General features: G+C 45.5%; 1 pseudogene; it reads left to right on the forward strand.

The window, feature by feature from the left end:
* Nucleotides 1–31616: 31616 nt before the first annotated feature.
* On the forward strand, nucleotides 31617–92345 carry LOC138825641 (MTRF1L release factor glutamine methyltransferase-like; annotated as a pseudogene).
* The last annotated feature ends 51834 nt before the right edge of the window (nucleotides 92346–144179 follow it).

The raw sequence follows: 144179 nt of genomic DNA on the forward strand, positions 1-144179 counted from the left end.
TAATTCTGATGCAAATCAATATGCTATGTAAATAGAATGTCACAAAGGTAAAAAAATGTCATAGGTGGAAGAATTGTCACTACAATAAATGATAAACAGATTGAATTAGTAATGAATCATTCTAGGATAAAATTAGATGCAGTAATTATAGGATGTGGATTAAGTTTAATTAATATGTTATTAAGTATTAACAGAATAAAAGTTGCATGGAGACATAAATACCTAATAATAGGTATTTAATTTAATAATTTAATTCAATAAATTTAATAATATTTAATAATATATAGACATAATTTAATAATATATAGACATCTGTGTCATTCTATAAAGTATATGCATGGATGTATGTACCTATGTGATAAACAATAACAGGATACTGAGTATTCATTAATGCTTTATTAAATATTAGCTGGGACAAATCATTAAATGGAGATATACTTTAATACCTAATAATCAGTAATAATATTATCTATAATGTAATAATACAGAAATCTCTCTTTTGACTATATAATTTTTATATACAACAATCTATCTATTTATACCTCCTTTACTCCTGGGGCTCAGTGATGGAGTTCTCCCCTAGTAAGCACAAAGCCCTGGTTCGATTCCTCAGTGCCACATAAGCAGAAAACCTGGAAGTTCTGCTGTCTTTCAATCAATTGTGTGCTAGCCTTGAGCACAAATGCTTAGGGACAGTGTCCATGCCCTTACTCAAGCCCCAGCACTGCCACCAAAAAATGGTAGAATGTTCTAACTGCAATTATAGAAGGACAGGACTTCAAATATCACATCACAGAACAAGCTAGGAGTTGGCAATGACAGTTGCCACCTAACCTGACTCAGGCAGATGTAAACAGCTGCAACCCAGCTCCACAGAACCAGATGCTGCTGGCTTACCCCCACCATGCTGGCTGCTTGGGAGCTTTAAAACCAAACCTTGGTAGGTAGTATGTGACACTCTTGGAGATGTAGCTCTAAGTAGTAGAGCCTTAGCTTTGAGCAAATGTTATTAGAACAGTATCCCCATGCATTGAGTTCAAGCCCTAAGGGTAGCCCCACCCAAAAAAAAATCCCCTCTAAACCATTAGAAGTGAATTTGTGTGATTTGTGAAATGTTCAATGTTCCTCAAAGAATGGTGATACTGATGAAAGCAACCTAATTCTAATGACAGCTTGTGGAATAGTGCTATGTGCTGAGTCATTTATAGGGTGCTCTGTGCTGAGTCTGGCACAGGGTGTTGTGTGCTGTGTGCTTCACAGGGTGCAGTGTGCTGAGTCCTGCATTGGATGCTGGGTGCTGAGTCTTCACAGGATGGTTTGTGCTGAGTCCTTCAAAGAGTGCCATCTGCTGTGTCATTCACAGAGTGCATTCTTTCATATGGTCCTTGTAAGAGCTACACAACTGAGATCCTTATACAGACAAGAACACTGAGATACAGATATGTCCCCATGGCAGGGACAAAATTATGTGTTACTGAAGAGTGGGTGAGTTGTCTACTGCAGACAATTGTTTTGTTTTGATTTTTCTCAATCATGAACCTTGTACTCGCGACATAGGCATTGACTTTACTTCTTGGGCACATGGCTATTACTCCACCATGTGGAGCCAAGGACCCCCTTGCAGTAGAGTGCCACAGCCTAGTGGTCTATAGCTGAGGTCTGTCAGCCTGCCTTCTCAGGAAGCTGAGATCTGAGGATCTGGCTTCCAAACTATGCCAGACACAAAAGGTCCCATTAGACTATTATCTCCAATTCACCACTAAGAAACCTGAAGTGGAAGCTCGATGCTTGTCACTCATGCTTGTCATCCTAGCACCTCAGGACGATGAGATCTGAGGAGCTTCCCTGGGCAGGAAAGTCTTTGAGACACATAGCTCCAATAAACCATGAGAAAACCTGAAATGGTGCTTTGGCTCAAGTGGTAGAGCACAAGACTTGAGGGACAGCACCAGGCCCAGACTTCAACTCCTACAAGAAACAGCAACAAAAAAGAAACAAAATAACAAACCTGAAATAGAGGGCTGGGAATATGCCTTAGGGGTAGAGTGCTTTGCATCTATGAAACTCTGGACTTGATTTCTCAGGAACACATCATTAGAAAAAGGCCTAAACTGGCTCTGTGGCTCAAGTGGGAGAGGGCTATTCTTGTAAAAGAGAAATTAGGTACAGTGCTCAGGTCCCGAGTTCAAGCTCCAGGACTGGTGTATGTGTGCACATGCACATGTACGCACACACACACCCACACACTCACACACACACACAGAGAGACTAGAAGTAAAGCTGTGACACAAAGTGGTAAAGCACTGGGCTCCTGCGCTGAGCTCATGGTCAGCACCCAGGTCCTATGTTCATCCCCAAATCCTTGCCACCCAGAGCTCAACTAGGAGAGGTCAAAGGTTTCAAAACCTAATGTGCTTCAGCAGTCCTAGATGACAGGAAGCATGGTGAGATCAGACATGTGCTTGGATTTCCAAAGCTTCTGGAAACCTAGCAGAGGCATCATAAGAGCATCATCACCCTCAATGAAACATTTCTTGAGGTTAAGTGCCCTAATTGTCTGCCAGAAGGACTCCTGAATTATATTGAGCACTGTATCTGAACACCAGAATATAGTCTCACAAAGGCAGGATAAATGCAGGGAACTTGGCCTGCCACAGGAGGTGGCACAAATGAAGGCTTCCTGTCAAAACAGAGCACTGGGGAGAGAGATAGCTTGGGGTATAAAGAGGCATTTTTATCCTGACCTTCAGAGCCCATCCACACTCATCCTCACTCATTGGCCCAGATGGAGTTGTTTGTTATACAGCTGTACAGGACTGAGGCCTTTTGTCTGCCTGTCCAGACAATGAGAGAGACTTCTTCCAGCAGGCCTGGGAAGCAGAGAAACCCTGAGGCTGCACTGGGAACTATGAGAGGAGTCCAGGAACATGTACTGTCATGAAAGCAGTTTCTGTGTTATGAAATCATTGTATTGAAAACAAATTTTCTAGCTTGGTGCCTTTCATCATAGCTACTCTGGAGCTTCACCTATGGGAATACATCCAACCATACACAAAGACATGGAAGCAGGTCCTGGGGTTGAACTATGAGCACAGGCATTGTCCCTGTGTTACTTTTGCTCAAGAGTAGTGCATTAACCTGGAGCCACAGCCCCACTTTTGGGTTTTCTGTGATCTCTTAGAAATAACAGTGTCATGGACTTTCCTATGCTGGCTGGATTCAAACTCAGATTCTCTACATCTCAGCCTCCTGAGGAGCAGGATTACAGTCAGAAGCCACTGGCACGTGCCTTTCTTTTCTTCTTCATTTTATAATCTGGACAATCTGACTACTTAACAGCATCATTCCAATGTCTTGAGTTTATAAGTAAACTACCCAATGTTCTTTATAGGTGCTTTCTCTGAGAAGGATTTTCTCTCCTCATCTTCTCTGTATACAGGTTTGAAGCCAAAAGTGAGAAATGAGTGTCACATCGTTTTGACAGCAAATGTCCACAGGACATATCAGTTCAGTCACTTATCATTGAGCTGCAGTGAATTTACTGTCTCAGGATGAGAGGACCAATAGCTGGAGTGATCCTCATACTGTATGCCTATAAAATTATCTAATAATTTTGAGTGTTTTGTGTCTCCAACCTGAAGTATCTAGAACATATGTTTTTTTTTTTTGTTTTTTTTTTTGCTTATGTGGTGCTGAGTAATCGAACCCAGGGCCTCATGCATTGCAAGGCAAGCGCTCTACCACTGAGCCACCTTCCCAGCCCCTCTAGAACACACTTGAAGCATCTTCATGTTTCCTTTTTTCTCTAGTACCTCTCGAGATTTAGACTAAGGGTTTGTGTGGAGCAGATCCTCGGCGAATCCCTGAGGAAAGCCACTTGAAGTCTCCTAAGGAGATCTCTGTTCAAAGCCAGGCTGAGCAGGAAAGTCTGCGAGACTCTTATTTCCAACAAATCACCAGAAAACCAGAAGTGAATCAGTGGCCCAGAGGGTAGAGCTCCAGCTTTGAGAAAGAAAGCCGAGCAGGAGATACAAGCCAGACCAGGCAGGAAAGCCTGGCAGGTGCTTATGTCCAATTAACCCAGATGTCTAGATGTGGATCTGTGGCAGTAGTAGAGTCTCAGCCTTGAGCAAAAAAGGTGAGGAACACATAAGGCCCTGAGTTTAAGTCCTGAGATGGCCATGAAAATATTTCAAAAAGAGAAGGCCAAGTTTATGTATGAGTGTCCTACCTACTTATGTGTGTATATTACCTCCCTGAGTACAAACAGATTGTATGCAATGCTTCTCTTTTTATGTACAGATTTATTTTCCATATAGGCTTGTTGCACATTCTGCATCATTCTCTTCTTTTCAGGCCCATGGCTTTTCTCTTCCAGAGTTCCAGGCCTGTGTCCTTATATGATGCACACTTAAGATCTCAGCGGCTTTTATTTACAATTTATTATGAGGCCAAGGCAGGAACAGTCACAAATCAGGCAGGGGAAGAGAAGATCAGGGTTTTTGAAATAACCGTATTTAGAAAATTAAACTTGGGGGATGTAAAATGGCAGCATACTTAGGTAGAAACTATAATTAAGAAAAAGATGATAGGGCTGAGAATGTGGATTAGTGAGAGAGTGCTTTTCCCTGCCATGGAAGAAGCCCTACAGAGGGTTTGATCCCTCTGTAGCACATGCACAGAAAAGCCAGAATTGGTGCTGTGTCTCAAGTTGTAGAGTGCTAGAGACAGTGCCCAGGCCTTGAGTTCAACTCAAGTACAAGTAACTTCTCATCACCAAGGGAAACCCAGGAAATTCTTTTTTTTATTTATGTTTTATTTTTTAACAAGGGCTGAGAACCGAACCCAGGGCCTTGCGCCCGCGAGGCTGGCGCCTTTCCGCTGGGCTAAACCCCCAGGCCCCCAGGAAGTTCTTGAACAACTGCCCTTTCAGAAGTGGAAGTCAGAGTGTCATTGACTTTCCTGCCCTGGCTGGCTTCACCCTGTGATCCTAAGACTTCAGCCTCCTGAGCTATGGTGATGGGCCTTAGCTACTGTTGCTCTGCTAGGTCAGAACTGTAATGACAATGACAATACAAGTCAACTGCTTATCACAAAGGGCTTGGGGAGCATATTAAGCCTTTCAACAATGGACCTTTCAGAACCCTGTAGGACACAAGTTATAATGCTAGCGTCTGAGCGGCTGGGCATATGGATCTGCTAAACTTGAACCTTGAGTTCTGACTCTAATTCTGGTGTACATCAGCATCAGGGTTAATTTTCCAGAGAATGTTCTCCTAATTAGAAATAGGAAAAGTACTTTCATTAACCCTCAATTTTTCCCATTGTGTGTCTCAAACTGAAGCTTGGGCACTGTTCCTGAGCCCTTCATCTCAAGGTGAACACTCTACCACTTGAGCCACAGCCCTACATGGGGTCTTTTGGTGGGTCATTGGTGATAAGAGTCTAACAGGCTTTCCTTGCCCAGACTGTCTTTGAACTGTGGTCTTCGGATTTCAGCCTCCTGAGAAGATAGGGTTCCAGGTGTGAGCCACTGGCATCTGGCCTATTGTTTTTGCCAGTGTTGGGACTTGAACTTATGGCCTGGTTACTGTCTGTGTGCTTCTTTTTCTCAAGGCTAGTGCTCTACAACTTGAGCACTCCACAGCTTCTGGCTTTTTCTGAGTATGTGACACTCAGGATTCAAACCCTAGCATTCATGCATGTTGAGAAAGCTCTCTACCACTAAGCCGCATTCCCAGTCTCAACTTTACAATATTATCCCTCAACTTGCCTATCCTCAAGGAAAGGCTTCTGAGTATAAATCATCTAAAGAAATTCCTATAGGAATGTGTTAAAGATACACAAGAAAAATCTCATATTTTCGAGAGACTCTAAAATTGTGAAGACTGTGACAAATGCCTCCATTTAATTATGTATCATGTTTCAACACTTAATAAAGTATTAATGACAAATGAGTCAATGTCCTAAATTATTGTGTATAATTCTATAATACATGTGCAAAATGTAATAAATATTATGTGTATAATAATATTAATACAATAAAAAATAAGTAAATGAATAAAATATAGAAATACAAAATCAATAATAAAAAATCATAGTTTGTATTAAACATACACATGTAATATGTAACATATATTACACATGTACATAAATATTATTTTCCATTATAGGGACTTCATTCAGGCCCTGGGAACTCTACCCTGAATTTCTTTTCCTCAAGGACAGTGAATTTCCCCTTCACCTACGATGCAAAAGAGTTACCCGGATGGTGAGATCAAATCCCAGCAGTGGCAGAAATACTAGCCCCAGTTCTAATACAGTGACTTAATTATTTTTAATGGAAGCAGTTATGTTTATTTAGTTCCATACTGAACATTTTAAAAACAGCAGTGTATAATTTTGTATATCTATTCAGACATGCTTCCCTTACCTGCAAAGTGCTTCTCTGAGCTCTAAATTATTTCCTTTTTTGTGCATTTTTTGTTGTAAAAATATTGTATAGAGAGGTTACATTTACATGAGCAAAGTAATGAGTACATTTACTATTGAGCATTGTTGCCTCCTCCTTTGTTTTCCCCTTGCCATCCCTTCCCTCCCACCTCCACAGCTAACCCCCAACCCCAGCTGAGGTCAGTGATTTAAGTTTTTGTTTTTGGCTTGCCACAGGAATTGAACTCAAGTAGTAGAAACTCTGCAACTTCACTCACATTGTTACAGATGTACCAAGATCCTGAGTTCAAATCCTAGGCTAGGAAAAAGACTGGCAGAAATTCCAAACCAGGGGGATTTTTTTTCAATTTTGTTAAATAATTAATTAATTTTTTTACTTATTCTTTTCTTTTTTTGCCAACAATGGAGCTTGAACTCAGGTTGTGGCAACTCTACCTCAGCTTTGATTGCCTTAGACTGGGGTGCAGCCTCTCACCCATAGTCAATGCTGGTATCCTAGGCCCAGAGGGCTTGCAGGAAGAAAATAAAAGTTGGACAGCACAAAAAGTGGCAAGCTGCAAAGATCTAGGGCTTTTACATTATTTTTTTCTTTACAGGGTGACCATCCTGAGTCTGAATGACACGGCTGCAAAGTGGAGCTGAACTGCTATTCTTGAAGGCTGGTGGGCCATCAGGGAAACCATAGCCCAACATGTCACCATAGGCCCTGGGTTAAAATCTAAGTCCTCACATCTACCAATGGCAGGATATCACAAGAGATTTGTTCCTATGCATAGGAATACTGATTGAAAGTGTAGTTTGTTCATCATTTGAGTCTAAAAGTGGATGTAATAATCCTAGGATGCTGATTGATTTTAATTGATAGGTTATTAAGCATGAAAAGAATAATATTACTTCAAAAGCAGTATAATAAATACCTTAGAGTTGGTAGGAATGTAGTAGGCGTCATTCAGTCAGATTGATGGCTCTGGCACTCTATCAATATGTATTAATTGTTTAGCACCATCTGCCAATCCATGTATCACTGTTTTGGCCAAACCTGGGGCTCCATCGCAGCACCTGGGAACCGCCTCACAGCTTTATTGGCTAGAGGCTGCCATGCTCACCCTTACTCATTCATGAATTGTGCCTGCTAGGCCCTGAGTTTGGATCCCAGCACTGCCAAAAATTTAATCTTGGAGTAAGAAGCCTAGTGTGACACAGGTTTTCCTTTTCTGGGAGAGTCCTGAGTGTCAGGTATGATAGTGAACACATCTACAAATCTAGATGCTATGTGATAGGAAGTAAACAATGTAAGAAACGGTATAGGTGTCCTCAGAGTCAAAAAAATACATGGTAAATAAATGAATAGAACAAGAAATGAAATGAATAACCATACCAAACATGATATTGTCTGACTATATGGAAGTATAAATCCTGTCTTTAAAATGTAAATAAAATGTATATACTGAGATGTTTTGCAGGACTGAGGCTTGAATTCAGGCCTAGGGAACAGGACTGTCTTTTTTGGCTTCAAGTATGGTGTGATTCCCCTAGCCCGACAGTGCTGCCTATTTACCCAGACCTTGAGTTCAAATCGCAGGCCTGGCAAAAAAAATATGGCACAAATTGCAAAACAGGGAGATAAATAATTGTTTGTTAAAATTTTTTAAATTGTTTGATTTTTTAAATTGTTTTAATATTTTAATTTAATTTTTTTGTTTTTGTTTTTGGCCATGCACGTGGCTTGAACTCAGATCATGACAACTCTGTCTCAGCTTCCATCACACTAGCCTGGGGAGCCAATCCTGAAATCCTAAGACCCGATGTCTGACAGGAAAACAAAATGAAAATGACACTAAAACAAGCCACGAGCCACCCATGGTAGGCGGTTTCTTGGCTTTGGTTCCTTGCATGGTGACCATCCTAGGTCTGAATGACATGGATGCCACACTCAGGTGACCTGTCATTGCTGAAGGCTGGTGGACTGTCAGGAAAGCCATAGGCCAACCCCGCAACACAGTCCCTGAGTTCAAATCCTGGTCCTGACAACTACCAATGGCAGGAGATCCCAAGAGACTCCTGCTTGTGCATAGAAATTCCGATGGAATGGTATCCAACTTATGATTGAATAGTTCGTGCAGCGGTCTAGACTCAAATTAAATAATCCTAGGATGCTGATTGAACTTAATTAATGGTTAATTAGGCATGAAAAGAATAATATTCCTTCAATGGAGGCATAATAGCTACATAAGACTTGGTAGGAATGAAGCAGATGTCATTGAATACTGGATACACAGCTCTGGCACTCTGTACTAATATGTATTTATTGATGTACTACCACCTGCCTATCCATGTATAGCTATTTTGGCCACCCCTGGGGCTCTATCTCAGAGCCTGCCAAAAATTTCCTCCTGGAGTAAGAAGCCAAGTGTGACACCTGTTTTCCTTTTCTGTGAGAGTGCGGGATGTCAGGCATGATAGAGAACATGTCTACAAATCTAAATGCTATGTGATAGGGTGTAAACAATGTAATACATGGTTAGATGTCATCCCAGTCAATAAAATAAACAGTAAATAAATGAATACAACAAAATGTACAATGAATAACCAGACCAAACATGATATAGACTGAACACCTCTCTGGAAGTTCAATCCTATCTTTAAATACATGTAAGGACTATGCTTTCCAGGGTTGGGGCCTGAATTCAGGCCTAGGGAAGAGGCCTGACTTTCTGATCTTCAAGCATAAAGAGCTTCCCCTTGACCCAGAATGCAACAGCGTTACCAGAGCCTGAGTTCAAATCCCAGGCCTTGCAGAAAAAATTGCACATATTCCAAGCCAGGGAGGTTCATTAGCATTTTTCATATTTTTAAAAGTTCACTTAGCCTTTATTTGATACATTTTGATTTTATAACATGAGAGTTTTTCAAAAAGGGGTTTAAACGTTTACATTTCAGCACAGCACATTGGTGTTTCCATTTTGACCATCTGCCATGAAGAGTGAGAATGAAAATGAGTACATCATTCCTCCCTAGAGGGACAGTTGATGTTATTTCTATTTAGAGTTATTTCTATAACTATAAACTCTCTGCAATTGCATCATGTGAGTTTTCCTCAGTGCCTACCACAAAATACACTAGGAGAGTTCTCATACCACAAAAGGTTGGGTTTCTGAATAAAAACTCACTTCTGTAAGGACAGGAGGTACTTGTAAGCATTTTGGGAATAAAGTGAATTGTAAAATGAAAAACTAAAACAATGGGCCTGGGATGTAGCTCAGTAGTGGAGTACTTTCCTAAAGAGCATAAGACCCTGGAAGAAAAGGAAGACAAGTTTCCTAAAGCTCAGAAGGTTAGAATTTTATGATCTGTATGAAGAAACTTCTTTCTTTCTTTCTTTCTTTTTTTGTCGGTGGTGGGGCTTAAACTCTAGGCTTGGCTGCCCGTTTTCAGCTCTTCAACTCATGGCAAGTGCTCTACAGCTTGAGCCACAGTGCTGTTTCTGGTTTATTGGAGATAAGCCACAGTGCCATTTCCGGTTTATTTGACATAAGAATCTCACTACTTTCCTGCCCAGGCTGGCTTAGAACCACCATCCTCAGAACTCAGCCTCCTGAGTAGCTAGGATTACAGGTGTGAGCCACCGATGCTCAGTGCATGAACAAACTTATTAAAGATTGATTTTGAGGAATGAAACTTGGAATACAATTTTAATATAAATAATTTATAATGCCATGGTTAAGGCACTAATTCAGAAGTATTTATTCATTGGCTGCTTTCTTAGTTTATTTAAAGATATATATATATATAATATGTATATATATTTAAATATATATGTATTTATATTATTAAAACATAGCTTTGAAGTGTACCTAAAAGCATATGTGTTTATGTAATGTTATACAACTGCACAAGCTTGATTTTTTATTTTCAGTTTGCTGCTACCCTAAATTAGGTGGGATGTGTGTACTGTTGGTTTTTTCTCTGTTTTTGGAGGATTTCTCTCTGCTTTCTTCCCCTACTCCCCTCTCTCCACACTTGAATTCAGTTTGCTCTTTCTTGGCTTGATTGTTCATAGCTGATTTTCTACCACTTCAGCCATACTTGTAGCCTGGCTTTTTGTCAGTTAATTGGGGCTGACAGGAAAACAAAATGAAAACAGCACCGAAAAAAACCGCAATCTGTGGATGGTCAGCGGTTTCTTGCTTTTCCTTCCTTGCATGGTGACCATCCCGGGTCCAAATTACACGGCCGCAACCTGTAGGTCACCTGACAATGCTGAATGCTTTCAGGCTATCAGTGAAGCCATAGGCCAACCTGGACACCTAGGTCCTGAGTTTGAATCCTGGTCATGCCACTTACAAAGGGCTGGGGAGCCTAAGAAACTATTGCCCGTCCATAGGAGCACCAGAGGAATGTGAACAATGTCATGGTTGGATAAGTAGTTCATCAATCAGTCTAGCAGAAAATTAGACCCAATAATCACAGGACACCGACTGATTTTAATTCATAGTTTATTATACACTAAAAGAATACTATTGATTAAATGGAGTCCTCACTAAAGACCTGAGAATCCTTAGGAGCATAGTATATGTCATTGAATACTAAATAGACATTTCTGGCAGTATGTAAATATCTAAATTTATATTTATTAGTATACCATCATCTGCATAGAACATTTTTGCTATTTTGGCCAAACCTGGAACTCGATCCCAGGTCTTGGGATCCACTTGGCACCTACATGAGCTAGATTCTGCCGTGCTGACACTCATCCCTTCATGAATTGGGCCTCCTAGTCCCTCAGTCTCATTGCCAAAAGTTTCTTCCTGGTGTAACATTCCATGTGTGACACCTGTTTTCCTTTTCTGTGCAAGTGCTCGGTGTCAGGTATGATGTACATGTTATGTATGCAACGCTACATGCTATGGAATAGATTGGAACAAATGTAATAAATGTTATAGGTGTACTCACAGTCCATAAAATAAAGGCTAAATCAATCAATCAATCAATAATAATAAAATATAATGAATCACTCCAACAAACACTATTGGAAATGAATATAGAGATATAACTCAAATATTTAAAATGTCTATAAATGTTATGTTTTTCAGTACTGGTGCTTGAATTCAGGCCTAGGGAAGAGTTGAGAAGTTCATGCATGATTCACATAGGAAATGATAGGCAAGATCTTAATTAAGAATGCATGAAGTGTGACAATAATAATTACATTCAGGAAATCGAGGCATTGGGAAAGATCCAAGAATCGGTAGTCACATGGAAGATAGGATTCCAACACAGCTCACCACATCTCCTAGTCTATACAAACAGGCTTTTACTAGCATATTAATTTCAGCTTATGAATGCATGAATATGGTACTCCACCCCCACCCTGGGGCTAGATCTCAGGTCCTGGGTATGGCCTAGCTCCTTAGTGGCTCACAAGCTGGTGTGCTCATGTGGACCTATTTGGCAGTTGGTTCTGCTAAGCCCTGAGTTCAACTTCCGGCACTGCCAAAAGGTTCATCCATGTGAGATGCCAAACCTTGCAGATGTTTTCCTATATTGTGCAAGTCCTGAGTCACAGCTAGGATCTAGAGAGCATAGGCAACTCTATTGCCATGGGAATAGGTTGTCATCCATGTCAGCACAGATATACCTGTCACCATACTCTATAAAATACACAATACATCCATAAATAAGACTCAAAATTTAAAAAAGATAACCACATTGAATGCAAGATGCATACCACACCTGTATGTAAATAGATATCTTATGTGTAAAAGAGTTGGGCTTGCTATTTTATCCAGTGCTTGGGCTTCAAATCAAGCCCTGGACCAGGCCTGACATTCTAGTCTTCAAGAATGTTGAGCTTCCCCTTCTCCTACAGTGCAATGGTGTTACCCAGACCTGAGTTCAAATCCCAGCTCTAGCAGTATCACAGTGTGAGTTCTTAGCTAGGGTGCTTCATTCATAATTTTTTATTTTTGTTTTTTTCCCAGACCCGGGGCTTGAACTCAAGTCATGGCAACTCTGCCTCAGCTCCGATCATCCTAGGCTGCAGCCTCTGGACCCACAGCCCATCCTCGGACCCTAGGATCTCGGGGCTTGCTGGGAAAAAAAAATGCTAGGGTGAATAAAAGCGGTAGGAAGGTCCACCTAGTGCTTTTACATTTATTGTCCTTTGCATGCTGACAATGCTTGGTCCAAACACAGTGGCCTGCAGAGTGAAGGTGACCTGGGGTGGCAGATAGCCTGTTAGCTATCAGAAGAGCCAGAGGCTGACCCAGCAAAGGAAGCCCTGACATCGAACCCTGGTCAGCCACCATACATTGAGGGAATGGCAGTGGATCCTGAGATACTCGTTTCTGAACCTAGGAAGAGTCATGGAATTCGATGGATCTCATCTTTGAATGAGTAGTTCCTGCTTGATATGAGTAGGAAATGACAGGCAAGACTCATGGGGTATTGATTATTTTTAATGAAGAGTTGATGAAACATGACCATAATCATTACAGTCATGAAATGAAGGCATTAGGGAAGATCCAAGAATCGTTAGTAACAAGGTAGATTGGATTCCATCACTGGTCGCCATCCTACTCTATACAAATATGTACTTATTTACATACTACCTTCAGATTATGAATGGATGACTATTGTGCTCTCCCATCTCCCCCCTCGCAGGGCTCCATCTCAGGTCCTGGTAACAGCCTAGCTCCTTAGTGGCTCACATGCTGGTGTGCTTACCTGGACCAATTCCCCTATTGGGCCTGCAGTCTCCGAGGTCAGATCCCAGCACTACCAAAAGATGAATCCTGATGTGAGAAGCCAATCATTGCACCTGTTTTTCTGTTCTGTGAAAGTCCTGGGTCTCAGCTAGGATGCAGTATGCTATATAGGCAACTCTATATTCATGGGATCAGTTGCCATCCATGTCAGCACAGTTATAGCTGCCATCATACGCAATGAAATACAAAATGCATCCATGACTAAGACACACAATAAAAAGAATAACAACACTGAATGCATGATACCTTCCACATCTCTATGTAAAGAGAGATCCTATGTGTAAAATAGGTTAGCATATGTTTTTTGCCAGTGCTGGGGCTTCAGTTCAGGCCCTGGGACTAGGCCTGACCTTGTAGTTTCAAGGATGGTGAGCTTCACCTTCCCCCACAGTGCAACAAAGTTACCCAGACCTGAGTTGGAATCTCAGAGGTGGCAGAAAAATGGTGAGAATTCTGAGCCAGGGTGTGTTATTATTATTATTATTATTATTATTATTATTGCCAAGCATAGGATTTGAACTCAGTTCATGACAACTCTGCCTCTGCTTTGATCACCTCAGTTGGCGGGCTCCCATGGGCACGTAGCCGATCCTAGAATGCTAGGCTCAAAAGCTTTGCAGGAAAAAATGACAGAAAAATGACAGGGAAATATGTCGCAGGATTGATTTTTTATATTTTCTTCTTTTTCACGGTGACCATCCTGGGTCTGAATTACACCGCTGCAAAGGGTATTTCACCTTGCATTGGCGAAGGCTAATGGGCTATCAGGGAAGCCATAGGCCCATGCGGCAATATAGGCCCTGAGCTTAAATCGTGGTCCTAACACCTACCAGTGAGTGAGATCCCAAGATACTTGTTCCTATGCATGGGAATAACAATGAAATTTTAGCAAACTCATGATTGAATGAGAAGTTTCTGCGTGTATTGGTCTAGTCCAAAATTAGACGCAGTGATCCTAGGACGATGATTCATCTTAATGAATGGTTTATTAAGCATGAAAAGTATACTATTCCTTCAATGGTGGCATAAAAAAGACCTAAGAGTTAGTAGGAACGTAGTTGATGCCATTGAATCCTAGGTACATTTCTCTGGCACTCTGTACAAATATATATTTATTGTTGTTCTTCCACCTGTCTATCCATGTATGGTTATTTTGTCCATCCCTGTGGCTCAATCTCAGGGTCTGGATATTCCTTGGCAGCTTCATTGGCTAGAGGTTGCCATGTTGACACACCCATTCAGGGTCTGAATTGGGTCTGCCAGGCCCTGAGTTCAGATCCCAGCACTTCCAACAATTGGATCATGGAGTAAGAAGCTGAGTGTGATACCTGTTTTCCTTTTCTCTGAGAGTCCTGGGTGTCACTCATGATGAAGAACACATCTACAAATCTAGACACTATGTGATGGGTTGTCATCAATATCATAAATGGAATGTGTGTCATCACAGTCAATAAAAAATCTCATATCTAAAATATACTTGGAACTCAAAACATTAAATCCCCCAACATCAAATCCTCAAAGACACAACCATCAAATGAATAACTGGGCAAAAGACTTAAAGAGAAACTTCTCTGGAGAAGAAAGAAGGATGGCCAATACACAAATGAAGAAATGCTCAACCTCCCCAGCCATAAAGAAATGCAAATCTAAACAACATTGAGATACCACCTCACCCCAGTTAGAATGCCTATAATCAAGAACTCTAATAACAACAGATGCTGGAGGAAATGTGGACAGAATGGAAACTTATTGCATTGTTGGTGGGAGTGTGAACTTGTTCAACCACTTTGGAAAGTAGTCTGGAGAATTCTCAAAAGACTCCACATAGAGCTCTCCTATGACCCAGCAATCCCACTTTTGGGCATTTACCCAAATGTTTACAACAAGACACACTAAAGCTAACAGCATGACTATGTTTATTGCAGCAGTATTTACTATAGCTAAGATATGGAACCAACCCTGATGCCCCTCGTTAGATGAATGGATCAAGAAAATGTGGTATATATACACAATGGAATTCTATACCTCCATCACAAAAAATGACATTGCCCCATTTGTTAGGAAATGGAAATACCTTGAAAAAATTATATTAAATGAAGTAAGCCAGGCCCAAAGAAACATAGGTTCCAGGGTTTCCCTTATTTGCAATTTCGAGTATATGTCTGAGTCAAGCAGAAAAGATCAGATAAGGTGATGTTAAGGAAATGAATCCTAAGATATGTATTGAAATGTTCTTTTTTTCCTTTCATGGGATTGTTTCTAACACATTTATAAGATGATTTCTTTGTTGCTTTGAATGTCTCTGCCCCACAGTATAACCCCTGCTTTCACTGTATTTGATGTCGGTATAATTTGTGGAGAGGAAGAGGAAAAAACAAATCGTTAAAATATGGATAGAGGTGGACCTATTGCAACAATGAGATGTACAAGTCGTTATGTTGAAAATGAACTTTACAACGTTGGTGTAGGGTGGCAGGTGAGAGCGTGGAGGATAGGGTGGGGGGTGGAGGGAAGGAAGGGAAGGGATGGGAAGGGGAAACAAAGGAGGAGGCTACAATGCTTGATAAGAAATGTACTCATTATCTTGCCTATGTAATTGTAACCCCTCTGTACTGTATTTTCACAATAAAAAATGGAAAATAAATGAATAAAACAAAAATACAATAAACAACCACAACAAACAGGACATGGACTGAACATCTATACGTAAGTACACATCCTACCTTTACAATGTATATAAATAGAATGTTTCCAGGGCTGGGACTTGAATTCAGGCCTAGGGACCAGGCCTTATTTTCTTGTCTTCAAGCATGGTGAGCTTCCCCTTCATCCACAGTGCTTCAGAGTTACCATGGCCTTAAGTTCAAATTCAAAGGTAGGAGGAATGGCGTAAATTGCAAGCCAGGGAACTATTTTTTTTTTTTTTTTTTTTTTTTTTTTGCCAAGCACGGTCTTGAACTCAGGTAATGGCAACCGTGCCTCAGCTTTCATCACCATAGGCAGGGGTGCAGCCGCTGAAAACACAGCCCATCCTGGGATCCTAGAACTCCAGGCCTTGTGCAGGGGGTTTGGGGAATGCACAGAAAAAAAGTGGCGGGATGGCATTTTTACATTTTCTTCTTTTGCACCGTGGCCATCTGGGTCTGAGTGATCTGGCTCCAAATGATACTTCACCTTGCATTGCTGAAAGCTTGCAGGAGACTGGGGAAGACATAATCCCAAACAATGATTAACCAGGCATCAGTGGCTTTCAGCAGTCCTCCTTGATATTTACAAGGCTGAGACAGGAGGATCAAGGTCAAAGTCCCCCTAGAAAGGAAAGTCCTTGAGACCCTTGTCCAACCTCAATGCCAACAAAGCCAGAAGTAGAGCTGTGTGGCTCCACTGGTAGAGGGCTCATTTTGAGCAAGAAAAGCTCATAGACTGTGCCCAGGTCCTGAGTTCAAGGTCCAGGACTGGCAACAAACAGACATACACAACAATCTGTGCAGCCATCAGGCTAAAGCAGGTCTCCCTCTTGTCCCCAACTGGATTGGACAGAGTTTCCTGGTGAAGGGGCTGCTGTCATCTTGACTCTGTCCATTCTGTCTGCATCACAGGATTCCAGGCACACCCCCATTCTTTCATGGTTCTTTTTGTCCAATGGGATACAAGAATAGTGGCCACGCCCACATTCCATGCTTCCCAGTTACACCTGGATTCCCTCTGTTGGTTGACACCACTACCAGCAGTTGAGGAAGGTAGAGGTGGCTGAGTGGTGAGCAAGAGACTCCAGGTGACTTTGAGGTAGATTAGGAAATGATGTCCTAGTTGGTGAGTGGGAGAAGAGAGGATTTCCTAGAGCCCGGGAACATAGCCAGCCCAACTTTCCTGTCCCAATGCTCAGATGTCTTAAACCATAAGACTCATTGAGAGAACTGTGGGCAAGAAACTGCCACAAGAACACCAGCAGTATCCTCCCGACAGACCTGAAACATTCAGGAAAACAAAGAACACGAAAAAGGGAGGGATCACGAAGACAAACACCACTGGGTAGCTGGATTGAATGGAGAGTCTGGCCAAAGGTGATGCCGACCATGGTCCTCCCCTGCCTTTGGACACAGTCACAGCCACCATGGTCCAGAGTGTCAAGGGTCCCAATCCCACCAAGGATCCACAGAGGTGCTACCTTCATGTGGTGTCAACCCTGGACCACAGAAAAGAAGAAACCAGGCACTCTATGCCACAATCCAATCACTGAAGCTGGGAAAGACAGACCTGCAGAATCAATGGGAGTAAGTGAGGGAGAAGATAGCCTAGATACATGCAGCACCAAAAATGGAGGTAGAGATCCACAAGGCACCATAAAGTGGTTGGTTTCAGCAGAAAGCAATTTACAATGTGCACTGGCCCAAGTGCAGCAGGCCACTGGTGACAGAGAAAGGGATCACGAAGCTCTCACCAGCTGCCTGTAAGCTACAGAGTGGCCCGTGGCAGAGCTGGAGATAGCGGGTTCTGCAGTCACTGCTCTGCAAAGGAGGAGACCAAAATGTTCTTCGCACAGCTGAATGATGTGACCCTTCAGCTCTAGCAAGAGACCAGAAGGTTCGATGACCTGGAACAAGTGAACACAGAGTTGCAGGAGAAGGTGGAAGTGCTGTGGATTCAGAGGAGCAACATGAAGAAGAGAATATGTAAGTTCCAACAAGCACTGGAAGGACGTGAGGTACTGAAGAGACTACTGGACAACCTGAGCAGGCTGGTGACCACAGCTTATCTGGAGAGAGACACCTTCATGGAGGCCGTGAGCATTGAGAGGTCTGCACGGAAGGAGGAGGCATGGCAGCTGAACCCAATGGGTGAACCAACTGACAGAGGAGAAGGAATGAGGGGCAAGGCATGTGTTGGACCTGGGGAATGAGCTGTGGGAACTGAGAAGGAAGCTGGTAAAGCCACTGCCCCCTCAGGACCATCAGGCCAAGCGGCAGCTGCAAGCCCAGGCCTACAGCAACCAGATGGAGTTGAAAAACCTTGAGGAACAACTTCACATCCAGGTCCAGGAAAACCAGTCTCCATCTTCAAAACGTGGAGCAGCAGGAGCAACTGCAGAGACTGGAGGAGAAATCCTAGGATCGGCAGGAGATCCCTGAGACCCCACGATGTGCATGTGTGCGGGATGGACAAACCGAGGAAAAGCTGGCCCTGCTTTGGAACGCTCTCCACAGGGTGAGCAGCGAGAAGGAGGAGCTCGCCAGCATCCTGGACTCAGAGCAGTAGATGAAGAAACATCTGTGGGAACAGTTGGACTGCTCAGAGGAGAAGATAGAGAAATGGATAGTGGTGGCTGAGAGAGTGAGCCAAGCAGCTGAGGAGCAGCAGGAGCAGTCCCTGGGACAGTGCAGGAGTTCAGAGCTTCCTGTGAGGCACATCGCCTCCAATGAGTGGCTGTGCTCTGAGAAGGAGGCCCTGCAGCAGGACTTAGAGAGGCAGACCCAGCTTCTGGAGCAGCTGAAGCAAGTGAAGGGCTCAACAAACTGGAGGGACCAGGTGGTTTGCCCAGTGGCAGGACACTCTCAAGTGCCTGGAAGCCAGCAGATCACAGGAGGAGTGCCTGCAGGTCCAGCTGAGCTCCTTGGTTTTCCCTGGGGAAGGGGAAGGCATGAGCCCTGGAGAAACAAAAGGTAAGGAGGTGACTCCCTCCCCCCCATGTGACCATCACAGAGGATGGAGATGTTCCCCATACCAAGAGTGACATGGCTCTGAGAGTGCTCTTGGAGGATGAGATCCACAGGGGGAAACTCCTGCCACAAGAATGGCGGGCCAGCTGCAGGCACCCTCTGGCCGACCCAGCAGCTCAGTGCCAGACTAAGCTGGAGCCAGAGACCCTCAACACCATGAGCTGCCACCACAGTAGGCATGGGGATGAGAAGCGGAAGACATGGGCATCTAAGAAGAAAATCTGCTTTGTCCATGACCTGCCTGATGAGGTGGACTTCCAGAGTCCAGCAGGTGAGCTCCACCATTGATGCAGCCAGCTGTCGGCACACATGCAAACCATTGAGGAGTCCCTCATGGTGTGTAAAGAGCAGATGTTGGTCCTGAATGAGCTGTGTTGGGAGAAAGCCCAGTGCATGCACTGGCTGTCCCAGGCCAAGATGGAGAAGAGGAGAGTGCTGCGGGAGCTGCTGTCACTCCTCCCAAGGGAAGGCACAGACAGCAGTCTACAGATGCCAGCACAGGCTGAACCCCTCCTCCCCACCACCAACTCTGCTTCAGTCGCCTCAGGACGTGTGGTGGTTGAAATGAGGGAGGAGCAGAAAGGTTTTGAAGAATTGCCACTTGAAGACAGCATGGAACCTGCCAGAGGAGAGTTCAGGGTTCCCAACCCCATAGTGGACTCCCCCAAGGAGAAGGTCCTACCCCAGATGCCCCACATCCAGATGCGCCCACAGCTCCCAGGCTCAGGGGAGGAGTGCTCTCTCACATTCTCCTGTAGACTGATGTGGATGATGAAGAACTCTGTGATATACCGAATCTCAAAAGCCTTGGCAGCCACCAGAAGTAGGTGGCCAAGTGGCTTTCTCTCACGCCTCCATATGCCAGATGACGGGATGGTTAAACTGGGGGTAAGGTAGGGCAGAGGCTGCAGGGAGTTGGCCCAAACTCAAGGGATATCTAATGGCCCATTGGTGGCCAAGAAAGAGGCCCATGTTATGCTTATCACAAAGAATAAAGTGTTTTCAAATCAAAATAAAAAAAAAGCCTCCAACAAAGATTTGTTCTTCCAGCCCTGAGGCTTGAACTCAGGACCTGGCTACTATTCCTGAGCTCTTTTTGATCAAGGCTGGCCCCACCTCCCCTTCCAGCTTTTTCTGTGTGGAATAGAACCCAGGGCTTCAGGCATGCTAGGCGAACACTCTACCACTAAGCCACATTCTCAGCTAGGATGATTCTTCCCCCTTCCAAACTCATATGGCCATTCCTCAGATCAATAGGAAGTAGGGGCTAGGATGAATATGAAACACAAGTCTGGTTCACACAAAAATATTCCCCCGCCCCCTTTTCCCACTGCCTTAGTTGAAGTTTCTCTTCTACCATTGAGGGATGAGAGAGGGAGAGGGGAGTCCCAAGAAAATACCAACAACAGTGGCCCCCTGAGTCCCACATCCTACCCCACTCAAGTGATCCTCCACATTCTGATCTTATCTGACTCAATGTAAAGTCTACACTTTCTTCTCACCACTGCAAGGCTCAGGATGAAATAAAAGTCAGCCCTGGCCTCAGCCCACACCCAAGGTGGAAGTTCCTAGTCGCAGACCTACTTCCACTTCTGACTGCCCTTAGTTAGGCCAGACCCACCACTCACCACTATGTTGGTAGTGATGACCTCATGGATGGATTTCAGGAAGAAGGTCTATGGCAAAGAGCAGAAGCAGCAGAGTGAGCAGGGCAGAAGGAGGTGGGGTGATTGCTCTGGGATCTTCCTTCGAGCCCTACTGTCGAGCCAGACCCGTGGTGACCCAAAGCACGGACAAGGCCAGGGGGTGAGACGAGAGAGAGGAGCACAAGACTAAATGAGGTACTTCTTTCTCTTAGAGGATTTGATTAATTCCAATCATAATTAATTCCAATTACATTTGGCCCATGCCAATCCCAAAGACAACATGCAATGCCTCTCCGTGCTGTTGTTGGCTGTGAGCACTGTCCCTGAGCTCTTTTGCTCAAGGCTGGCAGTCTACCACTTGAGCCACAATGCCATTTTTGTTTTCTGACGTTTCATGGAGGATAAGATTCTCACACACTGTCCTGCCCAGACTGGCTTGGCACCGTGATCCTCCAGATCTCAGCTTCCTGAGTAGCTAGGATGACAGGCATGAGCCACCAGTGCCCAGTATGTGATGCCTTTTGAAGGCCTCTGGGTGAGTCTGTAAAGGAGCCCAAAGGTCCTGGATAGACCATGACCCAATCAAGGAGCTGGGATGGGGGAAGGCTGACCTTCTAGCCATTCTGTCCCCCCAAAATTAAAGATGCCAGGTGCTGTTGTATGCATCAAACACCTAGGCCAGCAGCCAACAGGCTTAGTGGGGGAAAAGTAGAGAATACCCAAAGATTGCAGTGTAGAAATCTCTGATTTTGCATGCATGTGGTGTGTGTGTGTGTGTGTGTGTGTGTGTGTGTGTGTGTGTGTGTGTGTGTGTGTGTGTGTGAACTCAGGGCCTAGGCTCTTTCCCTGAGTTTTCTTGCTCAAGGCTAGTGTTGTGCCACTTCCACAGCCCCACTTGTTTTTCGATTGTTAATTGTAAGAGTCTAAAGGACTTTCCTCTCCCGGGTGGCTTTGAATCATGATGGGGACCCTAAGGAAGCAAGAGTAAACACAACTTGCAGGTACAATCCCTATGGTGGGCCACTCTTGCCCCCTCGTAGCCAAAGGCGGAACATGCAGCCCTGTGCCATCATCCTCTAGAGTTCAATTTGGGGAAGTGACCAGAGCCAAGCTGACTTTTGCTCAGCCTGATTGCTGATGCCAGAGCAGGTCTGTTCCACCCTAGGCCAAGAGAGCTCCAGGAGGTCCGGCTTTTCAGGGTCACAAAAAAGGGAGAGGTCAGCTCTATGCTGAGTTAAGAGCCTTTGCCCACGAATACCCCAACTTGTCCTTACTTATCACCATAAGACCTGTGAAAGAACAAACCCCAAAAAACAAATTTGGAGCTGTGCTTCCAAGTGGTAGGCCTCTAGCATTGAACCAAAAGGCTCAGGGACAGGGCCCCCAATCTTTGAGTTCAAGACCCCCAGTCAAGTTCCCCCATAAAACACAGGTTGTCTAAATGTGAACTAGTATGGTTTGTGAAGTGTTTCTGAAGAATGGTGATACTGAAGAAAGCACCCTAATTCTAATGACAGCTGAACTTGTGACACTCAGCTATGTGCTGATTCCTTCACAGGGACCTATTTGCTGGGTCCTTCCCACATGGGGGTTTTGTGCTGAGTCCTCAAAAAGGTTCCCTTTGCTGAGTCATTGCAAAGGATACTATGTGCTGAGTCCCTGAAAAAGTGGACCATCCTGGGTTTTTCAAAGGATGCTGTGTGCTGAGTCCATTACATAATGTACTGTATGCTGAGTCCTTCAAAAGGTGTAGTGAGCTACTGCATCCCAAAGGGTCCTCTATGTGCTAAGCCCTTGTGAAGAGAGGGATGAGGTGTATTTTGAGTGCTGTGTGCTAAGTCCTTTACAAAGTTTGCTCTGTACTGTCCTTCAAATGGTGCTGTGTGCTGAGTGCTTCCAGTGTGGTATGTTCTGAGTCCTTCAAAATTGTTCTATGTGTTGAGTTTTTCAAAGGGTGCTGTGCACTGGGTGTTTTACACAGGGTGCTTCATACTCAGCCCTTCAAAGGGTGCTGTGTGGAGTCTTATAGGGTGCTATGTGATGAATCACTGGGAAAAAGTGCTATGTGCTGAGTTTTTCAAAGCATGCCATGCACTGAGTCCTTCACATTGCAGGCTATGGACTCCCTCCTTCAAAGGGTGGTGTGTGCTGAGTACTCTACCCAAAGTACTACATGCTGAGTCCTTCAAAGGGAGCTGTGTGCTGAGTCCTTTTCACAGAGTGCTTTGTGCTATTTTTGGAAGTGCGCTGTGTGCTGAGTCATCCCAAAGGGTGCTATATTCTGAGTCCTTTAGAGGTAGTTATCCCCAACAATCACACAGACACAAACACAAACACACATACACACACGAGTGTCACCATGCACCTGCTTTGTGTGTGAATGAAGGGGAATGGAAGAGAATCTCCTCCAGCTGTGGGGCTGAGGGGTGATTCGATCCCCAGGGCAGGCTCTGGGGTGGGAGGGAGAATGCTGAGCTGAGGTAAGGCTGCAATTGCCATGGTCTGGAAGCCTTAGGACCTAGTCAGGGCTGCAATTGTGGCTAGTGGTGGGGGGCGGGGCCCAGGGGAGTAGAGGTCGGGGCTCATGGGCACACTTTGGTGGCAGCAATGGCCAGTGGCCCAAGGGAGCAGGGGCATGTGTGCATCAGGGCAGCGTGGCCCAGGAGAGGAGTGTGGGGCTGAAAGAGAGCAGAGAGAAGAGTGAGCAGGAGCACAAGTGAAGTAGGCCCTGAGAGGAGACTCGAGCTGGGACAGCTTCTTTACAGGTTTTGTTTTTGTTTTAGGGATTTTAGAAAAAAAAAACAAAAATAAAAAACCAAAAAAAACCTTGGCTCCAACCAGCCCAGTTCCTGGAATGAAAAGAATACCTCTAGGTCCCCCTCCCCTTAACAACTTAACCCACCTTCATTGTTCTGTTAAGGACAGACTGACTAAACAGTTAGCCAGTAATCCGGCTCCTGCTGGCATGCTGGCAATATCCGGAGTTTAGTATAAACTCCACCTTTTTCACATGCCTATATTAAACTCCACTAAACTCCTTTGTGTATGTTTACCTTAAGCTCTGCTTTACCATTGAATTCTCCAGTCATTTAAACCAAAAGTGATAGGCTGGTTTAAACAGCCATTATGTGACAAAGTGTAACCTCATTGGCCACCTGGGTGTGTTCTGGTATGACTGTGCAATCTTTTGGGTGTGTGAAAATCTCATTGGTTGCCTACGTGACCAGGCTTCACCTTGTGATTTTTGCATTTAAAAACCTAAGTACTTGGGCCACTGGGGGTCACAGTATCAGCTCCCCGAGTCTGTGCTGTGCCCCTGGCCTGTCAGTGTAGGAATCTTCTCAATAAAGTTGCTTCTTTAATAACAACTTTGTTGCGGTGGGCTCTGTCACTCCGGTCGACTAGGAGGGCTTGCCTGCCTGAGTAGGGGTCTTCCTACTACACAACCACCAGTGGAAACGGCTTCAGTGGCTGGCGGCTGCTCCGATCATAGCGTGGGTCCTGGCCAGAAGTGCAGAGCATGTGACAATTAGGCACCTATGGCTGCTGAGGTGGAGGCAGCAGTGGCGGCAGACTCAGGGGAGGAGGCCGCTGAGTCAACTGCTGCTGAGAAGGAGCAGAGGCTGCGAACATCCCCGCCATGTGCCCGCAGATGCCCCGCCCCCTCTCAGCAGCGCTGCTTTTCAAACATGGCCCTGCCAGCTCTGAACCACAGTGCCTCTTGCAGTAACCTGGCTGAGATGGCGTGCCCCTGGCATGCTTGTGGCCCTTACTTGGTCCCGGCCCCAGGTCCTCAGATGCCAGGTGCACACCTGATCACAGCCTACAGCTTCTTCCAGCAACACATGTGAGTGGCCGCCCTGCGGGCCAGCACCCCACGACCCAACCCCCAGCAACCTCCCCACTCTACCCAACCCCCCACCCCTGCAGAGCCAGAACCCCGCCTCTTGCTTCCCCTTACCCATCACCCCTGCACCTCCCCCATGTGCCACAGTCTGCCCTAGCTCTGCCACAAATGCACCCAAGGGGGGGGGTGGAAGTGGGTGTCCACCCGGGGATCCGACCCTCATCTCTAGCGGTTAGTGTCCCAGGAAAAGGGGAACTTCAGGGATGGGTGAAGAGGGGGCACCACAGAGCCCCTAGCCTGGAGCAGTGGGAGCCACACAGCCTTGCATGTGCATCCTTTCTCTCCCTGGTGGGAACCTGGTGGCTTTCATCAGAGATGGGGAGCAACACCCCACCACCTGCCTTCTAGGTCTTTTCCTTTTTGCTGGGGAGGGAGGTGTTGGATGCAAAAGATAGGCCCCCCTTGCTGTGTGAGCCCTTGTCTTCTGTGCTCAGTCACCCTTTCACCTGAGGACATTCCCAGAAGAGCCCACTAGAGAGGTGAGGGCACTGGGGTCAGATAGAAGGTGGGTATTTGGGAGAAAAGCACACCCCCTCTGACACACATACAACCGGCCTGTACCCCCAACCGCAGCTGTCAACAGTTCTGACTGGGTGATCACATTTCCCAGTTCTGCCAGCTTCTGCTAGTGCTCCCAGTCCATCTGGTCTCCTCATCCTCCCCAAGAATCTGCCAAGTTGTTCAGAAGTATGTAGGAGGGAAGTAGGGAGTCCATCTATGTATATAGCCTTTAGGACCCAATCAAAGTCCCCAATGACACCCCCACCCCAGGTCAGACACCTCTCTGGAGGCACCATGACCCCCTGCTTTGTTTTCTGTCCAGGCTCTGAGAAGCCACGTGTCTCGGGACTCCTTCACCCAGAGTCCTAAACTAGGGTTTTGGTGAATGGGGGGTCAAGGCTGGTTGTTCCCAAGGAGAAGGGTCTGGCCCTGGAGAAAGGGGGAGGCAGGGTGGTTCTGCAATATTACAGCATTGTTCCCCTTGGGTGGTTGCCCCTGGTTCTGACAAGGGTACGTTGCCTAGATGAGAAATCAACAAATTCAGGAGAGGCACTGCTTTGAGTCTGTGTGTTTAGGTGTGTATGAGAGAGAGAGAGAGAGAGAGATCATCTTTCTCATTGTACAGTCAGCATGTCTAAAAAGAGTACCATAATTTTTTGGAGTGGGGGTCTGGTTGTGGGGTCTGAACTCTGGGCCTGTGCTCTGTCCCTCAGCTCTTCAGCTCAAGGCTAGCACTCTAGCACTTGAGCCACAGCGCCACTTCCGACTTTTTTCTTTTTGCTTACATGGTGCTGAGGAATCAAACCCAGGGCTTTGTGCATGCAAGGAAAGCACTCTACCACTGAGCCACCTTCCTAGCCCAAGCAAAAGCATTTTATTTGTGTGCATGTGTGTATTTGTTGTTCTTTTTTCATTAATACCCAGTATGAGCCCAGCCACAATTTTTGTTTTCTCTTTCACAGTGTCATGGCTCCTTTAGAGAAGATTTCATTAGATGTTCCTTCCCACCACTTTCGTCCCCTTTCCTGCAGCCCACAGTAACTGCTGGGCCTGCGTGGGTCTCTCCTAGGAGGCCTGTGTGAACCACAGACCAGAGTGGATACCTGCCCTTCTGTCTTTAGCCAGAAGGCTCATGAGGCTACTGTGACCACAGCTGCATTCTTCCAGCCAGACAGTCTGCTCTCATGCGTATAGTTGGAGCTAATTCAAAGTTGGGAATGTGTCTGCCAAACATAATTAGGGAACTAGATAGGGGGTGTAGGGCAGGGGCTGTGAAGCTAGGAGGGTCTGGGAATTAATGAACCGTGTGACATGGGAGATGGTTCACCACGACCGAGGATGAGGGGGGAATCTTACCCAGGGCGTTGATGGTGTCCAAGGGCATCTTAACAGGGGGCTCCGGCTCCCCAATGTTGCCATGGATTTCCTCCCAGGGCAGTGCACTGGTGGGCAGTCCTCCCTGGAGTCCTGCAGACTCCAAGCTATATCACTCCTGAGCTGTTTCCAGCTAGGCAATGGTAGGCAAGTGTGTTCCCCCTGTTGGAGCCTGCTTGGGATCAGGACATGCAGTTAGCTAAGGCTCTCTGAATGCCATTTTCTGTAATCTGCTGTAGGCTGTCTGGAAGGAAAAAGGGACTGCTTATTTTGGAACCCATTAAGTATGCTACCTTTTCCAGGGTTTTTTCTTATAGCTGGCAATTTCTACTAATGTCTGGGATTCTGGGTCAAATTAGATGGACAATTTCAGCCACCAAACAATGACTTTCAAAGCGGCACAGGCAGAGTTCCCAAGCCAGAAGTTTTCCTGCTATGAACGTCGTGCCTTGACTGCCTTTCTCTGGCAGCTGCTGATTCTCCACCGGCTCTCTCTAGGCTGACCACCACAGTTGAGGATGTCTTGGGGAGCAGAGATTGTGACCTCACCATCCGCAGCCAGTCAGATGTGAGCAGAGACAATTCCCAGAACCTGCACTGGAATCTGGGAGATTCAGAGACCTGGAATGCCTCAAGGATCCTTTCTCTGCAACATGAAACTTGGGGGCCAGAGATAGTGGACCATCCTGTCTGCACCAGGGAGTGGAAAGGAGGCCCCTTGAGCCTGGCGTTCACCTCACAGAAACCTTGTTCACACCTGAGTGGGGAATGGAGTGCCACAGAGCTGGTCAGTGGCTGGACAGAGATCTTTGAGAAGATAGGCATCCCAGAGGCCCTGGAATCCAGTGAGGACAACATGGTTCACGTCCTTGGAACCAAAACAGTTAAGTGCAGTGGTACCAGGAGGGTGGGAAGAGGGAGGAGGGAGAACTGTTGGAGAGCTACATCAGGATTTGTCCCCACCCAGGATGCTTAACGAATTAGATGGGACTTTGCTGTAGTATTGTCATAGACAGATGCTACTTTATTTATCCAAAAATACGATTAGTGTGTGCCAAGCCCAGGGGGTGAGGGGCGGGTCATACACGATGAAAGGTTCCAGTGCTGGTTCCACAGCACATGAAGAAATCTTGGTTTGAGTTGGATACCATTGCTTCACTCCTGTCATCCTAGCTACTTAGGAGGCTGAGATGGGAGGATTGAGGCTTAAGGCCCATGCAGGAAAGCCTTTAAGACTCTTGTCTCCAACTAACTACCAAAAAGAAAATGCCAGAAGTGGATGAGTGGCTCAAGCCATAGGCTGTTGACCTTGAGTAAAAAGGTTCAGGGACAGTACCCAGTCTCTGATTTTAAGGCCCAGGAGTGACACAAAGAGAGGACAGAGAAAGAGAGGAGTGAAGAATAGAGGGAGAAAAGGAGGAAAGGAAGGAAGAAGGGATCATGCAGGCCTTGGTTTGGAGTCAAGGGAGCCAACCATTCACAATCTCTGTGGGGACAGTTTCAGAGCCTAAAGCCAGTATGTAGGACGAAGCGACTGTCCCCTCAGCAACTTCATGATATCCAGGATCTGAGTGATTTGCTTACTGCTGAGGGAAACAGCCTGGGGTAGACCCTAGGGCTCAGGGTGTGTCACCGACTTTATTTTCTGGTCAGATGAGAAGAAAGTGTCCAAACGTTAGGGAGGATAGGGAGTGCGATATCCAGAGGGGGGGGAGGCAGGGGATAAGGAGGAAGATGAAGAGGGAGGATGATCCCAGATCAGGTGTGTCAGGCCATTGAAGCCGTGACCTCACCTTACAACCTAGACCATCAGTGATAGAGCCTTCAACCCAGCCACATCCCTATTAAAAGTCCTGGCACTCTAGGTTCACCCTTGACAACCTCGCTGTCGTCCACTGCAGGATGCCTGTGCAGTACATCCTTGGGGACTGGGACTTTTGCTGGCTCAATCTGAAGATGACACCCCCAGTGTTCATTCCTCAACCACAGACAGAGGAAACCAGGCCACTGGCACAGGACAGCCAGGGAATGAGGGAAACAGTCAGACGCATGTTGCTCTGAGTCTTCCTCTAGGGGACTCTAGGGCCCCATGACTGCCATTCTCAGAGGTAGAGTTGGGTCTCCTTGCTGGCTCAGCCTTTAGTCTAGATGGAAGATGTGTGATTTAGAGAGGGCAGACTGAAGGTCGAGGCTGGTGAGAAAACCAGAGGCACTGGGCTCTGAGCTGCATTGTTTCTTTGAGGATACTCACAACCCAGGATCATTCCTGAGGTGGATCAGCCCTTTTCTCCTTCCCCAGATAAAGGGACCTAGAGCCCTCCAGTCTGCATCCCTTGGCTGAGAAATTAATTCATTCCAATATCCTTTGGTTGGATAACTAGATCTCAACTGACTACCCAGTGTCAAGACAGGACAGTGAGAGATCTTGAGTCCTTGATGAGGTCACGGGATCTCAGTATGAGATTGTACTTGTATGTCCTGACTCGGTGCATGGTCAGTCCCATCTCAGCCTGCCATGATCTAGGGCATAGAATCTAGAGACTCAGAGCACGATGGGGTCTATTCTGTGAGTCTTGAGTATTATGTGTGAGCTTTGAGCTCCGGTGTGCTCACCTGCTTCCCTTGGTTGGGTGGGTTTATGCTAGAAAAAGTTTAAAACTAGGGCCTGGGTCCCATCCCTTGTTTTATGCTCAAAGCTAGCACTCCACCATTTGAGCTCCAGCTCCACTTGCAAGGTTTTTGGGTTTTTAATTGGAGATAAGAGTTCTCAATGACTTTCCTTCCAAGGATGGCATTCAACTGCAGTCTTCAGATCTCAGTCTCCTGAGGGGATAGGATGACAAGCATAGAAATGCATCTTTGGCTGTGTGTCAATGGCTCATGGCCGTCATCCTAAGTACTCAGGAGCTGAATCTTAGGATCAAGAGTAAAAGCCAGCTTGGGCAGGAAAGACCCTCAGACACTTCTCTCCAATAAAGCACCAGAAAACCGGAAGTGGTGCTGTGGTTCAAGTAGTAGAGTGCTGGACTTGAGCTGAAGAACTCAGGGATAGAACCCAGGCCCAGAGTTCAAGACCCACAACCAATCAAAAGAAAGAAAGTAAAACATCTTTGCAAAGGAGGATGGACATGTGTTGTGTGTATGTGTGTGGGGAGGAGGGGGCTGGTAGATATTTATCGCCCAGCTCATTCCTCGCATTAGACGGATTGTTCAAACTCTTAGTTCACAGCAGCCGATTCTTGACCACAGGTAAAGCTCTGGGTTGGATGTCAACCATCGGACCTCAGTCTCCTCATGGGACAGTTGTGAGGAAATAAGGGACTAATACAGAGGGATCTCTGGAGCAGAGCCAGGAACAGAGGGAGCAGGTGTCAGATATATTTCTCATCAATTCTGTGAGCATATGACAGGAAGTTGCTGGGAAAGGGCTCAGATGGGTTCTGTTATTAATCATGCAACAGGTGTGGGATTATGAAACAAAACATGGCTGTCTCTCATTACCCTATCCTCATGAGGTAGGGATCCTTCACTCTATTCATTTTTCCAGCTGGGGAAAATGAGTCATGGAGAAGCCAGGTGACCTATTCATGATTACCAGCTGAAAGGAATCTTGGCCTGATTTCTCTGCCATGCTTCCTAGGACAGTGGGTGTTATTCAGTCCATTTCTTGTGATGGGAAGTCCACTTCTTGTCATTTGTGGGGCTTGAATTCTGGATCTGGATGCTGTCCCTGAGCTCCTCAGATAAAGGCTAGCGCTCTACCACAGGAGTCACAGCATCACTTCCCATTTTCTGTTAGTTCTTTGAGGATAAGATTCTCACAGGCATTCCTCCCAAGCCAGCTATGAACCAAGATCTTCACATCCCAGACTCCTGTGTAGTTAGGATTATAGGTTTGAGCCATCGGCATCTGGCTTAAGTGTAATTCTGGAACTCTGTCGCTGTCTCTGTCTCTGTCTCTTTCTCTGTCTGTCTGTCTCTGTCTCTGTCTCTGTCTCTGTCTCTGTCTCTGTCTCTGTCTCTGTCTCTGTCTCTGTCTCTGTCTCTGTCTCTGTCTCTGTCTCTCTCTCTCTCTCTCTCTCTCTCTCTCTCTCTCTCTCTCTCTCTCTCTCTCTCTCTCAGGAATTGGTAGAATGAGTGTTGGAGGAGTTGGCCCAGCATCCCCATGAGGCTGGAACGCAAGGTGGCCCTCTCATTCTGGAGGTGGGCTGTGGGTCAGGAGCTGTTTTGCTCAGCCTGTTGAAGCAGCTTCATGAGGTAAGCCCCTCTGTGCCCTGGCTAGACCATGATGATTATTCATTGTCCATCCCATGAGTCCTTCCCCACATCACTCTGCTACACCATTGGAGGAAAGTGGATGAGAAAGTGTCACCTTGTCCCCCTGCCCAGCACAATCCCAGGCCTCTGACCTATACCCCCACCTATCTGACAAGACCTTGGCTCTAAGACAATAAAAACACTCTGTGTGTACTACCCTTTGCTGGGGAGTGTCGTTTTGGTTAGGGTGGCGGGTTCAGAGGAGAGACCCCAGACCTGATTCCTCCCAGGGAACATTTGTTCTTGTGACAGAGCCAAATCATTGCTGTGGATAAGGACGAAGCCTCCATCAGACTGACCCAGAACAATGCTCAAAGATAGGTAGGCTGTTGAAGTATCAATCCCACTCATGTCTGCTTCCTACTCCCAAAAAGGAGGTGTAGTATGGGTGGCCTGGCCTTGGGTTTAAGGGATTATAAATGGATGGTGGCGGTCAGGAGCTCATGGCTCCCACCCACCATCCTAGCACTTTGGGAGGCTGAGCTCTGATCTTGTGACTCAGAGTAACCCAGGCAGGAAAGTACGTGTGAATCTTATCTCCCATAAACCACCTCCCTCCCCAAAAACACACACAAAAAACCAGATGTGCTGTGGCTCAAGTGGTAGAGCCTCAGCCTTGAAAAAAAGAAGCTCAGGGATAACACCCAAGCCCTGAATCCAAGCCCTAGGACTAACACAATCATGAAATAAATGAACATTGTACACCTTTTATCTGACTTCCAAGAAAGATGTATTCAGGTTTCTTGCTGGTACATGTAGCCAAAGGTAAGGGGCTCCCTTTCATGTTTCCCTAACCCTCACCTTCTCTCCTTCATCTGTCCAGGCTTAGGTTGCAGGACAGAATTCAGATCATCCCCCTGGTTGTGACCTTAGGTACCCTGCCCCATCCACCTCCCTTGGGGTCAGGATCCTGGATGCTCTCCCTGCTGGGAGGATGAGGCACCACAGAGATGAGGGTAGGTATTCCCAACACTCACGCACACACACACACAGAAACACCCCTAATCCAAATCAGACTAGCCTTTTCCAAAGACACTTTATCTCCTTGGATTAACTGACCTAGGAGAGGAATTTGATCCCCTGTAATGATTATTTTAACTTGGGCTTGCTAGTTGACAGGAGATAAACAGGAACAAAAAAAAACAAAAAGCCTTTGGTGCCCATCACCTGGGGTTCGGGCTCATGCCTATCATCCTGGCTACTCGGGAGGCTGAGAACTGAGGATCACAGTTTGAAGCCAGCCATAAGCTGGAAAGCCCATGAAACTCTACTCTCCATAGAACCACCTAAAAGCTAGAAGTGGTGCTGTGGCTCAAGTGGTAGAGCACCAGCATTAAGCAACAAAACTCAGAAAGACAGCTCCCAGATCCTCAGTTCAAGCCCACACAAAGAAATGGTCCTGTCTTTTTCCCCACAGATTGCCCAAGCTTCGAGCCCCCTCTCACGGAGTGTGATACAACACCTGCCCCTGGGTGGTGTATCAGGGCCTTCACAAATCCGGTGGTGGAATCCAAGCCTTCCCATTCATGCATTCTCAACCCACACTGGCTGGAAGGCAGAGTCTGACAAGGCTGGCAGCCTGCACAGCGGAGAGCCTCCAGCTTTTCCAAGGTGATCAGAAAGGGCTTCTTGGAGACAGCACTTGAAAAGGGGGTCTTGCTTAACAAGGAGGAGCTGAAAGACGCACAGAGAACAAAGGTGCTGCAGATGATGGGCAACATAGCAGAGCGTGTTCATTTCCAGCCAGGGCTGCTGGTGAGAGACTTGGTATAGATGTGCGAAACTGTCCCAAGACAGGCCTGAGGCTTCACAGAAGAACAGCTATCTAGGGCTGGGATTTTGTCTCAGAGGTGGAGGGCTCGCTTAGCACACAGGAAAGCATGGGTTCGATTCCTAGGTCCTGCATGCACAGAAAAATCTGGAAGTGGCATGGTGGCTCAGGTGTAAGAGCACTCCCCTGGAGACAAAGCAAGTTAGGGACAGTGCCAGGCCATGAGGTCAGGCCCCAGGGCTGTCACCATAAAACAGTTCTCCCAGTGACCTTTGTGACAAGTGGATGGCTATGCCCTGAAGCTCTTAGTAGATCCATCTGTGCTTTGTGTCTCCTCTGACAGAGGGGAGCTGGACAGTCCTTCTGCCCTGGGTACCCCTGGGCCCGCTTGTCAGCAACCCTCCTAATGTCTTCCACGAGGACATGGAGCAGCTGGCCCCAGAAGTCCTCAGGTATCATTTGGGTGGGGCAGGGGGACATAGGGCAGGCCCAAGAACTCTTTGGGCGTCTGATCTGCCCTGGAAGACCAGGCAATCTGCAGGAGGCAGATGGGAGGATAAAGGGGGTTAGTGATGTGGAGGGGGCCCTTTAATCCCCATGGCTTCACCCAGATTGTAGCATCCCTTTGCTGTCCCTGAGGGAGGTAGAGGTGTGTCTAGGTGGTAGTGTCTAGAGGAGGACTAGGTGGACATTCTGAAGGACTTGACACCTTAAGCTATGAGCCGGTGGCTCATGCCTGTCATCCCACACCTGTCATGCTGCCCACTCAGGAGGCTGAGTTCCAGAGGCTCTCATTTCATAGCCCAGGCAGGAAAGTCCCACCAGAACCTCATCTCCAATCTCCAACCGGAAGTGGCACTGTGGCTCAAGTGGTAGAGCACTGGCTTTGAGGAAAATTAGACATCAAGGAGAGTACCCAAGCCCTGAGTTCAAGCCCCTCAACCAAAAAGCAAAAGCAAAAACAAAAAAACAAACAAGAAAGAAAGACACCCCTTCTTTGCTTGCAAGAGATAGTGAAGTACTATGGTTGCTATGGCTGTGAGACTAGGTGCTGGCCTCACTGTACAGACATTTCTAATAACTCTCCAGGTTTACCACAGTGTGAAGCCATAGCAGGGTGGGTGGTGCCTTACCAAGAACTCCAGAGGTCATGGCCTGTGGTAGGCAGGGAGTGGGTGAATGGGAGCAGGTGTCGGATGGTAGTGTCAATTATATGCTCTCCATCCATGGAAGAATGGTTTGCATGCTGGTGACCAAGTCTGAAGTGTAGGGTTACATTTGGTTTGTGTCTTGATGAGTTGGGTTTTCCCTTGGTATAAGAAGGTGGCTACATGAGGAGGCTACAATGCTTGATAAGAAATGTATTCCTTATCTTGCCCATGTAATTGTCATCCCTCTGTACAGGATTTTCACAATAAAAAAAGAAAGAAAGAAAAGAGCTGAAGAAAAAAAAAGTTGGCTGTAGCCTGGCGCTGCCAGTGGCTCATAACTGTCAGCCTAGCTACTCAGGAGGCTGAGATCTGAGGATCACTGTTCAAAGCCAGCTTGGGAAGGAACGTCTGTGAGACTTTACCTCCAATGAACCACCAGAAAATTGGATGTGGTGTTGTGGCACCAGTAGTGGAGCGCACACCTTCATCTGAACAGCTGAGGGCCTGCTGGCAGGCCCAAAGCTCAAACCCCATAACCTACAACCAAATAAAAGGTAGCTGAATTTTCTGCATAACAGTGTGTACAGTAGAAATGCGATGATATGTTGTGAACCATTCCAGACATGTGAGAGGCTCTGAGTTTTGTCTGCAGTTGGTCTGATGATGGTAGAGCCATCTTCTCTGGGGTGGAAAGTTCAGGGTGCTCAGGGACTGCTGAGGCTTTGGGCTACCACTGGGTGTGTCTGTGTGTTCGTGTGTCTTTTGTCTGTGTGTGTGTGTCTGTGAGTTTGGATGTAGAAGACCTGGGCCTTGAACTCAGGGTCTACGTGAAGTTCCTATGCTTCTGTGCTCAAAGCTAGTGCTCTAACACTTGAGCTGCAGCTCCATTTCTTGCTATTTGGTGGTTCATTGGAGATAAGAGCCTCACAGGCATTTCTGTGCTGGCTGGCTTTGACCTCAGCCTCCTGAGTAGCTAGGATGACAGGTGTGAGACACCAGTGCCATATTTGTGTGTGTGTGTGTGTGTGTGTGTGTGTGTGTGTGTGTGTGTGTGTTTCCCTCATCTTTCTCTGTCCTGTTCCTGGGTGCCTGTCTGCCTCTTTCTCACCTCGGATGGTGCCCCTCCTCCACATCGACCTTGCCTTTAGCCTCCTAACAGGGTCTACCATGAGTCCTAAATGGCCAGAGACCTGAGTTCAACTTTTCTTTGGGGCCCAAGTCCAGCTGTCCAAATCTTTGGCCTCCTGCACGGGATTCTGCATCTGCTGGGCTAGCTGCAATAGAGCCTTGCCTGTCTCTGGGTGGGGAACTCAGACATGGGATGTCCTGCCCTTTTCCTCAGCTAGACCTCTGGCTGCATGTCCCTCTCAGCAGGCTGGTAGTGGAGTGAGGGAAGGGGGTTGCCGGTGGCTCTGGCCAACTGCAGCGGACTGAAGGCTGCCCAAGCAAGGAAGATTCCAGGCTACATTGGAGGTGAGGCCAAGGTGGCTTGGAAATATCTGTTGGTGCTTAGGAAATGTCCAAGTACTTTATCGCAGGCAAGTCTATCTTCCAGCCCCATCTGGGCCTCTCCAATCCTTCTAGAGAATTCTGGATGCCCAGATTACAGAGGCACAGACTTTAGATTCCAGGACCAGGGAATTGGGGGAGGAGAGACTGGTATGGCCAATACCTCAATGTTCTGGGGCATTAGCCTTGACCTAGGTATGCCCCGCTTGTGTACATTCACTTCTTAACCCAGAGCTCGCCAGAAACAGGCCACTTGTGGTGGTGCTGTAGAAATGGCAGGAGTGGAAGTGAGATCTAGGATGACCAAAATCTGGATTGATGGCCTAAGGGGGGGGGGGCAAAATGTGTCTTTAAAAAAAAACTCTAGAGCTGGAACTCAGGGCCTAGGCACTGAGCTTCCTTTGCTCAAATCTAACACTCTATCACTTGATCCACCGGTCACATTTCATCTTTTTAGTATTTTAGTGGATATAAGAATCTCACGAACTTTCATGCCTGGGCTAGTTTCAAACTGCCATCTTAAGAGCTCAGCCTCTTGAGTAGCTACGATTGCTGATATGAGCCCCTGGCACCTGCTAAGGATGTTTGTGTGTGTGTGTGTGTGTGTGTGTGTGTGTGTGTGTGTGTGTGTTTACCAGGGCTCGAACTCAGAGCCTAGGTGGTATCCTTTAGCTTGTTTGCACAAGGTTGGTGCTCTACCTCTTGTACTCCAGTAGCTCTGCTTCCCACCGTTTTGGTGATTCATTGCAGATAACAGTCTGCCCAGGCTACCTTTGAATCTTGCTTGATCCTCAAGTGTCAGCCATGATTAGCTAGGATTATAGGCATGAGCCACTGGCATCCAGCTGCAAGGATGTCTCTTCATACTGTCTTCTGTTCGAACAGCTATCTACTTACCTTGGCCTAGATCTCTGATCTCCACATCAGCTCCCAGCAGCCCTTAACTGTGTGGAGAACATAAAGCTCAAAACTCTCGAGCATCCAATTTCTATGTCCTCAGGGGAGGGTACGTTTCCTCTGAAGCCTGGAGGAGTAGGGGGAGGGGGAAGAAGGTTAGGTATAAATGGGTGCTAGGCTGGGAGAGAGGTACACTGTCTTAGCCAAGAAGGAAAATGTGGCCAGATGTTAATAGCTCATGCTCTCACATTCCTAGCTCCTCAGGAGGCTGAGATCTAAGGATTGGCATTCAGAGGCAGCCCACATCACTTTGTTTTTTCTTTTTTTTTTTTTTTGTATCAATAGCATCTTTTATTGTGAAAATACTGTACAGAGGGGTTACAATTACATGGGCAAGATAATGAGTACATTTCTTATCACCAGCTCACTTTTCTAAAGTGTGTGAGACTCTCCTCTTCAAATAACCACCTGAAAGCTGGAAGAAAAGTTGTGACTCAAGTGGTAGAATTGCTAGCTTTGAATGAAAAAAGAGCCCGGGTTCTGAGTTCAAGCCCAAGTACTAAGATGTGCCCATGCACACACACACACACACACACACACACACACACACACACACACACACACACACACACACACACAGACATACACACAAGAAGGTGGTAATGATGAGCTGAGCTAGAACTGGGGGCAGTCCAGAGGCATAGTCATAGTAAACTCTCGACATGTAATTTATTTCTCCCCAACTCCTTCTTGGGCTGAGGGTTCTGGGCCATGGCAATAAGTTCTATGGAACCTGCACTTCCATCCATGCATAGGGTACAGGACCAAGGGAAGAACACGATGGATGCTCGTTTATACTCAATGCATGATTGCAGACCTTCATCTGCCGCTGAACATTGGTGAGGAAAGCAGGCCTCTGAGCCCTGGGACTCCTGGGATACCCACTGCTACAATCAGCAGACGGCCAGCTGTGGATTCCTGAGCCAACAAGCCTTTCATGAGCCCAACTCAACACCCACCTAAGGTGTGCCTGACAAATTTGCCCCCGTGAGTAGGCATTACCTGCTGTGCCATCTTGCAGCTCTTGCCCCTCCTGGCCCAGAAACCTGGTCTGAAATGTTGATTTACTGCTCAGATCCACACTGCACCCATGACAGATGCCATTCTGATGACCTGGCTGATGACCTCAGTGCCCCAAGGCTAGACCGTTGTCTGATACTTTGGCCCGCTCTATAGAAAAAGGCTCCCAAAGAGGCTGCTTTCAAGACTTGTAGGACACCTAGATATTGGGAGACCCTTAGCAGTCCACTGGAAATTACTCTGCCTAGAGCCACAGAGTGAGGTTCATGCAGGCCAGGTGGGGCTTGAACTCTGGGCCTGGGCAGTGTCCCTTCAGCTCTTCAACTGACCAATTGAGCCACAGTACCACTTCCAGTTTTCCTGTGGTTCATTGGAGATCAGAGTCTCCTCTACTTTGCTGCTCAGGATGGCTTTGAACGACGATCCTCAGATCTAAGCCTCCTGATGAGCTAGGAGGATAGGCATGAGCCACCAGCACCCAACTGATTTAGACTTTCACCACAGTGGACTCGGAACTCCTGAAAGCTTTATTTTTTATGTGCCAGTACTGGGGCTTGAACTTAGGTTCTAGGCTCCGGTCTCTTTAACTTTTGCCTCAAGGTTGGCACTCTAGCACTTGATCCACAGCTCCATTTCTGGTAGTACATCGGCAAGAAAAGTCTCACTAACTTTCCTCCCCTGAGCTGACTTTGACCCACAAATTCTGATCTCAGTCTTTTCAGTAGCTAGGATTTATATGGGTTGAGCCACTAGTAGCATTGGGCTAGAAACTTTTCTTTTTTTTTTTGGATCCAGTCGTGGGGCCTGAACTCTGGGCCTGGCCGATGTCCCTCAGCTCTTCAGCTCAAGGCTAGCGCTCTAACACTTGAGCCACAGCGCCACTTCCGGCTTTTTTCTTTTTTGCTTATGTGGTGCTGAGGAATCGAACCCAGGGCCTCATGCATGCAAGGCAAGCGCTCTACCACTGAGCCACCTTCCCAGCCCCCTAGAACCTTTTCTTTTTTTTTTTTTAATTGTATTTTATTTTATTTGAGAACATACTGTACAGAGGGGCTACAATTACATGGGCAGGATAATGCATACATTTCTTACCAAGCATTGCAGCCTCCTCCTTTGTTTACCCTTCACTTCCCTTCCCTGCCTCCCCCCTCCCCCCACCCAATTTTACCCCCCTCCCCCCACCCAATTATACCCCCCTCCCCCCCCCACACCGACATTGTAAAGCTGGTTTTGACATGACATTTTGTACTTCTCATTGTTGCAACAGGTCCACCTGAATCCTTAAACGACTTGTTTGTCCCCATCTCCTCCACATGTTATACTGACATCAAATATAGTGAAAGCGGGGGTTACACTGTGGGGGAGGGACATACAAAGCAACAAAGAAATAATCTTATAAATGCGTTAGAAACACATGCATGAAAGAAACGAAAACATTAAAATAGAACCTTTTCTTAAGCAAGTGTTCTTCCGTGCATTTGCCCTGACTCCTCCATGGAAAGGAGGCCTGAGGGTCAGGAGCTGTGAAAAAAAGGCTACCAGCCACAGGAAATGGCTGGGGTCCATCTTGAAAAGCCAAGCTAATCTTCCCCCTGGGCCCCATTCTGGGACTTCCACCCTCTGCCCTCCCTGTGGATCAAATACAAGCCTTGACCCAGCCTTGAATGTATTACCGGACTTGTGTGAAGCCTCAGAACCTTCATTCCACCCACACCACCTATTCTACACCACAACTCAAGAAACTTTGTGCAGTTTGTACCTTCTGCCTGAGGCTCTCTATCTTGTTCCACATCTTAGAACTCCACTGGAATTTTGGCACTGGTTATACCACCTCCAGGAGCAAGTTTTTCATTCCCTTCTCCCTCTTTTTTTTAAATATTGAGTTGCTAGAGATGGAACTTGTGCAGGCTGACTGGCAAATGCTCTAGCTTGGTTTGTGTGTGTGTGTGTGTGTGTGTGTGTTCATGCCAGTCCTAGGGTTTGAATTCATGACCTGGATGCTATCCCTGAGGTTTTGTGCTCAAGGCTAGCACTCTATTACTTGAACCACAGCTCTACTTCTGACTTTTGGGGTGTTTAATAGGAGAAAAGTGCCTCATATAGACTTTCCTGCTTGCTATTGTGATCCTCAGATCTCAGCCTCCTGAGTAGCTAAGATTACAGGTGTGAGCCACCAGCAACTGTCCTCTACCCTATCTCTTACCTCTAACCTTGGCCCTCCTATGAGTACCAGAAGAATATGTCTCACCAGGCTCACTTTTTTGCCAGTCTTGGGGCTTGAACTCAGACTCTGGGCATGTTCCTGAGTTTCTTTTGGTCAAGGCTAGCACTCTTATCACTTAAGCCACAGTGCCACTTTTGGCTTTTTCTGTTTCTGTGATCCTGCGGAATCAAACCCAAGCCTTTCTGTGTGCTAGGTAAGTACTCTACCACTAAGCCACATTCGCAGCTCAAGGCTCACTTCTGACAGGAACTATGAGGGTGGGCTTTATTGGCTTATCCCTTTTGGTGCAGAAATCGCTTGCTACTTCATATCTTTGCCAAGATTTGGGAACAACCTGTGACTCGGCAATGAGAATGGTGAATGAGGAATAGCCACCAGGCCCCAGAGGAGTAGGCTCACATTTAACAGAGGGATAGAGAATATGGAGCCAGAACCTTTGACAACTCCTACAGCCTAGGACCTGTGGTCTCCCTGGAGGCAGTGGCTGGCTGCTCGGTGTCCCGATGGGACATCTCAACCAGAACATAAGGCACTTGTTGCACAGCCCAGGCAAAGCTGGCGGGGCTTCAGTTATTAAATGGCAGAGAAGGATGCTTTGTTCAAGCTGCTGGCTCAGACTTAGGACTCTCTGAGGACTTGCCCAGGTTGAGGGAAGGACATGAGCATGGGCAACCTGCTGAATGCCCATCATCCATACATCATCCATCCATACACAGAGACATGGAGTTATTGCCTCCTTTTTTGGGGGTGGGGGTTTAGGCAGGTCCAGGTTTGTACTTTGAGCCTAGGCCCTGTCCCTGAGCTCCTTTTGCTCAAGGATAGCACTTTGCCCTTGAACCACAGCCCCACTCATATTTTTTTCCCCTGTGATCTGTTTGAAAAAGAAGAGTGTTGTGGACTTTCCTGCCCCGGATGAATTCAAATTGGCATTCTCTACATCTCAGCCTCAGGATTAGTTAGGTTTATAGGCAGGAGCCACTGACACCTGGCTTTCTTTTCTTCTTGTTGTTCTCTTTTTTAATCATGACAATCTGAAATCTTCATGGTGTCATTCCAATGTTTTGCATTCAAAGTAACCTAGCCAGGCCTGGAATTCGAATGCTATGACTATCACCCACAAATGGAGGGAGATCCTGATGAATGCTAATTGAATGTTATAAAAGTAATAATTAAATTTGCAGTTAATTCATGATTCTATTTTAGAATGCCACACAAAAATTATTGGATTTAAATCTTCATTCTAGCACCAAGGTATGATTAAGGATATTGACTAATTTTTAATTCTGTTGTAAGTATTCAACCATGATACCTCATTAAATGGAGTCATAATTTAGTAACTAATAATTGGTTCTAACATATATATAATTTAATAACATCTTCACATTCCCTCTTTGTAAGTGTTTGTATATATATATATATATATATATATATATATATATATATATATACACATATAGGTGCAGGTATATATATATATATATATATATATATATATATATATAATATCAATCTACACATTTTTGAGCACATTTTGATCACAGTTCATCAGAATTTCCTGGATGCTCAGTTTGCCGGAGGCTGTTGTGCTAAGACTGTACCCCATTTATGGATTGGGCAATGTAGGATGAGTTGAAATTCCAGCTGGCCAAAAATTTATTTGTGGAGTAAGAAGCCAATTTGACACATTTTTTTTCTTCTCTGTGAAAGTCCTGGGTCTCAATAGGATGTATAATCCATATGCAAATATATCCTATGGGATATGATATAATAAAGGAAATGTTATATGTGTAACAATACTAAATAAGGGTAATAAATGTCATGTGCAGTAGAACCTATGTATGTAAATAGATCTCATATATATGAATATTATCTTTTCCTGTGCTGGGGCTTCAATTCATGCCCTGGGAACTGGTCTGAATTTCTTTTTTCTTTCCTTTTCTTTTTTTTGCCAGTCATGGTGTCTGAAATCTGGGCGTGGGCACTGTCCCTCAGCTCTTCAGTTCAAGGTGAGCGAGCACTCTACCACTTGAGCTACAGTGCCACTTCTAGCTTTTTCTGCTTATGTGGTGCTAAGTTATTGAACCAGTGGCCTCATGCATGCAAGGCAAGCACTCTACCACTGAGCCACCTTCCCAGCCCCATGAATTTCTTGTCTTTAAGGACGGTGAGTTTTCCTCTTCACACATAGTGTCACAGAGTTACCCAGACCCTGAGTTCAAATCCCAGGCCTGCTAGAAAAATGATGCAATTTCCTAGCCAGGGTCTTATTGTTATTACTTTTTTTATGGCCTAGCACAGGGCTTGAACTCAGGTCTTTGCATCTCTGCCACAGCTGCTCACTGGATCCTACGACCCTACTTCAAATTTTGGAGCTGACAGAAAAAAAAAAAAAAACAATAAAAAGGACAAGGATGAAACTGAGAAGTTCAAGAAGGTTGTTTTATATTTTTTTCCTTTGTATTGTGACCATCTGGGTCTAAATGACAAGCCCCAGAATGTGTACGTGACATTGCATTGCTAATGTTTGGTGGGCTATTAGGGAAGCCAAAGCTGAAACAAGCAACTTAGACCTGGAGGTCCAGTCTTGGAACTGCCACTAATGAATGGTGGGAAGTTCTAAGAAATTCATTCTGATATACATCCGTACAAATAGAATGTTATAAAAGTAACATTTAAATTAGTAGTTGGTATATGATTATATTCTAAAACTATACACAACAATTACTCTACATTGACTAATTTTCTTTTTTTATGGGTCCGGTCATAGGGCCTGACCTCTGGGCCTGGGTACTGTCCCTCAGCTCTTCAGCTCAAGGCTAGCACTCTACCACTTGGGCCACAACACCACTTCTGGCTTTTTTCTTTTTACTTATGTGGTGCTGAGGAATCGAACCCAGGACCTCAGGCCTGCAAGGCAAGCGTTCTACCACTGAGCCATCTATCTCTATCTACCAATCTACAAATTTATCTGTTTATACAATTGTCACTCCTGGGGGTCAGTGTTAGAGTGCTCACTGAGTATGTACAAAGTCCTAGGTTCCATTCCTCACTACCACTTGCACAGAAAAATCCAGAAGTCATGCTGTTGCTCAAACAGTCGAGTACTAGCTTTGAGCTTAAAAGATTAGGGACTGTTTCTAGACACTTACTCAAGATGCAGGTCTGGCACCAAAACAAAACAATAGAATGTTCTGACTGCAAAGATATAAGAATAGGACTGCAAATACATCATTGTAGAGCAAGCTAGGAGTCTGGTGATGTGAGCTGCCATGTAACCTGACTTAGCCAAAGGTAAACTGCTGCAACCCAGGTACACAGAACCAGATGCTTCTTTTTTTTTTTAATATCTTTCTTTTTTTTTAATATTATTTTATTTTATTTGAGAACATACTGTACAGAGGGGCTACAATTACATGGGCAGGATAATGCATACATTTCTTACCAAGCATTGCAGCCTCCTCCTTTGTTTACCCTTCACCTCCCTTCCCAGCCTCCCCCCTCCCCCCACCTAATTATACCCCCCTCCCCCCCTCACCGACATTGTAAAGCTGGTTTTGACATGACATTTTGTACTTCTCATTGTTGCAACAGGTCCACCTGAATCCTTAAACGACTTGTTTGCCCCCATCTCCTCCACATTTTATACTGACATCAAATATAGTGAAAGCGGGGGTTACACTGTGGGGGAGGGACATACAAAGCAACAAAGAAATAATCTTATAAATGCGTTAGAAACATATGCATGAAAGAAACGAAAACATTAAAATACATATTTAAGGGTTCATTTTCCTAACATCACATTATCTGACCTTTTCCGCTTGACTCATACCTATACTAGATATTGCAAATAAGGGAAACCATGGGACCTATGCTTCTTTGGGCCTGGCTTACTTCACTTAATATAATTTTTTCCAAGCCTTTCCATTTCCTAACAAATGGGGAAATGTCATTCTTTCTGATGGAGGCATAGAATTCCATTGTGTATAAATACCACATTTTCTTGATCCATTCATCTACTGAAGGGCATCTGGGTTGGTTCCATATCTTAGCTATGGTAAATAATGCTGCAATAAACATAGTTGTGCTGGTAGCTTTAGTGTGGTCTTGTTTGTAAACATTTGGGTAAATGCCCAAAAGTGGGATTGCTGGATCATAGGGGAGATCTATGTGAAGTATTTTGAGGAACCTCCATACTGCTTTCCAAAGTGGTTGAACAAGTTTACATTCCCACCAACAATGAAGTAAGGTTCCTTTCTGTCCACATCCCCTCCAGCATCTGTTGTTGTTAGAGTTCTTGATTTTTGCTGTTCTAACTGGAGTGAGGTGATATCTCAATGTTGTTTTGATTTGCATTTCTTTTATGGCTAGGGATGTTGAACATTTCTTCATGTGTCTATTGGCCATCCTTCTTTCTTCTTCAGAGAAGCTTCTCTTTAAGTCTTTCGCCCACTTATTTATTGGGCAGTTGTTTCTTTGAGGATTTGTTGTTGGGTGGTTTAATTTTTTGAGTTCCAAGTATATTTTAGATATGAGACCCTTGTCCGTTGTATGGCTAGTAAAGATCCTCTCCCAATCGGTGGGCTTTCTATTGATCTTGCTAGCTATGTCATTTGCCCTGCAGAAGCTCTGCAACCGTATGCAATCCCATTTGTCCAACCTTTCTTTGATTTGTTGTGCTTCCGGGTCTCTATTCAGAAAATTTCGGCCTGAGCCAAGGAGACCTAATGTTTCTCCTATTCCATCCTGTAATGTTTTCAGAGTGTCTGCTTTGAGTTCAAGGTCTTTGATCCATTTGGAGTTGATTCTGGTGCAGGGTGATATATAAGGATCTAGCTTTAGTTTTCTACATGTAGTTAACCAATTTTGCCAGCACCATTTACTGAAGAGGCTGTCTTTCTTCCATTCTATTGTTTTAGCTTCCTTATCGAAGATTAGATGGCTATAGGTCTGTAGGTTCATTTCTGGGTTTTCAATTCTATTCCATTGGTCCTAAGGTCTGTTCTTATGCCAATACCAAGCTGTTTTGATTATTATGGCTTTATAGTAGAGTTTGAAATTTGGTATTGATATTCCTCCAGCAGTGTTCTTTCTGTTGAGGCGCGTTTTTGCTATTCGGGGTCTTTTATTAGAACCAGATGCTTCTGACTCGCTCAGCCCTGTCATCCAAGATACTGGAGGGCTGAGATCAGACACTGGTGGTTTTAAAATCCAGTCCTGACAGGAAGTCTGCAAAACTCTGAGCTGTGGCTCAAAGTGGTAGATCTCTAGCCTTGAGCAAATGATCTTAGGACTGTGCCCCCAAACTTTCAGTGTAATCCCCTTGGCTGACTCACCACTCCCCTACAAAAAACCCACCCCTCTAAATCATTTGATGTGAACTTTGTGTAGTTTGGTAACATTGATGAAAGCACCCTAATTCTAATGACAGTGTGTGGGATACAGCTCTGTCATGAGTCTTATATGAGGAATGGTGTACTGAGTACATTCTTTCATCTGGTCCTTGTAAGAGCTCCAAAGATTATTGTACTGATGAGAACCTTGAGGCTCAGATATGTCCCCATGTCAGGGCCAAAATGATGTATGTACTGAACTCTAGTGAGTTTTCTCCTGCAGACAATTGTTTTGGTTTATTTTTTCTCGCTCATGAACCTTAAACTCAGGGCCTAGCTACTGACCCTTCCCTGTTGGGCTCATGGTTAGCACCCTACCAAGGGGACCCAAGGAAACCCTTACAAAAGTGTTACAGTCTAGGCATCTGTGGCTGATATCTGTCATCCTGCCTACTTTGACACATTTTTTTTCCTTCTCTGTAAAAATCCTGGGTCTCAGTATGAAGTATAATCCATATTCAAATATATGCATGTGATAAGGTGTAATGAATGAAATAAATGTTATGTATGTAGTAATACTAAATAAAATAAATAATGAATAAATAAGGGTAATGAATGTCAAATGGAGTAAGCCCATGTATGTAAAATGATCACATATATGAATATTAATTTTTCCAGTGTTGGTGCTTAAATTCAGGCCTGGAAACTGGTCTGAAATTCTTGTCTTCAACAACAGTGAACTTCCCTTCCCCCACAGTGTCACAGAGTTTCCCAGACCCTGAGTTCAAATCCAGGCCTGCCAGAAAAATGGAGTAAATTCTAAGCCATGGCCTTAATTTATTTTTTTCAGGGCCGGGGCTTGAACTCATCTTGTGGCAATTCTGCCTCAGGTTCGATCACCCTAGGCTGGGGTGCAGCCAATGAACCCACAGCCCATTCTGAGATCCTAGGACCCAAGTTCAAATCTCGGGACTGATAAAAAAAAAAAAAGGAGTGGGGCAGGGAAGTTGGCTCAGTAGTAGATTCCTTGCTTTGCATGCATAAGGCCCTGGGCTTGATTCCTCAGCACCACATATGCAGAAAAAAGCTGGAATTGGTGCTATGGCTCAAGTGGTAGAACACTAATCTTGAGATGAATAGTTGAGGAACAGTGTCCAGACCCAGATTTCTGGCGCCACAAACAACAAAAAAGAAAAAAAGAAAAAGGGGGGGTGAGAATAAGCCTAAAATTGGGAAGTTCCAGAAGGCGGTTTTACTTTGTTTTTTTCCTTTGTATTGTGACCATACTGGGTCTAAATGAAAGGGCCCAGAAAGAGTATGTGACCTTATACTGCTGAAGTTTGGTGGGCTATCAGGCAAGCCATAGCCAAAACCAGCAACCTAGGCCCAGTGTTCAAAATCTGGGACCGCCACCTACGAATGGCGGGAGATCCTAAGAAACGTATTCTGACATACATCCATATGAATGGAATGTTGTAAAAGTAACAATTACATTAGTAATTAGTGTATGATTATATTTTAAACTTAAAAACAATAATCATAGTACATTGACTAATTTTCAATTAATATTTTATTATATTTTCAACAATGAGAAATGAAGGAATAATTTAATTATGTATAATTGATAGTAATATAGGATATGTAATTTAATAATATACAGATATTTTTCTTATTTTATACATATATATATATATATATATATATATATATATATATATATATATATATATATTTCTACACTTGTCACTCCTGGTTCTCAGTGGTATAGTGCTTGCCTAGTAGGTATGAAACCCTGGGTTTGTCTCCACACTATCACATGCACAGAAAAGCCGGAAGTGGTGCTGTCACTCAAGCACCAAAGAAAAGTTAGAAGGTTCTAACTGCAAGTATACAAGGCAAGGGCATTAAATACTTCATGACAGAGCAAGCTGGGAATCTGAAGATAACAGCTGCCATCTATCCTGACAGCCAGAGGTTAACAGCTGCAAACCAATTCCATCGAACCAGATGCTGCTTACTCACCCTAGCTGCTCAGGTGGTGGGTTGAAAACTCAGTCCTGGCAAGAAGTCTGTGAGACTCTGAGCTGAGGCACAAAGTGGTAGAGCTCTACCCTTGAGGAAAAGATCTTAGGACAGTACCCACAACCCTATGAGTGCAAACCCTGAGTCTGATGACCCTTTCTCTCCCCCCAACCCCGACTAACCACCTGTCTAAACCGTTAGATGTGAACTTGTGTGGTTCGTGACATGTTTCTGAAGGAATGGAAATACTGATGAAAACATCCTAATTCTAATGACAGCTTGAGGGATATGAAGAGTCCTTCATATATATGAAGAGTCCTTCCTGGGGTGCTGGGTGCTGAGTCCTTCACGGGGTGTATTCTTTCATCTGATCCTGGTTAGAGCTCCACAAGTAAGATGATTGTGCAGGTGAGAAACTTGAGGCACAGATATTTCCCAAGGCAAGGCCAAATTTATGTATGTACTGAACTCTATTGAGGTGTCTCTGCAGACAATTGTTTTGGTTTATTTTTCTCCATCATGAACCTTGAACTCAGAGCCTAGACACAGATTTTCCTCTTATGCTCATGGCTAACACTCTACCGTGCCGAGCCAAGGAACCCCTTGCAGCAAAGTGTCACAGCTTAGGTGTCTTTAGCTGAGGTCTATCATCCTGCCTGCTCAGGAAGCTGAGGATCTGGGTTCAATACTATCCCACACACAAAAGGTCCCATGACATTATCATCTCCTATTCACCACTTAGAAACTTGAAGTAGAAGCTGGGTGTCCGTGACTCATGCTTATCATCCTAGCTACTTACTCAGCAGGCTGAGAGCACAGGATCATGGTCCAAAGCCAGCCTGAGCAGGAGATTCCTAAAGATGGTTATCTACAGTGAACCAACAGAAAACCTGAATGGGTTCTGTAGCTCAAGTGGTAGAGCTCTCCACTTAAGCTGAAGAGCTGAGTGACAGCACCCAGGCCCAGACTTCAACTCCTCCAACTTACAAGAAAAGAAAGAAAGAAACCTGAAGTGCAGTGCTGGGAATGGGTCTTAGCGGTAGAGTGCTTTGCATGTTTGAAAACCTGGCTTTGAATCCTCAGTGGCACATCACTAGAAAAAGCCTGTAGTGGCTCTGTGGCTTAAGTGGTAGAGTGCTATCCTTGTACAGGAGAAACTCAGGTACCGTGCGCAGTTCCTGAATTTAAGCTCCAGGACTGTTATATGCACACAAATTACCCCCCCCACACACACACAGATACCAGAAGTGAAACTGTGACATCAAAGGGTAAAGCACTGGGAAGTAGGCACTGAGAGGAGACTTGAGCTGGTACAGCTTCTTTCCAGGATTTGCCTTTGTTTTAGAGATTTTAGAAAAAAAAACAACTTTAAACAAGGATAACTAGACCTTGGCTCCAAGCAGCCCTGCTCCTGGAATGGAAAGAATGCCTCTAGAATGGAAAGAATGCCTCTAGTTTCCCCTCCCCTTAACAACCTAACTTACCTTGATTGTTGAGTTAAAGACTGACACATAAAACAGATAGAATGTAATCTGGCTCCAACTACCGGACACCATCTGCTTATGGTGGTAAACCCTACCTTTCACACATGCTTACAGTAAACTCTGCCTATTAGCCACCTGTGTGTGGTCTGGTATGACCATGCAATCCTTTTGTATGGTATGATTTCATTGGTCACCTGTGCATGTCCTGGCTCGATCTCATGGATTTTGCCTTTAAAAACCAAAGAATGGGGGATGCTCAGGGTGGCAGTATCAGCTCCTTAGCCTGTGCTGTGGCCCTGGCTGGTCAGTGTAGAAACCTTCTCAATAAAGTTGCTTCTTTGTTACCAACTTTGCTGAGGTGGGCTCTGTCACTCCAGACGACTAGGTGGGTTTGCCTGCCTGAGTAGGGGTCTTCCTATCACACATTGTGCTTCTGTTCTGAGCTCATGGTCAGTACTCAGGCACTGTGTTCAAACCTAGCCACCCAAGGACCAACTAGGAGAGGTCAAATGTTTCAAAACCTGATGAGCTCCACCAGACCTACATAACAGGGAACATTGTGATTTTGCAAATGTGCTTAGATGTAGCAAGCTTCCAAAAACCTAGGGAGGCAATGTTGCCAATAATGAATCATTGCATTAGGTTCAGCTCCCTGGTTGTTGTCTGCCAGAAGGAATCTTGAACTAATTGTAGCAGTTTGTTTCAACACTAGAACATATTCTAACAAAGACAGGATAAGTGCAGGGAACTTGGCCTGCCCCGGGAGGTGGCACAAATGAAGGCTTCCTGTCAAAACAGAGCACTGGGGAGAGAGATATCTTGGGGTACAAAGAGGCCCTTTTCTCCTAGTCTTCAGGGCCTGCCCACAATCATCATCACTAGTTGGCCCAGATATAGTTGTTTGTTAGAGAGCTGTAGGGAGTGAGGCCTTTTGTCTGCCTGTTCCAACAAAGAGACAGACGTCCTCCAGCAGCCTGGGCTGTGGAGAAACCCTCAGGCTATTCTGGGAACAGGGAGGGGGGCACTGGAACATGCACTGTCTTGAAAGCACCCTCTGTGCTATGAAATCATTCTATTCAAAGCAAATTTCCTAACTGGGTGCCTTTCTTCATAGTGACTCTGCATGTTCACTAATAGAAATACATTCACACATCCATAGACACATGGAGTTACTGGCTATATATATATATTTTTTTTTGGTGCAGGCCCTGAGGCTTGAACTGTGAGCTTAGGCATTGTCCCTGAGCTAATTTTTCAAAAGGAAGCAATTTATTGTGCCTTAAACCATGATACATCATTAAATGAAGGCATAATTTAATACTTCATAATGATTAGTAATATATTACCTGTAATTTAATGATATATAGACTTCTCACATTCTATAAATATATTTATATATTTAAATATACAATGGAATATACATATACATCTCTCTCACTCTCTATGCATATATATGTATTTGCAGTAATTTATGCATCTATCTATTTATATATTGGCCACTCCTGGAGGTTAAACTTAGGTCCTGGGAACTCCCTGGCAGTGAATTTGTTTGATGCTGCTGTGCTTACATTGATCCCTTGATGAATTGGCTTTCGAGGCCCTGAGTTCAAATCCTAGCAGCTCCAAAGACAATAGATGGAGTAAGAAGCCAATGTTGACTTGTTCTGCTGTCTGTGAAAATATTGTTTTCTAGGTACAATATGTAATACCTACACAAATACATATATGATGTACATTATAAATGTATATAAATATTATTTTGCCAGTCCTGGGGCTAGAATTCATGCCCTGGGAAATGCTCTTGACTTTCTTTTATTCAAGGAGGGTGAACTTCCACTTCACCCACAGCAAAATAGAGTTACCCAGGCCCTGATTTCAAATCCCAGGTATGGCAGATAAAATGTCCCAAATTCCAAGCCAGGACCTTAACTTTGGGGGGGGGGCCAGGCACGGGTCTTGAACTCAGTTCGTCACATCTCTGCCTCAGCCTTGATTACCCTAGGCTGGGGTGCAGCTTTTACACCCACAGATGATCCAAGGATCCTAGGACCCAATTTCAACTCCCAGCACTGGCCAGCAAACAAACAAATCAAAATGGAAGAAGAAAAACCAGAAAGTTTTACACAACAGTTTTTACTTTGTTTCTTTTGCACAGTGACCATCCTGGGTCTCACTGACTTGGCTTGAAAATTGTACATGACTTTGCATGGCTGAGGCTGGTGGGCGGTCAGTGTAGCGGGAGGTTAACCCAGACACCGGCGAACTGAGTTCAAGCCTGGGACTCCCACATACACATGGTTGAAGATCCTAGGAAACTGGTTCCTATCTCTAGGAACACTAATAGAATGTTTGAAATGTGCTAATTGAATTACTATTTAACTAGTCTTTCTAATATAAGATTGTATACATTAAATATAGGTCATTGATTAATTTAATTAATGCTTTATTAAGTCTTCTACCGAGATTAATTAATGGAGGAATAATTTTAGACCAAATAATTAGTAGCAATAGAATATATAAAATTAAGATATAGACATCACTCTTCATATAGAGTTATACACTAGAATCTACATAAATGTCTATCTGTCTCTCTCTGTATATGTTTATAGATGCATATACATATGTAAATACACACATACTTCATTTTACACATCTATGTGTTCATATATTGGCCACTCCTAGGACCAAATTTGACCGAAAACTCCATTTGCATCAGACTGGTGTGCTAACATTGACCCACGTCCCATTCATGAAGTGGGCTTTCTATGCCCTGAGTTCAAATCACAGAACTGCCAAAAACTTAAGTAATCCTGGTGGAAGAAGCCAAATGTCCCATTTGTCTTCCTTATCGGTGAAAGTCCTGGGTCTCAGGAATGAGGTATAGTACATTGGCAAATCTATGGTCTATGTAATAAGATGTAAAAAAGGTTATGTGTGTAATCATACTCACTAAAATACATAAGAAATAAATAAAACACAAAATAAAATGAATAACCACACTAACTGCAATATGCAGTAAACATGTGTATGTAAATATGAATCCTGTATTTAAAATGCATATGAATATTATTTTTGCAAGAGCTAGGACTTGAATTCAGGCCCTGCGAAAAAGCCTGACTTTCTTGTCTACCAGCATAGTGAGCTTCCCCTTCTGCCACAGTGCTTTAGATGTACCTAGGCCCTGAGTTCAAATCCCAGGACTGGAAGAAAAAATGGCATGAATTCCAAGCCAAGCAGCCTCATAATTTTTAAAATATTTTAATGTGTTTACTTTTTTTTATTTTCATTTTCTCAAGCACAGAGCTTGAACTCAGGGCATGGCAACTGTGCCTCAGCTTTGATCATTCCAGGCTGGGGTGCAGCCAAAGGACCCACAGCCAAACCTGAGTTCCCGGGGCCCAAATGCTGACAGGAATAATAAATACATAAAACAACACAGAAACAAAGAAGAAAAACCTGCAACTTGCAGATGGCTGCCGGTTTTTCCATTTGTTTTCTTTGCAAGGTTACCTTCCTGGGTCTGAATGACATGGCTGAAAAGTGTTGGAAACCTGGCATTGCTGAAGGCTGGAGGGCTACCAGGGAAGCCATAGGCCAACACGGCAACATAGGCCCTGGGTTCAAACTTGGTCCTGACCTCTACAAACAGCGGGAGATCCTAATAGTCTCATTCCTATTCATAGGAATACCGATGGAAGGTTATGAATGTCAAGGTGTAATTAGTTGTTCCTGAATGATGCTACCATAAAATTAGAGTGATTTTATGAGGCCGATGGATTTTCATGAATATTTTTGAAACATTAAAAGAATACTATTAATTACATGGACTCAATAGTTTTGGGACAGTGGTTGATTTAATTAACAATTCATTAAGGATGAAAACAATAATATAAATTACATGGAGGCATTAAAATACCCAAATATTGGTAGGAATTTAGCCTAGTTAGCTGAATAATGTATAGACATCTCTGGAACTCTTTACGGATCTATATTTTTTTGTGTACTACCATCTGTATGTCAATCTGTTCTTATTTTGTCAACCCCTGGGGCTCGATCTCAGGTGTTGGAAACTGCTTGTCAACTCCATATGTCCCAGGCTGGCATACTGACACTCGCCAATTTATGAATTGGGCCTTGTAGGTTGTGAGTTCAGATGCCAGCACTTACAAAAATTGTTTCATAGAGTAAGAAACTCTTGGTGACACAGGTTTTCCTTCGCTGTGAATGTCCTGGATGTCAGGTGTGAAGTGTCATACATAGGCAAATCTATCCTATGTAATAAATGAAATAAATAGTCCATGTGTAAGAACAGTCAATAAAATAAATGGTAAATAAGTGAATTAAAAAATAAATAGCTACACTAAGCACAATATAGAGTCAATATTTGGGGCTCGATCTCAGGGCCTGGGAACAACCTGGCAGCTGAATTGGCTAGAGGCTGCTGTGCTGGGAGCCACAAATAAATGAATTGAGCTTTCTAGGCCCTGAGTTTAGATAACAACACTGACAATAATGTAATCATAGAGTGGGAAGCCGAAAGTAATACATGATTTTCTTTTCTTTGAAAATGCTCAGTGTCAGGTAGGATGTATAATTTGGATGCAAATCAATAAGCTATGTAAGTAGAATGTCACAAAGGTAAAAAAAGTCATAGGTGGTAAGATTTGTCACTACAACAAATGATAAACAGATTGAATTAGTAATGAATCATTCTAGGATAAAATTAGATGCGGTAATTATAGGATGTGGATTAAGTTTAATTAATATTTTATTAAGTATTAACAGAATAAAAATTGCATGGAGACATAAATACCTAATAATTGGTAGTAGTACATGATGCATAATTTAATAACATAGAGACACCTGTCTCATTCTCTAAAATATTTAATTATATGTATGGATGTATGTACATATATGATAAACAATAACAGGATATTGAGTATTAATTAATGCTTTATTAATTGTTAGCTGGGACACATCAATAAATGGAGATATAATTTAATACCTAATAATTGATAACAATATTATCTATAATGTAATAATATAGACATCTCTCTTTTGTCTATATAATATTTATATACAACAATCTATCTATTTATACCTCCTTTACCCCTGGGGCTCAGTGATTGAGTGCTCCCCTAGTAAACATGAAGCCCTTGGTTTGATTCCTCAGTGTCACTTAAGCAGAAAACCTGGAAGTTCTGCTGTCTTTCAATCAATTGAGTGCTAGCCTTGAGCACAAATGCTTAGGGAGAGTGTCTAAGCCCTTACTCAAGCCCCACCACTGCCACCAAAAAATGGTAGAATGTTCTAACTGCAATTATAGAAGGACAGGACTTCAAATACCACATCACGGACAAGCCAGGAGTCTGGCACTGACAGTTGGACCTAACCTGACTCAAGCAGATGTAAACAGCTGCAACTGAGCTCCACAGAAGCAGATGCTGCTGGCTTACCCCCATCATCCTGGCTGCTTGGGAGCTTTAAAACAAAGCTCTGGTAGGAAGTATATGAGATTCTTGGAGATGTGGCTCTAAGTAGCAGAGCCTTAGCCTTGAGCAAATGTTATTAGAACAGTATCCCCATGCGTTGAGTTCAAGCCCTATGGGTATCCTGCCCCCCCCAAAAAAAAACACCCCACTAAACCATTAGATATGAACTTGTGTGATTTGTGAAATATTCCTCAAAGAATGCTGATACTGATGACAGCATCCTTATTCTAATGACAGCTTGTGGAATAGAGCTAAGTGCTGAATCCTTCATAGGGTGCTCTGTGCTGAGTGTGGCACAGGGTTCTGTGTGCTGAGTTCTTCACAGGGTGCAGTGTGCTGAGTCCTGCATTGCGTGCTTGGTGCTAAGTCTTCACAGGATGTTGTGTGCTGAGTCCTTCAAAGAGTGCCATCTGCTGTGTCCTTCACAGAGTGCATTCTTTCATATGGTCCTTTTAAAGCTACACAACTGAGATGATTATGCAGACAAGAATATGGAGATACAGGTATGTCTCCATGGCAGAGACAAAATTATGTATTACTGAAGAGTGGGTGAGTTGTCTACTGCAGACAATTGTTTTGTTTTGTTTTTTCTCAGTGATGAACCTTGCACTCGTGGCATTGGTACTGACCCTTACCTCTTGGGCACATGGCTATTACTCCACCATGTGCAGCCAAGTACCCCCTTGCAGTACAGTGTCACAGCATAGGGATGTATAGCTGAGGTCTGTCAGCCTGCCTTCTCAGGAAGCTGAGATCTGAGGATCTGGCTTCCAAACTATTCCAGACACAAAAGGTCCCATGAGAATACTATCTCCAATTCACCACTAAGAAACCTGAAGTGGAAGCTGGATGCTTGTCACTCATGCTTGTCATTCTAGCGCCTCAGGAGGATGAGATCTGAGGATCATGGTTCAAAGCTAGCCTGGGCAGGAAAGTCCTCAAGACATTTAGCTCCAATAAACCATGAGAAAACCTGAAATGGTACTTTGGCTCAAGTGGTAGAGCACAAGACTTGAGGGACAGCACCCAGGCTCAGACTTCAACTCCTACAAGCAACAACAACAGAAAAGAAACAAAATAACAAACCTGAAGTAGAGGGCTGGGAATGTGCCTTAGTGGTATAGTGCTTTTCATCTATGAAACTCTGGACTTGATTTCTCAGGAACACATCACTAGAAAAAAAAAGCCTGATGTGGCTCTGTTGCTCAAGTGAGAGAGGGCTATTCTTGTACAAGAGAAATTAGGTACAGTGCTCAGTTTCTGACTTCAAGCTCCAGGACTGGTGTATGTGTGCACGCGCGCATGCACACACACACACACACACACACACACACACACACACACACACACACACAGACTAGAAGTAAAAGCTGTGACACAAAATGGTAAAGCACTGGGCTCCTGCACTGAGCTCGTTGTCAGCACCCAGGTCCTGTGTTCATCCCCAAAACCTTGCCACCCAGAGCTCACCTTGGAGAGGTCAAAGGTTTCAAAGCTTAATGTGCTTCAACAGTCCTAGATGACAAGAAGCATGGTGAGATCAGACATGTGCTTGGATTTCCAAAGCTTCCGGAAACATAGCAGAGGCATCATAGGCCCATCATCATCCTCAATGAAACATTTCTTGAGGTTAAGTGCCCTAGTTGTCTGCCAGAAGGACTCCTGAATTATATTGAGCACTGTATCTGAACAGCAGAATATAGTTTCACAAAGGCAGGATAAGTGCTGGGAACTTGGCCTGCCAAAGGAGGTGGCATCAATGAAGGCTGCCAGTCAACAGGGAGCACTGGGGAGAGAGATAGCTTGGGGTATAAAGAGGCATTTTTATACTGACCTTCAGAGCCCATCCACACTCAACCCTCACTAATTGGCCCAGATGCAGTTGTTTGTTACACAGCTGTACAGGACTGAGGCCTTTTGTCTGCCTGTCCAGACAATGAGAGAGACTTCTTCCAACAGGCCTGGGAGGCAGAGAAACCCTCAGGCTGCACTGGGAACTGTGAGGGGAGCCCAGGAACATGCACTGTCATGAAAGCAGTCTCTGTGTTATGAAATCATTGTATTCAAAACAAAATTTCTAGCTTGATGCCTTTTATCATAGCTACTCTGGAGCTTCACCTATAGAAATATATCCACACATACACAAAGACATGGAAGTAGTTCCTGGGGTTGAACTATGAGCATAGGCATTGTCCCTGAGTTACTTTTGCTCAAGAGTAGTGCATTAACCTTGAGCCACAGACCCACTTTTGGGTTTTCTGTGACTTCTTAGAAATAACAATGTCATGGACTTTCCTATGCTGGCTGGATTCAAACTCAGATTCTCTACATCTCAGCCTCCTGAGGATCGAGGATTCTAGTCAGCAGCCACTGTCACCTGCCTTTCTTTTCTTCTTCATTTCTTAATCTGGACAATCTGACTACTTAACAGCATCATTCCAATGCCTTGAATTTATAAGTAAACTACCCAATGTTCTTTATAGGTGCTTTCTCTGAGAAGGATTTTTTTTCCTCCTCTTCTCTGGTCACAGGTTTGAAGCCAAAAGTGAGAAATGAGTGTCACATGATTTTGGCAGTAAATGTCCACAGGACATGCCAGTTCAGTCACTTAGCATTGAGCTGCAGTGAATTTACTGTCTCAGCACCAGAGGACCAAAACCTGGAGCCATCCTCATACTCTCTGCCTATTAAATCATCTAATAATTTTCAGTGTTTTGTGTCTCCAACCTGAAGTACCTAGAACATACTAGAAGCATCTTCATGTTTCCTTTTTTCTCTAGTACCTCTCAAGATTTAGACTAAGAGTTTGTGTGGAGCAGATCCTCGGCGAATCACTGAGAAAAGCCACTTGAAGTCTCCTCAGGAGATCTCTGTTCAAAGCCAGCCCCAGCAGGAAAGTCTGCAAGACTCTTATTTCCAATAAACCACCAGAAAACCAGAAGTGGATCAGTGGCCCAGAGGGTAGAGCTCCAGCCTTGAGAAAGAAAGCCGAGCAGGAGATACAAGCAAGACCAGGCAGGAAAACCTGGCAGGCACGTATGTCCAATTAACCCAGATGGGTAGAAGTGGAGCTGTGGCAGTGGTAGAGTCTCAGCCTTGAGCAAAACAGCTGAGGAACACATAGGGCCCTGAGTTTAAGCCCTGATATGGCCACCAAAAAAATTCAAAAAGAGAAGGCCAAGTTTATGTATCAGTGTCCTATCTACTTATGTGTGTATATTACCTCCCTGAGTGCAAACAGATTGTATGCAATGCTTCTCCTTTTATGTAAGATTTATTTTTCAGATAGACTTGATGCGCATACTGCATCGTTCTCTTCTTTTCAGGCCCATGGCTTTTCTCTTCCATAGTTCCAGACCTGTGTCCTTATATGATGCACACTTAAGGTCTCAGCAGCCTTTATTTACATTTTATTATGAGGCCAAGGCAGGAACAGTCACAAATCAGGCAGGGGAACAGAAGATCAGGTTTTTTTTTTTTTTTTAAATAACGAGTATTCAGAAAATTAAACTTGGGGAATGGAAAATGGTAGCATACTTATGTAGAAAATACCATTATGAAAAAGATGAGAGGGCTGGGAATGTGGATTTGTGTGAGAGTGCTTGCCTAATATGCAAGAAGCACGGCATTTGATCACTCTATAGCACATGCAGAGAAAAAGCCAGAATTGGTGCTGTGGCTCAAGTAGTAGAGTGCTAGAGACAGTGCCCAGACCTTGAGTTCAACTCAAGTACAAGTAACTTCTCATCACCAAGGGAAACCCAGGAAGCTCTTGAACATCTGCCCTTTCAGAAGTGGAATTCAGAGTGTCATAGACTTTCCTGACCTGGCTGGCTTCACCCTGTGATCCTCAGACCTCAGCCTCCTGAGCTAGGGTGATGGGCCTTACTACTGGTGCTCTGCTAGGTCAGAATTGTAATGACATTGACAATATAAGTCAACTGCTTATCACAAAGGGCTTGGGGAGCATATTAAGCCTTTCAACAATGGACCTTTCAGAACTCTGTAGGACACAAGGTTATAATGCTAGGGTCTGAGAGGCTGGGCATATGGATTTGCTAAACTTGAACCTTGAGCTCTGACTCCAGTTCTGGTGTACATCAGCGTTCATTTTCCAGAGAATGTTCTCCTAATTAGCAAATAGGAAAAGTACTTTGATTAACCCTCACTTTTTGCTCATTGTGTGTCTCGAACTCAAGCCTGGGCACTGTTCCTGAGCCCTTCATCTCAAGGTGAACACTCTACCACTTGAACGACAGCACCACATGGGGTCTTTTGGTGGTTCATTGGAGATAAATGTCTAGCAGGCTTTCCTTGCCTATGCTGCTTTGAACTGTAGTCTTCGGATCTCAGCCTCCTGAGAAGATAGGGTTCCAGGTGTGAGCCACTGGCATCTGGCCTATTGTTTTTGCCAGTGTTGGGACTTGAACTTATGGCCTGGTTACTGTCTGTGTGCTTCTTTTTCTCAAGGCTAGTGCTCTACCACTTGAGCACTCCACAGCTTGTGTTTTTTTTTCTGAGTATGTGGCACTGAGAATTCAATTCCTGGCATTCATGCATGCTGAGAGAGCTCTCTACCCCTAAGCCACATTCCCAGTCCCATCCTTATAAATTTATCCCTCAACTTGCCTATCCTCAAGGAAAGGCTCCTGAATATAAATCATCTAAAGAAATTCCTATAGGAAGGTGTTAAAGATCAACAAGACAAAGTTCATTTTTGGGAGAGACTCTAAACATGTGAAGACTGTGACAAATGCCTCCATTTAATTATGTATCATGTTTCAACACATAATAAATTATTAATGAAAAATGAGTCAATGTCCTAAATTATTATGTAAAATTTTATAAGAGATGTGTAAAATGTAATAAATTTTATGTGTATAACAATACTAATACAATAAATAATGAGTAAATGAATAAATTATATAAATACAGAAATACAAAATGAATAATAAAAAATCATAGTTTGTAATAAACATACACATGTAATACATCACATATATTACACATGTACATAAATATTATTTTCCATTATAGGGATTTCATTCAGGCCCTGGGAACTCTACCCTGAATTTCTTTTCCTCAAGGACAGTGAGCTTCCCCTTCACCTACGATGCAAAAGAGTTACCCGGATGGTGAGATCAAATCCCAGCAGTGGCAGAAATACTAGCTCCAGTTCCAAGACAGTGACTTTATTAGTTTTAATGCAAGCAGTTATGTTTATTCAGTTCCATACTGAACATTTTAAAAACAGCAGTGTATAATTTTGTATATCTATTCAGACATCCTTCCCTTACCTGCAAGGTGCTTCCCCGAGGTCTAAATAGTTTCATTTTTGTACATTTTTTGTTGTAAAAATGCTGTATAGAGGGGATGCAGTTACATGAGCAAAGTAATGAGTACATTTACTATTGAGCATTGTTGCCTCCTCGGTTGTTTTCCCCTTGCCATCCCTTCCCTCCCACATCCACAGCTATCCCCCCAACCCCCAGCTGAGGTCAGTGACTTAATTTTTTGTTTTTGGCTTGGCACAGGATTTGAACTCAAGTAGAAGAATCTCTGTACCTTCCCTCACATTTCTACAGATTTACAAAGATCTTGAGTTCAAATCGCAGGCTAGGAAAGAAAACTAGAAGAAATTCCAAACCATGGGGACTTTTTTCAATTTACTTAAATAATTAATTAATTTTTTTATTCATTCTTTTTTTTTTTTTGCCAACCATGGAGCTTGAACTCAGGTCGTGGCAATTCTACCTCAGCTTTGATTGCCTTAGACTGGGCTGCAGCCTCTCACCCATAGTCGATGCTGGGATCCTAGGCCCAGAGGGCTTGCAGGAAGAAAAAAAATGTGCGACAGCACAAAAAGTAGCGAGCTGCAGAGGACTGGGGGTTTTACATTATTTTTTTCTTTGCAGGGTGACCATCCTGAGTCTGAATGACACAGCTGCAAAGTGGAGTTGAAATGCTATTCCTGAAGGCTTGTGGGCCATCAGGGAAGCCATAGGCCAACCTGTCAACATAGGCCCTGGGTTAAAAATCTAAGTCCTGACACCTACCAATGGCAGGACAGCACAAGAGACTCATTCCTATGCATAGGAATACTGATTGAAAGAGTAGTTCGTGCATCACTCAAGTATAAAAGGGGATGTAATAATCCTAGGATGCTGACTGATTTTAATTGATAGTTTATTAATCTTAAAAAGAATAATATTACTTCAAAGGCAGTATAATAAATACCTAAGAGATGGTAGGAATGTAGTAGGCGTCATTCAGTCAGATAGATGGCTCTGGCACTCTTTACCAATATGTATCAATTGTATATCAAATGTATACACCATCTGCCAATCCATGTATCACTGTTTTGGCCAAACCTGGGCTCCATCTCAGCACCTGGGAACCACCTCACAGCTTTATTGGCTAGAGGCTGCCATGCACACCCTTACCCATTCATGAATTGGGCCTGATAGGCCCCGAGTTCGGATCCCAGCACTGCCAAAATTTAATCTTGGAGTAAGAAGCTGAGTGTTACACAGGTTTTCCTTTTCTGGGAGAGTCCTGAGTGTCAGGTATGATAGTGAACACATCTACAAATCTAGATGCTATGTGATAGGAAGTAAACAATGTAAGAAACGGTATAGGTGTCATCAGAGTCAATAAAATAATTGGTAAATAAATGAATAAAATGAGAAATGGAATGAATAACCATACCAAACATGATATTGTCTGACTATATGGAAGTATAAATTCTGTCTTTAAAATGTAAATAAAATGTATATGAGGAGTATGTTTTGCAGGACTGAGGTTGAATTCAGGCCTAGGGAACAGGCCTGACTTTCTTGGCTTCATGTATGGTGTGATTCCCCTAGCCTGACAGTGCTGCCTATTTACACTGACCTTGAGTTCAAATCCAAGGCCTCGCAGAAAAAATGGCACGAATTGCAAAACAGGGAGATAAATAAATATTTTTTAAATTTTTTAATTGTTTAATTTTTTAATTGTTTTTATTTTTTAATTTAATTTTTTTTGTTTGTTTTTGGCCATACACGTGGCTTGAACTCAGATCATGACAGCTCTGTCTCAGCTTCCATCACACTAGCCTGGGGTGCAGCTTCCAGAACCAAAGCTGATCCTGGAATCCTAAGACCTGATGTCTGACAGGAAAACAAAATGAAAATGACACTAAAACAAGCCGCCAGCTGCCCATGGTAGGCGGTTTATTGGCTTTGGTTCCTTGCACAGTGACCATCCTAGGTCTGAATGACATGGATGCCACGCACAGGTGACCTGTCATTGTTGAAGACTGGTGGACTGTCAGGAAAGCTATAGGCCAACACGGCAACACAGTCCCTGAGTTAAATCCTGGTCCTGACACCTACCAATGACAGGAGATCCAAGAGACTCCTGCCTGTGCATAGAAATTCCGATGGAATGGTATCCAACTCATGATTGAATAGTTTGTGCAGCGGTCTAGACTCAAATTAGACGCAATAATCCTAGGATGCTGATTGTACTTAATGAATGGTTAATTAGGCATGAAAAGAATAATATTCCTTCAATGGAGGCATAATAACTACCTAAGACTTGGTAGGAATGTAGCAGATGTCATTGAATACTAGATACACGGCTCTGGAACTCTTTACAAATACATAGTTACTGGTGTACTACCACCTGCCTATCCATGTATGGCTATTTTGGCCACTCCTGGGGCTTGATCTCAGAGCAAGCCAAAAATTTCCTCCTGGAGTAAGAAGCCAAGTGTGACACCTGTTTTCCTTTTCTGTGAGAGTGTGGGGTGTCAGGCATGATGGAGAACAAGTGTACAAATCTAAATGCTATGTGATAGCGTGTAAACAATGTAATACATGGGTAGGTGTCATCACAGTCAATAAAATAAATTGTAAATAAATGAATAAAACAAAAATACAACGAATAACCACACCAAACATGATATAGACTGAACACCTGTCTGGAAGTTCAATCTTATCTTTCTTCCCTTACCCCCTCTCTCCGCACTTGAATTCAGCTTGCTCTTTCTAGGCTTAATTGTTCATAGCTGATTTTCTACCACTTCAGCCATACCTGTAGCCTGGATTTTTCCTTGTTAATTGGAGATGTCGTCAGTCAGGCTTTTCTGCCTGGATTGGCTTTGAAACTTCATCTTCCAGTTTTCACCTCTTGAGTAGCTGGGATTACAGATGTGAGCCACTGGGGTGCCTAGGTATGAATTCAACTTTGGTGGGTGTATTCTTTCTGTTTTTCTAAGCATGGGATCATCTACTATAGAATTTCTGTGAATATCCTGTGTCTGAAGTAAGATATATAATACATATGCTAATCTGTATAGTTCTCATAAGATGTAATCAATTTAATACATGTTATAAGTGTAATAATAGTCAATATAAATAATGAATGAATAGTGCAAAAAATAAATACACAGTAAAATAATATGTGGTAAAAATAAGTATGTGGATATTAATCATTATTTCAAATGTGGATGAATATTAATTTAACAGGGCTGGGGATTGAATTCAGGCCTAGGGAACAGGCCTGAATTGCTTGTCTTCAAAGATGGTGAGTTTCCCCATCCCCCACAGTGCATTAGAGTTACCCAGACTCTGAGTTCAAATCCCAGGCCTGACAGGAAAAAAAATGCACGAATGCCAAGCTGGGGAGCTTCATTAGTATTTTTACAATTTTTTTTTTCATGGGGCTTGAGCTCTGGCCTTGGGCGCTGTCCCTAGTGAGTGCACTACCGCTTGAGCCACAGCACCACTTCTGGTTTTCTAGTGCTTTATTGGAGATAAGAGTCTCATGGGTTTTACAACTTGGGTTGGATTGAACCACAATCCTCAGCCTCTTGAGTAGCTAGGATTACAGGTGTGAGCCACGGGTGCCTGGCTATTTTTAATATTTTAATATTTTATTTATTGATTGATTGATTGATTGCCAATCACGGGACTTGAACTGAGGTTGTGGCAACACTGACTCAGCTTCCATCACCCTAGGCTGGGATGGTGCAGCCTCTGGACCCACAGCCGATCATGGGATGGTAGGCCTCGTGGACTGACAGGAACACAAAATGAAAACAGCACCTAAAAATACCGCGATCTTTGGATGGTTGGCGGTTTCTTGGTTTTCCTTCCTTGCATGGTGACCATCCCGGGTCCAAATGACACAGCTGCAGCCTGTAGGTCACCTGGCACTCCTGAAGGCTGACAAGCTGTCAGTGAAGCCATAGGCCAACCTGGAATCCTTGGTCCTGAGTTTGAATCGCGGTCATGCCACAAAGGGATGGGGAGCCTAAGAAACTATTGCTAGTCCATAGGAGCACCAGAGGAATGTGAACAATGTCATTGTTGGATGAGTAGTTCATCAATTAGTCTAGCAGAATATTACACCCAATAATCACAGGACACGGACTGATTTTAATTCATAGTTTATTATGCACTAAAATAATATTATTGATTAAATGGAGTCCTCACTAAAGACCTGAGAATCTGGAGGAGCAAATTATGTGTCATTGAATACTAAATAGACATTTCTGGCACTATGTAAATATCTAAATTTATATTTATTTGTATACCATCATCTGCATAGAAGATGTTTGCTATTTTGGCCCAACCTGGAACTCGATCCCAAGTCTTGGGATCCACTTGGCACCTGCATGGGCTAGATGCTGCCGTGCTGACACTCATCCCTTCATGAATTGGGCCTCCTAGTCCCTCAGTTAAGGTCCCATCTTTGCCAAAAGTTTCTTCCTGGTGTAACATTCCATGTGTGACACCTGATTTCCTTTTCTGTGCAATGCTCGGTGTCACGTATGATGTATATATTATGTCTGCAAAGCTACATGCTATGGAATAGATTGGAACAAATGTAATAAATGTTATAGTTGTACTCACAGTTGATAAAATTAATGCTAAATCAATCAATCAATCAATTAATAATAATAAAATATAATGAATCACTCCAACAAACATGATTTAAAATGAATATAAAGATATAACTTAAATTTTTAAAATGTCTATAAATGTTATGTTTTTCAGTACTGGTGCTTGAATTCAGGCCGAGAGAAGAGTTGAGAAGTTCATGCATGATTTGCATAGGAAATGATAGGCAAGATATTAATTAAGACTGCATGAAGTGTGACAATAATAATTACATTCAGGAAATCGAGTCATTGGGAAAGATCCAAGAATCGGTAGTCACATGGAAGATAGGATTCCAACACAGCTCACCACATCTCCTACTCTATACAAATAGGCCTTTATTAGCATACTAATTTCAGCTTATGAATGGATGAATATGGTGCTCCACCCCCACCCCAGGGCTAGATCTCAGATCCTGGGTATGGTCTAGCTCTTTATTGGCTCACAAGCTGGTGTGCTCATGTGGACATTTGGCAGTTGGTTCTGCTAGGCCCTGAGTTCAACTTCCAGCACTGCCAAAAGGTTCATCCTGATGTGAGATGCCAAACCTTGCAGATGTTTTCCTATCTTAGGCAAGAACTGGGTCACAGCTAGGATCTAGAAAGCATAGGCAACTCTATACCCATGGGAATATGTTGTCATCCATGTGAGCACATTTATATATGTCATCCTATACTCAATAAAATACACAATACATAGATGAATAAGACACAAAATAAAAAGATTAACTACACTGAAAACAAGGTGCATACCACACCTGTATGTAAATAGAGATCCTATGTTTAAAAGGGGTGGGCTTGTCCAGTGCTGGGGCTTCAAATCAGGCCCAGTACCAGGCCTGACATTTTAATTTTCAAGGACTGTGAGCTACACCTTCCCCCACAGTGCAACAGTTACCCAAACTTGAGTTCAAATCCCAGCTCTAGCATTAAAATGGCACAAATTCTGAGCTAGGGTTCTTCATTCACAGTTTTTTCATTTTGTTTTACCAGCCCCGGGGCCTGAACTCAAGTCGTGGCAACTCTGTCTCAGCTCTGATCATCCTAGGCTGCAGCCTCTGGACCCACAGCCCATCCTCAAACCCTCGGACTCTGGGGCTTGCTGGAAAAAAAAACCCTTGAGGGGAAAATAAGCAGCGGTAAATTCCACCTGGCTCTTTTATGTTTATTTTCCTTTGCATGGTGACCATTCTGGAACCGAACATGGCTACCTGCAGAGTGAAGGTGACCTGGCATGGCTGAAGGCCTGCTGGTTTTTGGGGGAGCCACAGGCTAACCAGACAATGAAGGCCCTGAGGACGAATCCCAGTCAGCCCTGTTACGATGAGGGAATGGTGGGAAATATTGGGACACTCGTTTCTGGACCGAGGAAGAGTCGTGGAATGCAATCAATCTTATCCTTGAATGAGTACTTCCTGCTTGATGTGAGTAGGAAATGACAGGCAAGACTCATGGGGTATTGATTATTTTTAATGAAGAGTTGATGAAACATGACCATAATCATCACAGTCATGAAATGGAGGCATTGGGGAAGATCCAAGAATCGTTAGTAACAAGGTAGATTGGATTCCATCATTGGTCGCCATCCTACTCTATACAAATATGTACTTACTTACATACTACCTTCGGATTATGAATAGATGACTATTGTTCTTCCCCTTCTCTCCCTACCCCCCCCCCCGCCCATGGGGCTCAATCTCAGGTCCTGGGAACGGCCAGAGCTCCTTAGTGGCTCACAGGCTGGTTTGCTTACCTGGACTCATTCGCCTATTTGGCCTGCTAGTTCCCGAGGTCAGATCCCAGCACTGCCAAAAGATGAATCCTGATGTGAGAAGCCAATCGTTGCACCTGTATTTCTGTCTTGTGAAAGTCCTGGGTCTCAGCTAGGATGCAGTATGCTATACAGGCAACTCTATATTCATGGGAATCAGTTGCCATCCATGTCAGCACAGTTATAGCTGCCATCATATGCAATAAAATACAAAATGCATCCATGACTAAGACACAATAAAAAGAATAACTACACTGAATGCATGATACCTTCCAAATCTCTATGTAAAGAGAGATCCTATGTGTAAAATAGGTGAGCATATGATTTTTGCCAGTGCTGGGGCTTCAGTTCAGGCCTTGGGACTAGGCCTGACTTTGTAGTCTTCAAGGATGGTGAGCTTCACCTTCCCCCACAGTGCAACAAAGTTACCCAGACCTGAGTTGGAATCTCAGAGGTGGCAGAAAAATGGTGAGAATTCTGAGTCAGGGTGTATTATTATTATTAGTAGTAGTAGTAGTAGTATTGCCAAGCATGGGACTTGAACTCAGTTCATGACAACTCTACCTCAGCTTTGATCACCTTAGGCTGGCGGGCTCCCATGTCCCATAGGCAATCCTGGGATCCTAGGCTCTGAAGTTTACAGGAACAAATGACAGAAAAATGATGGAAAAAATGTCGCAGGATGGATTTTTTTATATTTTCTTCTTTTGCATGGTGACCATCCTGGGTCTGAATTACACGGCTGCAAATGGTACTTCACCTTGCATTGGAGAAGGCTAACGGACTATCAGGGAAGACATAGGCCCATGCAGCAACATAGGCCCTGAGCTTGAATCCTGGTCCTGACACCTACCAGTGGGTGAGATCCCAAGATACTTGTTCCTATGCATGGGAATAACAATGAAATGTTAGCAAACTCATGATTGAATGAGAAGTTTCTGCGTGCATTCGTCTAGTCCAAAATTAGATGCAATGATCCTAGGACGATGATTCATCTTAACGAATGGTTTATTAAGCATGAAAAGAATACTATTCCTTCAATGGTGGCATAATAAATACCTAAGAGGTAGTAGGAATGTAGTTGATGTCATTGAATCTTAGGTAGATGTCTCTGGCACTCTGTACAAATAAATGTTTATTGGTGTTCTATCACCTGTCTATCCATGTATGGCTATTTTGTCCACCCCTGTAGCTCAACCTCAGGGTCTTGAAAATTCCCTGGCAGTTTCATTGGCTAGAGGTTGCCGTGTTGACACACCCATTCAGGGTCTGATTTGGGTCTGCCAGGCCCTGAGTTCAGATCCCAGCACTGCCAACAATTGTATCATGGAGTACGAAGCTGAGTGTGATACCTGTTTTCCTTTTCTCTGAGAGTCCCGGGTGTCAGACATGATGGAGAACATATCTACAAATCTAGACACTATGTGATGGGTTATCATCAATATCATAAATAGAATGTGTGTCATCATAGTCAATAAAAAATCTCATATGTAAAATCTACTTGGAACCCAACAAATTAAATCCCCCAACAACAAATCCTGAAAGAAAAAACTGACCAATAAATAATTGGGCTAAAGACTTAAAGAGAAACTTCTCTGAAGAGGAAAGAAGGATAGCCAATAGACACATGAAGAAATGCTCAACCTCCCTAACCATAAAAGAAATGCAAATCAAAACAACATTGAGATACCACCTCACCCCAGTTAGAATGCCTATAATCAAGAACTCTAATAACAACAGATGCTGGAGGGGATGTAGACAGAAGGGAACCTTACCCAATTGTTGGTGGGAGTGTAAGCTTGTTCAACCACTTTGGAAAGTAGTCTAGAGAATTCTCAAAAGACTCCTCATAGAGCTCCCCTATGACTCAGCAATTGCACTTTTGGGCATTTACCCAAATGTTTACAAACAAGACCACACTAAAGCTACCAGCATGACTATGTTTATTGCAGCACTATTTACTATAGCTAAGATATGGAACCAACCCAGATGTCCCTCAGAAGATGAATGGATCAAGAAAATGTGGTATATATACACAATGGAATTCTATGCCTCCATCAGAAAGAATGACATTGCCCCACTTATTAGGAAATGGAAAGATTTGGAAAAAATTATATTAAGTGAAGTAAACCAGGCCCAAAGAAACATAGGTCCCATGGTTTCCGTTATTTGCAATATCTAGTATATGTCTGAGTCAAGCAGAAAAGGTCAGATAAGGTGATGTTATAGAAATGAACCCTAAGATATGTACTCAAATGGTTTTTTTTCTTTCTTGCAATTGTTTCTAACACATTTATAAGATTGTTTCTTTGTTTCTTTGTATGTCCATCCCCCTCAGGATAACCCCTGCTTTTACTGTATTTGATGTAGTATAATTTGTGGATAGGAAGGAGAAAAACAAATTGTTTAATAGGGATACATGTGGACTCATTGCAACAATGAGATGTACAAGTCGTTATGTCAAAAACTAACATTACAACTTTGGTGCCGGGGGGGGTGGGGTGGGGGGTGGGTGTCCATGGGGGGGGAGGAGTGGGGAGGATGGGGGGGCTGGGAGGAGATGGGAAGGGGAAACAAAGGAGGAGGCTACAATGCTTGATAAGAAATATACTTATTATCTTGCCCATGTGATTGTAACCCCTCTGTACAGTATTTTCACAATAAAAAATAGAAAATAAATGAAAAAAATAGAAATACAATAAATAACCACAACAAACAGGATATGGACTGATCATCTATACGTAAGTACAAATCCTACCTTTACAATGTATATAAATAGAATGTTTCCAAGGCTGGGACTTGAATTCAGGCCTAGGGACCAGGCCTTACTTTCTTGTCTTCAAGCATGGTGAGCTTCCCCTTCGTCTACAGTGCTTCAGAGTTACCATGGCCTTAAGTTCAAATTCAAAGGTCGGAGAAACGGCATGAATTGCAAGCCAGGGAGCTATTGTTTTTTCTCCTTTTTGGTTTTTTTTTTTTTGCCAAGAATGGTCTTGAACTCAGGTCATGGCACCTGTGCCTCAGCTTTCATCACCATAGGCTGGGGTGCAGCTGCTGGAAACACAGCCTATCCTGAGATCCTATGAGCTGTGTTGGGAGAAAGCCAAGTGCATACACTGGCTGTCCCAGGAGAAGATGGAAAGGAGGAGAGTGCTGCAAGAGCTGCTGTTGCTCCTCACAGGGGAAGGCACATACAGCAGTCTTCAGATGCCACCCACCACCAGCACTGCTTCAGACGCCTCATGGCCTGTGGTGGGTGAAATGAGGGAGGAGCAGAAAGGTTTTGACGAATTGCAACTTGAAGAGAGCATGGAAACTGCCAGAGGAGAGGTCAGGGTTCCCATCCCCATAGAGGACTCCCCCAAGGAGCAAGTCCTGCTCCAGATGCCCCACATTCAGATCCGTCCACAGCTCCCAGGCTCAGGGGAGGAGTGCTCGCCCACTTTCTCCTGTAAACTGATGTAGATGATGACTCTCTATGTGACATACTGACTCTCATAAGCCTTGGCAGCCACCAGAAGTAGGTGGCCAGGTGGCTTTCTCTCAGGCCTCCATCTGCTGGGTGATGGGAAAGTTAAACTGAGGGTCAGGGAGGACAAAGGCTTCAGGGAGTTGTCCCAAACTCAAGGGGCATATAATGGCCCATTGGTGGCCAGGAAAGAGGCACATGTTATGCTTATCACAAAGAATAAATTGTTTTCAAAGCAAAAAAAAAGCCTCCAACAAAGATTTTTTCTTCCAGTCTTGGGGGCTTGAAATCAGGGCCTGGCCACTGTCCCTGAGCTCTTTTTGATCAAGACTGGCACTCTACCAGTTGAGCCCCACCTCCTTTCCAGCTTTTTCTGTGTGCAATAGAACCAAGGGCTTCAGGCATTCTAGGTGACCACTCTATCACTGAGCCACATTCTCAGCTAGGATGATTGTCCCCCCTCCCAAACCCATATGACCATTCCTCAGATAAATAGGAAGTAGGGGCTAGTATGAATATGAAACACAAGTCTGGTTCACACCAAAATAATCCCCCGCCCCTTCTTCCCATACCCTTAGTTGAAGTTTCTATTCTACCATTGAGGGATGAGAGGGAGAGGGGAGTCCCAAGAGAGTACCAACAACAGTGGCCCCCTGAGTCCCACATCCTCCCACACACAAGTTTTCCTCCAGATTCTGATCTTACCTGACTCAATGTGAAGACTAACTTTCTCCCCACCACTGCAAGGCTCAGGATGAAATAAAGGTCAACTCTGTCCTCAGCCCACACCCAAGGTGGAGGCTCCTAGTCCCAGACCTACTTCCACCTCTGACTGCCCCTAGTTAGGCCAGACCCACCACTCACCACTATGTTGGTGGTGATGACCTCATGGATGGATTCCAGGAAGAAGGTCTATGGCAAAGAGCAGAAGCAGCAGAGCAGAAGGAGTTGGGGTGATTGCTCTGGGATCTTCCTTGGAGCCCTCCTATCCAGCCAGACACATGCTGACCCAAAGCACGGACAAGGCCAGGGGGTGAGAAGAGATGGAGGAGCTCGGGACTAAAGGAGGTACTGCTTTGTCTTGGTGCACTTGATCAATTCCAATTACAATTAATTCCAATTATATTTGGCCCATGCCAATCCCAAAGACAACATGCAATGCCTCCCCTTGTTGTTGTTGGCCATGAGCTCTGTCCCTGAGCTCTTTTTCTCAAGGCTGGCACTCTACCACTTGAGCCACAATGGCACTTTTTTTCGGATGTTTCATGGAGGCTCAGAGTCTCACTGTCCTGTCCAGACTGGCTTGGCACCATGATCCTCCAGATCTCAGCTTCCTGAGTAGCTAGGATGACAGGCATGTGCCACCAGTGCAAAGTATGTGATGCCTGTTGAACGCATCTTGGCAAGTCTGTAAGGAGCCCAAAGGGCCTGGATAGACCATGACCCAATCAAGGAGCCGGGATGGGGGAAGGCTGACCTTCTAGCCATTCTGTTCCCCCAAAATCAAAGATGCCATGTGATGTTGTATGCATCAAAAACCTAGGCCAGCAGCCACCAGGCTTAGTGGGGGGAAAGTAGAGAATACCCAAAGATTGCAGTGTAGAAATCTTTGATTTTGCATGCATGTGGTGTATGTGTGTGTGTGTGTGTGTGTGTGTGTGTGTGTGTGTGTGTGTGTGTGTGTGTGTGTGAACTCAGGGCCTAGGCTCTTTCCCTGAGTTTTCTTGCTCAAGGCTAGTGCTGTGCCACTTGAGCCACAGCCCCACTTGCTTTTCGATTGTTAGTTGTAGGTAAGAGTCTCAAGGACTTTCCTCTCCAGTGTGGCTTTGAAGCATGATGGGGGCCCTAGGGAAGCAAGAGTAAACACAACTCTCAGGTACAATCCCTATGGTGGGCCACTCCTGCCCCCTGGTGGCCACACGCGGGACATGTGGCCCGGTGCCATCATCCTCTAGAGTTCAATTTGGGGAAGTGACCAGAGCCAAAATGACTTTTGCTCACTCTGATTGCTGATGCCAGAGCAGGTCTGTTCCACCCTAGGCCAAGAGAGCTCCAGGGGATACCCAACTTTCCAGAGACACAAGGAAGAGAGTGGTCAGCTCCAGGCTGAGCTAAGAGCCTTTGCCCACAGATACCCCAACTTGTCCTTACTTATCACCATAAGACCTGTGAAAGAACAACCCCAAAAAAACAAAATTGGAACTGTGCCTCCAAGTGTTAGAGCTCTAGCATTGAACCAAAGAGCTCAGGGACAGGGCCCCCAAGCTTTGAGTTCAAGACCCCCAGTCACCTTCCCCCATAAAACACAGGTTTTCTAAATGTGAAGTAGTAGGGTTTGTGAAGTGTTTCTGAAGAATGGTGATACTGAAGAAAGCACCTTAATTTTAATGACAGGTGAACTTGTGACATACAGCTATGTGCTGAGTCCTTCACAGGGAGCTATTTGCTGGGTCCTTCCTATATGGGGGTTTTGTGCTAAGTCCTCAAAAAGGTGTTGTTTGCTGAGTCATCACAAAGGATGCTATGTGCTGAGTCCCTGAGAAAAGTAGACCGTCCTGGGTTTTTCAAAGGGTGCTGTGTGCTGAGTCCATTACACAACGTACTGTATTCTGAGTCCTTCAAAAGGTGTGGTGATCTAATGCATCCCAATGGGTCCTGCTATGTGCTGAGCTCTTGCGAAGAGAGGTATGAGGTGAGTTTTTTGAGTGCTGTGTGCTGAGTCCTTTACACAGGGTGCTCTGTACTGTCCTTCAAATGGTGCTGTGTGCTGAGTGCTTCCACAGTGTGGTATGTGCTGAGTCCTTCAAAATTGTTCTATGTGCTGAGTTTTTCAAAAGGTGTTGTGCACTGGGTGTTTTTTACAGGGTGCTTCATACTCAGCCCTTCAAAGGTGCTGTCTGGAGTCTTATAGGGTGCTATGTAATGAGTCCCTAGGAAAAATTGCTATCTGCTGAGTTTTTCAAAGCATGCCATGCACTGAGTCCTTTATACTGCAGGCTATGGACTCCCTCCTTCAAAGGGTGCTGTGTGCGGAGTATTCTACCCAGTATACTACATGCTGAGTCCTTCAAAGGGAGCTGTGTGCTGAGTCCTTTACACAGAGTGCTTTGTGCTGTTTTTGGAAGTGCACTGTGTGCTGAGTCATCCCAAAGGGTGCTATATTCTGAGTCCTTTAGAGGTAGTTATCCCCAACAATCACACAGACACAAACACAAACACAGATACACACATGTCACCATGCACCTGCTTGGTGTGTGGAGTGAAGGGGAATGGAGGAGAGTCTCTTCCAGTGGTGGGGCTGAGGGGAGATTCAATCCCCTGGGCAGGTACTGGGGGGGGGTGGAGAATGCTGAGCTGAGGTAAGGCTGCAATTGCCATGGTCTGGAGGCCTTAGGATCTAGTCAGGGCTGCAACTGTGGCCAGCGGTGGGGAGCGGGGCCCAGGGGAGGAGGGGGCAGGGCTCAGGGGCACACTTTGGTGGCAGCAATGACTAGGGGCCCAAGGAAGCAGGGGCTTGTGCATCAGGGTGGCAAGGCCCAGGAGAGGGGCTGAGAGAGAGCAGAGAGAAGAGCGAGCAGGAGCACAAGTGAAGTAGGCCCTGAGAGGAGACTCGAGCTGGGACAGCTTCTTTACAGGTTTTGTTTTTGTTTTAGGGATTTTAGAAAAAAAAAAAAAAAAACCTTGGCTCCAACCAGCCCAGTTCTTGGAATGAAAATGCCTCTAGGTCCCCCTCCCCATAACAACTTAACCCACCTCCATTGTTCTGTTAAAGACTCAGGGACTAAACAGGTAGCCAGAAATCAGGCTCATGCTGGCATGCTGGGGACATCCCAAGTTTACTATAAACTCCACCTTTTTCACATGTTTATGTTAAACTCCACTAAACTCCTTTGTGTATGTTTACCTTAAGCTCTGCTTTACCTTGAATTCATGAGTCATTTAAACCAAAAGTGACAGGCTGGTTTAAACAGCCATTATGTGACAAAGTGTAACCTCACTGGCCACCTGCATGTGGTCTGGTATGACTGTGCAATCTTTTGGGTGTGTGAAAATCTCATTGGTTGCCTACTTGACCAGGCTTCACCTTGTGATTTTTGCGTTTAAAAACCTAAGCAAGTGGGCTGCTCGGGGTTGCAGTATCATCTCCAAGCCTGTGCTGCGGCCCTGGCCTGTCAGTGTAGGAACCTTCTCAATAAAGTTGCTTCTTTAATAATAACTTTGTTGCGGTGGGCTCTGTCACTCCGGACGGCTAGTTGGGCTTGCCTGCCTGAGTAGGGGGTCTTCTTACTACACAAGCACCAGTGTGTAAGGTCCATTCCTGGACTGTGAACAGACCTCACACAGTACCTGCGTTATCTAGGCAACTGGGACACCTGGAAGAGGTCACATCCACATCTGCTGAGGTCACATCTTAACCTGATGTGGCCACACCTTTCTCCCACCTGATCCCACTTCCCTTTACCTGGACACACCCTTCCCCGTATCCCTACCCTATATAAGGCCTAATCTGGGGCCAAACATCCCTCTTTTTCTTTTGCCAGCTGCGTGGAGTGCCAACCTTGCCTGGTCCCAGCAGGTCTACTGAATAAACCTACCCCTATCCTGAATACCACATGCGTGGTGCAGTTCTTACTCGGCTACCTCTTTTTAAAAAACCTAACACAGTGGAAACGGCTTCAGTGGCTGTCGGCTGCTCTGTCCATAGTGTGAGTCCTGGCCAGAAGTGCAGAGCATGTGGCGATGAGGCAGCTATTGCTACTGAGGTGGAGGCAGCAGCAGCTGCCTACACAGGGGAGGAGGAGCTGAGAAGGAGCAGAGGCTGCGCACAGCCCCGAAATGCACCCGCAGACGCCCCTGCCCCCTCTCAGCAGCGCTGCTTTTCAAATATGGTGCTGCCGTCTCTGAACCACAGAGCCTCTTGCAGTCACCTGGCGGAGATGGCGCGCCCCTGGCATGCTTGTGGCCTTGACTTGGTCCCAGCCCCGGGTCCTCAGATGCCGGTTGCGCAACTGATCGCAGCCTACAGCTTCTTCCAGCAGCACACGTGAGTGGCTGCCCTGCGGGCTAGCAGCCCATGACCCCACCCCCTACCAACTCCCCACTCTACCCTCCCCCCATCCCAGCCGAACCAGAACACCACCTCTTGCTTCCCCTTACCCATCATGCATACACCTCCCCCATGCGCCACAGTCTGCCCTGGCTCTGCCACAAATGCACCCCAGGGGTGGGAGGTGGAGGTGGGTGTCCACCCGGGGATCCCATCCTCATCGCTAGTGGCCAGTGTTCCAGGAAAAGGGAGCTTCAGAGTTAGGTGAGGAGGGGGCACCACATAGCCCCTAGCCTGGAGCAGTGGGAGCCATACAGCCTTGCATCTGCATCCTTTCTCTCCCTGGTGGGAACCTGGTGGCTTTAGTCAGAGGTGGCGAGCAGCACCCACCACCTGCCTTCTTAGGTCTTTTCCTTTTTGCTGGGGAGGGAGGTGTTGGATAAAGAAGATACCCCCCCCCCTTGCTGTGTGAGCTCTTTTCTTCTGTGCTCAGTCACCCTTTCACCTGAGGACATTCCCAGAAGAGCCCACTAGAGAGGTGAGGGAATTGGGGTCAGATAGAAGGTGGGTATTTGGAAGAAAAATACACCCCCTCTGACACATATACAACCAGCCTGTACCCCCAACTCCAGCTGTCAACAGTTCTGACTGGGTGATCACATTTCCTAGTTCTGCCAGCTTCTACTAGTGCTCCCAGTCCATCTGGTCTCCTTGTCCTCCCCAAGAATCTGCCAAGTCGCCCAGAAGTATGTAGGCTGGAAGTAGGGAGTCCATCCATGTATATAGCCTTTAGGACCTCATCAAAGTCCCCAACAACGCCCCCACCCCAGGTCAGACACCTCTCTGGAGGCATCATGACCCCGTGCTTTGTTTTCTGTCCAGGCTCTGAGGAGCCACATGTCTTGGGACTCGTTCACCCAGAGTCCTAGGCTAGGTTTTGGTGAATGGGGAGTCAAGGCTGGTTGTTCCCAAGGGTCTGGCCCTGGAGAAAGGGGGAGGCAGGGTAGTTCTACATTATTAGAGCATTGTTCCCCTTGGGTGGTTGCCCCTGGTTCTGACAAGGGAACCCCCGTGCTTGAGCTGGTACATTGCCTAGATGAGAAACCAACAAATTCAGGAGAGGCACTGCACTGAGTCTGTGTGTTTAGGTGTGTATGAGAGTGAGAGAGAGAGAGAGAGAGAGAGAGAGAGAGAGAGAGAGAGAGAGAGAGAGAGAGAGAGAGAGAGACCATCTTTCTCATTGTACAGTCAGCATTTCTAAAAAGAGCACAAGCATTTTTTTGGGGGGGGGTCCAGTTGTGGGGTTTGAACTCTGGGCCTGTGTGCTGTCCCTCAGCTCTTCAGCTTAAGGCTAGCACTCTACCACTTGAGCCACAGCACCACTTCCGGCTTTTATCTTTTATCTTATGTGGTGCTGAGGAATGGAACCCAGGGCCTTGTGCATGAAAGGAATGCGCTCTAACACTGAGCCACCTTCCTAGCCTGAGCAAAAGCATTTTATTTTTGTGCATGTGTGTATTTGTTGTTCTTTTTTCATTAATGCCCAGTATGAGCACAGCCACAATTTTTGTTTTCTCTTTCACCATTTCATGTCTTCTTTAGAGAAGGTTTCATTAGATGTTCCTTCCCACCACATTCGTCCCCTTTCCTGCAGCCCACAGTAACTGCTGGGCCTGCGTGGGTCTATCCTAGGAGGCCTGTGTGAAACACAGACCAGAGTGGACACCTGCCCTTCTGTCTTTAGCCAGAAGGCTCATGAGGCTACTGTGACCACAGCTGCATTCTTCCAGCCAGACAGTCTGCTCTCACGTGTATAGTTGGAGCTAATTCAAAGTTGGGAATATGTCTGCTAAACATAATTAGGGAACGAGATAGGGGGTGTAGGGCAGGGGCTGTGAATCTAGGAGGGTCTGGGAAGTGATGAATGGTGTGAAATGGCAGATGGTTCACCACGACAGAGGATGAGAGGGGAATCTTACCCAGGGCATTGATGGTGTCCAAGGGCATCTTAGCAGAGGGCTCCAGGTCCCCAATGTTGCCATGGATTTCCTCCCAGGGCAGTGCACTGGTGGGCAGTCCTCCCTGGAGTCCTGCAGACTCCAATCTGTGTCCCTCCTGGGCTGTTTCCAGCTAGGCAATGGTAGGCAAGTGTGTTCCCCCTGCTGGAGCCTGCTTGGGATCAGGACATGGCAGTTAGCTAAGGCTCTCTGAATGCCATTTCTGTAACCTGCTGAAGGCTGTCTGGAAGGAAAAGGGGACTACTGATTTTGGAACCCATTAAGTTTAATAGGGAAAAGTGAAATGCCAGCTTTTCCAGGGTTATTTTTTGAAGCTGGCATTTCTACTAATGCCTGGGATTCTGGGTCAAATTAGTGGACCATTTCAGCCACCAAAAGATGAGGTTTTTTTTTTTTTTTGTCTCTCATGGGGCTTGAACTCTGGGCCTGGACGCTGTCCCTTAGCTCTTCAGCTCAAGGCGAGCTCTCTACCACTTGAGCTACTGCGCCACTTCTGCTTTTCTGGTGGTTTATTGGAGATAGGAGTCTCACAGTCTCTCCTGCCCAGGCTGGCTTTGAACCGCGATCCTCAGATCTCAGCCTTCTGAGTAGCTAGGATTACAGGCGTGAGCCACCATTGCCTGGCGAAAATAATGACTTTCAAACCGGCACAGGCAGAGTTCCCAAACCAGAAGGTTTCCTGCTACGAATGTCGTGCCTTGACTGCCTTTCTCCAGCAGCTGCTGATTCTCCACCGGCTCTCTCTAGGCTGACCACCACAGTTGAGGATGTCTTGGGGAGCAGAGATTGTGACCTCGCCATCTGCAACCTGTCAGCTGTGAGCAGAGACAATTCCCAGCACTTGCACTGGAATCTGGGAGATTCAGAGACCTGGGATGCCTCAAGGATCCTGTCTCTGCAACATGAAACTTGGGGGCCAGATATAGTGGACCATCCTGTCTGCCCCAGGGAGTGGAGAGGAGGCCCCTTGAGCCTGGCATTCACCTCACAGCAACTATGTTCACACCTGAGTGGGGAATGGAGTGCCACAGAACTGGTAAGTGGCTGGACAGAGATCTTTGAGAAGATAGACATCCCAGAGGCCCTGGAGTCCAGTGAAGACCTCATGGCTCTCGTCCTTGAAACCAAAACAGTTAAGTCCAGTGGCACCAGGAGGGTGGGAAGAGGAGGAGGGAGAACTGTTGGAGAGGTACATCAGGCTTTGCCCCCACCCAGGATGCTTACCTGAATTAGATGGGACTTTTCTGTAGTATTGTCATAGACAGATGCTCATTTATTTATCCAACAAACCATTACAGTGTGTGTCAAGCCCAGGGGGACGGGGGCGGGTCATACACGATGAAAGGTTCCAGTGCTGGTTCCACAGCACATGAAGAAATCTTGGTTTGAGTTGGATACCATTGCTTCATACCTGTCATCCTAGCTAAAGAAAGCGTATAACACTCTTATCTCCAACTAACTACCAAAAAGAAAATGCCAGAAGTGGATGAGTGGCTCAAGCCATAGACTGTTGGCCTTGAGTAAAAAGGCTCAGGGACAGCACCCAGTCTCTGATTTTAAGGCCCAGGAGTGACACAAAGAGAGGACAGAGAAAGACAGGAGGGAAGGATGGAGGGTGAAAAGAAGGAAAGGAAGGAAGAAGGAATCATGCAGGCCTTGGTTTGGAGTTCCGGGATCAAGGGAGCCAACCATTCACAATCTCTGCGGGGACAGTTTCAGAGCCTGAAGCCAGTATGTAGGAGCAAGCCGCAGTCCCCTTGGCAACTTCACGACATCCAAGATCTGAGTTGTTTGCTTACTGCAGAGGGAAACAGCCTGGTGTAGACCCTAGGGCTCAGGGTGTGTCACCCAGTTACAATCTCCCCTAGCTCACTGAGTTTTTTTTTGGTCAGATAAGAAGAAAGTGTCTAAAAGCTAGGGAGGAGAGGGAGAGGGAGTGTCCAGAGGGGGGTGGCAAGAGATAACCAGGAAGATGAAGAGGGAGGATGATCCCAGATCAGGTGTGCCAGGCCATTGAAGCCATGACCTCACCTGACAACCTAGACCATCAGTGATAGAGCCTTCAACCCAGCCACATCCCTATTAAAAGTCCTAGCACTCTGGGTTCACCCTTGACGACCTCGCTGTCGCCCACTGCAGGATGCCTGTGCAGTACATCCTTGGGGACTGGGACTTTTGCTGGCTCAATCTGAAGATGACACCCCCAGTGTTCATTCCTCAACCACAGACAGAGGAAACCAGGCCACTGGCACAGGACAGCCAGGGAATGAGGGAAAGAATCAGACACATGTTGCTCTAAGACTTCCTCTAGTGGACTCTAGGGCCCCGTGAATGCCATTCTCAGAGTTAGAGTTGGGTCTCCTTGCTGGCTCAGCCTTTAGTCTAGATGGAAGATGTGGGATTTAGAGAGGGCGGACTGAAGGTCGAGGCTGGTGAAAACACCAGAGGCACTGGGCTCTGAGCTGCATTGTTTCTTTGAGGATACTCACAACCCAGGATCATTCCTGAGGTGGATCAGCCCTTTTCTCCTCCTGAGATAGAGGCACCTAGAGCCCGCCAGTCTGCATCCCTTGGCTGAGAATTCATTCATTCCAATATCCTTTGGTTTGATAACTAGATCTCACCTGACTGCCCAGTGTCAAGGCAGGACAGTGAGAGATCTTGAGTCCTTGATGAGGTCACGGGTTTCTCAGTATTAGATTGTACTTGAATGTCCTGACTTGGTGCATGGTCAGTCCCATCTAAGACTGCCATGACCTAGGACATAGAATTTAGAGACTCAGAGCACAATGGGGTCTATTCTGTGAGTCTTGAGTATTATGTGTGAGCTTTGAGCTCCGATGTGCTCACCTGCTTCCCTTTCTTGGGTGGATTTATGCTAGAAAAAGTTTAAAACTAGGGCCTGGGTCCCATTCCTTGTTTTATGCTCAAAGCTAGCACTCTACCATTTGAGCCACAGCTCCACTTGCAACGTTTTTGGGTGTTTAATTGGAGATAAGAGGGTGGCATTCAACTGCAGTCCTCAGATCTCAGTCTCCTGAAGGGATGGGATGACAGGCATAGAAAAGCATCTTTGGCTGGGTGCCAGTAGCTCATGGCTGTCATCCTAAGTACTCAGGAGCTGAATCTTAGGATCACTGGTGAAATCCAGCTTGGGCAGGAAAGACCCTCAGACTCTTCTCTCCAATAAAGCACCAGAAAAGCAGAAGTGGTGCTGTGGCTCAAGTAGTAGAGCACTGGACTTGAGCTGAAGAGCTCAGGGATAGAACCCAGGCCCAGAGTTCAAGCCCCACAAACAACAAAAAAAAAGAAACTAAAACATCTTTGTCTGCAAAGGACGGTGGAGATGTGTTTGTGTGTATGTGTGTGGGAGGTGTGGGGGTGGGTAGACATTTATCGCGCAGCTCAGTCATCATATTAGATGGATTGTCCCAAACTCTTAGTTCATGGCAGCCAATTCTTGACCACAGGTGGAGCTCTGGGTTGGATGTCAACCATCGGACCTCAGTCTCCTCATAGGACAGTTGTGAGTAAATAAGGGACTAATACAGAGGGATCTCTGGAGCAGGGCCAGGAACAGAGGGAGCAGGTGTCAGATACAGTTCTCAACAATTCTGTGAGCATATGACAGGAAGTTGCCGGGAAAGGGCTCAGATGGGGTCTGTTATAAATCCTGCAACAGGTATGGGATCATGAAACAAAATGTTGCTGTCTTTCATCATTACCCTATCACCATGAAGAAGGGATCCTTCACTCTATTCATTTTTCCAGCCAGGTAACCTATTCATGATCGCCAGCTGACAGGAATCTTGGCCTGATTTCTCTGCCATGCTTCCTATGACAGTGGTTGTTATTCAGTCCACTTCTTGTGGTGGGAAGTCCACTTCTTGTCTTTTGTGGGGCTTGAATTCTGGATCTGGATGCTGTCCCTGAGCTCATCAGATCAGGGCTAGCACTCTACCACATGAGCCACAGAATCACTTACCATTTTCTGTTAGTTCTTTGAGGATAAGAGTCTCACAGATATTCCTCCTGAGCCAGCGATGAACCAAGATCTTCACATCTCAGCCTCCTGTGTAGGTAGGATTATAGGTATGAGCCATCAGCATCTGCCTTAAGTGTAATTCTGGCCCTCTGTCTCTGTCTCTGTCTCTGTCTCTGTCTCTCTCTCTCTCTCTTTCTCTGTCTCTCTGTCTCTCTGTCTCTCTGTCTCTCTGTCTCTGTCTCTGTCTCTGTCTCTGTCTCTCTGTCTCTGTCTCTGTCTCTGTCTCTGTCTCTGTCTCTGTCTCTGTCTCTGTCTCTGTCTCTCTCTCTCTCTCTCTCTCTCTCTCTCTCTCTCTCTCTCTCTCTCTCTCTCTCTCTCTCTGTCTCTGTCTCTCAGGAATTGGTAGAATGAGTGTTGGAGGAGGTGGCCCAGCATCCCCATGTGGCTGGAACCCAAGGTGGCCCTCTCATTCTGGAGGTTGGCTGTGGGTCAGGAGCTGTTTTGCTCAGCCTGTTGAAGCAGCTTCATGAGGTAAGCCCCTCTGTACCCTGGCTAGACCATGACGGTTATTCATTGTCCATCTCATGAGTCCTTCCCCACATCCCTCAGCTACACCGTTGAAGGAAAGTGGATGAGAAGGTGTCACCTTGTCCCCCTGCCCAGCACAATCCAGGGCCTCTGACCTATACCCCCACCTATCTGACAAGACCCTGGCTATAAGACAATAAAAACACTCCAAGTGTACTACCCTTTGCTCGGGAGTGTTGTTTCGGTTAGCGGGCGGAGTACAGAGGAAAGACCCCAGACCTGATTCCTCCCGGGGGGACATTTGTTCTCGTGACAGAGCCAAGTCATTGCTGTTGATAAGGACGAAGCCTCCATCAGACTGACCCAGAACAATGCCCAAAGATAGGTAGGCTATTGAAGTATCAAACCCACTCATATCTGCTTCCTAATCCCAGCAAGGAGGTATAGTGTGGGTGGCCTGCCCCTGGGCCTAAGGGATTATAATTGGATGGTGGCAGTCAGGAGCTCATGGCTCCCACCCATCATCCTGGCTCTTTGGGAGGCTGAGGTCTGATGGTTGTGGCTCAGAGTAACCCGGGCAGGAAAGTGCGTGAGAATCTTATCTCCCATAAACCACCTAGCTCCCCAAAACCACACACAAAAAAGCCAGATGTAGTGCTGAGACTCAAGTGGTAGAGCCTCAGCCTTGAACAAAAGAAGCTAAGGGATAACACCCAGGCCCTGAATCCCAGCCCTAGGACTAACACAACAATGAAATAAATGAACAGTGTCCACCTTTTATCTGACTTCCAAGAAAGATGTATTCAGTTTTCTCGCTGGTACATGTAGCCAAAGTTAAGGGGCTCCCTTTGATGTTCCCCTAACCGTCTCCTTCTCTCCTTTATCTGTCCAGGCTTTATCTATTGCAGGACAGAATTCAGATCATCCCCCTGGATGTGACCTTAGGTACCCTCCCCCATCCACCTCCCTTGGGGTCAGGATCCTGGATGCATTCCCTGCTGGGAGGATGAGGCACCACAGAGATGAGGGTAGGTATCCTCAACACTCACCCACATACACACACACAAACACCCCTAATCCAAATCAGACTAGCCTTTTCCAAAGACACTTTATCTCCTTGGATTAACTGACCTAGGAGAGGAATTTGATCCCCTGTAATGATTATTTTAACTTGGGCTTGCTAGTTGACAGGAGATAAACAGAAGCAAAAAAATCCAAAAAGCCTTTGGTGCCCATCACCTGGGGCTCATGCCTGTCATCCTGGCTACTCAAGAGGCTGAGATCTGAGGATCATAGTTTGAAGCCAGCCATAAGCTGGAAAGCCCATGAAACTCTACTCTCCATAGAACAACCAAAATGCCAGAAGTGGAGCTGTGGCTCAAGTGGTAGAGCACCAGCCCTGAGCAATAAAACTCAGAAAGACGGCTCCCAGATCCTCAGTTCAAGCCCACACAAAGAAATGGCCCTGTCATGTTGCCCACAGATTGCATAGGCCTTGAGCCCCATCTCACGGAGTGTGATACAACACCTGCCCCTGGGTGGTGTATCAGGACCTTCACAAATCCGGTGGTGGAATCCATGCCTTCCCCTTCGTGCATTTTCAACCCACACTGGCTGGAAGTCAGAGCCTGATAAGACTGGCAGCCTGCACAGCGGAGAGGCTCCAGCTTTTCCAAGGTGATCAGAAAGGGCTTCTTGGAGACAGCACTTGAAAAGGGGGTCTTGCTTAACAAGGAGGATCTGAAAGAAGCGCAGAGAGCAAAGGTGCTACAGATGATGGGCAACATAGCAGAGCATGTTCATTTCCAGCCAGGGCTGCTGGTGAGAGACTTGGTATAGATGCGCGAGACTGTCCCAAACAGGCCTGAAGGGTCACAGAAGAACAGCTCTCTAGGGCTGGGATTTTGTCTTAGAGGTGGAGGGATCACCTAGCACATAGGAAAGCATGGGTTCGATTCCTAGGTCCTGCATACACAGAAAAATCTGGAAGTGGCACGGTGGCTCAGGTGAAAGAGCACTCCGCTGGAGACAAAACAAGTCAGGGACAGTGCCGGGCCATGAGGTCAGGCCCCAGGGCTGTCACCATAAAACAGTTCTCCCAGTGCTCACAGTGACCTTTGTGGCAGGTGGATGGCTATGCCGTGAAGCTCTTAGTAGATCCACCCATGCTTTGTGTCTCCTCTGACAGAGGGAAGCTGCACAGTCCTTCTTACCTGGGCACCCCTGGGCCCGCTTGTCAGCAACCCTCCCAATGTCTTCCACCAGGACATGAAGCAGCTGGCCCCAGAAGTCCTCAGGTATCGGTTGGGTGGGGCACGGAGACATAGGGCATGCCCCAGAACTCCTTGTGGGTCCAATCTGCCCAGGAAGACCAGCAAATCTGGAGGAGGCAGATGGGAGCATAGAGGGGGTTAGTGATGTGGAGGGGGCCCTTTAATCCCCATGGCTCCACCCAGATTCTAGCATCCCTTTTCTGTCCCTGAGGGAGGTAGAGGCGTGTCTAGGTGGTAGTGTCTAGAGAAGGACTAGGTGGAAATTCTGCAGGACTAAATACCTTAAGCCATGAGCCAGTGGCTCACACTTGTCATACCACACCTGTCATCCTGGCCACTCGGGAGGTTGAGATCCACAGGATCTCATTTCCAGCCTAGGCAGGAAATTTCTTCCAGAGCCTCATGTCCAATCTCCAAGCGGAAGTGGCACTGTGGCTCAAGTGGTAGAGCACTGGCCTTGAGGAAAATTAGACATCAGGGACAGTACCCAAGCCCTGCATTCAAGCCCCTCAACCAAAAAACCAAAACCAAAACAAAAACAAAAAAACCTAACAAGAAAGAAACACACTCCTTCCTTGCTTGCAAGAGATGGTGAAGTAGTAGGGTTGCTGTGGTTGTGAGACCAGATGCTGACCTCACAGTACAGACATTTCTAATAAGTCCCCAGATTTACCCCAGTGTGAAGCCATAGGGTGGGTGGTGCCTTACCAAGAACTCCAGAGGTCATGGCCTGTGGTAGGCAGGGAGTGGGTGAATGGGAGCAGGGGTGGAATGGTAGTGTCAATTATATGCTCTCAATCTGTGGAAGAATGGTTTTGTTTTTTTTTTGTTTTTTTGTTTTTTTTTTTTGGTCCGGTCGTGGGGCTTGAACTCTGGGCCTGGGCACTGTCCCTCAGCTCTTCAGCTCAAGGCTAGCACTCTACCACTTGAGCCACAGCGCCACTTCCAGCTTTTTTCTTTTTGCTTATGTGGTGCTGAGGAATCGAACCCAGGGCCTCGAGCACGCAAGGCAAGCGCTCTACCACTGAGCTACCTTCCCAGCCCCGGAAGAATGGTTTTGGATGCTGGTGACCAAGTCTGAAGTGCAGGGTTAAATGTGTTTTCTGTTTTGATGAGTTGGGTTTTCCCTTGGTATAAGAAGGTGGCTGCAAGGAGGCTGCAATGCTTGGTAAGAAATGTATGCATTATCCTGCCCATGTAATTGTAGCCCCCCTGTACAGTATGTTCTCAAATAAAATAAAATACAATTAAAAAAAAAAAAAAAGAAGGTGGCTGCAGAGGAGGCGACAATGCTTGATAAGAAATGTACTCCTTATCTTGCCCATGTAAGTGTAACCCTTCAGTACAGTATTTTCACAATAAAAAAAGAAAGAAAGAAAAGAGCTGAAGAAAAAAAAAAGACGGGTGTATCCGGGCGCTGCCAGTGGTTCATAACTGTCATCCTAGCTACTCAGGAGTCTGAGATCTGAGGATCACCGTTCAAAGCCAGGTTGGGCAGGAAAGTCTGTGAGACTTTATCTCCAATGAACCACCAGAAAATTGGATGTGGTGCTGTGGCTCCAGTAGTAGTGTGCACACTTTCATCTGAAGAGCTGAGGGTCTGCTTGCTGACCCAAAGTTCAAACCCCATAACCTACAACCAAACAAAAGATAGCTGAATTTTCTGCATAACAGTGTGTACAGTAGAAATGCCATGATGTGTTGTGAACCATTGCAGACATGTGAGAGGCTCTGAGTTTTGTCTACATTGGCTCTGATGATGGTAGTGCCATCATATCTGGAGTGGAATATTCAGGGTTCTCAGGGACTGCTGAGGCTTTGGGCTACCACTGTATATGTCTGTTTGTTTGTGTATCTTTTGTCTGTGTGTATCTGTGTCTCTGTGTTTGGATGTAGAAGACCCGGGCCTTGAACTCAGGGCCTAGGTGAAGTTCCTATGCTTCTGTGCTCAAAGCTAGAGCTCTAACACTTGAGCTGCAGCTCCATTACTAGCTATTTGGTGGTTCATTGGAGATAAGAGCCTCACAGACATTTCTGTGCTGGCTGGCTTTGACCTCAGCCTCCTGAGTAGCTAGGATGACAGGTGTGAGACACCAGTGCCATATTTGTGTGTGTGTGTTTTCCTCATCTCTCTGTCCCCTTCCTGGGTGCCTGTCTGCCTCTTTCTGACCTCAGATGGTGCCCCTCCTCCACACCGACCTTGCCTTTAGCCTCCTATCAGGGTCTACAATGAGTCCTAAATTACCAGAGCCCTGAGTTCAAGCTTTTCTTTGGGGCGGGGCCCAAGTCCAGCTGTCCAAATCTTTGGCTGCCTGCAGGGGATTCTGGGTCAGCCGGGGCAGCTGCAATAAAGTCTTGCCTGTCTCTGGGTGGGGAACTCAGACATGGGATGTCCTTCCCGTTTCCTCAGCTAGACCTCTGGCTGCATGTCCCTCTCAGAAGGCTGGCAGTGAGTGGGGGAAGGAGGTTGCCGATGACTCTCACCAACTCCAGCTTGATAATGGACTGAAGGCCGCCCAAGCAAGGAGGATTCCGGGCTACTTTGGAGGTGACGCCAAGGTGGCTTGGAAGTGTCTGTTGGTGTCTAGGAAATGTCAACATAGTTTATCTCAGGCAAGTCTATTTTCCAGCCCCAGCTGGCCCTCTAAAATCCTTCTAGAGAATTCTAGATGCCCAGAATACAGAGGCACAGACTTTAGATTCCAGAGCCAGGGAATTGGGGGAGGAGAGACTGGTATGGCCAATACTTCAATGTTCTGGGGCATTAGCCTTGACCTGGGTATGCTCCCCTTGTGTACGTTCACGTCTTAACCCAGAGCTGGCCAGAAACAGGCCACTTGTGGTGGTGCTGTGGAAGTGGCAGGAGTGGAAGTGAGATCTAGGATCATCAACATCTGGATTTATGGCGTGAGGAGGGATGGGAGGGCAAAAGGTCTCTTTAAAAACAACTCTTAGAGCTGGAACTCAGGCCCTAGGCACCGAGCTTCCTTTGCTCAAATCTAACACTCTACCACTTGAACCACAGCTCACCTTTCATCTTTTTTAGTAGTTTCATGGAGATAAAAGTCTCACGAACTTTCCTGCCTGAGCTGGCTTCAAGCTGCCATCTTAATAGCTCAGCCTCTTGAGTAGCTAGGATTGCTGGTATGAGCCACTGGCACCTGTTAATGATGTTAGTGTGTGTGTGTGTGTGTGTGTGTGTGTGTATGTGTGTGTGTGTGTGTGTGTGTTTGTGTGTGTGTACCATGGCTTGTACTCACAGCCTAGGTGGTATCCTTTAGCTTGTTTGCACAAGGCTCATGCTCTACCACTTGAACTACAGTAGCTCTGCTTCCCAGCTTTTTGGTGATTCATTGGAGATAAGAGTCTGCCCACCCAGGCTAGCTTTGAATCTTGCTTGATCCTCATGTGTCAGCCTTGAGTAGCTAGGATTATAGGCATGAGCCACTGGCATCCAGCTGCAAGGATGTCTCTTCATACTGTCTTCTGTTCTAACAGCTGTCTCCTTGCTCTGGCCTAGATCTCTGATCTCCACATCAGCTCCCAGCAGCCCTTGACTGTGTGGAGAACATAAAGCTCAAACCTGTCAAGCATCCAATTTCTATGTCCTCAGGGGAGGGTAGGATTCCTCTGAAGCCTGGAGGAGTAGGAGGAGGGGAAGAAAGGTTAGCTGTAGCTGGGTGCTAGGCTGGGAGAGCGGTACACTGTCTTAGCCAAGAAGGAAAGTGTGGCTAGATGTTAATATCTCATGCTCTCATATTCCTAGCTCCTCAGGAGGCTGAGATCTAAGGATTGGCATTCAGAGGCAGCCTAGCTCACATTTTCTTTTCTTTTTTTTCTTTTTTTTTTAGTATCAGTGGGATCTTTTTTTCTGTGTGAAAATTCTGTACAGAGGGCTTACAATTACATGGGCAAGATAATGAGTAAATTTCTTATCACCAGCTAAATTTTCTAAAGTGTGTGAGACTCTCCTTTCCCAATAACCACCTGAAAGCTGGAAGAAAAGCTGTGGCTCAAGTGGTAGAGTTGCTAGCCTTGAATGAAAAAAGTGAGGGACAGAGCTCAGGTCCTGAGTTCAAGCCCTAGTACCAAGATGTGCCCATGGACACACACACACACACACTCACACACACACACACACACACAGAGGAAGGTAGCAATGATGAGCTGAGCTAGAACTGGGGGCAGTCCAGAGGCATAGTCATAGTAAACTCTTGACACATAAGTTATTTCTCCCCAACTCCTTCTTGGGCTGAGGTGTCTGGGCCATGACTGTAAGTCCCATGGAACCTGCACCTCCATCCATGCATAGGGTACAGGACCAAGGGAAGAACACGATAGATGCTGGTTTATACTCAGTACATGATTGCAGACCTTCATCTGCCACTTAACACTGGTGACCAAAGCAGGGATCTGAGCCCTGGGACTCGGGATAGCCACTACTACAAGCAGCAGGTAGTCAGCTGTGGATTCCTGAGCCTACAAGTCTTTCATGAGCCCAACTCAACACTCACCCAAGGTGTGCCTGACAAATTTGCCCCCATGAGTAGGCATTACCTGCTGTGCCATCTTGCAGCTCTTGCCCCTCCTGACTCAGAAACTTGGTCTAAAATATTGAATTACTGCTCAGATCCACACTGCACCCATGACAGATGGCATTCTGATGACCTGGCTGATGACTTCCAGGCCCCAAGGCTAGAACCTTCTCTGATACTTTGGCCCACTCTGTAGGCAAAGGCTCCCAAAGAGGCTGCTTTCAAGACTTGTAGGACACCTAGATATTGGGAGACCCTTAGTGGTCCACTGGAAATTACTCTACCTAGAGCCACAGAGTGAGGTTCAAGCAGGTCTGGTGGGCCTTGAACTCTGGGACTGGGAACTGTCCCTTCAGCTCTTCAGCTTACCACTTGAGCCACAGTACCACTTCCAGTTTTCCTGTGGTTCATTGGATATCAGAGTCTCTTGGACTTTCCTGCCCAGGCTGGCTTTGAACCATGATCCTCAGATCTCAGTCTCCTGAGGAGCTAGGAGGATAAGCATGAGCCAGCAGCACCCAACTAATTTGGACTTTCACCACAGTGGACTAGGAACTCCTGAAAGCTTTTCTTTATTTTTTATGTGCCAGTACTGGGGCTGGAAATTAGGGTCTGGGCTCTGTTCTCTAATTTTTGCCTCAAGGCTGACACTCTACCACTTGAGCCACAGTTCCATTTCTGGCTTTTGGTAGTCCATCGGCAAGAAGAGTCTCACTAACTTTCCTGACCTGAGCTGGCTTTGACCCAAGACTTCTGATCTCAGTCATTCATTTGAGTAGCTAGGATTTGCAGGTGTCGAGCCACCACTGGCATTGGGCTAGAAGCTTTACTTAAGCAAGTGTTCTTCCCTGCATTTGCCCTGACTCCTCCATGTAAAGGAGGCCTGAGGGTCAGGAGCTGTGAAAAATAGTCTTCCAGCCACAGGAAATGGCTGGGGTCCATGATGAAAAGCCAAGCTCATATTCCCCTGGGCACCATTCTGGGACCTCTAGCCTCTGCCTTCCCTGTGACTCAAGTACAAACCTTGACCCAGCCTTGTATGTCCTGCCAGATATGTCAGAAGCCACAGAACTTTCATTCCACCCACACCACCGATTCTACACCACACATCAGGGAACTTTGTGCATTGTTGTACCTTCTGCCTGTGGCTCTCTATCTTGTTCCACATCTTAGAACTCCACTGGAATTTTGGCACTGGTTATATCACCTCCAGGAGCAAATCTTTCCTTCCCTTCTCTCTCTTTTTTTTTAATATTGATTTGCTAGAGATGGAACTTGTGCAGGGGGCTGGCAAATGCTCTGGTTTGGTGTGTGTGTGTGTGTGTGTGTGTGTGTGTGTGTGTGTGTGTGTGTTTGTGTGTTTGTGTGTTTGTGCCAGCACATCATCTTAAATATACTTGGAACTCAAGAAGTTAAATCCCCCAACAACAAATCCTGAAAGAAACAATTCCCCAACAAATAAGTGGGCAAAAGACTTAAAGAGAATCTTCTCTGAAGAGTAAAGAAGGATGGCCAATAGACACATGAAGAGATGCTCAACCTCCCTACCCATAAAAGAAATGCAAATCAAAACAACATTGAGATACCACCTCACCCAGTTAGAATGGCTATAATCAAGAACTGTAATAACAACAGATGCTGGAGGGGATGTGGACAGAAGGGAACCTTACTGCATTGTTGGTGGGAGTGTAAATTTGTTCAACCACTTTGGAAAGTAATATGGAGGTTCCTCAAAAGACTCCACATAGAGCCCCCCTATAACTCAGCAATCCCATTTTTGGGCATTTACCCAAATGTTTACAAACAAGACCACACTAAAGCTACCAGCACGACTATGTTTATTGTAGCACTATTTACTATAGCTAAGATATGGAACCAACCCAGATGCCCCTCAGTAGATGAATGGTTCAAGAAAATGTGGTATATATACACAATGGAATTCTATGCCTCCATCAGAATGAATGACATTGCCACATTTATTCGAAGTGGAAAGTCTTGGAAAAACTTATATTATGTGAAGTAAGCCAGGTCCAAAGAAACATAGGTCCCATGGTTTCCCTTATTTGCAATATCTAGTATATGTCTGAGTCAAGCAGAAAAGGTCAGTTAAGGTGAAGTTAGCGAAATGAACCTTAAGATATGTGCTCACATGTTTTTTTCTTTCTTGTGATTGTTTCTAACACATTTATAAGACTATTTCTTTGTTGCTTTGAATGACCCTCCCCCACAGTATAACCCATGCTTTCACTGTATTTGATGTCAGTATAATTTGTGGAGGGGAAGGGGAAAAACAATTCATTTAAATAGGGATACATGTGGACCCATTGCAACAATGAGGTGTACAAGTCATTTTGTCAATAACGAACTTCACAACTTTGGTGCAGGGTGGCAGGGGTGAGTGGGGAGGATTGGGTGGGGGCGGAGGGGAGGATGGGAAGGGATGGGAAGGGGAAACAAAGGAGGAGGCTACAATGCTTGATAAGAAATGTACTCATTATCTTGCCCATGTAATTGTAACCCCTCTGTACAATATATTCACAATAAAAAAAGGAAAACAAGCCGTGCACTGGTGGCTCATGCGTGTAATCCTAGCTACTCAGGAGACTGAGATCTGAGGATCTCGGTTCAAAGCCAACCCGGGCAGGAGAGACCGTGACACTCCTATCTCCAATAAACCACCAGAAAACCGGAAGTGGCGCTGTAGCTCAAGTGGTAGAGCGCTCTCGTTGAGCTGAAGAGCTGAGGGAAAGCTCCCAGGCCCAAAGTTCAAGCCCCACGACAGACCAAAAAAAAAAAAAAAGGGAAAATATATGAATAAAACAAAAATGCAATAAATAACTACAACAAAGAGGACATGGACTCAACATTTATACGTAAGTACAAATCATACCTTTACAATGTATATAAATAGAAGGTTTCCAGGGCTGGGACTTGAATTCAGGCCTAGGGACCAGCCTTATTTTCTTGACTTCAAGCATGGTGAGCTTCCCTTTCATCCACCGTGCTTCAGTTACCCAGGCCTTAAGTTCAAATTCAAAGGTAGGAGAAAAGGCGTGAATTGCAAGCCAGGGACCCTATTTTTTTTTTTTTTTTTTGCCAAGCACGGTCTTGAACTCAGGTCATGGCAACAGTGCCTCAGCTTTCATCACCATAGGCTGGGGTGCAGCCGCTGAAAACACAGCCTATCCTGGGATCCTAGAACTTCAGGCCTTGTGCGGGGGGGGGGGGGAATGCACAGAAAAAAAGTGGTGTGATGGCGTTTTTACATTTTCTTCCTTTGCACTATGGCCATCTGGGTCTGAGTGATCTGACTCCAAAGGATACTTCACCTTGCATTGATGAAGGCTTGCAGGCTACTGAAGAAGCCATAATCCCGACCAATGATTAGCCAGGCACCAGTGGCTCTCAGCAGTCCTCCTTGATACTTAAAAGGCTGTGATAGGAGGATCAGGGTCAAAGTCACCCTAGGAAGTAAAATCCTTAAGACCCCTGTCCAACCTCAATGCCAACAATGCAAAAGTAGAGCTGTGTGGCTCCAGTGGTAGAGGGCTAATCTTGAGCAAGAACAGCTCATGGACTGTGCTCAGATCCTGAGTTCAAGGTCCAGGTTTGGCAACAAACAGACATACACAACAATCTGTGCAGCCATCTGGCTAAAGCAGGTCTCCCTCTTGTCCCCAACTGGATTGTACAGAGTTTCCTGGTGAAGGGGCTGCTGTCATCTTGACTCTGTCCATTCTGTCTGCATCACAGGATTCCAGGCACACCCCCATTCTTTCATGGTTCTTTTTGCCCAATGGGATACAAGAATAGTGGCCACGCCCACATTCCATGCTTCCCAGTTACACCTGGATTCCCTCTGTTGGTTGACACCAGCAGTTGAGGAAGGTAGAGGTGGCTGAGTGGTGAGCAAGAGACTCCAGGTGACTTTGAGGTAGAGTAGGAAATGATGTCCTAGTCGGTGAGTGGGAGAATAGAGGATTTCCTAGAGCCTGGGAATGTGGCCAGCCCAACTTTCCCGTCCCATTGCTCAGATGTCTGAAACAATAAGAATCAATGAGAGAACTGTGGGCAAGAAACTGCCACAAGAACACCAGCAGTATCCTCCCGACAGACCTGAAACATTCAAGAAAACAAAGAACACGAAAAAGGGAGGGATCCCCAAGATAAACACCACTGGGGACCCAGATTGAATGGAGAGTCCGGCCAAAGGTGATGTCGACCATGGGCCTACCCTGCCTTTGGACACAGTCACAGCCACCAGGGTCCAGAGTGTCAAGGGTCCCAATACCACCAAGGATCCACAGAGGTGCTACCTGCATGTGGTGCCCACCCTGGACAACAGAAAAGAAGAAACCAGGCACTCTTTGCCAAGATCCTACCACTGAAGCTGGGAAAGACAGACCCGCAGGGTCAATGGGAGTAAGAGAGGGAGAAGATAGCCCAGATACATGCAGCAACAAAAATGGAGGTATGGATCCAAAAGGTACCCATACAGCGGTTGGTTTCAGCAGAAAGCGATTTACAATGTGTACTGGCCCAAGTGCAGCAGACCACTGATGACAGAGAAAGGGAGCATGAAGCTCTCACCAGCTGCCTACAAGCTACAGAGTGGCGTTTGGCAGAGCTGGAGATAGTGGCTTCTCTGGTCACTGCTGCAAAGGAGAAGACCAAAATGTTCCTCACACAGCTGAATGATGTGATCCTTCAGCTCGAGGAAAATACCAGAAACTCTGATGACCTGGAGCAAGTGAACACAGAGTTGCAGGAGAAGGTGGACGTGCTGTAGATACAGAGGAGCAACATGAAGAAGAGAATATGCAAGTTCCAACAAGCGCTGGAGGGCATTAGGTACTGAAGATGGAGTTGAATAACCTGGAGGAACAACTTCACATCCAGGTCCAGGAAAACCAGTCTCCGTCTTCAGAACGTGGAGCAGCAGGAGCAACTGCAGAGACTGGAGGAGAAAGCCTAGGATCAGCAGGAGACCCCTGAGACCCCACGATGTGCATGTGTGTGGGATAGACAACCGGAGGAAAAGCTGGCCCTGCTGTGGAACGCTCTCCACAGGGTGAGCACTGAGAAGGAGGAGCTCGCCAGCATCCTGGACTCAGAGCAGCAGATGAAGAAACATCTGTGGGAGCAGTAGGACTGTTCAGAGAAGAAGATAGAGAAATGGATAGTGGTGGCTGAGCGAGAGAGAGCCAAGCAGCTCAGGAGCAGCAGGAGCAGTCCCTGGGCCAGTGCAGGAGTTCAGAACCTCCTGTGAATGGCACATTGTCCCCAATGAGCGACTGTGGTCTGAGAAGGAGGCCCTGCAGCAGCACTTAGAGAGGCAGATCCAGCTGCTGGAGCAGCTGAAGCAAGTGAAGGGCTCAACAAACTGGAAGGACCAGGTGGTGTCCCCGAAGTGGCAGGACACTCTCAAGTGCCTGGAAGCCACCAGATCACAGGAGGAATGCCTGCAAGCCCAGCTGAGCTTCCTGGCTTTCCCTGGGGAAGGGGAAGGCATGAGCCCTGGAGAAGCAAAAGTTAAGGAGGTGAATCCCCCCCCACCCCATGTGACCATCACACAGGATGGAGATGTTCCCCAGACCAAGAGTGATATGGCTCTGAGAGTGCTCTTGGAGGATGAGATCCACAGGGGGAAACTCCTGACCCAAGAATGGTGGGCTAGCTTCAGGCACCCCATGGCCAACCCAGCAGCTCAGGGCCAGACTGAGCTGGAGCCACAGACCCTCATCCATGACCTGCCTGATGAGGTGGACTTCCAGAGTCCAGCAGGTGAGCTCCACCATTGATGCAGCCAGCTGTTGGCACACATCCAAACTATCAAGGAGTCCCTCATGGTGTGTAAAGAGCAGATGTTGGTCCTGAATGAGCTATGTTGTGAAAAAGCCCAGTGCATGCACTGGCTGTCTCAGGAGAAGATCGAGAAGAGGAGAGTGTTGTGGAGCTGCTGTCACTCCTAGAAAGGGAAAGCACAGACAGCAGTTTCCAGATGCCAGCACAGGCTGAGCCTCCCATCCCCCTCCCCAACACTGCTTCAGAAGCAACTTGAAGACAGCATGGAAACTGCCAGAGGAGAGGTCAGGGTTCCCGACCCCATAGTGGACTCCCCCAAGGAGCAGGTCCTGCCCCAGATGCCCCACATCCAGATCTGCCCACAGCTTCCAGGCTCAGGGGAGGAGTGCTTTCTCACTTTCTCCGGTAGACTGATGCGGATGATGACTCTCTATGTGACATACTGACTCTCAAAAGCGTTGGCAGCCACCAGAAGTAGGTGACTAAATGGCTTTCTCTCAGGCCTCCATCTGCCGGGCAACGGGAAGGTTAAACTGGGGGTAGGGTAGGGCAGAGGCTGAAGGGAGTGGGCCCAAACTGAAGGGACATCTAATTGCCTATTGGTGGCCCATTGTTGACTTCTGGCATGCTAGGCAAACACTCTACCACTGAGCCACATTCTCAGCTAGGATGATTTTTCCCCCTCCCAAATCCATATGGCCATTCCTCAGATAAATAGGAAGTAGGGGCTAGGATGAATATGAAGCACAAGTCTGGTTCACCCCAAAATATTCCCATGCCTCCTCTTCCCACACCCTGAGTTGAAGCTTCTCTTCTAACATTGAGGGATGAGAGAGGGAGAGGGGAGTCCCAAGAAAATACCAACAACAGTGGCCCCCTGAGTCCCACATCCTTCCCCACACAAGTGGTCCTCCAGATTCTGATCTTACCTGACTCAATGTAAAGTCTAAACTGTCTCCCTACCACTGCAAGGCTCAGGATGAAATAAAAGTCAGCCCAGGCCTCAGCCCACACGCAAAGTGGAAGCTCCTAGTCCCAGACCTACTTCCACCTCTGACTGCCCCTAGTTAGGCCACACCCACCACTCACCACTATGATGGTGGTGATAACCTCATGGATAGATTCCAGGAAGAAGGTCTATGGCAAACAGCAGAAGCATCAGGGTGAGCAGGGCAGAAGGAGGTGGGGTGATTGCTCTGGGATCTTCCTTGGAGCCCTCCCATCCAGCCAGACCCATGCTGACCCAAAGCACGGACAAGGCCAGGGGGTGAGACGAGATGGAGGAGCACAGGACTAAAGGAGGTACTGCTTTGTCTTGGAGGACTTGATTAATTCCAATTATAATTAATTCCAATTATATTTGGCCCATGCCAATCCCAAAGACATCATGCAATGCCTCTCCGTGTTGTTGGTCGTGAAGGCTGTCCCTGAGCTCTTTTTCTCAAGGCTGGCACTCTACCACTTGAGCCACAATGCCATTTTTGTTTTCTGATGGTTCATCGATAAGAGTCTCATACACTGTCCTGCCCAGACTGGCTTGGCACCATGATCCTCCAGATCTCAGCTTCCTGCGTAGCTAGAATGACAGGCATGAGCCACCAGTGCCCAGTATGTGATGCCTTTTGAAGGCATCTTGGCGAGTCTGTAAAGGAGCCCCAAAGGGCCTGGATAGACGATGACCCAACCAAGGAGCCGGGATGGGGGAAGGTTGACCTTCTAGCCATTCTGTTCCTCCAAAATTGAAGATGCCAGGTGATGTTGTATGCACCAAACACCTGGCCCAGCAGCCACCAGGCTTAGTGGGGGAAAAAGTAGAGAATACCCAAAGACTGCAGTGTAGAAATCTCTGATTTTGCATTCATGTGGTGTGTGTGTGTGTGTGTGTGTGTGTGTGTGTGTGTGTGTGTGTGTGTGTGTGTGTATGCAGCCCCACTTCCTTTTCGATGGTTAATTGTAGGTAAGAGTCTCAAGGACTTTTCTGTCCAGGGTGGCTTTGAATCATGATTGGGGGCCCCAGGGAAGCAAGAGTAAACACAAGTCGCAAGTACAATCCCTATTGTGGGCCACTCCTGCCCCCTAGTGGCCACACATGGAACATGCGGTCTCATGCCATTATCCTCTAGAGTTCAATTTGGGCAAGTTACTAGGGCCAAGCTGACTTTTGCTTACCCAGATTGCTGATGCCAGAGCAGGTCTGTTCCACCCTAGGCCAAGAGAGCTACAGGAGGCCCAGCTTTCCAGGGACACAGGGAAGGGAGAGGTCAGCTCCAGGCTGAGCTAAGAGCCTTTGCCCACAGATACCCTAACTTGGCCTTACTTATCACCATAAGACCTGTCAAAGAACAACCCCAAAAAACAAAATTGGATCTGTGCCTCAAAGTGGTAGAGCTCTAGCATTGAATCAAAGAGCTCAGGGTCAGGGCCCCCAAGCTTTGAGTTCAAGACCCCCAGTTGACTTCCCTCATAAAACACAGCTTGTCTAAATGTGAACTGGTAGGATTTGTGAAGTGTTTCTGACGAATGGTGATACTGAAGAAAGCACCCTAATTCTAATGACAGCTGAACTTGTGACATACAGCTATGTGCTGAGTCCTTCACAGGGCGTTATTTACTGGGTCCTTCCCTCATGAGAATTATATGCTGAGTCCTTAAAAAGATGCTGTTTGCTGAGTCATACCAAAGGGTGCTATGTGCTGAATCCCTGAGAAGAGTGGGCCATCCTGGTTTTTTTTAAAGGGGGCTTTTTGCTGAGTCCATTACAAAAAGTATTGTACTCTGAGTCCTTCAAAAGTTGTGGTGTGCTAATGCATCCTAAAGAGTCCTGCTATGTGTGAGCCTTTGAGAAGAGAGGGATGAAGTTTATTTTGAGTGCTGTGTGCCAAGTCCTTTCCATAGGGTGCTCTGTACTGTCCTTCAAATGGTGCTGTGTGCTGAGAGCTTCCACAGTGTGGTATGTGCTGAGTCCTTCAAAATTGTTCTGTGTGCTGAGTTTACCTAAGGAAGCTGTGCACTGCGTGTTTTACACAGCGTGCTTCAACACAGATTGTGATGAGTCCCTGGTAAAGAGTGCTATGTGCTGAGTGTTTCAAAGCATGCCATTCACTGAGTCCTTTACACTGTGGGCTATAGACTCCCTCCTTCAAAGGGTGCTGGGTAGAGTACTCAGCATACTACATGCTGAGTCCTTCAAGGGGAGGTGTGTGCTGAGTCATTTACACAGGGTGGTTTGTGCTGATTTTGGAAGTGTGCTGTGTGCTGAGTCATCCCAAAGGGTGCTATGTTCTGAGGCCTTGAGAGGTGGTTATCCCCAACAATCACACAGACACAAACACAAACACACATACACACAGGAGTGTCACCATGCAACTGCTTGGTGTGTGGAGTGGAGGGGGATGGAGGAGAGTCTCCTCCGGCAGTGGGGCTGAGGGGAGATTCGATCCCCTGGGCCGGTACTGGGGGTGGGGGTAGTTTTGAGCTGAGGTAAGGCTGCAATTGCCATGGTCTAGAAGCCTCAGGGCCCAGTCAGGGCTGCAATTGTGGCCAGGGGTGGGGGGTGGGGACCAGGGGAGGAGGGGGCGGGGCCCAGGAGCACACTTTGGTGGCAGCAATGGCCAGGAGCTCCAGGGGCAGCGGTGTGTGTGCAGCAGGGGTGGGTGGCCAAGGAAAGGAGTGTGGGGCAGAGAGAGAGCTGGGAGAAGAGCGAGCATGAGCACTAGCACGCGTGGAAACGGCTTCAGTGGCTGGCGGTTGCTCCGCTCATAGTGTGGGTCCTGGCCGGGAGCGCAGAGCATGTGGAGCTGCACGGCAGGCACATCGCCACACCCAGCCCCTCGGAGGCGCCCAGCCATGGTGGCCCAGAGTCTGAGGTCCCAGTGTGGGGAGCACGGCAGAGGCAGTGGCTGCTGAGGCGGCGGCCACCACAGATTAGGAGGCCGCTGAGGCTGCGGTGGTGGCTGAGGAGGAGCAGAGGCTGCGCACAGCTACACCACGCGCCCGCGCTGGGTTTCAAACATGGCGCTGCTGGCTGGGACCCGTGGAGCCTCTAGCAGTCACCTGGCGGAGATGTTGCGCCCCTGGCCTGCTGGTGGCCCTGAAGTGGTTCCAGCCCTCGGTTCTCAGACTCCTGGCGCCACGCGGAGTCGCAGCCTACAGCTTCTTCCAGCAGCACACGTGAGTGGCCGACCTGAGCTCCCGCACTCCACAAACCCCCTGTAAACCCCGTCCCCCACTCTACCCTTCCTCCCCACCCTCGAGGACCCGGACCCTTGCCTCTTGCCTCCCCATCCTGCCCTGCCTGCGCCTCCCCCGTGCCCCACAGTCTGTCCTGGCTCTGCCACAAATGCATCCCAGAGGTGGGGGGTGGAGGTGGGTGTCCACCTGGAGATCCCACCCTCATCCCTAGTGGACAGTGTTCCAGGAAAAGGGGAGCTGCAGGGATGGGGAGGAGGGGGCACCACAGAACACCTGGCCTGGAGCAGTGGGAACCACACAGCTGTGCATCTGCACCCTTCCTCTCCCTGGTGGGAACCTGGTGGCTTTAGTCAGAAGTGGGGAGCTGCACCTCCACACCTACCTTCTCGGTTCTTTTCCCTTTTGCTGGGCAGGAGTTGTTGGATGCAGAAGATAGAACCCGTTGTTGTGTGAGCCCTTGTCTTCTGCGCTCAGTCACCCTTTCACCTGAGGTCATTCCCAGAAGAGCCCACTACAGAGGTGAGGGCACTGGGGTCAGATAGAAGGTGGGTATTTGGGAGAAAAACACACCCCCTCTGACACACATATAAACGGCCTGTACCCCCAACCCCAGCTGTCAACAGTTCTGACTGGGTGATCACATTTCCCAGTTCTGCCAGCTTCTGCTAGTGCTACCAGTCCATCTAGTCTCGTAGTCCTCACCAAGAATTTGCCAAGTTGCCCAGAAGTATGTAGGAGGGAAGTAGGGAGTCCATCCATGTATATAGCCTTTAGGACCCCATCAAAGTCCCCAACAACGCCCCCACCCCAGGTCAGACACCTTTCTGGAGGCACCTGCTTTGTTTTCTGTCCAGGCTCTGAGAAGCCACATGTCTCGGAACTCCTTCACCCAGCATCCTGGTCCAGGGTTTTGGTGAATGGTGAGTCAAGGCTTGTTGTTACCAATGGGAGGGGTCTGGCCCGTCTGCATTATGAGAGCATTGTTCCCCTTGGGTGAGATCCCTTGGTTCTGACAAGGGAACCCCTGTGCTCCAGCTAGTACATTGCCCAGGTGAGAAACCAACAAACTCAGGAGAGACACTGCTCTGAATCTGTGTATATGTGTGTGTGTGTGTGTGTGTGTGTGTGTGTGTGTGTGTGTGTGTGTGTGTGTGTGTGCGAGAGAGAGAGAGAGAGAGAGAGATATCATCTTTCTCATTGTACAGTCACCTTGTCTAAAAAGAGCAAAAGCATTTTATTTGTGTGTATGTGTGTATTTGTTATTCTTTTTCAATTAATGTCCAGTATGAGCCCAGCCATAATTTTTGTTTTCTCTTTCACCGTTTCATGGCTCCTTTAGAGAAGGTCTCAGTAGATGTTCCTTTCCACCTCTTTCTTCCCCTTTTCTGCAGCCCACAGTAGCTGCTGGACCTGCGTGGGTCTCTTCTAGGAGGCCTGTGTGAACCGCAGACCAGAGTGGACACCTGCCCTTCTGTCTTTAGCCAGAAGGATCATGAGGCTACTGTGATCACAGCCGCACTCTTCCAGCCAGACAGTCTGCTCTGGTGTGTATAGTTGGAGCTAATTCAAGGTTGGGAATGAGTCTGCCAAACATAAATAGGGAATGAGATGGGAGATAGTAGGGCAGGGGCTTTGAATCTAGGAGGGTCTGGGAAGTGATGAACGGTGTGACATAGCAGATGGTTCACCACGACTGAGGATGAGAGGAAAATCTTACCCAGGGTATTGACCATGTAAGTGGGCATCTGGGGAGGGGGATCCGGGCCCCCAGTGGTGGCGTGGATTCACTCTAGGGGCAGTGCACTGGTGGGTAGTCCTCCCTGGAGTCCTGCAGACTCCAATCTGTGTCCCTCCTGGGCTGTTTCCAGCTGGGCAATGGTAGGCAAGTGTTTGCCCCTGCTGGAGCCTGCTTGGTATCAGAACATGGCAGTTAGCTAGGGCTCTCTGAATGCCATTTTCTGTAACCTGCTGTATGCTGTCTGGAAGGAAAAGAGGACCACTGACTTTGGAACCCTTTAAGTTTGATTGGGACAAGTTGAAATGCCAGCTTTTCCAGGGTTTTTTCCTTGAAGCTGGCAATTTCTACTAATGCTTGGGATAATGGGTCAAATGAGAAAGACCATTTCAGCCACCAAACAATGATATTCAAGCAGTACAAGCAGAGTTGCGGAGCCAAATGGTCTCCTGATATGAACGCCGTGCCTTGACTGGCTTTCTCTGGCAGCTGCCGATTCTCCTCCGGCTCTCTCTAGGGTGATCACTACATTCGAGAATGTTGTGGGGAGCAGAGATTGTGACCTTGCCATCTGAAGCCTGATTGCTGTGAGCAGAGACAATTCCCAGGACCTGTACTGGACTCTGGGAGACTTAGAGACCCAGGATGCCTCAGGGATCCTTTTCTGCACCATGAAAATTGGGGGCCGGATATGGTGGACCATCCAGTCTGGCACTAGGGAGTGAAGAGGAGGCCCCTTGAGCCAAGCTTTCAACTCAGGACAACCTTGTTCACAGCTGAGTGGGGAATAGAGTGCAATACAGCTGGTCAGTGGCTGGACAGAGATCTTTGAGAAGATAGGCATCCTAGAGGCCCCAGAATACAGTGAGTACATGGCTCACGTCCTTGGAACCAAAAGAGTTAAGTGCGGTGGCACCAGGAGGGTGGGAAGAGGGAGGAGGGAGAACAGTGGGAGGGCTACATCAGGCTTTACCCCCACCCAGGATGCTTACCTGAGTTGGATGGGACTTTTCTGTAGTATTGTCATAGACAGATGCTCATCTATTTATCTAACAAAACGTTACAGTGTGTGCCATTTCCTGGGGGGGAGAGAGTTGGAGTCATACAAGATGAAAGGTTCCAGTGCTGGTTCAACAGCACATGAAGAAATCTTGGTTTGAGCTGGATGCTGGTGCCTCACACCTGTCATCCTAGCTACTTAGGAGGCTTGAGACTCTTTATCTCCAACTGACTACCAAAAAGAAAATGCCAGAAGTGGATTAGCAGCTCAAGCTGTAGACTGTTGGCCTTGAGTAAAAAGGCTCAGGGACAGCACCCAGGCTCTGAGTTCATGCCCAGGAGTGACACAAAGAAAGGAAAGAGAAAGAGAGGAGGGAAGGATGGAGGGAGAAAAGGAGGAAAGGAAGGAAGAAGGGAGCATGCAAGCCTTGGTATGGAGTCCCTAGATCAAGGGAGCCAACCATTCACAATCTCTGTGGGGAAAGTTCCAGTGCCTAAAGCTAGTGTGTAGGACCAAGCCACTGACCCATTCATGACATCAGCAACTTCATGACATACAAATCTGAGTGGTCGCTGACTGCAGAGGTAAACAGCCTAGGGTAGACCCTAGGGCTCAGGGTGGGTCACAGAGTTTCAATTTCCCCTGGCTCACGGAGTTTATTTTCTGGTCAGATAAGAAGAAACTGTCCAAGGGCTAGGGAGGTATAGGCTGAGGGAGTGTCCAGAGGGGGATGGCAAGTGATTAGCAGGAAGATGAAGAGGGAGGACAATCCCAGATCCAGATCAGGCCATTGGAGCCATGACCTCAACTGACAACCTAGACCATCAGTGATAGAATCTTCGACCCAGCCACATGGCTATTAAAAGTCCTGGCACTCTGGGTTCACCATTGAAAACCTGGCTGTCGTCTACTGCAGGATGCCTGTGCAGTACATCCATGGGCACTGGCACTTTTGCTGGCTCAATCTGAAGATGACACCCCCAGTGTTCATTCCTCGACCAGAGACAGAGGTAAGCATGCCACTGGAACAGGACACCCAGGGAATGAGGGCGAGAGTCAAACCCGTGTTGCCCCCAGACTTCCTCTAGGGGATTCTAGGGCCCCCTGACTGCCATTCTCAGAGGTAGAGGTGGGTCTCTTTGCTGGCTCACCCTTTAGTCTAGATGGCAGATGAGGGAGGGGCCGACTGATGGTTGAGGCTAGTGGGAAATCAGGAGGCACTGGGGTGGGAGCAAGGTTGTTTCTTTGAGGATACTCACAACCCAGGAACATTCCTGAGATGGATGAGCCCCTTTCTCCTCCCTGAGAGAGAGGGACCTAGAGCCCTCCAGTCTGCATCCCTTGGCTGAGAAATTCATTCATTCCCATATCCTTTGTTTGGATAACTAGATCTCACCTGACTGCCCAATGTCAAGGCAGGACAGTGAGAGATCTTGAGTCCTTGATGAGGTCACGGGATCCTCAGTATGAGATTGTACTTGAATGTCCTGACTTGGTGCATGGTCAGTCCCATCTCAGCCTGCCATGATCTAGTACATAGAATCTAGAGACTCAGAGCAGGATGGGGTCTATTCTGTGAGTCTTGAGTATTATGTGTGAGCTTTGAGCTCCCGTGTGCTCACCTGCTTCCTTTTCTTGGGTGGGTCTATGCTAGAAAAAGCTTAAAACTAGGGCCTGGGTCCCATCCCTGGTTTCATGCTCAAAGCTAGCACTCTACCATTTGAGCCACAGCTCCACTTGCAACGTTTTTTGGTGGTTAATTGGAGATAAGAGTTTTCAATGACTTTGCTGCCAAGGGTTGCATCCAAGTGCAGTCCTCAGATCTCAGTCTCCTGAGGGGATAGGATGATACGCATAGAAAAGCCTGTTTGGCTGGGTGCCAGTGGCTCATGGCTCTCATCCTAAGTACTCAGGAGCTGAATCTTAGCATCATGGGTAAAAGCCAGCTTGGGCAGGAAAGACCCTCAGCCTCTTCTCTCCAATAAAGCACCAGAAAACCGGAAGTGGTGCTGTGGCTCAAGTAGTAGAGTGCTGGACTTGAGCTGAAGAGCTCAGGGATAGAACCCAGGCCCAGAGTTCAAGCCCCAGAAACAACAAAAAGAAAGAAAGTAAAACATCTTTGCCTGCAAAGGATGGTGGAGGTGTGTTTGTGTGTATGTGTGGGGGGGGGAGGTAGTGGTGGCGGTAGACATTTTGTGCCCTGCTCAGTCATCATTTTAGACGGATTGTCCCAAACTCTTACTTCACAGGTGAAGCTCTGGGTTGGATGTCGACCACCGGACCTCAGTCTCCTCATGGGACAGTTGTGAGTAAATAAGGGACTAATGCAGAGGGATCTCTGGAGCAGGGCCAGGCACAGAGGGAGCAGGTGTCAGATATAGTTCTCAACAATTCTGTGAGCATATGACAGGAAGTTGCCGGGAAAGGGCTCAGATGGGGTCTGTTATTAATCAAGCAACAGGTGTGGGATTATGAAACAAAACATGGCTGCTTTCATCATTACCCTGTCCCCATGAGGAAGGGATTTTTCACTCTATTCATTTTTCCAGCTGGGGAAAATGAATCATGGAGAAGCCAGGTGACCTACTCATGACCCCAGCTGACAGGAATCTTGGCCTGATTTCTCTGCCATGCTTATAGGACCCTGTGTGTTATTCAGTCCCTTCTTGTGGTGGGAAGTCCACTTCTTGTCATTTGTGGGGATTGAATTCTGGGCCTGGATGCTATCCCTGAGCTCCTCAGAACAAGGCTAGTCCTCTACCCCGAGCCACAGCATCACTTCCGGTTTTCTGTTGGTTCTTTGAGGATAAGAGTCTCACAGACATTCCTCTGGAGCCAGCTATGAACCACCATCTTCACATCTCAGCCTCTTGTGTAGGTAGGATTATAGGTCTGAGCCACCAGCACCTTAATTAAGTGTAGTTCTGGACCTCTGTCTCTCTCTCTCTCCCTCTCTGTCTCTTTTCTCTCCCTCTCTCTTTCTCTCTCGCAGGAATTGGTAGAATGCTGGAGGAGGTGGCCCAGCATTCCCATGTGGCTGGAACCCAAGGTGGCCCTCTCATTCTGGAGGTGGGCTGTGGGTCAGGAGCTGTTTTGCCCAGCCTGTTGAACCAGCCCCTTGAGGTAAGCCCCTCTGTGCCCTGGCTAGACGGTGATGGTTATTCATTGTCTATCCCATAAGTCCTTCCCCACATCCCTCTGCTACATTGTTGAAGGAAAGTGGATGAGAAGGTGTTGCCTTGTCCCCCTGCCAGAACAATTCCGGGCGTCTGACCTATACCCCCACCTATCTGACAAGACCCTGGCTATAAGACAATAAAAACACTCCAAGTGTACTACCCTTTGCTCGGGAGTGTTGTTTCGGTTAGCGGGCGGAGTACAGAGGAAAGACCCCAGACCTGATTCCTCCCGGGGGGACATTTGTTCTCGTGACAGAGCCAAGTCATTGCTGTTGATAAGGACGAAGCCTCCATCAGACTGACCCAGAACAATGCCCAAAGATAGGTAGGCTATTGAAGTATCAAACCCACTCATATCTGCTTCCTAATCCCAGCAAGGAGGTATAGTGTGGGTGGCCTGCCCCTGGGCCTAAGGGATTATAATTGGATGGTGGCAGTCAGGAGCTCATGGCTCCCACCCATCATCCTGGCTCTTTGGGAGGCTGAGATCTGATGGATGTGACTCAGAGCAGCCCGGGCAGGAAAGTCCAGGAGATTCTTATCTCTTATTAACCACCTCCCTCCCCAAACCCACACACAAAAAAGCCAGATGTGGTGCTGTAGCTCAAGTGGTAGAGCCTCAACCTTGAACAAAAGAAGCTAAGGTATAACACCCAGGCCCTGAATCCAAGCCCTAGGACTAACACAAACATAAAATAAATGAATAGTGTACATCTTTTTTCTGACTACCAAGAAAGATGTATTCAGTTTTCTTGCTGGTACATGTAGCCAAAGGTAGGGGCTCACTTTCATGTTCCAATAACCCTCTCCTTCTCTCCTTTATCTGTCCAGGCTTTATCAGTGCAGGACAGAATTCGGATCATCCCCCTGGATGTGACCTTAGGTACCCTCCCTCATCCACCTCCCTTGGGGTCAGGATCCTGGATGCACTCCCTGCTGGGAGGAGGAGGCACCACGTAGATGAGGGTAGGTATCCCCAACACCCATACACATACACACACAAACATCCCTAAGCCAACTCAGACTAGCCTTTTCCAAAGACATTTTATCTCCGTGGATTGACCGACTTGGGAAGGAATTTGATCCCCTGTAACTGATTATTTTAACTTAGTTTTGCTAGTTCACAGGAGATAAATGGAAGCAAACAAAAACCAAAAAGCCTTTGGTGCCCGTCACTTCTGGCTCAGGGTCAAGCCTGACATCCTGGCGACGTGGGATGCAGAGATCTGAGGATCAAGGATCAAAGCCAGCCATAAGCTGGAAAGCCAGAGAGACACTTCTCTCCATGGAACCAACAAAAAGCCAGAAGTGGAGCTGTGGCTCAAGTGGTAGAGCACCAGCCCTGAGCAATAAAACTCAGAGAAACAGCTCCCAGATCCTCAGTTCAAGCCCACAAAAAGAAATGGACCTGTCATGTTGCCCACAGATTGCCCAGTCCTCGAGGCCCCTCTCACGGAGTGTGATACAACACCTGCCCCTGGGTGGTGTATCAGGGTCTTCACAAATCCGGTGGTGGAATCCAGTCCTTCCCCTTCATGCATTCTCAACCCACACTGGCTGGAGGGCAGAGTCTGACAAGGCTGGCAGCCTGCACAGCGGAGAGGCTCCAGCTTTTCCAAGGTGATCAGAAAGGGCTTCTTGGAGCCAGCACTTGAAAAGGGGTCTTGCTTAACAAGGAGGATCTGTAGGAAGCACAGAGTACAAAGGTGCTACAGATGATGGGCAACATAGCAGAGCGTGTTCATTTCCAGCCAGGGCTGCTGGTGAGAGACTTGGTATAGATGCGCGAGACTGTCCCAAGACAGGCCCGAGGGATCACAAAAGAACAGCTATCCAGGGCTGGGATTGCATCCTAGAGGTAGAGCTGCCTAGCACACAGGAAAGCATGGGTTCGATTCCTAGGTCCTGCATACACAGTAAAAGCTGGAAGTGGCACCATGGCTCAGGTGAAAGGGCACTCCCCTGTAGACACAGAAAGTCAGGGACAGTTCCGGGCCCTGAGGTCAGGCCCCAGGGCTGTCACCATAAAACACTTTTCCCAGGGACCTTTGTGAGAGGTAGATGCACTGAATCTCTTAGTAGATCCATCCGTGCTTTGTGTCTCCTTTGACAGAGGGGAGCTGGACACTCCTTCTGCCCTGCGCACCCCTGGGCCCGGTTATCAGCAACCCTCCCAACGTCTTCCACCGTGACATGGAGCAGCTGGCCCAAGAAGTCTTCAGGTATCGGTTGGGTGGGGCAGGGGGACATAGGGTAGGCCCCAGAACTCCTTGTGGGTCTGATCCACCCTGGAAGAGTGTGGATCCAGAGGAGGCAGATGGGAGCTTCGAGGGGGTTAGTGATGTGGAGTGGGCCCTTTAATCCCCATGACCCCACCCAGATTCTAGCCTCCCTTTGCTTTCCCTGAAGGAGGTAGAGGGCTGTCTAGGTGGTAGTGTCTAGAGAAGGACTAGGTGGAAATTCTGAAGGACTAGACACCTTAAACCATGAGCCAGTGGCTCACACTTGTCATCTCATACCTGTCATCTCACACCTGTCATCCTGCCCACTCGGGAGGCTGAGATCCAGAGGATCTCATTTCTCAGCCAGGCAGGAAAGTCCCTCCAGAGCCTCATCTCCAATCTCCAACCCGAAGTGGCACTGTGGCTCAAGTGTTACAGCACTGGCCTTGAGGAAAATTAGACATCAGGGACAGTACCCAAGCCCTGAGTTCAAGCCCCTCAACCAAAAAACAAAAAATGCAGAAACCGAACAAGAAAGAAAGACACCCCTTCCTTGCTTGCAAGAGAGGGTGAAGTAGTAGGGTTTCTCTGGTTGTGAGAACCAGATGTTGACCTCACAGTACAAACATTTCTAATAAGTCCCCAGATTTACCCCAGTGTGAAGCCAAAGCAGGGTGGGTGGTGCCTTACCACGAACTCCAGAGGTTTTGGCTATGGCAGGCAGGGAGTGGTGAATGGGATCTGGGGTGGAATGGTAGTGTCAATTATATGCTCTCCACCCATGGAAGAATGGTTTTGGATGCTGGTGACAAAGTCTGAAGTGTAGGGTTACATTTGGTTTGTGTCTTGATGAGTTGGGTTTTCCCTTGGTATAAGAAGTTGGCTGCAGAGGAGGCTACAATGCTTGATAAGAAATGTACTCCTTTTATGGTTAGGGAGGTTGAGCATTTCTTCATGTGTCTATTGGCCATACTTCTTTCTGCTTCAGAAAAGTTTCTCTTTAAGTCTTTATCCCACTTATTTATTGGACAGTTGTTTCTTTGAGGATTTGTTGTTGGGGGATCTAATTTTTTGAGTTCCAAGTATATTTTAGATATGAGACACTTGTCCATTGTATGGCTAAGTGAAGATCTTCTCCCAATCCGTAGGCTTTCTATTGGTCTTGCTAGCTATGTCCTTTGCCGTGCAAAAGCTCTGCAACTTCATGCAATCCCATTTCTCCAACCTTTCTTTGATTTGTTGTGTTTCTGAGTCTCTATTAAGAACATTTTGGCCTGCGCCAAGGAGACCTAGGGTTTCTCCTATTCCATCCTCTAATGTTTTCCGAGAGTCTGCTTTGACTCCGAGGTCTTTGATCCATTTGGAGTTGATTCTGGTGCAGGGTGATATATAAGGATCTAGCTTTAGTTTTCTACAAGTAGTTAACCAATTTTGCCAGCACCATTTACTGAAGAGGCTGTCTTTCTTCCATTCTATTTTTTTAGCTCCCTTATCAAAGATTAGATAGCTATACTTCTTTAGGTTCATTTCTGGGTTTTCAATTCTATTCCATTGGTCCTGAGGTCTGTTCTTGTGCCAGTACCATGCTCTTTTGATTACTATTGCTTAATAGTAGAGGTTGAAATTTGGTATTGATATTCTTCCAGCAGGGTTCTTTCCGTTGAGGAGCGTTTTTGCTATTCGGGGTCTTTTATTGTTCCATATGAAATTTTGGATTGCCTCTTCTATTTCCTTGAAGAATGAGGTTGGAATTTTGATAGGTATCACATTGAATTTGTAGATAGCCTTGGGAAGTATTGCCATTTTCACAATGTTAATCTTTCCAATCCAAGAGAATAGGAGTTTTTGCCATTTTTGGCTTAAGGTGTCTAGTCCTTCAGACACCTTAAACCATGAGCCAGTGGCTCACACCTGTCATCTCACACATGTCATCCTGGCCACTCAGGAGGCTGAGATCCAGAGAATCTCATTTCCCAGCCAGGCAGGAAAGTCCCTCCAGAAACTCATCTCCAATCTCTAACTGGAAGTGGCACTATGGCTCAAATGGTAGAGCACTGGCCTTGAGGAAAATTAGACATCAGGGACAGTAACCAAGCCCTGAGTTCAAGCCCCTCAACCAAAATAAAAAACAAAAAACAAACATGAAAGAAAGATACCCCTTCCTTGCTTGCAAGAGATAGTAGTAGGGTTGCAAATCAAAACAACATTAAGATACTACCTCACCCGTTAGAATGGCAAAAATCAAGAACTCTAATAACAACAGATGCTGGAGGGGATGTGGACAGAAGGGAACCTTACTTCATTGTTGGTGGGAGTGTAAACTTGTTCAACCACTTTGGAAAGTAGTATGGAGGTTCTTCAAAAGACTCCACATAGATCACCCCTATGACCCACGAATCCCACTTTTGGGCATTTACCCAAATGTTTACAAACAAGACCACACTAAAGCTACCAGCACAACTATGTTTATTACAGCATTATTTACCATAGCTAAGATATGGAACCAACCCAGATGCCCCTCAGTAGATGAATGGTTCAAGAAAATATTGTATATATACACCATGGAATTCTATGCCTCCATCAGAAAGAATGACATTGCCTCATTTGTTAGGAAATGGAAAGACTTGGAAAAAATCATATTAAGTGAAGTAAGCCAAGCCCAAAGAAACTTAGGTCCCATGGTTTCCCTTATTTGCAATATTTAGTATATATATATGAGTCAAGCAGAAAAGGTTAGATAAGGTGATGTTAGGAAAATGAACCCTAAGGTTTTTATTTAAATGTTTTTTTTTCTTTCAAGCATTTGTTTCTAATGCATTTATAAGATTATTTCTTTGTTGCTTTGTATGTCCCTTGCCCACAGTACAACCCCTGCTTTCACTGTATTTAATTGTGGTATAATTTGTGGAGGGGAAGGGGAAAAAACAAGTCATTTAAGTGAGGATACAGGCTGACCCTTGCATCAATGATAAGTACAAGTTGTCATATCAAAAAAGAAATTTACAATTTTCGTGGGGGGGGGAAGGGTTGGTTAAGGGATAGGGGAAAGCTGGGAAGGGATGGAAGGGGAAACAAAGGAGGAGGCTACAATGCTTGATAAGATATGTACTCCTTATCTTGCCCATGTAATTGTAACCCCTCTGTACAGTATTTTCACAATAAAAAAAGAAAGAAAGAAAAGAGCTGAAAAAAAAAAAAGAAGTTGGTTTTAGCCGGGCACAGCCAGTGGCTCACAACTGTCATCCTAGCTACTCAGGAGGCTGATATCTAAGGATCACGGTTCAAAGCCAGCTTGGGCAGGAAAGTCTGTGAGACTTTATCTCCAATGAACCACCAGAAAATTGGATGTGGTGCTGTGGCTCCTGTGGTAGAACACACAACTTCATTTGAAGAGCTGAGGGCCTGCTGGCAGGCCCAAAGCTCAAACTCCATAACCTACAACCAAACAAAAGGTAGCTGAATTTTCTGCGTAAATGTACAGTAGAAATGCCATGATGTGTTGTGAACCATTCCAGACATGTGAGAGGCTCTGAGTTTTGTCTACAGTTGGTCTATGATGGTAGTGCCATCATCTCTGGGGTGGAATATTCAGGGTGCTCAGGGACTGCTGAGGGTTTGGGCTACCAGTGTGTATGTCTGTGTGTTCGTGTGTGTGTCTGTGTCTGTGTGTTTGGATGTAGAAGACCTGGGTCTTGAACTCAGGTGAAATTCCTATGCTTCTGTGCTCAAAGCTAGTGCTCTAACACTTGAGGTACAGCTCATTTCTGGCTATTTGTTGGTTCATTGGAGATAAGAGCCTCACAGACATTTCTGGGCTGGCTGGCTGGCTTTGACCTCAAACTCGTGAATAGCTAGGATGACAGGTGTGAGACACCAGTGCCATATTTGTGTGTGTGTGTGTGTGTGTGTGTGTGTGTGTGTGTGTGTGTGTGTGTGTGTGTGTGTTTTCCTCATCTTTCTCTGTCCCCTTCCTGGGTGCCTGTCTGCCTCTTTCTGACCTCAGATGGTGCTCCTTCTCCACACCGCCCTTGCCTTTAGCCTCCTATCTGGGTCTACAATGAGTCCTAAATTGCCAGAGACCTGAGTTCACACTTTTCTTTGGGGCCCAAGTCGAGATGTCCAAATCTTTGGCCTCCTGCAGGGGATTCTGGGTCAGCCAGGCCAGCTGCAATAAAGTCTTGCCTGTCTGTGGGTGGGGAACTTAGACATGGGATGTCCTGCCCTTTTCCTCTTCTAGACCTCTGGCTGCATGTCCCTCTCAGCAGGCTGGCAGTGAGTGGGGGAAGGGGGTTGCCAGTGGCTCTGGCCAACTCCAGCTTCATAGCGGACTGAAGGCCGCCCAAGCAAGAAGGATTCCGTGCTACATTGAAGGTGAGGCCAAGATGGCTTGGAAGTGTCTGTTGGTGTCTAGGAAATGTCAACATACATTATCGCAGGCAAGTCAATCTTCCAGCCTTAGCTGGGCCTCTCAAATCCTTCTAGAGAATTCTGGATGCCCAGAACACTGAGGCACAGACTTTAGATTCCAGGGCCAGGGAATTGGGGTAGGAGAGACTGGTATGGCCAATACTTCAACGTTCTGGGCATTAGCCTTGACCTGGGTATGCCCCCATTGTGTATGTTCACGTCTTAACCCAGAGCTGGCCAGAAACAGGCCACTTGTGGTGGTGCTGTAGAAGTGGCAAGAGTGGAAGTGAGATCTCGGATGACCAATATCTGGATTTAGGGCCTGATGGCGGGGGCGGGGGGGAGGTGAAGGTGTCTTTTTAAAAAAAAATCTCTAAGAGCTGGAACTCAGGGCCTAGGCACTGAGTTTCCTTTGCTCAAATCTAACACTCTACCACTTGAACCACAGCTCACATTTCATCTTTTTTAGTAGTTTAGTGGAGATAAGCGTCTCACGAACTTTTTTGCCTGGGCTGGCTTCAAGCTGCCATCTTAAGAGCTCAGCCTCTTGAGTAGCTAGGATTGCTGGTATGAGACACTCGCACCTGCTAAGGATGTTAGTGTGAGTGAGTGTGTGTGTGTGTGTGTGTGTGTGTGTGTGTGTGTGTGTGTGTGTGTTTACCAGGGCTTGAGCTCAGAGCCTAGGTGGTATCCTTTAGCTTGTTTGCACAAGCCTCATGCTCTACCAGTTGTACTATAGTAGCTCTGCTTCTCAGCTTTTTGGTGATTCATTGGAGATAAGAGTCTGCCCACCCAAGCTAGCTTTGAATCTTGCTTGATCCTCATGTGTCAGCCTTGAGTAGCTAGGATTATAGGCATGAGCCACTGGCATCCAGCTGCAAGGATGTCTCTTCATACTGTCTTCTGTTCTAACAGCTGTCTACTTGCCCTGGCCTAGATCTCTGATCTCCACATCAGCTCCCAGCAGCCCTTGACTGTGTGGAGAACATAAAGCTCAAACCTGCCAAGTATCCTATTACTATGTTCTCACCGGAGGTTATGTTTCCTCTGAAGCCTGGAGGAGTAGGGGGAGGAGGAAGAAGGTTAGCTGTAGCTGGGTGCTAGGCTGGGAGAGAGGTACACTGTCTTAGCCAAGATGGAAAATGTGGCCAGATGTTAATATCTCATGCTCTCATATTCCTAGCTCCTCCGGAGGCTGAGATCTAAGGATTGGCATTCAGAGGCAGCCCAGCTCACTTTTCTTTTCTTTTTTTTTTCTGGTATCAGTAGGATCTTTTTTTGTGTGTGAAAATACTGTACAGAGGGGTTAAAATTACATGGGCAAGATAATGAGTACATTTCTTATCACCAGCTCACTTTTCTAAAGTGTGTGAGACTCTCCTTTCCCAATAACCACCTGAAAGCTGGAAGAAAAGCTCTGCCTCAAGTGGTAGAGTTGCTAGCCTTGAATGAAAAAGTGAGGGACAGAGCCCAGGTCCTGAGTTCCAGCCCTAGTACCAAGATGTGCCCATGTACACACACACACACACACACACACACACACACACACACACACTCACACACACACACACACACACACACACACACATACACACACAGAGGTAGATTGTAATGATGAGTTGTGCTAGATCTGGGGGCAGTTGAGAGGCACAGTCATAGTAAATTCTGGACACATAAGTTATTTCTCCCCAACTCCTTCTTGGGCTGAGGGGTCTGGGCCATGGCAGTAAATTCCTTGGAACCGGCACCTCCATCCATGCATAGGGTACAGGACCAAGGGAAGAACACATTTTTACTCGTTTTTACTCGGTGCATGATTGCAGACCTTCATCTGCCTCTGAACATTGTTATGGAAAGCAGGGCTCTGAGCCCTGGGACTCTTGGGATAGCCACTGCTACAAGCAGCAGCCAGCCACCTGTGGATTCCTGAGCCTATGAGTCTTTCATGAGCCCAACTCAACACCCACCCAAGGTGTGCTTGACAAATTTGCCCCCATGAGTAGGCATTACCTGCTGTGCCATCTTGCAGATCTTGCCCCTCCTGGCCCAGAAACCTGGTCTGAAATGTTGACTTACTGCTCAGATCCACACTGCACCCATGACAGTTGCCATTCTGATGCCATTCTGGCCCATGTCCTCCGTGCCCCAAGGCTAAAACCTTCTCTGATACTTTGGCCCGCTCTGTAGGCAAAGGTTCCCAAAGAGTGGTGCTTTCAAGACTTGTAAGAAATGTAGATATTGGGAGACCCTTAGGGGCCCACTGGAAATTACTCTGCCTAGAGCCACAGAGTGAGGTTCGAGCAGGACAGGTGTTGCTCATGGGGCTACAACTCTGGGCCTGGGCACTGTCCCTTCAGCTTTTCAGCTTACCACTTGAGCCACAGTACCACTTCCAGTTTTCCTGTGATTCATTGGAGATCAGAGTCTCCCGGACTTTCCTGCCCAGGCTGGCTTTGAACCATAATCCTTAGATCTCAGCCTCCTGAGGAGCTAGAAGGATAAACATGAGCCAGCAGCACCCAACTTATTTGGACTTTCACCACAGTGTTCTAGGAACTCCTGAAAGCTTTTCTTTATTTTTTCTATGCCAGTACTGGGGCTTGAACTTAGGGTCTGGGCTCCGGTCTCTTTAATTTTTGCTTCAAGGCCTGCACTCTATCACTTGAGCCACAGCTCCATTTCTGGCTTTTGGTAGTCCATCGGCAAGAAGAGTCTCACTAACTTTCCTCCCCTGAGCTGGCTTTGACCCATGACTTTGATCTCAGTCTTTTCAGTAGCTAGGATTTACAGGGGTTGAACCACCAGTAGCATTGGGCTAGAAAGTGTTCTTCTCTGCATTTGCCCTGACTCCTCCATGTAAAGGAGGCCTGAGGGTAAGTAGCTGTGAAAAATAGTCTTCCAGCCACAGGAAATTGCTGGGGTCCATGGTGAAAAGCCAAGCTCATCTTCCCCCTTAGCCCCATTCTGGGACCTCCACCCTCTGCCCTCTCTGTGGCTCAAGTACAAACCTTTACCCAGCCTTGAATGCCCTGCAGGACTTGTGTGAAGCCACAGATCCTTCATTCCACCCACACCACCTATTCTACATCACACCTCAGGAAACTTTGTGCATGTTGTACCTTCTGCCTGAGGCTCTCTATCTTGTTCCACATATTAGAACTCCTGTGGAATTTTGGCACTGGTTATATCACCTCCAGGAGCCAGTCTTTCCTTCCCTTCTCCCTCTTTTTTTAATATTGAGTTGCTAGGGATGGAACTTTTGCAGGCTGACTGGCAAATTCTCTAGCTTGGTGTGTTTGTGTGTGTGTGTGTGTGTGTGTGTGTGTGTGTGTGTGTGTGTGTGTGTGAGTTGCTAGAGATGGAACTTGTGCAGGCTGACTGACAAATTCTCTAGCTTGGTGTGTGTGTGTGTGTGTGTGTGTGTGTGTGTGTGTGTGTGTGTGTGTGTGTGTGTGTGTGTGTGTGTGTGTGTGTGTGTTTGCCAGTCCTAGGGTTTGAATTCATAGCCTGGATACTATCCCTGAGGTTTTGTGCTCAAGACTAGCACTCTATTACTTGAACCACAGCTCTACTTCTGACTTTTGGGTGATTAATTGGAGATAAGTGTCTCATATAGACTTTCCTGCTTGCAATTGTGATCCTCAGATATCAGCCTCCTGAGTAGCTAAGATTACAGGTGTGAGCCACCAGTAACTGTCCTCTACCATACCTCTTACCTCTAACCTTGGCTCTTCTATAAGTACCAGAAGAATATGTCTCACCAGGCTCACTTTTTTGCCAGTCTTGGGGCTTGAAATCAGAGTCTGGGCATATTCCTGAGTTTCTTTTTGTCAAGGCTAACACTCTTATCACTTAAGCCACAGTGCCACTTTTGGCTTTTTCTGTTTCTGTGATACTGAGGAATCAAACCCAGGGCTTCGTGCGTGCTAAGTAAGCACTTTACCACTAAGCCACATTCGCAGCCCAAGGCTCACTTCTGACAGGAACTATGAGGGTGGGCTTTATTGGCTTACCCCTTTTGGTGCAGAAATCGCTGGCTATTTCATATCTTTGCCAAGATTTGGGACCAGGATGTGACTCGGCAATGAGGAATGGTGAATGAGGGATAGCCACCAGGCCCTAGAGGAGTAGGCTCACATATTCTACAGAGGGATAGAGAATATGGAGCCAGAACCTTTGACATCTCCTACAGCCTAGGAACTGTGGTCTCCCTGGAGGCAGTGGCTGGCTGCTAGGTGTCCCGATGGGACATCTCAACCAGAACATAAGGCACTTGTTGCACTGCCCTGGCAAAGCCAGCGTGGCTTCAGTTATTAAATGGCAGAGAAGGATGCTTTGTTCAAGGTGCTGGCTCAGACTTAGGACTCTCTGAGGATTTGCCCAGGTTGGGGGGATGGACATGAGCAACCTGCTGAATGCCCATCATCCATCCATACACAGAGACATGGAGTTATTGCCTCCTTTATTTGGGGTGGGGGTGAGGAAGTTCCAGGGTTGTCATATGAGCCTAGGCCCTGTCCCTGAGCTCCTTTTACTCAAGGATAGCACTCTGCCCTTGAGCCACAGCCCCACTCATGGTTTTTTTTTCCCCCCTGTGATCTCTTAGAAAGAAGACTGTTTTGGACTTTTTTGCCCTGGATGCATTCAAATTGGCATTCTCTACATCTCAGTTTCAGGAGGAGTTAGGATTATAGGCAGGAGCCACTGACACTTGGCTTTCTTTTCTTCTTGTTGTTCTTTATTTTAATTGTGACAATCTGAAATCTTCACAGTGTCATTCCAATGTTTTGCATTCAAAGTAATCTACCCAGGCCTGGAATTCGAATGCTATGACTATCACCCACAAATGGAGGGAGATCCTGATGAACACATTCTTGTTCATGTGAATGCTAATGGAATGTTATAAAAGTAATAATTAAATTTGCTGTTAATTCATGATTGTATTTTAGAATGCCACACAAAAATTCTTGGATTTATATCTTCATTCTAGCACCAAGGTATGATTAAGGATATTGACTAATTTTTAATTAATGCTGTTGTAAATATTCAAATATGATACTTCATTAAATGGAGTCATAATTTAGTAACTAATAATTGGTTATAACATATATATATAATTTAATAACATCTTCACATTCCCTCTTTGTAAGTGTGTGTAAATATATATATATACATATAGATGCAGGTATATATATATATATATATACATATATATATAATATCATTCTACACATTTATCAATTGAGCAGTACTGTGGCTTGGTCACAGTTCCTTAGAATTTTCTGGATGCTCAGTTTGCTGGAGGCTGGTGTGCTAAGACTGTACCCCATTTATGGATTGGGCAATGTAGGCTGAGTTGAAATTCCAGCATGGCCAAAAACTTATTTGTGGAGTAAGAAGCCAATTTTACACTTTTTGTTCATTCTCTGTGAAAGTCCTGGGTCTCAATACGATGTATAATCCATATGCAAATATATCCTATGAGATATGATATAAAAAAGGAAATGTTATATGTGTAACAATACTAAATATGTAAGAGTAATAAATGTCATATACAGTAGAACATATGTATGTAAATAGATCTCATATTTATGAATATTATTTTTTCCAGTGCTGGGGCATCTATTCAGACCCTGGGAACTGGTCTGAATTTCTTTTTTCTTTTTTTCTTTTCTTTTATTTTCTTTGCCAGTCATGGTGCCTGAAATCTGGGCATGAGCACTGTCCCTCAGCTCTTCAGTTCAAGGTGAGTGAACGCTCTACCACTTGAGCTACAGTGCCACTTCCAGCTTTTTCGGCTTATGTGGTGCTGAGTTACTGAACCAGGGGCCTCATGCATGCAAGGCAAGCACTCTACCACTGAGCCACCTTCCCAGCCCCATGAATTTCTTGTCTTTAATGATGGTGAGCTTTCCTCTTCACACATAGTGTCACAGAGTTACCCAGACCCTGAGTTCAAATCCCAGGCCTGCTAAAAAATGGTGCAATTTCCTCACCAGGGTCTTATTGTTATTATTACTTTTTTTTGGCCTAGCACAGGGCTTGAACTCAGGTCTTCGCATCTCTGCCACAGCTGATCAATGGATCCTACTACCCTACTTCAAATTTCGGAGCTGGCAAAAAAATAAATAAATAAAAAGGAGAAGGATAAAACTGAGAAGTTCAAGAAGGCAGTTTTACTTTTTTTTTTCCTTTGCATTGTGACCATCCTGGGTCTAAATGACAAGCCCCAGAATGTGTACATGACATTGCATTGCTAATATTTGGTGGGCTATTAGGGAAGCCATAGCTGAAACAAGCAACTTAGACCTGGAGGTCCAATCTTGGAACTGCCACTAATGAAAGTGGGAGGTTCTAAGAAACGCATTCTGATATACATCCGTACAAATAGAATGTTATAAAAGTAACATTTAAATTAGTAGTTAGTATATGATTATATTCTAAAATTAAACACAACAATTACTCTACATTGACTAATTTTCAATTAATACTTTATTATGTATTCAATCATGATACTTAAAAAAGGAAGGAATAATTTAATTGCCAATAATTGGTAGTAATATCATATATGCAGTTTCATAATATACAGACATCTCTTGTTTTATATCTATCTATCTACCTATCTGTCTATCTATCTATCTATCTATCTCTATCTACCAATCTACACATTTATCTGTTTATACACTTGTCACTCCTGGGGCTCAGTGTTAGAGTGCTCACTGAGTATGTACAAAGTCCTGGGTTCCATTCCTCACTACCACTTGCACAGAAAAATCCAGAAGTCATGCTGTTGCTCAAGCAGTTGAGTACTAGCTTTGAGCATAAAAGTTTAGGGACTGTGTCTAGACACTTACTCAAGATGCAGGACTGGCACCAAAACAAAACAATTGAATGTTCTGACTGCAAAGATATAAGAATAGGACTGCAAATACATCATTGTAGAGCAAGCTAGGAGTCTGGTGCTGAGAGCTGCCATCTAACCTGACTTAGCCAGAGGTAAACTGCTGCAACCCAGCTACACGGAACCAGATGCTTCTGGCTCAATCAGCCCTGTCATCCAAGATACTGGGGGGGCTGAGATCAGACACTGGTGGTTTTAAAATCCAGCCCTGACAGGAAGTCTGCAAAACTCTGAGCTGTGGCTCAAAGTGGTAGAGCTCTAGCCTTGAACAAAAGATCTTAGGACAGTACCCCCAAACTTTCAGTGGAATCCCCGTGGCTAACTCACCGCCCGCCCTACAAAAAACCCACCCCTCTAAATCATTAGAACTTTGTGTAGTTTGGTGACACTGATGAAAGCATCCTAATTCTAATGACAGTGTGTGGGATACAGCTATGTCATGAGTCTTATATGAGGAATGGTGTACTGAGTGCATTCTTGCATCTGGTCCTTGTAAGAGCTCCACAGATTATTGTGCAGATGAGAACCTTGAGGCTCAGATATGTCCCCATGTCAGGGCCAAAATGATGTATGCACTGAACTCTAGTGAGTTGTCTCCTGCAGACAATTGTTTTGGTTTATTTTTCTCGGTCATGAACCTTAAACTCAGGGCCTAGCTACTGACTCTTCACTGTTGGGCTCATGGCTAGCACCCTACCAAGGGGACCCAAGGACACCCATACAAAAGTGTTACAGTCTAGGCATCTGTGGCTGATATCTGTCATCCTGCCTACTTTGACACATTTTTTTCCTTCTCTGTAAAAATCCTGAGTCTCAGTATGAAGTATAATCCATATGCAAATATATCCATGTGATAAGATGTAATAAATGAAATAAATGTTATATATGTAATAATACTAAATAAATAAATAATGAATAAATAAGTGTAATAAATGTCATGGAGTAAGCCCATGTATGTAAAAAGATCACATATATGAATATTAATTTTCCCAGTGTTGGTGCTTAAATTCAGCCTGGAAACTGATCTGAAATTCTTGTCTTCAACAACAGTGAACTTCCCTTCCTCCACAGTGTCACAGAGTTACCCAGACCCTGAGTTCAAATACCAGGCCTGTCAGAAAAATGGAGCAAATTCCCAGTCACGGCCTTAATTTATTTTGTCCAGGCCCAGGGCTTGAACTCAGCTATGGCATTTCTGCCTCAGATTCGATCACCCTAGCCTGGGGTGTAGCCAATGGACCCACAGCCCATTCTGAGATCCTAGGACCCAAATTCATAACTCGGGACTGATAAAAAAAAAAAAAAAGGAGAAGGGCAGGGAAGATGGCCCTGTAGTAGAGTGCTTTCCTTGCTTGCATAAGGCCCTGGGCTCGATTCCTCAGCACCACATAAACAAAAAGCTGGAAGTGGTGCTATGACTCAAGTGGTAGAACACTAGTCTTGAGCTGAATAGTTGAGGAACAGTGTCCAGACCCAGATTTCTGGCCCCACAACCAACAAAAAAGAAAAAAAGAGAAAGGGGGGGAAGAATAAGGATAAACCAGAAGGTAGTTTTACTTTGTTTTTTCCTTTGCATTGTGACCATCCTGGGTCTAAATGAAAGGGCACGGAAAGAGTATGTGACCTTACACTGCTGAAGTTTGGTGGGTTATCAGGCAAGCCATAGCCAAAACCAGCAACCTAGGCCCAGGGTTCAAATTCTGGGACCGCCACCTACGAATGGCGGGAGATCCTAAGAAATGCATTCTGACATACATCCATATGAATGGAATGTTTAAAAGTAACAATTACATTAGTAGTTAGTATATGATTATATTTTAAACTTAAAAACAATAATCATAGTACATTGACTAATTTTCAGTAAATATATTATTGTATTTTCAACAATGAGAAATGAAGGAATAATTTAATTATGGATAATTGATAGTAATATAGTATGTGTAATTTAATAATATACAGATATTTTTCTTATTTTATACATATATATCTGTACATATATATTTCTACACTTGTCACTCCTGGGGCTCAGTGGTAGAGTGCTTGCCTAGTATCTATAAAGCCCTGGATTAGTTTCCACACTATCACATGCACAGAAAAAGCCGGAAGTGTTGTTGTCACTCAAGCACCAAAGAAAAGTTAGAATGTTCTAACTGCAACTATACAAGAACAGGACTTTAAATACGTCATGACAGAGCAAGCTGGGAATCTGAAGATGACGGCTGCCATCTATCCTGACAGCCAGAGGTTAACAGCTGCAAACCAACTCCATCGAACCAGATGCTGCTTGCTCACCCTAGCTGCTCAGGGGATGAGATCTGACATTGGTGGGTTGAAAACTCAGCCTTGACAGGAAGTCTGTGAGACTCTGAGCTTTGGCTCAAAGTGGTAGAGCTCTAGCCTTGAGGAAAAGATCTTAGGACAGTACCCACAACCCTATGAGTGCCACCCCTGAGTCTGATGACCCTCCTCCCCCACCCCGACTAACCACCCTTCTAAACTGTTAGATGTGAACTTGTGTGGTTCGTGACATTTTTCTGAAGGAATGGTGATACTGATGAAAACATCCTAATTCTAATGACAGCTTGTGGGATACAGCTATATGAAGAGTCCTTCCTGGGGTGCTGGGTGCTGAGTCCTTCATGGGGTGTATTGTTTCATCTGATCCTTGTTAGAGCTCCACTAGTAAGATGATTGTGCAGGTGAGAAACTTGAGGCACAGATATTTCCCAAGGCAGGGCCAACTTAATGCATGTACTGAACTCTATTGAGTTGTCTCCTGCAGACAATGGTTTTGGTTTAGTTTTCTCCATTACGAACCTTGAACTCAGAGCCTAGACACTGATTTTCCTCTTATGCGCATGGCTAACACTCTACTGTGCCGAGCCAAGGACCACCTTGCAGCAAAGTGTTACGGGTTTGGTGTCTTTAGCTGAGGTCTATCATCCTGCCTGCTCAGGAAGCTGAGGATCTGGGTTCAATACTATCCCACACACAAAAGGTCCCATGACACTATCATCTCCTATTCACCACTTAGAAACTTGAAGTGGAAGCTGGGTGCTGGTGACTCATGCCTGTCATCCTAGCTACTTACTCAGCAGGCTGAGAGCTCAGGATCACGTTCCAAAGCTAGCCTGAGCAGGAGATTCCTTGAGATGGTTCTCTCCAATTAACCACCAGAAAGCCTGAATGGGTTCTGTAGCTCAAGTGGTAGAGCTCTCCACTTAAGCTGAAGAGCTGAGTGACAGCACCCAGGCCCAGACTTCAACTCCTCCAACTTACAAGAAAAGAAAGAAAGAAACCTGAAGTGCAGTGCTGGGAATGGGTCTTAGGGGTAGAGTGCTTTGCATGTTTGAAACCCTGGCTTTGAATCCTCAGTGGCACATCACTAGAAAAAGCCTGTAGTGGCTCTGTGGCTCAATTGGTAGAGTGCTATGCTTGTACAGGAGAAACTCAGGTACAGTGCTGAGGTCCTGAGTTCAAGCTCCAGGACTGGTATATGCACACAAATTACCCCCCCCACACACACACATAGATACCAGAAGTGAAACTGTGACATCAAAGGGTAAAGCACTGGGAAGTAGGGCCTGAGAGAAGACTTGAACTGGTACAGCTTCTTCCCAGGCTTTGCCTTTGTTTTAAGGATTTTCAGAAAAAAAAAAAAAAACTTTAAACAATGTTAACTAGACCTTGGCTCCAAGTAGCCCTGCTCCTGGAATGGAAAGAATGTATCTAGAATGGAAAGAATGCCTCTAGTTCCCCCTCTCCTTAACAACCTAACTTACTTTGATTGTTGAGTTAAAGACTGACCCATAAAACAGATAGATTGTAATCTGGCTCCAACTACCTGCCTTTCACACATGCTTACAGTAAACTCTGCCTATTGGCCACCTGTGTGTGGTCTGGTATGACCATGTAATCCTTTTGTATGGTATGATTTCATTGATCACCTGTGCTTGACCAGGCTCGACCTCGTGGATTTTGCCTTTAAAAACCAAAGAATGGGGGCTGCTCAGGGTGGCAGTATCAGCTCCTTAGCCTGTGCTGTGGCCCTGGCCGGTCAGTGTAGGAACCTTCTCAATAAAGTTGCTTCTTTGTTACTAACTTTGCTCTGTCACTCCAGACGAATAGGTGGGTTTGCCTGCCTGAGTAGGAATCTTCCTACTACACAGTGAACTTCTGTTCTGAGCTCATGGTCAGTACTCAGGCCCTGTGTTCAACCTGGATACCTAGCCACCCAAGGCCCAACTAGGAGAGGTCAAAGGTTTCCAAACCTGATGAGCTCCACCAGCCCTACATAACAGGGAACATTGTGATTTTGCAAATGTGCTTAGATGTAGCAAGCTTCGGAAAACCTGGGGAGGCACCATTTCCAATAATGAATCATTGCATTAGGTTCAGCTCCCTAGTTGTTGTCTGCCAGAATAAATCTTGAATTAATTGTAGCAGTTTGTTTCAACACTGGAACATATTCTAACAAAGATAGGATAAGTGCAGGGAACATGGCCTGTCCCTGGAGGTGGCACAAATGAAGGCTTCCTGTCAAAACAGAGCACTGGGGAGAGAGATATCTTGGGGTACAAAGAGGCCTTTTTCTCCTGGTCTTCAGAGCCTGCCCATACTCATCATAACTAGTTGGCCCGGATAGAGTTGTTTGTTAGAGAGCTGTAAGGGAGTGAGGCCTTTTGACTGCCTGTTCTAACAAAGAGGCAGACTTCCTCCAGCAGCATGGGGTGTGAAGAAACCCTCAGGCTACACTGGGAACAGGGAGGGGAGCCCTGGAACATGCACTGTCTTGAAACCACCCTCTGGGCTATGAAATCATTCTATTCAAAGCAAATTTCCTAGCTGGGTGCCTTTCTTCATAGCGACTCTGGATGTTCACCAATAGAAATACATTCACACATACATAGACACATGGAGTTACTGGCTCTATTTTTTTTTTTTTGGTGCAGGTCCTGAGGCTTGAACTGTGAGCTTAGACATTGTCCCTGAGCTCCTTTTGCACAAGGAAGCACTTTATTATGCCTTAAACCATGATACATCATTAAATGAAGGCATAATTTAATACCTAATAATTATTAGTAATATATTACATTTAATTTAATGATATATAGACATCTCACATTCTATATATATATTTATATATTTAAATATACACTGTGATATACATATACATCTCTCTCTCACACTCTCCCTGCATATATATGTATTGGCAGCAATTTATACATCTATCTATTTATATATTGGCCACTCCTGGAGGTTAAACTTAGGTCCTGGGAACTCCCTGGCAGTGAATTTGTTTGAGGCTGCTGTGCTTACATTGATCCCTTGATGAGTTGGGCATTCAAGGCCCTGAGTTCAAATCCCAGCAGTGCCAAAGACAATGGGTGGGGTAAGAAACCAATGTTGACCTGCTCTGCTCTCTGTGAAAATATTGTTTCCTAGGTACAATATGTAATACCTATGCAAATACATATATATGATGTATATTATAAATGTATATAAATATTATTTTGCCAGTCCTGGGGCTAGAATTCATGCCCTGGGAAATGCTCTTGACTTTCTTTTATTCAAGGAGGGTGAGCTTCCACTTTACCCACAGCAACATAGAGTTACCCAGGCCCTGATTTCAAATCCCAGGTATGGCAGATAAAATGTCCCAAATTCCAAGCCAGGACCTTAACTTTTGGGGGGAGGAGCAGGCACGGGGCTTGAACTCAGGTCTTCACAACTCTGTCTCAGCCTTGATTACCCTAGGTTGGGTTGCAGGTTTTACACCCACAGATGATCCAAGGATCCTAAGACCCAATTTCAACTCCCAGCACTGGCCAACAAACAAACAAACAAATCAAAATGGAAGAGGAAAAACCAGAAAGTTTTACACAACAGTTTTACCTTTGTTTCTTTTGCACAGTCAACATCCTGGGTCTCACTGACTTGGCTTAAAAATTGTACATGACTTTGCATGGCTGAGGCTGGTGGGCTGTCAGTGAAGCCTGAGGTTAACCCTGACACCTGCACCCTGAGTTCGATCCTGGGACTCCCACATACACATGGCTGAAGATCCTAGGAAACTGGTTCCTATCTCTAGGAACACTAATAGAATGTTTGAAATGTGCTAATTGAATTTCTAGTTAACTAGTCTTTCTAATATAAAATTGTATGCATTAAATATAGGTCATTGGTTAGTTTAATTAATATTTTATTAAATCTTCTACCGAGATTAATTAATGGAGGAATAATTTTAGACCAAATAATTATAGCAACAGAATATATAAAAGTAAGATATAGACATCACTCTTTATATAGAGTTATACACTAGAATCTACATAAATGTCTATCTGTCTCCCTCTGTATATGTTTATAGATGCATATACATATGTAATTAAACACACACTGCATTTTACACATCTATGCGTTTAAATCTTATCCACTCCTAGGGCCAAATTTGACTGAAAACTCCATTTGCATCAGACTGGTGTGCTAACATTGACCCATGCCCCATTCATGAAGTGGGTTTTCTAGGCCCTGAGTTTAAATCACATAACTGCCAAAACGTAAGTAATCCTGGTGGAAGAAGCCAAATGTCCCATTTGTCTTCCTTATTGGTGAAAGTCCTGGGTCTCAGGAATGATGTATAGTACATTGGCAAATCTATGTTGTATGTAATAAGATGTAAAAATGGTTATGTGTGTAATCATACTCACTAAAATACATAGGAAATAAATAAAACACAAAATAAAATGAATAACCACACTAACTGCAATATGCAGTAAACATGTGTATGTAAATATGAATCCTGTATTTAAAATGAATACAAATATTATTTTTGCAAGAGCTAGGACTTGAATTCAGTCCCAGGGAACAGGCCTGACTTTCTTTTCTACCAGCATGGTGAGCTTCCCCTTCTCCCACAGTGCTGTAGATGTACCTAGGCCCTGAGTTCAAATCCCAGGACCGGCAGAAAAAAATGGCATGAATTCCAAGCCAAGCAGTCTCCTAATTTTTAAAATATTTTAATGTGTTTATTCATTTATTTATTTATTCATTTATTTATTTGTTTGTTTATTTGTTTGTTTGTTTGTTTGTTTGTTTATTGTCAAGCATAGAGCTTGAACTCAGGGCATGGCAACTCTGCCTCAGCTTCAATCACTCCAGGCTAGCGTGCAGCCACTGAAACCACAGCCAAACCTGAGTTCCCAGGGCACAAATGCTGACAGGAAAAATAAATACATAAAACAACACAGAAACAAAGAATAAAAACCTGCAACTTTCAGATGGCTGCCGGTTTTACATTTGTTTTCGTTGCAAGGTGATCTTCCTGGGTCTGAATGACATGGCTGAAAAGTCTTGGAAACCTGGAATTGCTGAAGGCTGGAGGGCTACCAGGAAAGACATAGGCCAACACGACAACATAGGCCCTGGGATCAAAGGCTGGTCCTGACCCCTACAAATGGCAGGAGATCCTAATAGTCTCCTTCCTATTCATAGGAATACTGATGGAAGGTTATGAATGTCAAGGTTGAATTAGTTGTTCCTGAATGATGCTACTATAAAATTAGAGTGATTTTAGGAGGCCGATGGATTTTCATGAATATTTTTGACACATTAAAAGAATACTATTAATTACATGGACACAATGGTTTCGGGACAGTGGTTGATTTAATTAACAATTCATTAAGGATGAAAACAATAATATAAATTACATGGAGGCATTAAAAATACCCAAATATTGGTAGGAATATAGCCTATTTAAATGAATAATGTATAGACATCTCTGGCACTCTATAAAGATCTATATTTATTTGTGTACTACCATCTGCATGTCAATCTGTTCTTATTTTCTCAACCCCTGGGGCTCGAACTCAGGTGCTGGAAACTACCTGTCAGCTCAATAATCCCCAGGCTGGCATACTGACACTCACCCATTCATGAATTGGGGCTTGTAGGTTGTGAATTCAGATGCCAGCACTCACAAAAATTGATTCATAGAGTAAGAAACCCTTGGTGACACAGGTTTTCCTTTGCTGTGAAAGTCCTGGATGTCAGGTGTGAAGTTCATACATAGGCAAATCTATCCTATATAATAAATGTAATAAATAGTCCATGTGTAAGAACAGTCAATAAAATAAATGGTAAATAAATGAATAAAACAAAAAAAATGAATAGCTACACTAAGCACAATATGGAGTCAATATATGTGGCTCGATCTCAGGGCCTGGGAACAACCTGGCAGCTGAATTGGCTAGAGGCTGCTGTGCTGGCAGCCACACATAAGTGAATTGAGCCTTCTAGGCCCTGAGTTTAGATTCCAGCACTGCCAAAAATGTAATCATGGAGTGGGAAACCGAGCATGACACATGATTTTCTTTTCTTTGAAAGTGTTCAGTGTCAGGAAGGATGTATAATTTGGATGCAAATCAATATGCTTTGTAAGTAGAATGTCACAAAGTTAAAAAAAGTCATAGGTGGAAGAATTGTCACTACGATAAATGATAAACAGATTGAATTAATAATGAATCATTCTAGGATAAATTTAGATGTGGTAATTATAGGATGTGGATTAAGTTTAATTAATATTTTATTAAGTATTAACAGAATAAAAATTGCATAGAGACATAAATACCTAATTATTGGTAGTATCACATGATGCATAATTTAAGAATATATAGACACCTGTCTCATTCTCTAAAATATTTAATTATATGTATGGATGTATGTACGTATATGATAAACAATAACAGGATATTGAGTACTAATTAATGCTTTATTAATTGTTAGCTGGGACACATCATTAAATGGAGATATAACTTAATACCTAATAATTGATAACAACATTATCTATAATGTAATAATATAGACATCTCTCTTTTGTCTATATAATATTTATATACAACAATCTATCTATTTATACCTCCTTTACTCCTGGGGCTCAGTGATTGAGTGCTCCCCTAGGAAGCATGAGCCCTGGGTTCGACTCCTCAGTGCCACTAAGCAGAAAACTTGGAAGTTCTGCTGTCTTTCAATCAATTGAGTGCTAGCCTTGAGCACAAATGCTTAGGGACAGTGTCTAAGCCCTTACTCAAGCCCCAGCACTGCCACCAAAAAAAGGCAGAATGTTCTAACTGCAATTATAGAAGGACAGGACTTCAAATACCACATCACAGAACAAGCTAGGAGTCTGGCACTGACAGTTGCCACTTAACCTGACTTAGGCATATGTAAACAGCTGCAACCCAGCTCCACAGAAGCAGATGCTGCTGGCTTAACCCCATCATCCTGGCTGCTTGGGAGCTTTAAAACCAAGCCCTGGTAGGAAGTATGTGAGACTCTTGGAGATGTGGCAATAAGTAGTAGAGCCTTAGCCTTGAGCAAATGTTATTAGAACAGTATCCCCATGCATTGAGTTCAAGCCCTATGGGTAGACTGCCCCTCCAAAAAACACCCCACTAAACCATTAGATGTGAACTTGTGTGATTTGTGAAATGTTCCTCAAACAATGGTGATACTGATGAAAGCAACCTAATTCTAATGACAGCTTGTGGAATACAGCTATGTGCTGAGTCCTTCATAGGATGCTCTGTGCTGAGTCTGGCACAGGGTGCAGTGTGCTGAGTCCTGCATTGGGTGCTGGGTGCTAATTCTTCACAGGATGTTGTGTGCTAGTCCTTCAAAGAGTGCCATCTGCTCTGTCCTTCACAGAGCGCATTCTTTCATATGGTCCTTGTAAGAGCTACAAAACTGAGATGATTATGCAGACAAGAATATTGAGATGCAGATATGTCCCCATGTCAGGGACAAAATTATGTATTACTGAAGAGTGGGTGAGTTGTCTACTGCAGATAATTGTTTTGTTTTGTTTTTTCTCAGTCATGAACCTTGAACTCGCGGCATAGCCACTGACACTTACCTCTTGTGCACATGGCTAGCATTACACCATGTGGAGCCAAGGACCCCCTTGCAGTAGAGTGCCACAGTCTAGGGGTCTATAGATGAGGTCTGTCAGCCTGCCTTCTCAGGAAGCTGAGATCTGAGGATCTGGTTTCCAAACTATGGCAGACACAAAAGGTCCCATGAGACTATTATCTCCAATTCACCACTAAGAAACCTGAAGTAGAAGCTGGATGCTTGTCACTCATGCTTGTCATCCTAGCTCCTCAGGAGGATGAGATTTGAGAATCATGGTTCAAAGCTAGCCTACGCAAGAAAGTCCTCGAGACATTTAGCTCCAATGAACCATGAGACAACCTGAAATAGTGCTTTGCTTCAAGTGGTAGAGCACCAGACTTGAGGGACAGCACCCAGGCCCAGACTTCAACTCCTACAAGCAACAACAACAAAAAAGAAACAAAATAACAAACCTGAAGTAGAGGGCTGGGTATGTGCCTTAGGGGTAGTGTGCTTTGCATCTATGAAACTCTGGACTTGATTTCTTTGGAACACATCAGTAGAAAAAATCCTCAAGTGGCTCTTTGGCTCAAGTGGAAGAGGAATATTCTTGTACAAGAGAAATAAGGTACAGTGTTCAGGTCCTGAGTTCAAGCTCCAGGACTGGTGTATTTGTGCAAGCTCGCACACACACAAACCCACACACAGACCAGAAGTAAAAGCTGTGACACAAAATGTTAAAGCATTGGGCTCCTGCACTGACCTCATGGTCAGCACCCAGGCATTGTGTTCAACCCCAAAACTTTGCAACCCAGGGCTCAACTAGGAGAGGTCAAAGGTTTCAAAACCTAATGTGCTTCAGCAGTCCTAGATGACAGGAAGCATGGTGAGATTAGACATGTGATTGGATTTCTAAAGCTTCCGGAAACCTAGCAGAGGCATCATAGTCCTATCATCTCCCTCAATGAAACATTTCTTGAGGTTAAGTGCCCTAGTTGTCTGCCAGAAGGACTCCTGAATTATATTGAGCACTGTATCTGATCACCAGAATACAGTCTTACAAAGGCAGGATTAGTGCTGAGAACTTGGCCTGCCAAAGGAGGTGGCAGAAATGAAGGCTTCCTGTTAAAATGGAGCACTGGGGAGAGAGATAGCTTGGGGTACAAAGAGGCCTTTTTGTCCTGACATTCAGAGTCCATCCACACTCCTCCTTACTAATTGTCCCATATGGAGTTGTTTGTTACACAGCTGTACAGGACTGAGGCCTTTTGTCTGCCTGTCCAGACAATGAGAGAGACTTCTTCCAACAGGCCTGGGAGGCAGAGAAACCCTCAGGCTGCACTGGAAACTGTGAGGGGATCCCAGGAACATGCACTGTCATGAAAGCAGTCTCTGTGTTATGAAATCATTGTATTCAAAACCAATTTTCTAGCTTGGTGCCATTCATCATAGCTACTCTGGAGCTTCAGCTATAGGAATATATCCACACATACACAAAGACATGGAAGTAGTTCCTGGGGTTGAACTATGAGCATAGGCCTTGTCCCTGAGTTACTTTTGCTCAAGGGTATTGCATTAACCTTGAGCCACAGCCCCACTTTTGGGTTTTCTGTGATCTCTTACAAATAACAGTGTCTTGGACTTTCCTATGCTGACTGGATTCAAACTCAGATTCTCCACATCTCATTCTCTGAGGAGCTGGGATTTTAGTCAGCAGCCACTGGCACCTGCCTTTCTTTTCTTCTTCATTTTTTAATCTGGACAATCTGACTACTTAACAGCATCATTCCAGTGCTTTGAATTTATAAGTAATCTACCCAATGTTCTTTATAGGTGCTTTCTCTGAGAAGGAATTTCTCTCCTCATCTTATTCTCTGGTCACAGGTTTAAAGCCAAAAGTGATAAATGAGTGTCACATGATTTTGGCAGCAAATGTCCACAGGACATGCCAGTTCAGTCACTTAGCATTGAGCTGCAGTGAATTTACTGTCTCAGGATGAGAGGACCAAAAGCTGGAGCGATCCTCATACTGTCTGCATTGTTCCTTAGGCTTATAAAATTATCTATAATTATGAGTGTTTTGTGTCTCCAACTTAAGTATCTAGAACACACTAGAAGCATCTTCATGTTTCAATTTTGCTCTAGTATCTCTCAAGATTTAGACTAAGGGTTTGTGTGGAGCAGATCCTCGGCGAATCCCTGTGGAAAGCCACTTGAAGTCTCCTCAGGAGATCTCTGTTCAAAGCCAGCCCGAGCAGGAAAGTCTGCGAGACTCTTATTTCAATAAACCACCAGAATACCAGAAGTGAATCAGAGGCCCAGAGGGTAGAGATCCAGCTTTGAGAAAGAAAGCCGAACAGGAGATACAAGCCAGACCAGGCAGGAAAGTCTGGCAGGTGCTTCTGTCCAATTAACAACCAGAAGGTTGGAAGTGGAGCTGTGGCAGTGGTAGAGTCTCAGCCTTGAGCAAAACTGCTGAGGAACATATAGGGCCCTGAGTTTAAGCACGTGATGGCCACCATAAAAATTCAAAAAGAGAAGGCCAAGTTTATGTATGAGTGTCCTACCTACTTATGTGTGTATATTACCTCCCTGAGTGCAAACAGATTGTATGCAATGCTTCTCCTTTTATGTACAGATTTATTTTTCAGATAGGCTTGTTGCACATACTGCATCATTCTCTTTTTTTCAGGCCCGTGGCTTTTCTCTTCCAGAGTTCCAGGCCTGTTTCCTTATATGGTGCTCACTTAAGATCTCAGCAGCCTTTTTTACATTTTATTATGAGGCCAAGGCAGGAGCAGTCACAAATCAGGCAGGAGAAGGGAAGATCAGCGTTTTTGAAATAACTGGTATTCAGAAAATTAAACTTGGGGGATGTAAAATGGTAGCATACTTAGGTAGAAACTACCATTATGAAAAAGATGATAGGACTGGGAATGTGGATTAGTGAGAGAGTGCTTGCCTAGCATGCAAGAAGCCCTGAGTTTGATCCCTCTGTAGCACATGCACAGAAAAAGCCAGAATTGGTGCTGTGGCTCAAGTAGTAGAGTGCTAGAGACAGTGCCCAGGCCTTGAGTTCAACTCAAGTACAAGTAACTTCTCATCACCAAAGGAAATCCAGGAAGCTCTTGAACATCTGCCCTTTCAGAAGTGGAAGTCAGAGTGTCATAGACATTCCTGCCCTGGCTGGCTTCACCATGTAATCCTCAGACCTCAGCCTCCTGAGCTAGGGGATGGGCCTTAGCTACTGGTGCTCTGCTAGGTCAGAAGTGTAATGACATTGACAATACAAGTCAACTGCTTATCACAAAGGGCTTGGGGAACATATTAAGCCTTTCAACAATGGACCTTTCAGAACCCTGTAGGACACAAGGTTATAATTCTAGAGTCTGAGAGGCTGGGCATATGGATCTGCTAAACTTGAACCTTGAGCTCTAACTCCAATTCTGGTGTATATCAGCTTTCATTTTTCCAGTGAATGTTCTCCTAATTAGCAAATAGGAAAACTACTTTGATTAACCTTCAATTTTTCCCATTGTGTGTCTCGAACTCAAGCTTGGGCACTCACTGTCCCTGAGCTCTTCCTCTCAAGGCGAACAAGCTACCACTTGAGCCACAGTGCCACATGGGGTCTTTTGGTGGCTCATTGGTTATAAGAATCTAACAGGCTTTCCTTGCCTAGGCTGTCTTTGAACTGTGGTCTTTGGATCTCAGCCTCCTGAGAAGAATGGTCCCAGGTGTGAGCCATTGGAATCGGGCCTATTGTTTTTGCCAGTGCTGGGGCTTGAACTTAGGGCTTGGGTACTGTCTCCGTGCTTCTTTTTCTCAAGGCTAGTGCTCTACCACTTGAGCACTCCACAGCTTCTGGCTTTTTCTGAGTATGTGGCACTGAGGATTCCAACCCTGGCATTCATGCATGCTGAGCGAGCTCTCTACCACTAAGCCACATTCCCAGTCCCACCTTTACAATATTGTCCCTCAACTTGCCTATCCTCAAGGAAAGTCTTCTGAGTATAAATTATCTAAAAAATCCGTGTAGGAAGTTGTTAAAGATAAACAAGACACAGCTCATATTTGGGAGTGACTCCAAACATGTTAAGGCTGTGACAAATGCCTCCATTTAATCATGTATCACGTTTCAACACTTAATAAAGTATTAATGAAAAATGAGTCAATGTCCTAAATTGATGTGTATAATTTTATAATAGATGTGCAAAATGTAATAAATATTATGTGTATAATGATACTAATATAATAATAAAAAATCATAATTTGTAATAAACATACACATGTAATATATCACATATATTACACATGTACATAAATATTATTTTCCATTATAGGGACTTCATTCAGGCCCTGGGAACTCTACCCTGAATTTCTTTTCCTCAAGGACAGTGAGCTTCCCCTTCACCTACGATGCAAAAGAGTTACCCGGATGGTGAGATCAAATCCCAGCAGTGGCAGAAATACTAGCCCCAGTTCCAAGACAGTCACTTAATTATTTTTAATGGAAGGAGTTATTTTTATTCAATTCCATACTGAATATTTTAAAAAATGCAGTGTATAATTTTGTATATCTATTCAGACATCCTTCCCTTACCTGCAAAGTGCTTCACTGAGCTCTAAATTGTTTCCTTTTTTGTACATTTTTTGTTGTAAAAATGTGGTATAGAGGGGTTACAGTTATATGAGCAAAGTAATGAGTACATTTACTATTGAGCATTGTTGCCTACTCCTTTGTTTTCCCCTTGCCTTCCCTTCCCTCCCACCTCCACAGCTATTCCCCTCCCCCCAGCTGAGGTCAGTGACTTAATTTTTTGTTTTTGTCTTGGCACAGGATTTGAACTCAAGTAGTAGAAACTCTGCAATTTCAGTCACATTGCTACAGATATACCAAGATCCTGAGTTCAAATCCCAGGCTAGGAAAGAAAACTGGCAGAAATTCCAAACCAGGGGGATTTTTTTCAATTTAGTTCAACAATTAATTAATTTTTTTATTCATTCTTTTTCTTTTTGCCAACCATGGAGCTTGAAATCAGGCCATGGCAAGTCTACCTCAGCTTCGATTGCCTTAGACTAGGCTGCAGCCTCTCACCCATAGTCAATCTTGGGATCCTAGGCCCTGAGAGCTTGCAGGAAGAAAAAAAAAAGTGGGACAGCACAAAAAGTGTCCAGCTGCAGAGGACTGGAGGTTTTACATTATTTTTTTCTTTGCAGGGTGATCATACTGAGTCTGAATGACACGGCTGCAAAGTGGAGCTGAACTGATATTCCTGAAGGCTGGTGGGCCATCAGGGAAGCCATAGGCGAAACCTGCCAACATAGGCACTGGGTTAAAAATCTAAGTCCTGACACCTACCAATGGCAGGACATCACAAGAGACTCATTCCTATGCATAGAAATACTGATTGAAAGAGTAGTTCGTGCATCAGTCGAATCTAAAAGTGGATGTAATAATTCTAGGATGCTGATTGATTTTAATTGATAGTTTATTAAGCATGAAAAGAATAATATTACTTCAAAGGCAGTATAATAAATACCTAAGAGTTGGTAGGAATGTAGAAGGCATCATTTAGTCAGATAGATGGCTCTGGCACTCTACCAATATGTATTAATTGTATACCACTCAGATCATGACAGCTCTGTCTCAGCTTCCATCACACTAGCCTGGGATGCAGCCTCCAGAACCAAAGCCGATCCTGGAATCCTAAGACCTGATGTCTGACAGGAAAACAAAATGAAAATGACATTAAAACAAGCCTCAAGCCGAACATGGTAGGCGGTTTCTTGGCTTTGGTTCCTTGCATGGTGACCATCCTAGGTCTGAATGACATGGATACCACGCACAGGTGACCTGTCATTGCTGAAGGCTGGCGGACTGTCAGGAAAGCTATAGGCCAACCCCACAACATAGTCCCTGAGTTCAAATCCTGGTCTTGTCACCTACCAATGGCAGGAGATCCTAAGAGACTCCTGCCTGTGCATAGAAATTCCAATGGAATGGTATCCAACTCATGATTGAATAGTTCATGCAGCGGTCTGGACTCAATTAGATGAAATAATCCTAGCACGCTGATTGAACTCAATTAATGGTTACTTAGGCATGAAAAGAATAATATTCCTTCAATGGAGGCATAATAACTACCTAAGACTTGGTAGGAACGTAGCAAATGTCATTGAATACTAGATACACAGCTCCAGCACTCTGTAATAATATGTATTTATTGGTGTACTACCACGTGTCTATCCATGTATAGCTATTTTGGCCACCCCTGAAGTTCAATCTCAGAGCCTGCCAAAAATGTCATACTGGAGTAAGAAGCCAAGTGTGACACCTGTTTTCCTTTTCTGTGAGAGTGCGGGATGTCAGGCATGATGGAGAACAAGTCTACAAATATAATGCTATGTGATAGGGTGTAAAAAATGTAATACAAAGTTAGGTGTCATCATAGTCAATAAAATAAATGGTAAATAAATGAATAAACCAAAAAGTAAAATGAATGACCACACCAAACATAATATAGACTGAACACCTGTCTCGAAGTTCAATCCTATCTTTAAAATACATGTAAGGACTACGTTTTCCATGTTTGGGGCCTGAATTCAGGCCTAGGGAAGAGGCCTGACTTTCTGATCTTCAAGCATAGAGACCTTCCCCTTCCCCCAGAGTGCACCAGAGTTACCCAGACCCTGAGTTCAAATCGCAGGCCTTGCAGACAAAAAATAGCATACATTCCAAGCCAGGGAGCTTCATTAGCATTTCTCATATTTTTTAAAGTTCACTTGGCCTTTATTTGATATATTTTGATTTTATAACAAGAGAGTTTTTCAAAAAGGGGTTTAAACGTTTACATTTCAGCATAGCACATTGGTGTTTCCATTTTGTCCATCTGCCATGAAAAGTGAGAATTAAAATCAGTACATCCTTCCTCCCTAGAGGGACAGTTCATGTTAATTCTATTTAGAGTGATTTCTGTAACTATAAACTCTCTGCAATTGTATCGTGTGAGTTTTCCTCAGTGACTACCACAAAATACACTAGAGGAGTCCTCATACCACAAAAGGTTGGGTTTCTGAATAAAAACTCACTTCTGTGAGGACAGGAGGTACTTGTAAGCATTATGGGAATAAAGTGAATTTTAAAATGAGAAACTGAAACATTGGGATGGGGATGTAGCTCAGTAGTGGAGTACTTGCTTAAAGAGCATAAGACCCTGGAAGAAAAGGAAGACAAGTTTCCTAAAGCTCAGAAGGTTAGAATTTTATGATCTGTATGAACAAATTTCTTTCTTTCTTTCTTTCTTTTTTTTTTTTTTGATGGTGGGGCTTGAACGCTGGGCTTGGCTGCCCACCTTCAGCTCTTCAACTCATGGCAAGTACTCTACAGCTTGAGCCACAGTGCCATTTCCAGTTTGTTGGAGATAAGCCACAGTGCCGTTTCCGGTTTATTGGAGGTAAGAGTCTCATGGACATTCCTTTCCAGTCTGGCTTTGAACCGCCATCCTCATATCTCAGCCTCCTGAGTAGCTAGGATTGTAGGAATGAGCAACCAAAGCCCAGCGCATGAACAAATTTATCAAAGATTGATTCTGAGGAATGAAACTTGAACAAATTTATCAAAGATTGATTCTGAGGAATGAAACTTGGAATACACTTTTAATATAAATAATTTATAATGCCATCCTTAAGGCACTAATTCAGAAGTATTTATTCATTGGCTAGTTTCTTAGTTTATTTAAAGATATATATATATATATATATATATATATATATATATATATATATTTAATATATCTACATGTATATTATTAAAACATAGCTTTGAAGTGTACCTAAAAGCATGTGTGCTCATGTAAAGTTATACAACTGCTTGATTTTTTTATTTTCAGTTTGTTGGTGCCATAAATTAGGTGGGATGTGTGTACTGTTGTTTTGTTCTCTCTTTTTGGAGGATTTCTCTCTGCTTTCTTTCCCTATCCACCCCTCTCTGCACTTTAATTCAGCTTGCTCTTTCTTGGCTTGATTGTTCATAGCTGATTTTCTACCACTTCAGCCATACCTGTAGCCTGGCTTTTTGCCAGTTAATTGGAGATGTCGTCTCTCAGGCTTTTCTGCCTGGATTAGCTTTGAAACTTCATCTTCCAGTTCTCACCTCTTGAGTAGCTGGGATTACAGATGTGAGCCACTGGGGTGCTTAGGGATGAATTCGACTTTGGTTGGTGTATTCTTTCTGTTTTTCTAAGCATGGGATCATCTACTATAGAATTTCTGTGAATGTCCTGGGTCTGAAGTAAGATATATAATACATATGCTAATCTGTATAGTTATCCTAAGATGTAATCCATTTAATACAAGTTATAAGTGTAATAATAGTCAATATAAATAATGAATGAATGAATAGTGCAAAAAATAAAATAAATACACAGTAAAAAAATATGCAGTAAACATAAGTATGTAGATACTCATTATTTCAAATGTGGATGAATATTACTTTAACAGGGCTGGGGATTGAATTCAGGCCTAGGGAACAGGCCTGAATTGCTTGTCTTCAAAGACGGTGAGTTTCCCCATCCTCCATAGTGCATTAGAATTACCCAGACTCTGAGTTCAAATCCCAGGACTGACAGGAAAAAAAAAAGGCACGAATGTCAAGCTGGTGAGCTTCATTAGTATTTTTACAATTTTTTTTCCGTGGGGCTTGAGCTCTGGCCTTGGGCTCTGTCCTTGCGCTCTTCAGCTGAAGGCGAGTGCAGTACCGCTTGAGCCACAGCACCACTTCTGGTTTTCTAATGCTTTATTGGAGATAAGAGTCTCATGGGCTTTACAGCCTTGGTTGGATTGAACCACAATCCTCAGCCTCTTGAGTAGCTAGGATTACAGGTATGAGCCACCAGCGCCTGGCTATTTTTAATATTTTAATATTTTTTTGATTGATTGATTGCCAATCACTGTACTTGAACTGAGGTTGTGGCAACACTGCCTGAGATTCCATCACCCAGGCTGGGATGTTGCAGCCTCTGGGCCCACAGCCGATCAGGGGATGGTACGCCTCAGGGACTGACAAGAAAACAAATTGAAAACAGCACCGAAAAAAACGCCATCTGTGGATGGTCGGCGGTTTCTTGGTTTTCCTTCCTTGCATGGTGACCAATCTGGGTCCAAATGACACGGCTGCAACCTGTAGGTCACTTGGCACTGCTGAATGCTTTCAGGTTGTCAGTGAAGCCATAGGCCAACCTGAACACCTAGGTCCTTAGTTTGAATCCCGGTCATGCCACTTACAAAGGGCTGGGGAGCCTAAGAAACTATTGCCTGTCCATAGGAGCACCAGAAGAATGTGAACAGTGTCATGGTTGGATGAGTAGTTCATCAATCAGTCTAGCAGAAAATTAGACCCAATAATCACAGGACACAGACTGATTTTAATTCATAGTTTATTATACACTAAAAGAATAGTGTTGATTAAATGGTGTCCTCACTAAAGACCTGAGAATCTGTAGGAGCGTAGTATGCATCATTGAACACTAAATAGACATTTCTGGCAGTATGTAAATGTCCTAAATTTATATTTATTTGTATACCATCATCTGCATAGAACATTTTTGCTAATTTGGCCAAACCTGAAACTTGTTCCCAGGTCTTGGGATCCACTTGGCACCTGCATGGGCTAGATGCTGCCGTGCTGACACTCACCCCTTCATGAATTGGGTCTACTAGTCCCTCAGTCAAGGTACCATCATTTCCAAATATTCTTCCTGGAGTAAGATTCCATGTGTGACAACTGTTTTCCTTTTCTGTGCAAGTGTTGAGTGTCAGGTATGATGTACATATTATCTCTGCAAAGCTATATGCTATGGAATAGCTTGGAACAAATGTAATTAATGTTATAGGTGTACTCACAGTCCATAAAATAAATGCTAAATCAATCAATGAATCAATAATAATAAAATATAATGAATCACTCCAACAAACACTATTGGAAATGAATATAGAGATATAACTCAAATATTTAAAATGTCTATAAATGTTATGTTTTTCAGTACTGGTGCTTGAATTCAGGCCTAGGGAAGAGTTGAGAAGTTCATGCATGATTCGCATAGGAAATGATCTTAATTAAGACTGCATGAAGTGTGACAATAATAATTACATTTAGGAAATCGAGGCATTGGGAAAGATCCAAGAATCGGTAGTCACATGGAAGATAGGATTCCAACACAGCTCGCCACATCTCCAACTCTATACAAATAGGCCTTTATTAGCATATTAATTTCAGCTTATGAATGGGTGAATATGGTTCTCCACCCCCACCACAGGGCTAGATCTCAGGTCCTGGGTATGGTCTAGCTCCTTAGTGGCTCACAAGCTGGTGTGCTCATGTGGACCCATTTGGCAGTTGGTTCTGCTAGGCCCTGAGTTCAAGTTCCAGCACTGCCAAAAGGTTCATCCTGATGTGAGATGCCAAACCTTGTAGATGTTTTCATATCCTGTGCAAGTCCTGGGTCATAGCTAGGATCTAGAAAGCATAGGCAGCTCTATACCCATGGGAAAAGGTTGTCATCCATGTGAGTACAGTTATATATGTCATCCTATACTCAGTAAAATACACAATACATAGATGAATTAGACACAAAATAAAAAGATTAACTACACTGAAAACAAGGTGCATACCACACCCGTATGTTGAGATCCTAGGTTTAAAAGAGGTAGGCTTGTCCAGTTCTGGGGCTTCAAATCAGGCCCAGTACCAGGACTAACCTTTTAGTCTTCAAGGACGGTGAGCTTCACCTTCCCCCTCAGTGCAACAGAGTTACCCAAACCTGAGTTCAAATCCCAGCTCTCACTGGGCACAAATTCTGAGCTAGGTTTCTTCCTTCATAGTTTTTTACTGTTTTCTTTTACCAGATCTGGGGCTTGAACTCAAGTCGTGGCAACTCTGCCTTAGCTCTGATCATCCTAGGCTGCAGCTTCTGGACCCACATCAAGTCCTCGAACCCTCGGACTCTGAGGTTTGCTGGAAAAAAAAAAAAAAAAAAAAAAAAAAACCTTCGAGGGGAAAAAAAGCAGAGGAAATTCTACCTGGCTCTTTTATGTTTATTTTCCTTTGCATGGTGACCATTCTGGGTCCAAACATGGCTGCCTGCAGAATGAAGTTGACCTGGCATGGCTGAAGACCTGCTGATTTTTGGGGGAGCCACAGGCTAACCAGACAGTGAAGGCCCTGAGGACGAATCCCAGTCAGCCCTGTGACGATGAGGGAATGGCTGGAGATCCTAGGACACTTGTTTCCAGACCTTGGAAGAGTCGTGGAATGCAATCAATCTCATCCTTGAATGAGTAGTTCTTGCTTGATGTGAGTAGGAAATCATAGGCAAGACTCATGGGGTATCGATTATTTTTAATGAAGAGTTGATGAAACATGACCATAATCATCACAATCATGAAATGGAGGCATGGGGGAAGATCCAAGAATCGTTAGTTCCAAGGTTGATTGGATTCCATCACTGGTCGCCATCACTGTGGGGCTCAATCTCAGGTCCTGGGAATGGCCTAGCTTCTTAGTGGCTCACATGCTGGTGTGCTTACCTGTTGGGTCTTCGTCCATCCCACAAAAGACTGACGGAGTCCGAGGAAAGGTAAGTGTGGCGCTCGCCCGTTCCTTAGCCTCCCTCAGCCCAGGAGACAATCAGACACAGCAGGGAGCCAAATCCAGCAGGTAGAAAAACTCGTTTATTAACAGAGAGCAGCCCCTTTTAAAGACAAAAAGGGTGGGTAGTATGGTAAGGGAGGAAGAGGAACCAATCACTGTCAAGGTCATACCCTATCATTCACCTGGCTGGTTAGGCACTGATCGGCAGGTCAATTGGGCTCTACCCACTCTACTCTCTCCCAGAGCCATCTTGGCTGGCCATGTGCTCTACAGTAAATTAGGCTCTGCCCACTCAACCCCCTCCAAGCACCATCTTTGCTGCCCATGTGCTCCACAGATTCCCCCTTTTTTTTTTTTAAATGGCTGACCCACCTAGCACAGTAATAAACATCAGTCCCACCACAGTTAGAATGTCCGAAGCAGTTCAATTAATTCCTGGGCACCTGGTGTCGTTTAAGTAAGCCAGTTCCTTATACGTGTCTTTTAGCTAGCACAGGAGTCAAGATCACCTTTGAGCTTTACTGTCAGCTCCCAATTGCTCCCAACATCATCTCCCCCTGTCTTTGCTTAAAGAAGTGAACCCGCCTGTCTTAGGTTGGGTGGATCGCCTTGTCTGCCTTGCCCATCATTGGCAACTTCTTCAGAGCGAAGCTGAAGGCCCTGTCTTAGGTTGGTCAGACTGACACCTCCTCTTACCCATCTCTGGCTGCAATTCCTCTGGGGGGGGGAAATTCATTCATTTGGAGCTTGTTAACTGGCTGGCTAAGCTCATAAGAGTTTTGCAGTGCACGTATAATGCAAGGAAGGCATAGAAAAACCATCAGCAAAAGCATTCCCAGGCCAAGAAATGTCACTACTAGTCCTTTAACCTTAGTGAAGGATGGGATAGCAGTCTTTGCCACTTCAGAGTCCAGAGGTGGGGATTGTTCTAATCCAGCTATTTGCCTGTGGGGTTGGACAAAATCTAAGCTGGAAGCATAACAAAAGGTGGTTGTTTAACAATTAAGTATGGATTCAATGCTGCTATACAAGCAATTAGTAAAAGAACAATTAAAGCAGGTAACATTAAAATAATTAACTCCTACAAAAATATTAAGCAGTCCATAGGGTGGTGATCAAAATGAAGGTCAGGCCACCAGGTCGAAGGGACAGCTTCTCTTGTGGTGCTCCTGATGATTTCTGCATTGCCAGCGTTGACCACTGCTCAGGTCACTTGTCGAGGTTGATGCAGATTCCATAGGGCCATTCACAGGATCGGGAGAGTCAGGACAGCCAACAGCTGGAGTATCGCCATCTGCTGGTTGACCTTGGGGATGGTTAATAATTGTCTTTTTGGCTTTTGTCTTTAAAACACAAGCCTCGGCCATGGCCGTTTTTTTGTTTTTTGTTTTTTTTCCTTGTTGGTTAGCTTATTCTTGGGCATCCTCCTGTATAGAGGAAATGGGTAAAAACTTGGGTTCCTGGCAGGGATCCAAATGGGAGCGGACTCCCCTATGGGAAAAACACATCCAAATCCCCGATCATAGTAACTAGGGGGTCAGGTCCTCTCCATTGTTGTGTCAGGGGGTCCTTCCACCTGACTTTCACTTGGGGCTTAGGGTTTAGTTATCCCCAGTGCTTTTGAAATCTGGATTCAGTTGCCCCTTTTGACAAATTTAAAAACAAAGCTATCTGTAACTGTATATGGGGGCTAACTCCCCCTTTTTTGTTTTAATAATTGCTCTTTAAGACATTGATGATTTCTTTTTATAATTGCTTGGCCTTGGGGATTATAGGTAATTCCTGTAGTATGATTAATATGCCATTTGTCAAAAAACTCTGACATTGCTTTGCTAACAAAAGAGGGTCCATTATCGGTTTTAACTTGTGCTGGTAGACCCAAGGTGGCAAAGCATTGAAGAAAATGTGCTTGTGAATGTTTAGTTCTTTCTCCTGTATGTGCTGTGGCCCAGCATGCTCCTGAGTAGGTATCTATAGAGACAAAGATATATTTAAACTTACCAAAGGCCAGGAAATGAGTGACATCCATTTGCCAGAGGACATTAGGTTTAAGGCCTCTGGGATTTACCCCGGGGGTTGTAACGGGGTACTTTTAAGAAAGGCTGGCATGTTTTACAGGTATGTACTATCCTTTTAAGGTCCTTTACAGGAATCTGAGGAAATCTATGCTGAAGACCTCTCCAATTAATATGGGTTAAATCATGCAAACAGGTAGCCTCTTGTAATGTTAATGCTTGTGGGCCAGTAGCTAACTGGTCTGCCCACTTATTGCCTAGGGGAAAAAACCCAGTAAGTTTTGAATGCCCTCTCAAATGTTGAATATGAATAGGGGCTCCCCGCCCTTCTAATAGGCCCTTAAGGGTAACCATAAGGGGGGAAATAGGGTTTTCATCCAGCTTAATATGTGCCTGGGGAATATGAGGGAGCAAGTTAATCATATATAGGCTATCAGAATACAAATTAAAGGGTTTTTGAATGTCCTGAAGAGCCATAATTATGGCCAGCATTTCTTTATATTGTGCTGACCCTTGACAAGGTTGAAATCTTTGTTGGCTCGGGGTCTTTTGTTGTTCCTCAAAGGCTGCATATGCAGAGCCTGCTTTACCTCCGTCAGTAAAAACATGAAGGGTGCCAGGAATAGGAGTAGGAGAAAATAGAGATGGTATTTTGAGGGGAAGTCGCCATAACATGACAGTCCATTTGGATGGCCCATAATGGCAGTCAATTTGGCCTAGAAACCTGTCCAAGGAGACGAGCATTGGCTCGAGTGAGCCACTCAACGTCTCCCATCCGAAAAGGAAAAACAATGGAGTGAGGGTCGAGGCCATAATGCCTTTGGGCTTGTGTCCTTCCCTTCACAATAGCATCTGCAAGTTGGTCTGCTTGAGAATACACCCGAGGCGTGCCCCCAGGGGAGTGTGAACCCACTCTAATGGCTCCCCACTTTGAGTTAAAACTGCAGATATTAATGTGACCCCTGCAAACAACCAAAGGGAAATGGGCTCACTAATAGAACACCTCTTTAGAGAAACTTTATCCAGGGCTTTTTGGAACTGCAAAAATATTGCCCTATGGCTGTCTGTAATTGTAATAACTTCTTGTGGTGTCCTGTCTTTTAGCAGGGCAAATAAGGGCACAAGACTACCTTTAGGGACAGAAACCCATGGCAACAGCCAATTTATTTCCCCTAAAAGACTCTGAAGTTGGGTTAAGGTTAGAGTGGCCGGAATATCCAGCAAAGGCTTAAGGGGGCTGGCCTGAGTCAAGGTAAGGTGGGTCCCGAGCACCATAAAAGGAGCTTTTGAATTTTATTAAGGGCTATGGTAAAACCCCCCTTTTTTAATATGTCCAGAACCTGGGCCAGAAGGCCTTCCAGGCAGCTTGGGTCTCGGTGTCCCAGAATTATATCATCCATGTAGGCATAGACAAAGGAGTTATCTGAACCCAGCACAGGCTCTAAAAGTGTGGCCAAGTATTGTTGGCAGAAGGCCGGGCTATTGGCCACACCCTGTGGCAGCACTGTCCATTCAAACCTCCGATCAGGCTGGGAAAAATTAAGAGAAGGTATAGAGAAAGCAAACTTCTCGCAGTCATCTGGATGCAGAGGGATAGAGAAAAAACAATCTTTAATATCAATCACAACCAAGGTATATTCTGAAGGTATAGCAGGAGTCCAGGGCATGCCTCTTAGGGGCTTTCCTACTAGCTCCATCCTTTCATTTACCTTTCATAGATCTAGGAGCATCCTCCAAGCCCCAGAGGCTTTTTGAATAACAAATACGGGTGTGTTCCAAGGACTTATAGAAGGGCGGATATGCCCGAGGCTTATCTGTTCCTCCACCAGAAGGTGGAGGGCTTCAAGTTTAGGTTTGGTCAATGGCCACTGGGCCACCCAGATTGGGCTTCCTGGCTTCCACCTAATGGGAGGTACTTGGGGGGCAGTGGTCTTTAGGATTGGGGGTGCACCCGAGAGGGTCCCCTATGTTCTTCCTGTTTAAGCCTTTGTGCTTTTTCTCCATCCAGGATATCATCATATGATGCTCGATGGTATGTAGTGACCATGGCATCCATTTGTCTTAGTATGTCTTGCCCTAGTAAATTGACAGTGAGGTTCTTTGCCACTAAAGGGCGTATCTTTCCCTGTTCTCCATCTGGGCTAGTCCATGTCATAAGGGCAACAGTTTCTTTGGTCTCGGAGTTGCCCCCTACCCCCAATATTGGAGCCCCAGGTGCAAGCTTCCAGTCCAAGGGCACTACCTCCTCCCTGAGTATGGTTCGGTCTGCCCCAGTGTCAATTAAGCAGTGAAACCTCTTTCCGCCTATGAGAATACTCATTTTAGGGCAGAGTCCGTCCTCCGGGGGATAGTCCAATGGGCCTGGGTCACCCCGCCATGAGGCTGCCTGGGCCTCACAGCAGAGGGGGTTCCTCCTTGAGTTAAAGGGGCTAGAGGATGCCCCTCCCCAAGTTTAAAGACTTCCCCTCTAAATCAAACTTGTATCCCTCCATGCCCCTGGGGCAGGGTGTAGGGGGCGGTTTGCTCTCAGGCCGGTTGGCGGGAGATTGTTGTAAACAGTCCCTCTTAAAGTGCCCCTCCTGCCTGCATTTAAAACAAGTCCCTCTTCCCGATAGTCTTGGGGTTCCTTGGCCCTGGGCTGCCAGCGCCTGAGTAATAGCCTCAGTCATTGCAAATGCCTGAGCCTGTAAAGCTAAAGCTAGTGATTGGGACTGGTGCTGTTGCATTCCCACATCCTGCGAGGCCACCACCCATCTGCTCAGGGAACTCTCTCTCAATCCCGAGCAGGCCATGAGGTGGTCTGCATTCATCCCTTCCCAGACCAGCAGCTTTACAAACTGATCTCGGAGTTTCCCTGCTGGCAGCTTGCGGTGAACACTCTGTTGGACTCGGTCTATGAAATCAGGTAGAGACTCACCCGGTTTTTGTCTCACTCCTGCTATGGGGGACTCAGTAGGCCCATCATCTAGTTTGTACCACGCAGCAAGTCCTGCCTGCCTCACCTGGTCACGGTACGGGCCAGGTATTGCGGCCTGTTCGACGCCGGTGAAGTAGGCTTCTCCCGTCCCTGCTAACATGGTATAAGTAATAGGTATTGCAGGTTGAGCCTGCCGGTTACTCTCTGCTCTCACTCTGCATTCCTCCTTAAAGAAAGCACACCATTTAATAAACTGAGAACTAGTAAGAACGGCTTTGGCCACATCCATCCAGTCATTAGGGACACAAGGGTGATAGGCAATGTCTTGGAATAGGGTCTGGGCCCAGGGAGAGTTTGGGCTATCCTCCACCACCGCCTTGCGTAGCTCTTTAAGATCCTTAGCTTCCCATGGATACCATTCCAAGGGCCTGTTAGCTCCTGGTGCCAGATTGACCGGATATACTTGGGGAAACGAATCCTGTGGCCGAGAGTCTGGGCTCTTGGGTGGCCCTTCCTTTCCAGGGCTCTTTGGTGGCCCTTCCTTTCCAGAGGAGGTCTCCGAGGAGGTTACTTCCCCAGCCCTCGGCCCCTCCATAGAAGGCTGGTAGGGGTCTGGGTCTTGCAAGTCCCTCTCACAGGTCTGTAGGGCACCGTACCTCCCCTCCAATCAGGAGAATAGGGAGGGGGCCTAGGACCATCAGTATCAGCTGGGTCAGAGGGGGTAATATCAGCTGGGTCAGAGGGGGTAATTTTTACCCTCGTTTTGACTTCTACTGTGCACGTCTCAGTGCGTTCTCGATTGGATTTGACACTTTCCTTTTCCTTCTCACTTCCCAAGTCCTCCTGTACCCCTTCTAGGCCTAATGTTGCCTCTTCCTTCTCCTTCTGTGATATATCATTACCCATATTTAGGGTTTCACTTACCCCGAGAGACTGCTTAGCCTCGGCCGGTATCTTTTCCTTTCGTGCCCCACGTTGGGCGCCAGATGTTGGGTCTTCGTCCGTCCCACACAAGACGGACGGGGTCCGAGGAAAGGTAAGTGCAGCGCTCGCCCATTCCCTAGCCTCCCTCA

Source organism: Dipodomys merriami, unplaced genomic scaffold (genome assembly GCF_024711535.1).
Source record: "Dipodomys merriami isolate MVZ:Mamm:240054 unplaced genomic scaffold, mDipMer1.0.p SCAF_139, whole genome shotgun sequence".
Taxonomy (NCBI): domain Eukaryota; kingdom Metazoa; phylum Chordata; class Mammalia; order Rodentia; family Heteromyidae; genus Dipodomys; species Dipodomys merriami.